The sequence below is a fragment of the Anarhichas minor genome, unplaced genomic scaffold (genome assembly GCF_050575085.1).
Source record: "Anarhichas minor isolate MPS153535 unplaced genomic scaffold, ASM5057508v1 ptg000050l, whole genome shotgun sequence".
NCBI lineage: Eukaryota > Metazoa > Chordata > Actinopteri > Perciformes > Anarhichadidae > Anarhichas > Anarhichas minor.
This window is the reverse complement of record NW_027466496.1, coordinates 870,882-1,015,060: the sequence shown is the minus strand read 5'-3', so window position 1 is coordinate 1,015,060 and position 144,179 is coordinate 870,882. Positions and strand designations below refer to the sequence as shown.

At 44.8% G+C, this 144,179-nt stretch overlaps 3 protein-coding genes across 7 annotated transcripts; all 3 read left to right on the top strand.

Annotated features, from left to right (window-relative positions):
* Nucleotides 1-40,117: 40,117 nt before the first annotated feature.
* On the top strand, nt 40,118-93,257 carry nrp1a (neuropilin 1a). 3 transcript variants are annotated; one of them, XM_076112638.1, is made up of 17 exons: nt 40,118-40,184; nt 41,480-41,654; nt 58,214-58,395; nt 65,130-65,357; nt 67,908-68,063; nt 70,486-70,652; nt 79,560-79,715; nt 81,666-81,810; nt 85,426-85,757; nt 87,077-87,221; nt 89,045-89,134; nt 89,876-89,926; nt 91,777-91,920; nt 92,035-92,312; nt 92,423-92,519; nt 92,630-92,683; nt 92,821-93,257. In XM_076112638.1, the coding sequence occupies exons 1-17, from the start codon at nt 40,118-40,120 to the stop codon at nt 93,105-93,107; spliced, it is 2,754 nt and encodes a 917-aa protein (XP_075968753.1). In that variant the 3' UTR covers nt 93,108-93,257. The 3 variants fall into 3 exon arrangements, with proteins under 3 accessions (XP_075968753.1, XP_075968752.1, XP_075968751.1); XM_076112637.1 differs by having other exon boundaries at nt 89,045-89,155; XM_076112636.1 differs by having other exon boundaries at nt 40,118-40,190; nt 89,045-89,155.
* A 20,982-nt stretch (nt 93,258-114,239) lies between these two features.
* Nucleotides 114,240-125,069, top strand: itgb1a (integrin, beta 1a). Of its 3 annotated transcripts, none has more exons than XM_076112550.1 (15): nt 114,240-114,306; nt 114,666-114,751; nt 115,645-115,864; nt 115,965-116,135; nt 117,176-117,414; nt 117,748-117,903; nt 118,012-118,107; nt 118,566-118,655; nt 119,400-119,540; nt 120,434-120,636; nt 120,761-120,999; nt 121,131-121,353; nt 121,932-122,167; nt 122,370-122,536; nt 125,004-125,069. In XM_076112550.1, exons 1-15 carry the CDS (start codon nt 114,240-114,242, stop codon nt 125,067-125,069), a joined length of 2,400 nt encoding a protein of 799 aa, XP_075968665.1. The 3 variants fall into 3 exon arrangements, with proteins under 3 accessions (XP_075968665.1, XP_075968664.1, XP_075968663.1); XM_076112549.1 differs by having other exon boundaries at nt 114,666-114,775; nt 115,666-115,864; XM_076112548.1 differs by lacking the exon at nt 125,004-125,069 and adding an exon at nt 124,411-124,488.
* A 2,181-nt stretch (nt 125,070-127,250) lies between these two features.
* LOC142971883 (ras-related protein Rab-18-B-like) lies at nt 127,251-135,129 on the top strand. The gene is made up of 7 exons (XM_076112614.1): nt 127,251-127,425; nt 129,622-129,677; nt 131,880-131,941; nt 132,211-132,283; nt 133,379-133,497; nt 134,024-134,090; nt 134,827-135,129. The coding sequence occupies exons 1-7, from the start codon at nt 127,358-127,360 to the stop codon at nt 134,994-134,996; spliced, it is 615 nt and encodes a 204-aa protein (XP_075968729.1). The 5' UTR covers nt 127,251-127,357; the 3' UTR covers nt 134,997-135,129.
* The last annotated feature ends 9,050 nt before the right edge of the window (nt 135,130-144,179 follow it).

Sequence of the window (144,179 nt, the reverse complement as noted above, 5' to 3'; positions counted from 1 at the left end):
AAGTGTGAAAACACCCTTAAAGAGTCTACAGCCATGCTAACTGCTCTGTGATTTGAGCCAGATGATCATGTCAGCATGTTAACATGCTCACATTGACAATACTACCTGGAACAATGTTTGCCATGTTCACCTTCTTAGTTTAGCATTTGGCAATTAGCGCTGGTGATGAGAATTAGTCATTCGTTTTGCAGGTAATTGGTCACCAAAGTGTTGAACACGTTTTAATTGTGACCGAGATGAAATGTCAGGGATCACCAAAGTTGTTATCCTGAGTTAGTTAACATTTCACCTAAAAACAGAAAATGTCAACCTCATGGTTGTGCTTAAGGAAAATCCACTGGTTCACCAGTCAGTGGGCTTCATCCTCTGGGGACCACGACTTTCTGTACAAATGTCCATTGCAATCCATCCATCCAGTATACAAATATTTTAGTCTAGACGTGGGGAGCCATGCTGTTAACGTAGCTAAAAACCCATATAAGATGAAAGCTAAATTGTTTAACTATAAACCCGTTGTATTGTGTTTAGATTAACAGTGCAACAGTGCATTTTTCATTTTGTAATCTCCTTTATCATTTCTGTTGCTATAACCTACCAGTGAGAGAAAACATTTTGATGAATGGGAACAAAATCGGTGGTGACGTTGGGAACTGGGGATTTGGGGGGAAACACCTGGAGTTGTCGTCTTTCAAGCATTTGCTTAAACAAACCCCAATTTCTTAACCACAATCTAATTTGTTTACAGTTGTCTTGCAGTATCTAATAGTTAACCAAAGTTGATCAAATGTTTAGTAATGAAAGAGAGCTGACATTGCCCTGGTCTTGACAGCTGATGATGAATGGGTTTGGGACAAGGTGAACTCCATTTGTTTCTCCATGCATGCCACAGCTGCTCAGAGCACTCTTATTCAGTTCATAGCCATGGATGAAGGGAGAAAGTGAACATGGGCGGTAATTAAGACCCCAGCTTATTGAATTTCACACTTTTCAAATTTAGATTTATCACCCAGTAAAAGGTGGCCTTTCCGCCTGCCTTGCCTCATTGTGAGGACGTTGAACCAACAAACAGTAATTAGCACGTAGAATAACTCTTCTAATTAGCCTTGAAGCACATACTTGAATATGAACCTCAACAAGTTCTTCGCAGTTTCAGTGCCATATTGAATATGTAATTTTTAGATTTTAACATGCATTTCCCACCTGCAACCAACAATAAAGAATTTTTTCTCTCTTTTTTTCATAATAGATAATAGGTCTATTTCAAAATGTCCAGTCAGTAACCCGTCCAACAGCAACGCCGTGGAGACTGTAATCATGTACGTCCTGATGAGGGGAAGAAATAGACATGGGAGAAAAGGGGGTGACACTGTTAAGCATGTCGGTGAATATCAGAGCTTGAGCCCTGCAGTAAATAATGACTCCGCTGCCTCACTCCGTCTCCTGCCGAAACCTTGCTGGTCTCTCGGAGAGAGTTGCCAAGGAAACAGGGAATGAAATAAATCCACAGTTTCATGTCAGAAGGTTGAGGGAGAAGCAAGACAGGAGACCACGGAGCAAAGATTCTAATCTGTAATCATTTCTGTCGTGCATACGTGTACACATACAGAATAGCGATGGGACGAAAAGAAGCTGTGAGGCAGTCCAAAAGAAAAGGGAAGCCGTTTCTGTATGGGTAGTACAGCTAGTTTCTGCCATGCCATGGCATCGAGGAACAGAATACAAAACTGATGAAAACCGGTTTCGAAAGAAATTCCTTGAAGTCCACCTTAAGGGTGCTTCTTCTTCCCTGAAAACACAAACTAAAACGGGAGGTGCGAGAAACTGTATGTGAATCAAAATAGCGGCACATGAAAACAAAAAGCCCACTTTCAACCAGCCGCGGCAATGATAAAACCGCAGAGCCTTGTTTTCATCTTGTTTGTGTGCAGTCCGTGTATCTGTCAGTTATCTGGCTCGTGTTGTTTTACGTCCGTGTTTCTAATTGACAAGTTGAAAGCTGTTGCCCCCCCTGTCCTTAATCCTCCCCACCAGCATTAATTAAAGACCCCTCCCCTCTTCTAATTAACAGAGCATTACAAGAGCAACAAAATAAATCAGCGCTCTGCATACATCCAACTGATCATGTATTCTAAAGTACTTATCAGGCAACACAATTCTCCTCTCTCTCATGTAATTAGACACTGATCAAAGTATTGCTTGATTTGATAGGATGCAAAAAAACAGTTACTGCATAAATTATCAGCAAAATGAATGCAAGTTGGTGATAGTTAGTCAACAAGAAGAATGTGAAAGAATCCCAAAGTCTAAATGTAGGTTATAAAACACTCCAGGACTTCATCTGCATGTGTTTTTGTGGTCTCTGGTGTTGCATCAAAGTATCTGGAAGTTGCCACCAACTCTTTTCCAGTGGCGGCCTTTTGGTTTTTGAAGAATAGCTATTTGTGGCAACCGGCTCCTCAGAGATCAACGGCGGAAGCTCCTTCCTTCACTGCGATGTAATTGTAATTTTGGGCTTTATTTGCGTAGGTGGGGAGCTCTCAAACACACAAACATGCACTTTCCCACGGTTCTGCTCTAACTAGCTGTAGATTTTTAGTGCATGATGATAGAAGTGTCACTTTCTGTCATCCGCCCACCTCCCCATGTGGTGGGTCCTGAGCAGCCAACCTGTCTTGTTGTTCAGACCTCTGTAATGATGCACTAAGATTTGTGTTGGTCTGTTTGGCACATGTTCAGCATGTGTACGTGTTTATTCTTCATACATTGATGTAGCCGCCTTGTTTCCTTCAATTACACGCATACAGCTTGCCAGCAAATTCCCCAGTTCATCTATAATGGATCAAGGGATGTTCTAGCTGCTAGTACTGAAACACCTCGGTAAGCGGGCCTCAAACAGCCCGGCATGTCCTGGCACTTGTCCCAGCGAGAGGAATGGGGACCCCTATGACATGGACGGGGAGCTCAGGCAGCGTCGAGCTGCTCAAATATTGATCAGTGGGGCTGTCTTTGAGCTGGTTAGTCTCAGCCAGCCAGCCGCCTGCGGGACTCGGTGGCGGGTGGAAAAGGCCACACAACAAAGACAAAGAACTCACAGGCTTGTCAGACTCGATCCACATTCCAGGGGTAGATGCCGCTGCTTCTATCACGCCAGAAGTCCTCGGAGAGAGCATCACCTTTGTATTGATGTTCTGCTCAGCTCTGCTGGACGACACATCCCTGAGGATGGACCCAGGGCGGATGGTTGGTCTTGTAGGCCATACAAGAGCAATGTGTCTAATTTCAGTGATGTCATTCTGATTGCCACATATCCATAGGCTTTGTTAAATGAAGGAAATGAAAGACATTCACAAAAGTGAAACAAATCAGGCTACATGGAAGGTGTGCGCAATCCTCAATGTTGTCACTGATATTTTTTGGATGGACCGACCTTCAGGTGCAGATCAAACCACAGAAGCCACTTCATAAGGATTATGGGGGACTCAGACTTGGAAGCTGAGCCATGCTCCCTGGTGCTGAATGTTCGAAATATAACTTCTTTGGCACTGAAACTCACCTGGCTGAGTCTATAATTAAGCTAAACTTTTTGATGAGCTCTAACTTCTACTTTACCCAGGTATGCTGTCCAGATGCCAAAGCCAATCTCGCTTGCACTGCTATCCATACTCTCAGATCCTATTTGGATGACTGCCACTGACTCCCTGCACGTCAGTACAGCATCAGGTGCGTGGCTGCATTTCGACTCATCCCTTGCCCAACTTGAGTTTTCATCCTCATGACTGCATGCGGCTGAGTGGCGACGGCTGGCCGAACATCGCGGTTCTGCCAAGATCCTGACACACGCTGCAGATGCAGAGAGTGACACAGGGTCCCCTCACCCTGTTGGCATGGGCCCCCCCCCCCCCGCCTGGCCATCTGGTGCCTCTAGAGCAGGTGCCAGTCAGTCATCGCACCCGCCTGCAAGACACAGCCCTCCGCTGAGGCCTTCGGACCGGCTTCACAGCTCCCGCTCCCACCTCCTCACCTCCCTTTCGCCAACAGCGAGTTATCTGGTGCCCAGGACCGAGCCCACGGGACATCAAAGAGCCAACACGCCGTAGTTGTTCAGAATCAGCTCACACACACGATGGGGAGCTAGTCACTTTGCTCGGGCAGAAAAAAACAGAGATGCTCAGAATAAGTGATGTGCGCTTAGACAGATTGTCACTTTGCATGTTCCAGACAAAGAGGAATGTCAGGGGAACGCGCAACCAGGCAACCAGTCACTTTGTCTTGTCTGTTCAGAGCAAACTGTTGAAGGGGAATAGATGTGTCGCCAGGGCAGACAAGCTCGAGAACAAACCCTCATCAATCCTTCCTCTGTCAATCAATGTTGGGCTGAAAGAAATCTCCCGGTCGAAGCAGCTGGGAGCAGAAGATGAAAGCGCCAATTTGACTGATGACATTTCAGTGGACATTAGCACTTTAGCCAGCTTTCGGTAAAGCCCATCAATATGAACGCCTCCTTCTTATAGACAGGCGGCACTTTGCTCCGGCCCTAATTTTTTTCTGTCTTTCATTTCATTAACTCAGATGTCGGCTGAAATGAGCAGCTGTTGTTTGTTTGTTTGCTTGCTGACATTTCCTTTGACATGGACAATACATCAGTGTGGCCATAATCTCTTCTTGAAAGGAGGCACGGCTCCAGATTTGACACAAGTTTGCCCAGCAGTTTGTCAACGAACATCAGTGGTTACAGTTGAAAAACTAAATGAAATTGTATAGAAAGGGTTGTGGTTTGAAACAAGATAATTAAATTCAAATTTCTGAAAGTCCTTTTGAAAGCTGATCGCATAATGTACCACTTGCCATGCTTTAGTAAAAGGCTTTTGCTTAAAAGTCTTCCAGCCACATCAAAACTTCTAAACAAACTAATTTAAGGCCTGATTGTGAACCCAGTCCATCTGTTACACTCGGTGGTGTGTTTTGGGGTTGCGGGGGACAAGGTTGACATGAAGACAGATGTTGTTTGGGCTATGTAAATGCTGGAGTTGTTTAAGGGGTGAGCAGGAAGACAAAATGATGAATGTGTGTCAGCGCGGCACAGCTTCCCTCGCACAGAAGTTCTCCCGGCTAGCGGGAGGCTCGCTGCCTTGTGCTGTTATCAAAGGGCCTAAACCGTGCCAGAGTGCACGTTTTGCAAACCGCGGCTGCTCTTATCTGGGAAGCCCTTAAGCACTTCCATAAGGTTCTATCTGTGCTGGTGTCAGGGGTTTAATCATAAACTGGTGAATGTCCTTGTGGTCGAGGGTGATCTAAGCTCCACATGTGTTTTCAGCTCAGGAACTTTACTCGCGTGCCACCACACTAATACATTATTGCAGGGTTATGCTCTTCAGTCTCAAACTGGACTTGCCAGATGAACGTCAAGATGCCCTTCAATGGCTTCACCGCGCACACGCACGGATGCAGAGGCGTCCACTGTCGTGCTCAGCAGTAAACCCCGTGAGATACCAGCATTCCAGCGCACATTACTATCTTCATCTTTCTGCTGCTCTTACACCCCTGTGTATCTAACACATATGTGTATTATCCTTCGAGATAATGAGAAAGGGGCCGCATGCACCCACACACATACCAGCACGGCGATAAATGTCACAGCACTGCCCGTCCTCCCCCCTCTAAGATAAAGGCAAGCACAGATGAAAGCCCCTAAGAAAATATAACGCAAATATGTTGCGTTTGACAGCATCTGCATGGAGGGGTCAATAGAGATGCACCAGGGGTGCTCGAGAGGAGCATTCACAGCCAATGCATTACTTGAGAAGGAACACAAACCCTCGATTCATCACGCCGACAGCGTCTGCGCTTCCGAGCTCTTGAATCCGAGGCAGAGTGTAATCTTGGTACAGTTTGGAGGGTGTTTGTGTCGTTGAAAAAAAGCGCTCAACCAACTGGATAACGCGGAACAGTCGGGGCGATTTGCAGATTCCATAGCTGCAGGAGTGGTTCCAAGTCAGATCAGGATGAGCCGCCTGAGCGTGAGGTGTTTGAGAAGTTGATATCAGTTCGCCGCCATCAGAAAATATTCATCAGTGTGCGAGTGTGATAAAGTGTTTGATTCACCGTTTTGGTTCAAAACCACCAAGGTTAAACTAATTTCCGCCGGCTTCCTTTTATTTTTGGATATATCTGAGAAAGAAGAAAGAAATTCTGACACAATGGAAAAGCAATCGCACACTGTGTGATGCAAGTGTCGGTGGCAGGAGCTTTTCTGTGCTTACTGCTCTCGAAGTGCTTCATTAATCTGAAGAAAACAAACAAAAAAGCAGAGTTCTGTGGCATCGACAGACTTCATGAATCACACCGGCACAGAGCCCTCCACCCCTCTCCCACCCCCACAGGTAGTTTAATGAGCGTTCGGCTATTACATTGTGGACACAGTGAAGGGCAATGTTTTTTTGCAAGTTGGCCAAGTAGTTATCTTATCAGATGTGATTTGTTGCGTTTTCGCGTCTGGTAGAACTTCTTAATGCTGCGAAGTCTTAATGAAAAGAGAGCAACCAGAGATGACTCATATACTTATAAATCTTCCATCGTTAAGGAAACTGATTCGTCTTCTTTCTTTTTTTTCACAAACTGTCACTCTTAATCTGCCAATTAATAATATTATTATTAATATTAATATGATACAGACACCAGCACTCAAACCTACTTATCCAAAGGCAGAAACCTTACCTGTTTTTGAAGTTATTAAAACGTTATTATGAGGTTCAGTGTTTTATGGATCGCTCACTGAGTATGCTGATGTGGTGGACCTGGTAAGTGCTGCAGGGAACACATGATTTTGTTAATATTCTTGTAGATCGTAACGGATTAATTGATCAGTCAATCAACATAAAATGAAACAACAAAAATGTTATTGATCAAATGATTTGAAATGGAACAGATTGATGGTTATGGGAAAACACGTGTACTTTGCTCTTTTGCCAAGACAGATGAAAAAATTGATACCATCTGCTGGCTTCATATTTCACTGCGGTGAGTTTAGTTTAGCATATAAACTGGAAATAGGGGTTGAAACAGCCAGCATGGGTCTGGACAGAGGTTACAAGATTCACCTCCCAAGCTCACAAATTTACCCATCATACCACTTTTCTTTTAGTCCCTACACTAACTGAAGAGGAAACAAGACTGGATTTATTTTTATGTGCTGAGCTGTTTCTTGGCATCGGTTTGCTGGTTAGCTTAGCTCAGCCGTTGCTCTGTGACACCAAACAGAACTTTTATAACTACAGATTTCTTAACATGAGTCCCTCAAAATAATTGTGACTTCCTGAAAATGGTCGAGTTGGAATTGTAGTCTTTTTTTGGAGGTTGAGAGACTACTAACTAACATGGGTAGAAAATGACTTCAGGGACACATGCCGAATGGTGATGAAAATGGTAAAAAAAAAAAATCTATAGTGTTCAATTATATACTTGCTTGATTTGAGCATCTCAAATGGAAGGAATTGTCCCCAAAATGTGTTGTGTTGCATGAATATAGACAAACCTTTGTAGCAGTGGACCTTTAAGACTTTACAGATTGTTCTTCCAGCCCTCATTTCCACCAGTCCACTTCACCGTATGAATGAGAACGTAATTATTTTGTCTCTCTATGCCACTTTAATGCCTGTCTGTAATTGGTGGAGAGGATTATACTCTATGTTCTCGTTATATTTGTTTTGAAAGCAGGTATCTTGGCTTGTGTTCTTCATAGTGTAAATTGATGAAGACAATTAGAACTAGATCTCTGGCTTAGGAGTCATTTCTTAGCCTTTACCCAAAACAACTGTGTTGTTGAAACGATACAGAGGTCACTAGAAATAGACACGGCAACGAATACTGTACATTATTTCCCGCTACCTTTAACTTCTTTATGATGCATGTCCTCTGCCTGCTTTTTGTTTGGCTTCCCACTGTCTCCACAAATACATTAAATACCGTGAGACACTGACCACTGACCACATTCATACAGTCATTCTTATTCCCCCTGTATACTGTCCCGTATGCCCAGAAATATCTTATATTTTTCAGTAGGTCAACATGTGTACAGCTGTAAAATTCCAAAGAAATCCTACATTTGAGTAGAATAGCAAGCAAAGCAATATAAGTATAATAAATGATTATAAGTTGTCTTGTTTTTGAGTGCTTATACAGTAAAGAATTGAGTAGGAAGAGGTCAACCATTGAGTAGGAGTCAGTGAATGACTAAAGAAACATCAAGGAGCCATTTACGTCCAATGCCAGACGTTATCTTTGAATAGAGACGAGGATTTCACACTCTCCCCGTATGAGACCACCTGTTAGCACAGGACCAGAGTTCACATGATGTCAACTTGCATATCTCCATGACAACCAAGCAATCTCCATCATCCGATGAAGACTGTGAGATGTGCGTGGACCGTGACGTAAAGGAATAATTCGACACTTCATCAAATACATTTTCTCCACAAGATTTACATGAGAAGACTGATATCGCTCTCATGTTTGAACTCTAGTCTTTTGCTGGTTGCCTGGCAACCTCAGTATAATGACAAGACTCCAGGAAGTCACTGCGCCTGACCAAGGAATAATCTGACACATGAGCCCCATCGCACTAAAAATACGGAATGAGTTCATTATTGAGCCTTTGAGGTGCTGGAAGGCAGATTGTGTTATCCTAAGACAAAGCCAGGCTCCTGGCTGTACTGATGTAGCTTTTTACTTAAATGACAGAATTGAGAGTCATTTTCTAATTCTGCAGGATGCAAATGAAGTATATTTCCTAAAATGCCGAAAACTATTTCTTTAAGATGTTCTTGTGAAATCACTGTTTCCAAGGTCAAGACCGCTCAGTGTTTGTCTTTGCCTTCCAAAAAAGATGAATATGACCAATATTACAAAATAGGACAAAAAGGACTCCCCAAGAAAAGAAAGTAGACAAAGTGTACATCCGACCCAATTTAGGAACAGGTGGGGTTCAAAAGAAAGGAAAAGGAAAAGGACACGTAGTCCGCACACTTAAGTGAACAAGCTCCCAAAATGTGCAAAAAAAAGTACTGGACTTCTGCTCCTGAAGTCTCCCAACCACAAGAGGTCTTTGTTAGGAAATCACAAACATTCTTATGAATTTGAACGATGCTGCTGTTTTTTTTCAGACGAGGACACTCTGTCTTGTCACAATAATCTTTTGAATGTAATATTCATACGTCAGTCTTTAACAACAACTTATCATAAATGAAACTGTGTTTTGCGCTATAGGTCCCTGCCAACACGTGATTGTGGCTGTAACAGCAATCAGCAGAAGGTCTTCTAAGTGTTGTGTTCTTCAAAAATCAGCTCGCCCATCACTTAGAATCCCTTTCAACCCTTTTGTACGACAAACAACATCTGCGAAAAAGCGCACTCGGCAATCAGCTTTTTAGAGCTCCATCTCTTAAATAACCAATTAGTTCTTTGTTTTTGCCTTTTGCTGTGTGTCAACTGAGACAGGAGTCAATTTGGTTTTCCATTTTGATCGTCGGCAGCAGTCAGGAACAATTGATTGAGCGCGGTGAATGAGTCACTTTGAATCATGATATTGCACTCATAGATCCCATGAATAAACATCGGTAGTAAACACAAAGAGGGTGGTCTCTCCTCTCGCTGGGTTCTGCCTCGTATTATTTTAATTCTCACCTATTAAAATGCATAATCCTCTTTACCTCCTCACAATTGCAGAGAACAATTGCAGCCTGAGAGTCGTCTATTGTATCAACAGTATGATAGCGCGTAACAAAGGCCTAATTACTACCTGCTGGATATGATGAGGAATAATTAGCTCGATCGTGGAGAGCCGCTGACGACAAGCTCGCGAAGGAGCACACCAAGGCCCATTAATGGACTGAAATAAAATGTGCTATCTCACACGAGCAGTCAGTTGGATGTAATAAAAGCAAATCCTATCAGTATAGTTTGTTTATCTCTCAGGGGTTACACGATTCAAATCACTTGGAAAACAGTTTGATTCTTTCCTAGATTGTTACTGAGAGTAATTGTGTTATGAAGCAAGCCAAAACATTAAATAGAAAAGATGTTCGAGCTAAAGAAACACTTCAGATAATTGCCCTATCAGAGTCATGTTTAACAAGGTGCCATCCTCACCGCCAGAGCTTTTAGACCCTCTCACTTTGGGTCAAAGTTTAATCTGGTGCGCGGCTGTGTAAAAAAAGAAAAGAAAGCCCTGGCCCCTCTTGGCCCTCACTGCTGCCGGAGTTAACTCCCCTCCCGGTTTCCCCGTGCAACATTCCTGCCTCTCAGGATGACCGGAGATTGCCGCGGACCATTAGCATTGAACAAAGGAAGCCGACAAAAGAGTGCGTCAGGGAGAGGGGGCAGAGGAGAGGCAGGTGCATTTTAATGACTGCTTATGTGTGTGTGTGTGTGTGTGTGTGTGTGTGTGTGTGTGTGTGTGTGTGTGTGTGTGTGCGTGTGCGTGTATGTGTGCATGTTTTTGTGTCCCCATGCATGTACAGTCCCCGGAATACACTGTTAACAACTCTGAGACGCTGGTAGAGAAATACCTCTCTCCCTCCACAGTTTCTCTTCTTCAATTCTGTCACACCTCCGCCGGCTTGTTTGACAGATGTTGAGGAGTTCAGGCTGTTCGTTCTCCGTCTAAAATGAGAAGTTAACGTGAAAAGTATTTTTATTGCCTAAACTGTGAAGTTCATTTTTTTGTAAGATATCATATGAGCCGTCTTATGAAGATAAGTTGTGTGGTTGAATGTTTTCTCTCCGTGTATGAGTGTGACTGTCTCGTCTTTGTCAGCCAAAAAATTACAGATAGTTCCATAAGTCGTTATTGTAACGCAAAGCTTTGCACACTACCGCAAGCAGAATGAGAAGCGCAATTGAGTTGTGAAGAGAGAGTAGCACGTGCATGTGAAATATGTTAATGAGCTGCCAAGGCATGAGCGCAACTTCGGGCTAATGGCACGACGCTGCAATCTGGCCCTCCAGGGGAGAGAGAAATGAGTATCTCCATCTCCACGACTCCCCCGTCTGAGAGAGAGAGAGAGAGAGAGAGAGATGGACGGACAAGTGGAGCAGACAGACGGCATTAAAAACCCAAGTAGAAAGACAGAGCGGGGTGGCATGTCCCCGCCTCCCCCGTGCACATTATCCCTTCAACCAGCGGAGTGGGGATCATTAGAGAGAGGAATATTTCCCTTAACATATCAGAATAAAGAGCACATGAAAGGGGATAAAAAAAAACGATTATTAACAAAAGTGGACAAGAAATACAGGAGACAAAGGATGGGAGGCATGAAGCAGGGAGAGGGTTGCGAGATGTTAGGGGGAGCACCAGGGGGTCGGTGTGAAAGCAGTGCATCAACGCATCTCGGGGACCCCGGCAGACAGATCCCATCCCTCTCAACGTTGCATCGCACGCTCAAATGTGATGCTGTTTGAAACCCATCAGCCAGCACCTCAAAGATTCATGGTCGCCTCTCTCTCCCTCTCTCTCCCCTCATGTCTCTGCAAGGGTCCAAAGCAACATATTTTTTTTGTTTTGGTTGTTTTCATCTCTTCCCATCAAAAGCATTACTGATTCTGGAGCTATGTGAGTGGGCGTGACAGGCGTCTGACATCAACGTCCCAGCTCTGCACTGGAAGGATACCACACAAGCGGGTGGGCCGACTGGGCCGCCGAAGGGTGAATCCCGCAGACGGGCCACCGCGAGGTCACGATGACAGCCCCGAGCGTGATGCAAATGGAGGAGGCGAGGTTCGGCGGCGGAGTTGCAATCAACCAGCCAGTGTTGATTAAAGCGACATATTTGTTTTGCGCGGGGGTTCAAATGAAATGGGCTCATTAAACTGTGGTCTGTGTGGAGCTATCAGGGGAAAGGGACTGTTAGGAAAAGAGAGAGAGAGAGAGACAATTTGACTTCCGCACTCTTCTAATGAAACATCTCGCCACAACACAGAAATGGTTTGAGTGGCAGGCTGTTTGTCAATTCAAATATTCAGACAATTCTAGTTGGGTGCATGAATGAGAAACAATTTCCCTTCAAATATACCGCTATGATATTATATATTTTTTCTTATTGTCAGCAAATCCAATGAAAACCAACAATGGATTGATCCAACTAACACGTACTGTGTGTATCTTGTTCTTGTCCAAAAACTTTGATGAGCCACACTGGCAATTAATGGTGTACCAAACGTGGATTCATTTGTTGCTGAAAATTGTCCCCAACAAACCCACAGTTTACTCCTGTTTGAGTAACGTTTTCAAAAAATCGACACATTTTTATGGAAATGATCCATCCTTTTTCTAAAAGAGTACTCCTCCTGTTTCACATTGCACTCTTATATCACTGTCAGACAATAGATTTTTTTTCCACAATTGATTGAGCAGAGCTCGATACTTTGTTCCGCGCGTTGTTTTTTCTTGTCAAAACCTTCATTACCCACAAGCCAACCCGACAGCTGACAATTCATTCGTCGATTCGGGTATGTTGCGCTATTAGTATGCTAGCATAACCAGTATACAGACTGTTGCATAAAGCCTCCAGCATAGATGAGCAGTGGGCTACAGAGGCCTCGTGAGCTCACTTCTTTCTTTCACTCAAGGCCATTGACAGACTTGTCACGCAGCTCTCTCTGGAGACACAAAAAGCTTTATACTTCACCTGTACATTAAGGTCTAAAATCTGTGGAGTTCCCCTTTAAAAATCTGCTGAGAGCCACAGACAGGGATCAGACAACACAGACCGATAATGGTACAAGACAACAGATGTGGTTCATCAGAAACTAAAAAAGAGCTTTGGCTGCAATAATTGCTCATCTGTGTGTCACATTCAGAATCCTGATGGCGCGACATAAAGATGAGCCTGTCATGTTCTTGCATGTTCTTGTTTGACAACCTCCACGACATGTTCAATGAAGTCCGTCCACGGGAGCATCGAGCGCTCTCTTTTGCTTCGTCATGTTTCCAGTTGTGCACAAAAGTGGAACAAACGTCATCGGTGCTGTCTGGAACACAGAAATCGGTCCCTGGAACCTCCCCTGATCACCTATGTGCAGCACGCAAGTCGTAAAAGATGGTAAGCATACGACTGATCTGGGACCGACATGTTGTCTGCACGTCTCTCGGCCAAGTCCACGGCAAGAATGTATTAGTCCATGATGGTCTGATCCCTGCATAAAGCATTGTTGTTCTGGTCTTTTTATGGGATTTGCAGACAATAAGAAAATCATAAAATAACACCAGCTTTATCCTTTAAAGTGCCCTTCGCCAGGCAATCCCCATCTTTTTACATTTACAGTCAAAGAATTGTTTTTGAATTTCCAAGCTGAAATAAAGCAAAGATTACCAGCATCACTTTAAAACTCACCTACTGCCACAAGTAAACACTAAAAAGAGATGTCGGTGCCTACGTGACCTCAGCCTTTAATTGTGGCTGCCTCCTTCCTCTCTCTATTTACACCCTGTTTGCACTCTTACTCATTTGCGCGCTTTGTTTATTTCACCCCGCAGCAGCCCTCGGGTCGTGTGTGTGTGAGCATGCGTTCGCCGCCGCGCACTCCCACTTTTGCTCGTGCGCAAACATGCGATAGGGTGTCTGATGTGATGAAAAGAGCTCCTGTCTGCCTTTCCAATGGAGGCGGGTGATCATTTTGTCTTTTCTCTTCCACGAGACAGAGGAGGTGTACAGAATAATGATACACAGTGAGGATTGCGATCGCCCCTGTGGTTGCCTCTTCATTCCTCCCCGCTTGATTGATAAGGGACGTCGCCTGTGTGTGTGTGTTTGCGTGTGTGTGCGTGTGAGAGAGAGAAAGAACGAGCGAGAGCCAAGACGATAAAATTCTAGTGCAAAATTGACACGGCTATTTAGCAGCTAGTTGTGCATAATTATGCTGCAAATGTTTTTTACGCACTTAAGAGTTGGCATCATAGACAATCATTTCCCCTTCTATTGCACACAGAGGATAACACACACCCACACACCCACTCACTAATCACGGTAATAGCGTTTGTTAGCAGGGCCGGTTAAAATCTCCAGTGTTGACAAGAAAATGTTTTGCAAGGGTTTTTTAGAAATCAGCCTTTATTCACTTAACGATATTAGAGATTTTGAGGAAATATGAATGCTCTGCACTGTCCATGTCCTTTCCCCTAATAACATTTCATGTACATGTTCTGCTACAAGGCGCACGGTCGGGGAGAGATGAAGGGAGCGCTCCACCGCAAACCCCCGGCTGGCTAATCAAAAGATTTAACAAAGCCCTGGAGTTGGAGACTCACCACGTTGCACTAGTTGAAGTGGGGAAGTCTAATTATGTCCTCAGGGCCGAGAAGGTCTTTCTCGCACACTTTTCTCTCTTCACAAACACACATGGGCTATTTCTGCTAACTATCACACACACACACACACACACACACACACACACACACACACAGGGGTCAGCTGAGCTCCGGCCCCCAGCTTGTTTACCATCTCCAGATCCCTCTGACAGCTCCACTCTTTACCTCTTCACACAGGAGCCCGTTTGGCTGTGGAGGCCAGGTGACAGATAAGCCAGTGGACTCTCCACGTCCAGGCCCACAACAACGCTGACCTTTCGTAAACACAGATAATAGGTGACTCATTTGGCCCCGAGTCCCAGGACCTCTGTTGCTCGGGAAGGTTATCTCCTTTTAAAAGTGGAGTCTGGACCCCGCAGGCATGTGGACTGGGTGGTTAGCTTGCGCGACCTTGTTAGACTTTGTGTACGCAAGAGCCTCAAAGCGGCCCCCTGGTTAAAGGTTAACACTCGACATTATAAAACGGCTTTTGTAGTTGTTGACCTGTGCGAGCGTGGATCTCGTCACCCGTGTAAGTGTGCGAGTGTGTAAAGCAGACATTCTACTCCCGAGCAAATCAAAGGGTGAAACAAAGTGCTTGTTCTGGGCTGTTTTTCAGTGGAGGCTGTGTCTTTGACCGTTGTACCACTTCACAAAAGCCCAGATTGTAATCAGCTGTATCCGCGGCAGCACATTTAAATGCAGACGGGACACCGAGATACACGGGCAATCGCACACTTCACTTCAAACTTGTTTAAGTTCATGAGGTCATTAATCAGTTTCTGATCAGTTTTAATTGAAATTCTGAACAGGTTTGTAGAGTAGTGTGTTCACATTGAAAGCCTGACTAATGAAGTATAGTCAAACCAGTTGATATGCAGACTAAAACAAAGGTTCTTGGGAAATAAAACAAAAATAGTATAAGTTCTCAAAAATAAATTTTGCTTCAACCCAGTCGCCAGAAAAAAAAATTCCATTGTGCATTTGAATATCAACATATCTGAACCAATAGTATGTTTCATATCGGGTCCGTGTAAAGCATAAAGGAACCAACAATGCCAGGTGGTAAGGCGAAGGTTAGAGAGAAGAGCATGGTTTGTGTTAAAAAAGTAACGTAACAACCGTAAACTTACACAACAGTACATTAAGACAATCAGTGTGTAGCATATACTATATAGAATTAGTATGTGGTACAGATGTGGGGCATGTCATGAAAGTTTGGTAGATATCGACTTGATTTGTCTGACTCTGAATGTATTTTTGCAAACACTGGGGACTGAGGATTTTGTTGTCCATCTCTTACGGTATAATCAGGCTTGGAAGGGATCACTCAACAGCCTGTGTGGGGAGGACTGATTGCAGCGATCAATATATACGATAAAGTGAGTCATTAAGTCCGTCATACCCTGCTTTAACTTGTTAAAACCGCTTTTAGAAACCTGGCAACGCAAAATATAGTGTCTCTGTCAAATCGGGTTTCTCTGATGGAGTTATGGAGACTGGTTTTCTAATGATGTTGCTGCAGAACCAGTTACACAGTAACCAGGTTACTGGAGTTCACGCAAATCCACTGACTCAAGAATGACCAAACTCAGTACAGACATGTGACCCCAGGCGGGTAATAAGCTGCTTTGTGACATTTCCGCATGTTTCTCAACTCCCCTGATTTATTTTGAGCGTGAGGTTTCAATATCTGCCCTGCCCCACAAGGCAGCCTAAACTCTGAAATCGAGCACTCAAGATCATATCCATTTGATTTCTCACCGTCCTAATATAACCTCTTCCAAATTTCGGCTTTTTATTACCGCTCAGGGAGACAAGCTTTATTTGCAAGTTGTTTGCTATAGCAAATCGTTATTGCTCCATTGCATTTCAAATGAATAAGATATCAAGTTATTGTGTAATTCACTGGGCCTCAGACGTGACTCCAATAGGAAACTGGGATATTGAAATAGGGATTCTAATAAAGGGAGCCGAAGATATGATTCTACCTGAAGAGGGGAGGAAATATACAACAATGGTGTGAGAAGAATAGTATTCCTAAACTGATAGCTGTTAATCTTAAACACTCAAAGCATCCACGTTCAGAGGTCGAGGTTCTGCTGAAAGCTCACACACAAGCACTTTCACAACTTAACGTTTCACAGTGCTGTGAGATCTTGCTGTCATGCTGTGATTTGTTAATGTCAGTATTTGTGCTTTATTTAAAGTTTAAGTTCACCCAATTCACACACACACAAAAAAACATTTTCACTCACACATACATATTGTGATATTTAGCTTTGCCACTAGAGGTGAATGAAATGACTTTTGGCAAACTAACCAAAGACATGTTTTTCCAAAGGCATTGGGCCTGACGAACCTCATTTAAGATTTGTTCTTCAGTGTAATTAGAAAACATAACTTTCTGTCGGCGGCACTCGGAGCTCCCCGCTGATGCCATTTGGCACAAATCCAATGGTCTTTCCCACGACAACATCAACAGCTACTAGCAAAAAAATAAAAGTGTCATCCTGCAAGACATTGGGGTGGCCAATCAAATATGTGCAAGCACACAGTCCTGGTATATAACTTTGTAAGTTGAATGCTGTATTCCTACCGTTTAACCTTTGTGACGTAAAATCACTGTCACAACTTTCCACAATTGTCTCTCCTAGATTTATATCCCACTGTGCAGTGTTTTGGCATTTGATAAGCCTTCAAACTCATGGATCTGTCGCTCAAACTAGACTTCCTGGACAGCATGGTATCATCTGCAGCCCCTTAGCATTTTTTGAAGTGCAGGACTCTTTACCTCTCAATGCCCAGATAAATAGCTTACTGTCCAGTGAGAAGTTTCTAATTGGTGATAGTGGTATAGTGGTGAGCACAGCTGCCTTCCAAGCAGTTGACCTGGCTTTGATTCCCATCGCAAATTCCTCCTTCCAGTGACAGAAACACTTGCTTTGCTTTGTTGTCAGCAATGTGTCGTGGTGTCAGTCTGAAGATGTTGTCACAGCCATTTTCCACACTCTTTAGTTGTACACTGCTGTTCCATTTCCAGCCGTCACAGTTGTGTTTCGTCTGTCTTGCTTTTGTCTGTCTGGATTCAATGTCAAAGATGAGTTTGGTGCATCGGTCTGAAAAGCTATCCACAGTTTGATTGTTTCATCTCTCAACTTCGTCAGTATTTAGCAATGGAACGACCTTTCCTCCATAAAACAGAATGAGCAGATTGGCCTCACTGACGATTTGAGGTGTGAACTGACCAATCACCAGACCACACTGAAGATACTATTTACGTAAGAAAACATCAATTTCAAGTCATGGACTGCTGTCGGTTCATGGCATCTAACCATATGTCAAACTATTCCTTCTTTATTTCTGTTACAGCACAGATAGTGTTAACAGATGTTGATAACAGATGCAATATTTTCCCTATGACACTACAAAATATTTTGTGTAAGTCTGCTTATTTCCAACAGCAGCACTTAAAGCCCTACATGGTGCATTGCTTCCTTTTACTCTTGGGTGTCATGTTTGAGAATGGAACTTGCCCCCACATTGAGCATCCGTTGTGCTGATGATCAAATCTCCCGAGCGTGCACCTACCGATGTTTGGGTGGTATTCATCAAGTGGAAATTTACAACCAGTTTGTGCAGTTAAGCTACGAGCGCTTGGTGAAACCGACTGGTTGACATGATTGGAGAGTTTTGTGACTTAGAGTTGTGACTTAAATTCAGCAGAGTAAAGTCACACTGTAGACCAGGGCCCATCTTTGCAAACCTGCCTCCACTGCTGCCATGGAAATATTTCACCAAACCTGCTCGAAGTGTGTCCACACTAGTCTGTTTCCTGCTGAAAACGTTTGGACACACACAGACACTTTTTCCTTATCTGATCGTTGTCGAAATTGTTGTGGGACGCCCAGCGCGACAACACGCACACACACAAGCTCACATCAAGCAAACGCAGACAAACGGACAGACTCTTTTGCCATCCAACTGACAGACACCTGCGCACACGCACACCTTATCAAAGCAGTGGGAGGTGGTTCTGAAGCTGTGACAAACTGTCCAGCCAGCTGAAGCTATCCATGGAGAGCTTTTCTGTTCTGTTGTTTGATGCTGTTTTAGTAATTAACTCAGACAAAAGCCCCAGCAGCTCCCTTCTGATGTGCACTCAACACGCACACACATTCCACATCTACCCTCCCCGATAAACACGAGAGTCTGGGGACATGCGGAATGTGTCAACAGCACGAACAGGTTCATTCAGAGACAGCTTCAAAGCGGTTTTGTGGGGATCTGTGGTAATCTTTGTTTGCAGACGTGTTGAAGAAGGTGAGGTTGGAACTTTAGGTATGCTATCAAATACAAAACATTTGCTTAAACATCCCTCTACAGATCTGAAAACGTGAGACTCGCACAGCAGTAAGTGGGGTTCCCTGCAATGGAAATATGTCAGCACATGATAATTCAGTGTAAACTGTTAAAGGCAGCACCGGTAAAGTGAGAAACTGCAAAAAAATAAATAAATAAATAAAAAGAGATGCTGTGAGGAAGAAAATCTCTGGAATGACTTAATTGTAGGAGCTTTTGCCCTGCAGACAGGAGTTATCCGGTATGTTTGCATTCTCACTGCTCTAAGAATAATTCATTTTACGCTTGTCAAAATTGTTTTAGTGGCTAAAGCCGATTTTAAAACCGTCTATCCGTTTTGTTTTGCACTCCCACGAAGCTGGGGGACAGATTAAAAAAGAATGTTAAAAATCAAAGCAGCGGAGGCCTGAAATATCCTGACGTTGCGTCAATAGTGTGGGCCAGAAAAGCTGGATCCTGCATTTACCACAATGCAACTGGATAGTGTGTTTCATTAGACCTTCCGTGCCTCCTAAATGGCCTCTTCTTTCAAACCCCACACCTCCACTTTGTAATGCAAGCTTTACGTTAAACATTTTAAGCTTTGACAGACCCCCCGATGACATCATCGGGGTTACTTTTCAAACTTAACAGAGCTCCCTCCGGAGGTGTAGATGTACAAGTGCTTTCACAGGAGTCGCTCTCCTCGTGATGAGTACACCCAACCTCATATTGGAAGAGTAACCCTTTGACATGAAAAGGCATTCAGAGAAAAGTAAATGTTAACTAAATATGTGGGACATGTGGTGTAGTTTAAATGTAGATGTTCTTCTGTCCATCTGAGAGTGGAAACAGCAGTTGAGAGAACAATCTCAGCATAAGATCCATAGAAGCTGATCACATGATCTCCATCCGCAGATGTACTTCGCCCCATTTGCAGAGTGTAGATGTTCAAGTTTCCTTTTTTTTCTGAGCACTTTAAAGGTTGTCTATACAATAGTCAGATATAGTGGAGTAATATCTACCTAACCAGAGAATGAAGTCGCTTTCCCTGTGTGTGTGTGTGTGTGTTGTAGTCTGATCTTCCCTCTGCTTTGTTTACATGAGCGAGATGGGTCTTTTAGTGCATGTGAGCGTGCCCCACTGGTTAGCTCACGGCCGCTCTGCTCTGCACTCATGCAGCGTTTTTCCTCCCTCATGTAATCACTCAGCACTGTTAGCGCTGTTGGCACCGTTAGATGCTAACCGCCGGCTCAGCCGTCTCCATGTTGAACAAGCTCACGTTGTTTTGATGGAGAATTTGGTCAAACATTATCCATAATTCCGTGCTCAATCGCAATCCGATTTCATGCTGCATGCGGCGAGTAGTGTCCCACACACAACAGCAGCACAGTGGAAAACTAGTTGGTTAGCTGTTACACTGCAGTCGGCACTTACCTCAGTGACAAACACCTGGCGTTTCCTGTGACCGCATCGCAATAAAAGCCACCACGTGTTTCGCCAGTTGAACACCTTTAACGTGAAGCTTAAGCAGTAGGTAATTGCATTAGCAGTAACTTAATACGGCTGATTCGGTCGAACAGTGACGTCAATATCAAGGAGGCAAAATTACAAAAAAGGCAAACAGTACCCTTGATTACATGCAGTCCCTTGTGCGTGAGAAAGGTAATCCATTGTGGGAATGGCAGATTAGATGCAAATACATTGAATAACTATTCCAGAAAAAAAAAGACTAAATACTGTCAAAAACAGGGACTGATTTGAATAAAACCCTCATATAATAATAATTTGAGTTAACATGGAGGAGAAGTGATGGACTGGGCAAACTCCATTTACTGGGGAAGACGGAATTTGCAGCGATATTGCACCAATGACAGACTTTGTCATAATGGTACTGTCGTTACCACAGACGTCAGCAGCACTCCAACTTCAAACTTCAAACCAGAGCGCTGCACTGTATTTATTTAAGCCTGTGTCTCGTCCCGAGTGTTTGGTGAAACAGGAGAGCTGTGTTTTCATGTTTGGAGAGAGGGTTTCCTTGGCCAATAACTAAATACACCGCTCATGTGGCGATGCTGCGCTTGAGAAAGGTGAACCTCGCTCCATGCTGTTTGGTTTAGCTTTTATCACGTTTATTGTCCTCCTCCGGTTTGACATCGTACCCTCTATATTGATAGGGGGACTCAAATGTTTATATTCAAAGGTCAAAGGAAAAATGTACCGTTTCTCCTTCGCAATAAACATAACCTTTTGTGGGTACATCAACCGTGAAATCGTGTAACCCGTCTGAATGTGGGTAGCAGGAATGAAGCCCTTTGAATCCTGGAATAAAAAAGCAATAAAAGACTCAAGTACCGTGTGTACAAATTTCCACCAACGTCTTATTGAATCATCCAATATATGAGATAAACCCCCCAAAACCCACCACGCGCTCTCAGCTGAACTTCAAGCTGCCCTCTCCAAAGGAAAACCTTCACCCACATTGAAAACCCAAATAGATTCCAAGCATCGCATCGCGTAGCCGAGCCAAGTAAAACATTCCACATGTCCTGGTATCAGAGGAGCTTTGAGGAGGGTTTTGCGTAAAAGACTGTCAAAGCCATTTCCAAAGCAGCATCGCATCTAAGTGAGGTCATTCTCTGGAATCACACCCCGAAGCGAATTGCCTAAAAGGCCCCTAATAACTTACATATCATGGCCAAGCTTTGGTCTTGCTCAAATTTGGACTTGGAAGCCGTCTGTGAGCCGCTGTGCTGCTCCTCCACTCTTCTCCTCGCTCGTTTGACCTACAGTCACCGCCGGCTTCTGTTTCTTTTTTTTTTCTTTTTCCCTCCTCTTTGTTTCCCTGCCTGTCTTCATTAAACTTGTCAAGTTCCCCGCGGCAGCTATGCCAGCCCCATATTATGCTCTGCTGTTCTCATCGCTGTGCCCTTCAGTTGCCTGGAAACCGACTATGACGATGACACGTGAAGAGGCGGAGAACACCTTCTGACACACAGTAAACATCGAACCTTGTTATGTGAGGTGTGCGGAAAGTTTTTGAGCGGAAGTGAGGCGCAATTAGGGTGAACTATTGGGCAGATCAACATTTCCATCTCAGTACGCAGCGTTGATGTGTCTGTGTCCTCTGCAGTTAGGGCTGATATATGATTCCAGAGCATAAAAGTCCAGACAGTTATTATCCCTGATGTCTGACGCAACCAAAGAGACTTGGATTGTGACTTTTTCAGTTAAAAAAAGAACAATAATCTACATCACAGAGCCAAAACAAGTCTGTTTTATGATGTGACAATGCTATATTTAAGTTTTTTTAAATTATTTTATTTAGGCACAATAACAACTTGGTTATGTTTAGAGAAAGATCATGGTTTGGGTTAAAAACATAGATTTTAAATAAAGATGGCGTCTCAAATACCTCCCCCGCTACAAAAGTGAAGCCAAAGTATCCTGGATACGGGAGCTGCCATTTTGATGTCATTTGGAGCCACGTTCTGTGCAGTAGTGATCCTGCCCTGCCCTGCCCTAGCCAATCACTTGAGCCGATTGGCTAGCGCCATAGCGCCGTAGCTAGAAAGACGCAACTAACCATAACACCTCTATGAACACATTTATGATCTAATCGAATGTTCTTTTACACACTTTTTTGATTCTTGTTTTAGAAACGTTATCTGCGAGTCGGCTGACACTGATATGAACACACACACGACGGTACAGTTTGTTTGGGCGGATCTGAACTCGGAAGTGGTTTCGGTCCAGTCCGAATTCCATAGCGTTTATGGTGGGAACATAAAAACGCTCTAGGATGTCATTGGATGCTGTAGCATTAACATTTCTCTTCATCAAGACTAAGAGGGCCAGACAAAAGGTAGGCAAACGTGCGCACTAAGCAGACCTACTTCAATCCAGAAAGTGCGTATAATAGAAAAACAGCAACAACAATAATGCAAATATGGAATGTGATGTGAATTATGCTGCTATAACAAGAGGTTGCGGTGTGTGTTGATTGTGTATTGAACCCCCGTGCTTCAATGAGCTGAGGACTGATTATGTATTTATGCCTCACTTTCAGACTGTATCAAGAGCCATACATCACCAAACCCATTTAGACAACTATACAGCAAATCACTTTCATTTGCTCAGTCAGAATCCGCACAAAAACATTTACAAATACGCCGTCAAACATAATGCAATGTGTTACGCTCGCAACATTTACACAGTTTGTCTTTTAGATAAATGGCCCGACTCCAACCAGCACATTCATCCATCCTGTGTGCCATAAAATGTTCCCACCGACACTGACGGGGCTGGACGGCTCAAGTCGCTGCGATTCGCACAAAATGCACTGACTAAGTCTAATTGGCTTATTATTGCCACTGGTATGAAAATAAAAAAGCAAGCAATCTGGGAAAGAGAGAATGATGAATAATAAATCAACACAAATGCTGTATTTCAGCTACTGGTGGCTAACAGTCACTTCAAATCAATTAAAAAAAAAGGCGTTCTCAGTAGTCACAGAAGAAGGATCACCGTGTTCCCTTGGTTCACAACAAAGCAGTCAGTCCCTGACAAATCGATCCATTTTGACAGAACACATCTGCCGACAGCCAAAGTTCAACTCTCCAACACAAGAGTTTTGCAACCAAATTCAATCGTTTTTTGTTGGAGGGCATTGTTTTTTTTACTTTGGGGTGTGGTTAGCACTTTGTTGCATTCCTCCGGCTTCCTCCCGCTGTTCAAGGACATGAAGGTTAAGGTCAATTGTGGACTCCAAATTGACCGTAGGTGTGAATTGGAGCGTGAATGGTTGTCAGTCTCTATCTATGCATTCCAATACCCATACTACCATACTATTATGCCAGAAAAAATATTTAGTACGTACCAATACATAGTATGTCAAATGCTGTATGCCCAAAATACCAGTTACTACTACCTACAACCGTGCATTACACAAATGGATCATTCCAGTATATTTTATCATTTATTTTCTTGCTTTCTCATCTGACGTAAATATTCCTTCCTTTCAAATTGACAAAATCATTTTCTTGTTATCTTGGAATCTTTATTTTGCAATTGCAACAATCCTAACTGTAAAGAAACATGCCAGATGAGCAGAGGGCATGAGGGCATGGCAGAGGGCATGGACATGATTCCCCGGCCTTCACATATCGAGGCGACCCTCCACCAGTTCATCATCGCAGCCCGCGAGCCCGCTGTATGCGTTGACTTTTCAAAACACCAAATGCCATCAGTCCTACTTGTCACCCCGCTGCCCACTGTATCTTGTCAATGTGACGCCCCGTCAGTTTTTGAAAAAGAAGAAAAACAAGGGGCGTCCGATCCCTGCGGCGCTGCCACGCGGCAGGCTGACATTAAATCGATACGGGGGGGTCGTGTGTCTGCGGGTCGCTCCGCGGCAGCAGAGCTAATGACAAAACAAGAGAAATTAAGTGTCTGCTTAGGCGCACTTCCTCGGCATGACAGGATGATGAGGGAGGGTGGGGAAGAGGGGCCGAGAAACCATACAGCTGAGAAGAACAGGCCTCATTTGGAGAGTCGTTGGATATGCTGCCCACAGTGTGATGTGACGCTGATTACCACCAGCATGTCAAGGCAAGATAACCTCTCTGCGTGTGTGTCAAGCCGGGTGCGTATGTGCATTTTTTTTTGTGTGTGCCCGGTACGCCTCAAGGGCCCCGTTGTGAGGCTCGTGAAGGTGGCAGAGTCGGGAGAGAGAGGCACAGACCAGGCCTGATAACGCAGGCCGAGGCATATCGCCACATCAGGCGCCGGCGGTGAAACAAATGGGGTCACGGAAGGTCAACAACATCACAATGTCAGTCTCAGTCTGCTGCTGGTGTGACTGTTGGTCTAGCAGGAGCAAGGGGAGCTGATAAACCAACAGCTGAGCTCCGACACACTGTTGCAAAACAAACACAGCATAGCAGCTCGCGGTCTGGCATTCGATTCGTATCGGGGAATTTGCAGAGCCTGAAACGATTGTGTCCGAAATGAAAGTAGCAAGAGCGCGAGTGCGTTGCGAGCGAGTGTGTCGTTGGTGTTGCTCTCGTGCCAGTTTGCCGAAAGCTTGTGGCAATTTACACCCGGCCATATGTCTAGTCTGTGAGCGCCGCGGCATCGCAGCCATCCAGACTTTTTTATTATTATTTTTTTTTAAACAGCCACTCTCATCGAAGGCTTTGTAACTAACCGAAAAATATGACGGGGGGGGGAAGTGTGGTGAGCTGTGGCTTTTGTCCACTCTCCAAAAAACGGGCCTGGCGTCCTCGAGCAGGATGATTTCACGAGTCTTCAAAGCAAATTAAAACAGAGTGGTGTGACTGTGTGCAGCTCTGTGTGTTTATTTTCTCCCAATATCTTGTAATAAGAAATGTGAAAACTTGAAACTATAGAGAAATATATCGGAGTTGGTACTTTAAGACCACCAGACAAAGTTAATACGTGTATTTGTGTTTTTATCACCCTCTTGAGAATCATGTCAGGAAAAGTGAAAAGACCATAGTGGGGCTGCTTAGGGACCAGTATGACATGTGTTGGAGGCCTGTACCAATAAACATGTGCTTTTGCGGGCTCAGTGCTCAGACAGCCGATGTTCACTGGGGACCAGGTTGGTTTTCTTCTTGATAACAGTCGTCTCCGTTTAAAAAGCCACTTAATCTGTTGAAGCCGTGGAACTGAAAGTTTCTGTATTGCCTAGTTTCTCACTGTCTTCTTCTCTCTCTCTGTTTGTCTCTCGGTCTCCCTTTCTCTCCCTCTCTCTGTCCAACTTTATCTATCTCTCTCTCTCTAAAACACCATGCATACATACAGGTAGAACTTTAAGAACATTTTGCCAGAGCAGACAATGCCAAGAGAAAAATACATAATGACTAATGACAACTTTATATTACATATAGTCAATGTAGCTATAGGAACAAGGACACGGGAATAACAATAGAAAGTGTGCACTCTCTCTCTCTCTCTACATATTCAAGAATGACCTGAAAGAATAATTCATTATTTCTTTACTTTCTTTACCCAGAATACAGTCCACTTTGCATTAATGTTATTGTTTTTCTCTTTTAACTTATGTGGGACAAATGTATAGATATTATAATTTCATCACCTCCCCTAGTTTGTGTTTTTAACATTAGAAAATAAGGCTTGAATCTTTCTGTATTATTAACATTATATTTCACTTCCTTACAACTTCCCTACCCAATCCTGTCTCCCAGAAGTTCATACACCACTGTTTTAAAAGACAACGTTATTGCTTCCTGTAATGATGTTCACCGGCATGTACCAGAGTAAAAGCATAGGGGAAAAGCACTTTGGTTAGCGTTAGCATTTTTTTTAAGCAAAACCACAATTCTTCTCCAACCATAACCAAGTGCTTTGAGTCCCTGACATAACCATGCATATATCTGTTAATATCAACCATAATTCAGGTGCCATTAAGTTCTTTTCACAGTGTGTTTGCTGCTGCAAATGCGTAGATTATAACCGAATGTTTATAAAACGGAGTTGCCTTGAGTCACTTGGCCCCAAGTAGAGCTGCAACTATTAATCAATGAACTAATTAGTTGTCTACTATTAAATTAGTTACCAACTATTTTGATTACCAATTAATCGGTCTCAGTGATTTTTTTTCTAGGGCAACAAGTCATAATTCTCTGATTTCAGCTCCCTAAATGTGAATATTTTTCTGGTTTCTTAACTCCTCTATGACGGTAAACTGAATTAGTTAAGTTGTTGACAAAAAAACAAGACATTTGTGGATGTCATCGTGGGCTTTGGGAACACTGATCGACATGTTTTACCATTTGCTGACATTTTATAGACCGATTAACTGATGAATGATCGAGAAAATAATGGATGTCTAAATTGACAATGAAAGCAGTCATGAATTGCTGCCATAGCCCCAAGCCCATTCGATCCTATGAGGACATAAATCTTTAAAAACAGCTCACAAATATACAGTTGCATTTGTTCAAAAAGGCTCAGTAATTTCCGGAGCAAACATTACTCAAAAAGGAGGAAATAGTGCAAGTTGGGGACTATTTTCAGCTGAGGATTAACAGACATTTGGTGCATTGGTGAGTATTTACAGGAGAAAGACGGTGTATATGGGACTGAATCAAAATGAACTACAGTGTGTGTGTTCATGGTAATGGAGGACCATGTCATACAATGCAACAGTGTGGCTAACTGATGTGTTTTTAATAGATTTTGGTCGACAAGGGGACTCAATGGCACAGAGGAATACGATAAACCAGGCGTAAGCAACACACACAATACTTGTTAGTAGATCCATTCCTTGTTTTCTTTTTTCATGGGACTTGTTGACAGTACGGAACATATAGAATATCACCCGCCTCATCCTATATCTTACAGCATTTAATATTCTGCACTTGCAGCATCATTTTGTTTAATTGATGTGTGTCGTTTCTGGTAAACAAGGATGTGATTACAGTGTATTCCTCTGATCCACTCTCTCTACTCGCCTCCCCTGCTCTGTTTCTCTGTCTGCAGCCAATTACATTTTTTTCTCTCTGCCTGTCACCCTCCATTTCTCTCTCCCTTCCTTTTTGTCTGGATTCAACTCCAAATCTCTCTATTTCTCTCTCCCTCCATTTCTCTGTCTGTGCTGTGCACAATTTCTCCCTCCATCTCTCTCTCTCTCTTTCTCTCTGCATCCAATTCCATTTCTCGCTCTTGACGCATGTACATTTCTCACCCGCTGTCCCTTTCCACTGCATCTGACTCCAAATATTTCTGTCCCTTCTCTCTCTCCCGCCCTGCCTCTCTATTTATCTCTGCCAGTCTCTTCCTCCTCTCCGTCACTGTCCGGCCACATCGCTTTCTCCCGCTGTCCGTCTCTATTTGTCTTGGCGGACAGGTTGGTTTCTTCGAGGGCTGGACTCTGACATGGTGAAATAGAGTTAGTTTGTTCCTGCAGCGACGGCGGCACTTTGCAGTCAGGATAACAACTCTAGATATTGACAGAGAGGAGGTAGTGGACTTCAGGGGTCACCGTGAGAAGGCAGGAAAGGAGAAGGGAAGCTTTAAAGCGCTGCACTCATCAGCTGTAGGTTTCCTGAGAGGATAATTGTGGTTTGTTACAAATGTGGCATATTTCTGTAATTTGTATCAGGGTTTATTTTGGGTAATGCTGCTATGTTCGCAGATTGCAACTATTACGTAACATGGTGAGCGATGACTAGGCTAGAGCTGTATTGATACCTACTGGGAGGCGCAAGAGCTGTGTCAGCTGCTTGTGTTTTCTCCTACACTTATCTGCTCTTTTTCAGGTGAAATCCAAGGCTGTGGTATAAGTCACACCTACGCCATTAGTATCAATGGCAGGACTGCTGTTAAGCACTTGCGTCAAGTATAAATCCAGCTTTATACTCAGACTGTCTCTCTGGATTTTTTTTTCCCACTATAATTCAACACTTAGTAGTCTGTTATTGCCTTGCAATTACAGCTCAGCAGAGCCAAATAGGTACATGGCCATTAAGATGGTGTTAACTCAGATACACTGCCTACATTTGCATTTTGTGTCACTGAAGTTGCAACTTCCTCCAATAACTGCGCTGTCAGATTATTAGGAATTTGGATGTGACAGAAAACAAGCATGTAGGAGTACTGTGACGAAATACCAAACAGAATGTTCTCTCTCCGCCAGTCATAGAAAGTCAAGTACTGCACTAAAGTATCATTTTCAGAATTTCCATTTATTCTTCTTTATACTCCTCTAGTACAGTTCAGATAGAAATATTGTTAGATGTTGCATCAAGAAAATGTATTTCTATGATAATCCATCATTATTACAGTCATAATCGTAGAAATGCAAAATATTGTTAAATATTAACAGGCTTGTTTTGACTTGTGACCACTTACAAAGAAAGCAGTGTGTAGTTGGGGCCCTTTGTCATATTTGAGATTTCTATGAGGGCTTAGCAGTTCCACCAAAGAGTTATTTGGTTATTTCCACTCTAGCCCTCTCACATGGTTTCATTTAACTGTTCAAGGCCCAAAGGGAAAACATGATCCAATATTTCACAAAACAAAGCAAAAATTATTTTCAAGGTCCAAAAACTGAAACTAGTTTGTGTATTCTTCTTCTTTCCTCTTCCATTAATCATCTCACGACCCCTTTGGAGGGGCCCGACCCCTTGGTTGGGATCCACTGGACTATACTCCCTAATGGTGCCTCCACATTTATGCATCAATATTAACAATCGAATAATGTTATATATAGGGATGAAAAATACTTTGAATTAGTACTTTAATAAATACTTAATTAGGATTCCTCATGCACTTCTACTTGTAAAAGAGTATTTTTTCATTTTTGTATTGGCACTTTTACTTAAACTTTCTCAATTTGAAATTCAGAGCAGAGGGATTGCCTCCACACGGCTCTCAGCATGGCCACCGCTGAGTCGGCTGCTCGCAGCTAACGGTGCTAACAGCGCAAACAACAGCAACAGTGCTGACTGAGCTAACGGTGTTTACCTAAAGGGGGAACAGTGAGGCAGTGCAGAAGGCTGTGTCAACAAAGCACAGAGAAGCTCTGACAAGAACACACACAGAGGGAGAGCGACTTCATTCTCTGCTCAGGTAGACATTACTCCACTATGTCTTCATTCAGATAATAGTTCTTTGCCCCTATAATAATCTTCTTTCCATCAAAAGCTTTAATTTCATGAAGCCTTGCCCATGCACAGCCTGAGGAGGATGATACATCCAGAGCAGCATGTGATGTGAAATGTTTTCTGCGGGGAGGAATTTCAGTCTTATTGACAAATTAATCCTTTACTCTCATTGCATTTTTGTGGCATAGATGTTGTTCTGTCGTGTAAGTTACAACTCTTTGATAATGAAATGCATTTAACATGGGTGCCAGCCCATTTGTGTCACATGGTCTTTGGGTAGAACTCGTACATTTGATGTGAAAAGTCCCCTCAAGTCATTCCCCTCTTCTGATGAAAAACTCCTTTCTACCGATTGCGACCACGTTTAATCTTGTTGGGAAATGCGGTCTTGTGAGCGTGCGTTTATATGAATGAGATATCTTCGTGCAACTATGACTTCCTGTCCATGTTGGGTCTTAATCAAACATGAGCCCTTTTTTTACATGAACTCAGTGGCTCAGCCTGGTAAACCACATCCTGTCCGTCATCTGTGAATAATCCAAGACTAGATCACCAGTCCCGTCACATGATGGTGTTTGGTCAGCAGCAGCAGCTTCATGACAACAGTCAGACTTTGTGACAAACGTTAGAAATACAAAAGATAGACATTGAGTTGTTAAAATAGAATATTCTATTTTCTGCATGACAGCATAGATACTGTATGAGTGGTCAAGCTCAACAGTGAGACTGATAGGGTACCTCCCACCCCTCAAGCAACACACGCACACGCACACACACTGATGTACAAAGGCCAGCGTCTCATCTTCCTCAGTAGCCCGTCTCACTGTTTCAGCTAATCTTTACCATCACAGGCTGGGCCGCCATTGTTGGGATTTCCTCTTCTTAATTACTAGGACACTGAGCTTTGTGCTGACTGTGGCGGCGGTTTCAGGCTCCATTTCTCACCCTGTTGTGTGTGTCTTTAACCCCCCTGTGAGATTGGAGGGCCAGAGGGGCAGCTAGGTTTACCACCTGTTGTGGCAATTACTAACTGAACAAAGCATGGGAGGTTTTATTTTTAACTGACATTGTTTTTTTTTATTTTATCAAGGAAATCGTCACCATAATCAGAAGAGTAAACTACCACCACTATTATCCAACACAAGCATTAAAGCTGCTGTCGATTTTTCATGTAATGAAATACAAGCTACATAACCGGCATGGAGCGAGTGCGTTAAAAAGGGGAACAATGACTCAATACATTCCACCACCTCCACCCTGATCAGTCACAAAGAAGGAGATTTCTAAAGGTTAATAATGTGCAGTGTCATGTTGCATGATTAGCATTTGTATGGGTGACATTTGGGCCGATAATTATTTTCATTCATTGTTTCTCATGTATTGTTTTCTGCTGCAAAGTACCTGTAGAATGACTCTCATTATTGTCCACCACCTGTTGTCCCAATTATCCAGTCTGCCTTGAATTAATGTATAAAACGCCTGATGGGATTTTTCTCGCCAAAACATCATGTTAATGGTATGGCCCCATTAAAGGCTATTTATTGAAACCATCACTTTGCTCCTGTATGTGCAATGGCCTGGCTGTGAGACACGCAGAAGCGGTTTGCGCCACCATGGGGCCGGAGTGACACCCATTGCTATAGGCTGACCGTTACTTGCCGCTCACGTCCACCTGCTTCCAATGTTACCAGCCGATTAAATGGGAAGCATAGATCTGAGGTGGGATGGTCCTGCTCTACGTCATAATTGACTCTGTAGGCCGTTATCATCTATTGGCCAGTCATGTGACGTAGTACAAAAAAGTGGCAAAATATGCGTAGGGAGGAGGTCGGGGTGGGTGGATGGATGGGTCAAACAAATACAGGAAACCAAAAGCACGTTAGTAGTTTGGTTTCATAAACCTGACCAAGTAGTGTTGTTGTCTAAACATAACCAAGTAGTACGTGCATTTGCACATTTGGCACCGTCTAAAGCATTTAAACGGTTGCGATAACAACCGATAAAATGCCATTTTATGGGCTGATAACATTTGAAAGGAATGTCGCGTCTCGCTTTTGATGTGGACTCCTAGGTCGACTTACCCCTTGAACTCAACATTGTTCTTCCGGACAAAATTTGAACTGGACAAGAGTTTTGAGTCTTCGTGTTCATAAAAGATGATTGCAAACATCACGATTTACAGGAAGCAGTGTCCTTGAGAGAATTGTCACAAAAAAGGTTGTAGGGTTGCGGCTGGAGTGGTTTTTGAGCATGGAGTGCGTCAGACGTTTGTGCGAAAGAGTTAATAAACACACAGTAGGAACTGATGTTCTGTTTAAACAGAGTGAAGGCTAGCTCCCCCCCCCCCCCCCGCTACATGCCGGCTAATATCTGAAGGACACACCTTCACAATGCAGAAATTGTGTGAATAAGCTTTCCTTGAAGAACTTGGACAGAATTTAAGTGTATATATTATCCAATATACTGTATAGATCTCTATGTATACATCCCCCTGAGAGCAGAGGGTTTCTCCCCCAGTCACCAAGGTGATTTTAGTGAGGGTAATCTCTCATAATTCAAGTCAGATGGATTCACCGGAAATCAAATCAGCTTCCCAGACTGTGAGCTGAGGAGGCAATATCCCAGTGCAATTCTTCATTGACCTACATAGCATTTCTCCCTGACAGTTCCTCTCTGCTCTGCACCTCCCTCCCTCCCTCTCTCCCTCCCTCCCCTCCATTGCCCTAATCTCTGGGGGCTTCTCCCTGTGCGTTTGATGATGAGCGGCACAATATTCATCATCGCAGCCTCCGAAAGTGGAGGAAAAAAATATATATATCTTCACCAAAAATTGGAATTTGCCAGCAATTTTGCTCCTTTCCAGAAATGTAATTACGCATCAGAGACAAATGTGAATCTGTGTGTCTCCAAAAAAAAAAGGTCGCTTGATTAGGTATCGAGGATTGGGTAATTTCCATCAGTGATGATGTGAAATTGGGGTGCTGCAAGAGTGCGTTGGATATGTGTGTGTGTGTGTGCGGTGTGTGTGTGTGTGTGTCCGTGTGTGCCCCAAGTTCACACATACACACGCTCGCGCACACGCACACACCATTTGCAGTGAAACGCTGCCACATGTGCAGACCCACATGCACACCCAGAGACAGACAGTAGGCTCCCTCATCATTAATTCAGGAGCCATCACTCTCACCCTCCTTCTGCCCCTGAGAAGCTCTCGATGCTTCCCGGCAACATTATGCATATTTATTCATACATCCTCCCCGCTTCACTAAATGTCACTGTAAATGTTTCTACTTCTAATGAAGCCATTCCTTTATGTTTTTGTTCTATTCCCTCTACCCCGCTCTCCTCCTCGTCCTCTTCTTCCTCTGTGTGCCCCCCCCCCCTGTTTGAATAAGGAATATCCCCAAAAATGTTTTAGGTCCGTTGTTCTTTCTCTATTACCATAATGTCTCTGAAACTTCAGAAGCGCTTTATTCAGCTCTGCTAATTCCGTTCATACTTAGCTTCACCTCGCCCAAGCGCCTCGGAGGAGAAACGCCACCTTTGTAGCAATTACTCCAGACCTTGATCTGACTGAACACCCGCTCCACCTCCGCCACTGCCGCCGCCACCACCGCCTCCATCGCCACCGCCCGCCCCTCAGTGGCGCGGGATTTTTTCAGGCTCTCCTCTGAGTCCTCACCCAGAGCCTCAGAAAGTGAATACAGTAAGGCCGGCTCACTTCGGCTTTCAGTTTGTCTCCCTCCGCTTTGTTCTCGACTCCATTCACCTCCCTTTTCCCCGCGTCCCCACCTTCCGTTTCACACAAACACGCACATGTGCATTCCACATTCCTCCGAACAAAACAGCCCCCTCGGTAACAACACATTTTGAGAGAGTTTGAAGGTGTGCCGTTTGTGCCCGCTAGCTCATTCAAGAGGGTATTGAGCATTCTCAGCCTGGTAATTATCAACGGCTGCAGAAAATTGTTTAACAGGTACAGCAGCTTCTATAGTGTGAGAGCCATTCATGTGCGCAATAACCTTTCAGCCTGTCTGTTACTGCAGTTGTCATGGAACTGGGAGCTGGAACACGGCATGATTAGTAGGTAACAAGGTATTTTTTAAAAGTTCATGGTCTGCACCTCTAATCCACTTTGTAATGTAGTGGAACGAGAACATGCATTTAAATATTCCATATCTGTCATCTCATACTGAACTTAGTCCAGAGTGTGTGCCGCAGTGATGTCTCCGATGCGCTCTGTGACAGTCAGAGTACATCTTGTTTTCACAGAGGAAACACTGCCAAGATGGAAATGGTGTAGCTCATATCAAAAAAAAGAAAAAGGTTTGGGGTTTTAAGCGCATGAATCCAAGAGATTAAATGGTCCATATGACAGCAGCAAGCAAGATTCAGTTTCCGACTGAGATCAGTGCAACATACGTTGGATGATATGATGTCAGGACTGGAACCTGCACCCAGTCATTTGGGGCAGCGGGGATGAAAATATCAGGCCTGGCTGTGCAGCTGCAAGCGGAAAATGGACAAAATCTCTGAATGGGTGGTCCATCTTAACCTCCCGATGCTGCTAGCTGGTTCGGTTTGCCTCCCCAGTAAACTCTTTTGGGTACTGTTAAGCTTGTAGGGGTAACCAGGATACTGATTAGTCCAGTTGTAATGGTAGCGGATATATAACTATAGAGTGTTTTCCTGCGGTCCAAGTAGTTCAACTTGATGAGTTTTTTCCTTGTTTTGGTTTCAAGTGAACCAAAACCCATCATTACAAGCCAGGTGAGACCTTTCCCTCTGCTCATTGGTTAAGTGTGTCTGGGGCCAAAGGAAGGAGGTAAAAAGCGAAGGAAGGTTCCTGAAGAGGGTCCTGTCCCAAATTGAAAAAGGAAATATGTTTCCTTGCTGAGCCAGGTCAGATTATTTCTAAGGCTAGCTGCTAGACACTTTCGCTCATTGCTGCAGGAGGCGTTTCGCTGATGATCAAGGTTTAGATCATGTTTCTACCACAAGTTCCTTCCAAATGAATTGTACCAATGGGGAAACAGAAGCAGTGTTCCATTCAACCGGACTACACAACAAACCCTTAGAGAGGAGTATATCAGAGATGCCAAAATGTCTCATTAAATCTTACTGATAGATCAAAGTTTGTGATGAGAACAACTCCACATTGGACGAATCTGCACCTCATGATCACACACAACAGCTTCACTGTCTCTCAGGAAGCTCCTTGGTATAGATTCTACAAGACTTGTAGAATTGAACTGCACTGAACTCTTTTGTTGCAATGTTGGTGCACAGTCTCCCTTGGGTGTTCAGCTGGGTTGAGTTCTGAAGGCCGTAAATCATCACTAATCCAACCATTCAGTGAGCCCTTGTGAACGGCATGGACTCATATAATTCATTTTCATTTTTCACCCGTCTGTAACCGCGAACTCGAAACGGCACAAAAAAAGTGTGAGATCGTGCCCGAATTCTTGGCAGATGACTCCGAGACAGACTTTTCAATCATAAACTGAGGTGGAACGCTCACACTGACTTTGTGCCAAATGGTTTGGACCTGCACATTTCACTGCGACTCGCTCACGTCAGTGAATAAAGGCCAGGCTAATGAAATCAAGTCCGGTGCTCACAGGAGCCATAAAATGTCTGCTTTTGTACCGGAGCTAATTATTCATCGGGGCTGTACTAAAGATTAGTGCGGATATACAGTATGTGAAGAAGCAAATCCTTTAAATGGCTCTTTTATTGTTCCCCTACAATCCCCCACAACCCCTCATTTTAGATACGGCACAGGCAGGCACCCTTGTGAAATGACTCTAAGCCATTGTTCCCGTGTTATCCTGAAGACACGAAAGGCTAGTTAGTGCTGCCTTTGATAGAGATGCCCGGCACCGTTTTAACATCTGTGTTATCAGCAAGACAGAGAATTACTAAGGCTGGGACGGGAATAAAGCCACTCAATCCTCTGTCTACCCCCCCCCCCCCCCTCTCTCTCTCTCTCTCTCCCTCTCTCTCTCTCCCCCTCTCTCTAGGAACAGAAAATAATCACGTGCAGGGATTGTAGGCTTATCTTGCTCTTTTGTGTCACAAAAACTTTTCAACAGGGGGACGTCTCGATGCGCATAAAGCACGACAACCTCCTGAATCGACAGCGCCGCTCGCATTCCTGCTAAGGGCGACACAGCGGTTTATTTCTTAAAACAAGCAGATTATAACACACAGTGCGTGGAAGTGATGCAGACCCATGGGAAGTCTGACTCGAATCTCGAGTCTGCCAAAAAAAATAAAAAAAAACTTTAATCAGCACACTTGTTTCTAAAAACCCTGCTGTGCAATCTCAAAGGCATTACAGTGAGGTGAGCGGGTGAGGAGCAAAGGGTGGCTGTGTCTCCCTCCGAGCTGCTCGCCAGCTCTGATGCCCCCTACAGGGCAGAAGGCTCATAGGCACGGAGGCCTGCAGCTGGAAACCTCCAGTTATTGCATTCGATTGAGCTAAAACAGCAGAGAAGTCCAGCAGCAGTGTGTGCCAGGCTTTTAACCCTCGAGGTCGAGTGACGGCGGTTAGAGAAGCAGGGTCAGGGTACTTTTTAAGTTTCACTTCGCCTTTCTGGAGAGTTGCACAATGAGAAAAAATTTGAATGGATTTTTTATTTTTTTTGTCTGAAGTGTTGCTCTCTCCACTGTTAGTTTGAATCAGTTTTAAATATATTATGGCATTGCCTTGAAAAAGAGTTTTAAAATAAGGCTTTGTCAATGACTCATTTAGAGGGTCGTTCATTATTCAAACCTTGGGGACTCGTGACCCAAAAGACGCTTGTTTCCATTGCTGGTCCTGTTTTTGGTGTTTTTCTTTCACATCTCCAGAATCCTTCCCTGTCATGTGGTGCTCATTCAACAGTTCATGTTTTCATTTCATCGCTGGTGTTTTAATCATTCATGATTCCAAATGTGTCACCCATGAGGAGATTGTGGTCAACATGACAAAATGCTGTCATTCAAGAGTGAGTCTGCAGTGTGCGACAGACAGACAGCCAGATTGACCATACACCAAAAGAGAACAGCTTCTTTGTTCACGGAAACAACAGTGCACACTCAGTGGGTCCCCTGTGCCCCTATAGGCTCCCAGAAAACAGGGCACCAGCCCATATAGTACCTCTATGATGTTCCTATGATATTTCTAGTGGAACTTATAGTGTGTATAGAGTTTAACAGTGCCTTTGATATCACTTCAGTAATCCTACAATACCCCCAGGGAGTTACAGATGTACTGTGATGGTGAAGTATAAAAGTATACATGTATTTACACTCTCAAATATTCCACAAAACGACTATGTGTAAATGTTAATTAAACAGGAAGCTAAAATCAAAGTTCAGCACAGTAGGCCTAGCCTGCGGTACCATAACAATGTGTCAGTACAAACAATTTAAGCAGGAAGCTAAAATGAATCGAAGTCCAGCACAATAAGAAAGAAATCTAAAGGTCCAATTAAAAAGGGGGGGGGGGATCAACCACTGGCCGACCGCCCCCGTGTTATGGTCCTCATTGGCGTCTGCTGCTGTGTCCTCGGACTCCCCGGCAGTCCTCTCCGACCACCGGGGATACCTGGGAACAGGGCATATTTAGGGAAGTAACAAGGTACACCTCGGCTACCACCAAGGTCAAGTCTCACGTGCCAGAGTGCTTGACACCCCCCAAATTGTGCACGGTGGGGCAGAGCTTCTCAGTCTGCCGCTGCCTCCGTGTCGCGTCGTAACGCTCTGGACTTTCTGCTTGCCATCTTGTTGCCCTCTCACTCCCACCTCACGCCAACCCAAATCCAGTCTGCTTAACCCTAACCCCTGCCAAAGGGACCGTGATGTGGGCGTGGCGTGAGGTTCTACAGGCCTCAGCTGGACCATATTGCACCTCACACCACGTCATGCCACGCCCACCTCAGGCTGGCCTATTTTTGTAACCTTAGCCCAAACCCTAACTTGCATGAGATGAGATGCAGAAGGCCTCACCTGCAGACCATAATAAAATGTCCTCATGTGGGAGGGGGGGGGGATCCTCCATGCCATTGGCCATTCATTCCAAGGGAAGCGTATGCAGGTGCAGTGGATTAGTGATCAGGGTTCTGCTTGCAGGAGTCAAAAGGCAGAGTTGGCTTTAAAATACATTCTTGCTTTAAAAACTGTACATCCTTCAATGAACAAATAAATACATGTATAAAAACCCTGCCATAGAAGAGAATAAATATAACCACTCTAAAACATGCAGACACAGCAAAGGAAGGTACAAACCACAGATGACTAATTTACTCATTCTCTGCTGTGTGACACGCTCAGAGACACCATCGGGTTAGTGCATCTTCTATCTAATGTGACTTTCTGATGCGTCCAAGGAAAGCTAAGGGCTGACGGGAAGAGAGAGAGAGGAAGCTGGGTGAAATCTGCATCTCGATTGCGGAGACACCCCCTCCACACACACACACACACACACACACACACGCACACACACACACACACACATGCACGCAAACAACCACGCGCGCGCGCACTCATCCCTCGTAAAGGGGCGTGTGGCGCTGGCAGGGACTCAAACCCTCTGCATTTGCATCAGTGTGAGGAGCCGAGAGCGGTGGCGCGCGAAGAGACGGACGGAGTGGAAGAAAAAAAACTTGCAACAGATCAACCAGGACTTTTACCTTTTATCTTCATGATAATATGATAATTTTTTTTCGATCCCTCTGATATTTTTGGGGACTGCTTATTTTTTTACCCTCACACTGGCCGGATTTCACTTGTGACAGCGCCGAATGAAAGGGGGCGAAACAAGGAGAGAGACCCGGAGAGACCAGCGCCGGGGAGGAGACTAGTCTGTACGCGGAGAGGAGAGCGAGTCGCCGGCTGTCGGCTTGTGCGTCTTTGCGCGGTGGGGACCCAGGACCAAACTGGACTGCACTGTGTTTCTCCCCCGGTGTACAACAAAAAAAGGAGGAGTGGGGGGGGGGAATAACTTGCTTTTATGAGTCTCCGGAGAAGATCTGGTGTCATTTGAACAGAATCGGAGGGAGCCTGTCAGATCGTAGCTGCACTCCGCTCCTCCACGCATGTTGGAAGTGGAGAGAGGAGGGCTGGATGCCTGCGGCTTTGCGAGTCCTCAAGACGCAGGTGAATGCAGCTGTTTTTATTTGACTTACCGCATAGGGCTGAAATAATTACCGCTGCGCGAGAGAGCACCGACATGATGATAGGTTTATCACCACTTCCCCACGGTTTCACCAACAATTCTACAAATTTGATCTCATATGATCCCGCTGTTGTTCCTTATTTATTTTTGGTATATTCTTTTTGGTAATATTTAGATTACAACATGCATGTTCAAACTTTTTTATTTTTATAATCGTGAATTGCCATGCGTTGTGTTTATGCGGGATTTTGACAGTATATGTTCCAATTTAGGCTTTGCTGCTCCGTTCCTTGACTCGAGGCTACTTAGATTTACGCTTTAATTGATTTCCCCTAAATATCGGAGTGCCAGTTTAATGGTGTCACTGTTGTGGGGCAGACAATCGGCGCATCTGGATAGCTGCTGGTGCACAAAAGAAACCCACAACGTCTAAGAGGGGGGGGGGGGGGGGGGGGCACTTTCTATTATTTAGCTCCTGTGCAAAACAGACTGGGCCTATTACAAGGACTGCGGTGCAGATATGCTTCAATCCGAGCTGGATTGATCTGGAGACACGAAAGAGAACTTCCGTAGATTATGTAGTTTAGTTTGTGTCACATAACATGATCAGTCCCAGATAGAAGCGGAGGAGGACACCCTCAAAGAAACACCCCTCTTCATTGTAATCTGCGTTTATAATTGTTAAAATCCATGGTTCGTGATCTTTGGTATAGTGGCATCTTTTCGATAAATATCATATTCGGTACACGGTGATTCCCCAAATGAATGTTTTTAAATTAGAGTCCTGTTCTGGTACTACGTCTCAGGTTAATGATAGCTTCTTTTTTTGTAAGAGAAGAGAGAGGAGGGGAGGGGACGGGAGGGGAGGGAGAGAGAGAGAGAGAGTGAGTAAAAGAGAGGGAGAGAGAGAGTCATGTCACTTAACGGACTTCTGGTACTCTGTGACTCAGTGTGCGGCTCCGCTTACATACAAACACACGAGGCTTTACCCACATAGGTTGGCTGTTTGTCATCAAGCCAATCATCCTCCTCTCCGAGTCACCCACTCTGAGCCTATAGAAGCAAAAGTGGTCACAATTTTGGGTGAAGGGGGGTGCATCTGTGCCCTTTTCTTATAGCCGTGTTTGTATCGACAGCAGCGCGTATACAGACGGACCCGCGGAACGTCCAGAGCGCACGGCGACCGCATGCAAGCGCGCATTCCTCCCAAACCCTGCTCACACCTCCGCTCACATCTCTTTTCCTTCCCACAGCCAAGGATTACCTCCTGCCCGGGCATCGTTTGACGGACTAGGAACGCAACAACGAAAACGGGGAGTGGGTCATTTCTTCTTCCACATCGTCGGGCTTCTTCGGGGAGGATATGGCACGGTGGGCGCTAGAGAGAGGAGCGCAGCCGGCACAGGCGAGAGGAAACAGGAGCTGAATGACAGGATGCCAGCGACCTGAGCCCCTACACTTCTAACTTCGTTAAAAAAGAAAAAAAGAGACGCTCCCGCTTTATTGTGTCGAGTTGAGAGAAGAATACTCTCGTAGAAGAACCTGCCGGAGGAGTTTCATTACGGAGTTTTTTTAATCTTTTTGTATGCGTAATTTTATTTTTTGGGTGAGGAAACAAGGATGCATTGTGGATTAGTCTTGATCCTGTTCATGGGAATCCTTCTGGTGGTCAAGGCTTTCAAAAACGGTAAGTGTGATATCTAATATCTGTATAAATAAAGCTTTTGTGTACACTGCAAAGCTACTAATCCCAATATTTTTCTAAAAGATTAGCCTGCTCTGATCTCCGCTGATCTTTTGGCAAACTCGCAAGGCGCTCACCTGCCCATTCTGCCAACACCTCGGGAAAATCCGTTATTATATTTCAACAGAGACTTCAATATTATTGCTTAACAGCGACTAGAGATCTTCATGGCCCTATATAATTGTGTTTCCTCTTTATTTTATACCTTTTTTATTCATGATATCCCTCCAATATTCCCATGTTAGGCGTTTTTATCTCCCATGATGCCCTCATAATATCCCTAAATATCTCTTTATTTGTATTCGCGCAATTACAGTCTCTTGTGATGGTTGTAATATATCAGAAGCTCCTTTGAGAGCACGTTTGTATCCCGTGTTGTTGGGGCCAGCTATCGGTTAACACGCTGTGTGTTTTTGTGAAGTTCAAATAGTCAGCCCAAATCCTCGGTTTACACAACTTCCCCTTGTTCTATTCGTGCGTGCTGTAAGAACTTTGCGCTTTCATTCCTCACTCATTTTATTCCGATTGAACTGATTTCCGTGTGTGTGTGTGCGCGTGAGTATTAAAGCAGCAGATGTTGGCAGCTTTCATTTTAAAATGATGAAAACGCGCGCGAATGAAGATAAATGTGAGTTACGGCCCTCTGAAAAGCACAATTCCTTTAATGGTGAAACTCATAGTGTAGTTTAGAGGAACAGACTGAATCACTGGGACTTTCCGCTTCGGCCAAACAAAAACTTTTTTTCTTTCACTGAAGCTTCTCCATTCACTCTTTTTTAATTTGCATTTATACATCTACCCAAAGCTGCTCCTTTTCTTATTCTAATGTGAGGAACTGTTCCTTCATCTGAATGTAACTTTCATCTCAGTGTGCCACAGCAAGGCTGCTCCATAAGAACTCACCATAAATAATAATAATATTATTAATCATGATACTAAATACCAACATACATATACATTGTGTGCCAGTTAAGGTCTGTGCAGACTCTTTAACATTTGTTTGTCTTGACCAATTCAACTTTGTATAAGACAGACAGATATTTTGGACCCTGTTAGAGAAGAAAAAGTTTCTCTGAATCTGTCCTGTCTTAAGGAAGTTGCACATTTTCTGGTCTAGTCCAACTATAAGCCGCTATAATGTAGCTATGATACGAATGTATGAAATTTGAGCATCAGAATTGTGAAATATAAATTTATTTTCCTGAAAAAAACTTCTTTTCTTTCGCTTCCCTCGGCAGATAAATGTGGAGGCAACATCAGAATCTCAACCGCCAACTACCTCACCTCGCCCGGATACCCCCTGTCCTATCCCCCTTCTCAGAGATGCGTGTGGGTGATATCGGCGCCTGGTCCTCACCAGCGGATCCTCATCAACTTCAATCCGCATTTCGATCTGGAGGACCGGGAGTGCAAGTAAGTACACCACAATATTTTCTATGGAAAACAGATGTGCTTTTGGTACCCCTCCCCCAAAAAAACCTTAATTTATCGAATGTTTTTTGTCTCCGAGGGCCCCTATCTGATTTAAAGTTAGTCTGGAATAAGGACGATAGAGTGAAAATATTCAGTTTGCTTTTGTTTTGCAAAAATGAGTGAATGAAATAACATTATTAGTGAAATGAATCTGTCTGGGAAGCTCACTTTGGGAGCCACTACACCATGAGAGGTTGCGTAGAAGCTGTTCACACAAACAAACACATCCATATCTCATAGCATATATACATGTGTTTTCCTTTCATGTGTGTGTGTGAGTGTGGGTGTGTGTGACACTCATTCCCCCCTTCCCCTCATGCATATTGCACATGAAACTGCGCCATCTAGTGTCGGCAGGCTCACTGAAGCCGCACCAATGCGATCCTGCTCTGCCCTTACACAGGGCATGCAGGAATGTCCCTTCCCTGCCATCTGGTTTTGGAATGCCCTCGCCTCCCGTCCTCGTGGAGTGAAGTCACCGGTGTGTGATATTGATTTGAATTGCCGTCATTTTGCAAAAGGCCTATTGGGTTCACCGGAGGCCATTAACCGTGGTTACTTTATGCACTGCAAGAAGAAGAAAAAATGTCCATCTTAATGAGCCATTTACTTTCACATTTGCTCATAAAATCCCATTACTCCCCCAAAACAAGTAATAACTTCCAAGAGTGGGGCTCAATAAAATAAAAACTCAGCCTATTTTAATCAGGCAGTCACTCTGTTAATGTCGGAGCTGGAAACAAGTGAAATGATCTGACTCATCTGTTTTCTTTCACTTAGATTTAAACTCTAAACTTGGTGAAATGACTTGTTTTTTAAGGTGAATCCCTTAGCGACAGTTAGTTACTGATCCTTATTTGACTTGCGAGCCGCGAGCTGTCGCATCGAACAAAGAGCTAAGCGGCTAACCTGTTGTCAGATAGATGGTTTAAGCCGATGAAACGGGAGACAGACAGTAATGTGATGAGGCTGTGTCAGTGTGGGTGCCCTGAGGTGAGCTTTGCCTGGGCAGACCGCCTCCCTCTGATTGTCTGTCTCTGTGTGTGTGTGTGTGTGTGTGTGTGTGTGTGTGTGGTTTTAGTGCGTGTGCCGGTGCCTCTGCCCTGCACTGTCTCAGCTGTTTGTTTACGCTACAGGGCTTGGGAGAGTACAGGGCTTTGCTGGATCCTGTTACTGTATCACTGCTCCACCCAAAAAACCTGGACCCTTTGCTTCTTTTGTGCTCCCTCAGTGTCATCCCCCCCCCCACCCCATTCCGTATATGTCTGCAGGGTGTGTTTTCTTTTCTTTTTTAATCCCGGATCTCAATCCCACTTTAACCTTTCTTTACTGCTGTCAGAGATTTATGGCAGGCCGAATACGGCCATCTTTTTGAAAGCTGGATGCTCCTTGACATTTCTTTTTGGGTCCGATTTCAGCACCAGAGAGACTGTTAAACTGCCAACATCCTCAAGTTAGAACGAGAGCGGGAGAGGGAGAGGAAGGGACAGGGGGAGGGAGGGGGGCGTTAGCAGAAACAATGCTGGTGCTAATCAAATTAGTCAGGAATGAATTTCCTGTTTCTAAACACACGCAGTAAAAAGAATTTGGCCCCCTCAGGCTCAACGAAAGCTGCTTTTTTCTTTTACCGAGTTGAAAGGAGGGCGGGCTTTGGGCTCAGCGATCCATCCATGTATCAATTACAAATAAGCTCGACGCTTTCATTTAGCAGCCGCCGAATTTGCAGATTGCCAGTTAGCTTGTTCTCGCAGATGAAGTTTGTGTCGTGAATTTGTTTGCGTCTGTGAGCGACTCTCTCTCGCTGTCTGCCCTGTTTCCTTAGTCATTACATGTAGAGCAGACTGTCATACCCAAAGTGTGGTCAGGAGGATATGAGCCGCTCGTCTAGAGAAACCCAAAACAAATGACACCGACAGACGGCTGTGAAACTTAAGTAAGTCTCTGATTCATGTGGGCCACACAGAGACTGCACCGGGAAACGGGGTCGACCTGACCCACAGTTTTTTTTCCTATTTTTACCTCGGCGTGCCGTTTCATTTTTAATGTTTCTAATGCAGTGGTTTTCATGGGACTTTAGTTCCATTTCACAATGTATTCCGCCTCGTGCCGCTTCCCTTTGGCTTTAGCTGGCAACGACAGGCCATGACGTGAAATCCATTTTCCTTTTTTTCCTCCTTAATTTCAAATTACGGCTCGATGTAACATGAGAGTGGGCTGCTGTTCTAATCGCTTAAGGCGTGTCATAGGTAACTGGATTATGGAATGGGGGAATAGTTACTCATGTGTCCGTAGACAGTAGTTGGGTGTGATTTGCGTTGGACCCATCAGACTTCCCGTCGCAGCTCCACTCACCAAATCAGCCCTTACAAAAATGGAAACTGATGAGAATGGCTTCCTTATCAGATGGACTGGCAGAGTGGGCCACAATGCATGCTTCAGTGCACTGCCTTGCAATCTAATTAGTGGGCAAATGGAACACACATGCACCACATGTTCCCCAACATGGCTGTTATCTGCAAAACCAAACAAGAAGCACTCAAAGTAATGCTCGTAAAAGGGAAAAACAGCCTTTTACTGAGTGGAGTCTGTCCGGGGTGGGGGGGGGGGGGTGGTGGTGGTGGTGTTGTTGCACGTGTGTGCTCCATCCGACAGGTTTGTTTGGGGAAGTGCAGAGGCCTGTATCCTGAGAGCCGGGGGAGGAAAGCACTTCATCACCGAGATAAGGAGACTTAAGTGAGCCCTGCCATTCTGAATGCAGAACGTGTTTACCTTTCACGCACCGTTGTAGAGTGAAGTTTTCGGGAGGGTTCGCCCTCGCCGCTCCCACGGCTAATGAAGTTTGAGGCGAAGGCGGCGCCCGCATCAAGGCAAATATTTGAAGTCAATTTTGCTCTGAAAAATGGTCGGAATGAGCGAGCTAAGCTGAAGTTGGGAAAAAAAACTGAAGTAAATAGATACGCTTTCGCTCCGCTCCCTCACCGGGCACTCTCTCGCTTCTCTGCGATCTGATAAGGGCTGCCAGGCTCGTCTCCATCATCTGAAGGAAACACAGAGGCTTCAGTGGATTTCATTTGAGACAAAGTGACGGACAGGTTTCACGTAAGGCAGATTAAAGGGCAATTTATTAAATTTGTAGAACAGACTATGGTTCTTACTGTCCAAGTCGGATTTTCTGTTTAGAAATCGGATAAAGTTTCCAGGTTTGAGCGTAGACCTGCTGAGATGATACTCTCCCATCATGAGCTGCAGGCTGTTCTCGAAGAGGAGAGCCAACTTTCTGTAGATGTGATGCACCCTTGACAACATTATGAATCATTGATAGCATTGGATTTGCTGACCCAACCAAAAAAAACCAAAACAGTGACTTCTTTCCTTGCAGCAAGCCAGCCAGACAGTCAGAGCTGCACTGTTTGTTGTTGGAGGCGCAGGAGAGAGGAGGTTAAAAAGCAGAGACACTCTCTCCTCTTTCTCAGCGCTCCCTCGTTTCTTTGCTTTTCTCTCTGTCTGGTTGGTGTTTTTCTGGACCTCGCAGAAAATCCCAGTGTGACAGTCTGTGCAGCAGTGGATGGAGAGGGGAGGGTTCAGATGAAATGTATGGCAGGGTGGTACTAGGCGGCGGAGATATTTGAGGAATGCCTCCTAAAGCAGCAGCCCTTTGTGGAGGGGGGAGACGGAGGGGGAAAGTCAGCCTCCCACCTCTCCACGCTTCAAAAGCCCGCGAGAGCCCCCCCGCCTTCAGGTGCCTGTAACTCAAAGCTTGGGAAAGCGCTCTCTTCCTCTTCTTTTTAATTGTAGTCCGCTCCATTCTCCGTCCCACTGCCCCTTTCCGCTGCGGTCTCCCGCTGAGCTGCCCCTGTGGAGCTGCTGGGCCTGCTGGGAAGGCAAACATTCTCCGCTGTGTACCCTCTACAATAGACATCCTGCCCCTCCTGGCATTCCTGACCAGGCCCCAGACTCCAGAGATGACTAATGGGAGATCGGGGAGGGGGAGGGCGGGTATGACCCTTCCCTAGATCTATAGTTGGCTCTGTCTTTGTCATGTGGAATCCCACTAACTCCACTCATATGGCCACGGTGCCCGACAAAGAGTGCCACCTGTTTCTAGGAAGTGAGAGTGGAGGACAGAAGGGGCTTTAGGGAAAAGATCCAGTCGGCCAATTACCCTAATTCCCCTGTTGCCCCTGTCACCTGAATAGCAGCTCCACGATAGAGAGCGGTGGAGCTTCACAGCTGGGGAGTGAGGATCTGAAAACAGCTCTGTCTCCCCGCCCCCTTTATTCCTCTTTCACCCTCCTCTACAAGGAAATCCCGAGCAAATAAGGAGAAGTGGGCTGTGCGGCCGTTTATCAGCCGTTGTCATGGAAGAAAAATAAATAAGGCAGCAACGCAACAGGAGCCTTTTTTTCTGAACGGGCCTGTGGCGGTATAGCCTTTTAAAGAAGGGAAGTGCTGTGACCTCCCGGGCTGAGCGGACGGGGCTTCGGAGTGACACGGATTGTTGGAGATACTTATGGCCTGTTAGGGGACATTTATTTCTGTTGTGGATGTGCACGTCTTTTCATAGTGCATGTCAGGGAAGAATCCGTGCTGGCGGAGTTCAAAGCGGCACAGCAAAATAGGCACAGCAAAAAAAGAATAAGGAGAGCGTCGAGGCGACGCCGCTTCATTTAACCACCAGGTTTGACAAAAGCAGCTGAAATTATGCACCTGGTATTTTCCACAGCAATAGACGTGCATGCTTCATAACAATGGAAATCAAATTGCACCTCAAATGACATTGAAAGGCCAGCTTGTCAGCAGCAGATCAAAGAGCAATCCACCTTGAATATGTCTTGTTTGCTCTTCACGGTAATTACACCAAACACTTATTTTGTCAGCGTGGTAAAACGTCCAGAGACGAGCACCATGCGACTTCAATTTCTGTTTACAGCTCATCATTCCCATTTGCGACCTGCAAACCTTAAGCGTGGATGAGGTGAGGGGAGCCGGTCAAAGCAAATGAGGAGCTGCAGATGAATGTTAAGTGTTCACTTTGTTAGCTAACCAGTGGGCAAGAGAGACAGGACGGCAGACAGAGATGTTGCACCGGAAAACCGTTGACCTTCACTCTCAATACTCTCTTTCCTCGTCTTCATCTCTTTTAACCATAAAGGGTTAGTCCCTGGCTAATGAGCAGGATATAAGTAGGTCTGTGCACATGCTTGCAATATGTGTGTGTGTGTGTGTGTGTGACCGTGGGGTTGAGGGTCTTTTTTTGTCTTTTTTCATCCGCCGGTGAAGTGTTTCACCTTGGCCGCGGCTTGGAAGGGCAACCTGATTGAAAAGCTTTCTGTCCGTGGCATCTGCCATCCTCCCCGCTGCTCTGTCACCACTTTGATTCATGCACAACCTGACCACAACCGGGAGGCGAGCCACTCTACCTCGCAGCGGGAGGGGAGGTCCACTTCACCGCCAAGGAGTAAGAAACGGAGGAACGAGGGAGGGAGGGCGAGGAAGAGAGAGAGAGAGACGCGACAAGGCCAGTGCTCATAAATAACCCGCTAGATTTCAAGCCTGGGTCGCATATATCTGCGGCTGTACAAAAGCATCATACAGTCTCATGTGTCTGCCTGTTTTGTTTCTCATCTCGATGTGGGAGTTAGCGGCTTGTGTTTGCCAGAGATTGAGTGTCCCTAAGCTGTATCTGGCACACGGCTGGTGAATTCTTTTTTCTTTCTTTTTTTTCCTCCGTCTTTTTCATTCCAGCCCCAAACCAATGCAAGCTTCCCTATATGGAAGTTTCTTGTGGAACGGAGCCGCACACAGCCCACACAGCTTAGAGATGTCAGCCGTATGCTCTTTTACTTTTTCTTTTTTTTTTAAATCTGAAGCAGATTGCTAGAAAAGAAGCCGTATGGAGAGTGTCATGATTAGAAGACAACATTTGTTAATCTCAGCTCTCTATCTGGACACACATCTACTGACTGTAAGAAAATTCATACTGATTTTTCCCTCCAGCGCAGATGAAAAAGCATTAAACACTGGGGCTATGATTCAATTATGCATTTCTGTTTCCAAAGGACAGTTGGCAATAATCGCTGTCTCCCCCTCTCTCCGCCTCATATAATATAATTAGCAACAGGTTTTCGTCTCGCGCCTTCTTTTCTTTCCATTAAATGCTGATTTCCCAGTTTATGAGGCCGCATGGAAAAACAACAAGAAGGGATAAGGAGGGTGAATGAATGAGGAATAATTTGAGTTAATAAGTAGCAGAGCAGTAGCCGGGGGTGGATTTCTTAGAATCGCCCGTCCCAGAAAGAGAAGAGGGAGAGGGAGGTCTGGACACTTTAATGCGGCGTGTCCAGGCTTGTCAGACATGTTGCGTTGAGTGGTCTAACCTTGAATGAGGCTCATGAGTTTGATGGATGTGGCCGTGGTCCTACGTTTGTTGCCCCAACGCCTCAGTGCTTACAGATCCACAAGGGGTAACAGGTTGGAGGGGGGGGGGGGGGGGGGGGGGCTCAGCGACCACAGGGTTCTTTATTCAATCAAGCTAGTCCCCAGAGGGGCTCGTGGTGAAGCAAAGTTTGTTTGCAGCGGGTAAGAGGGTATAGGTAGGAAGTAAAGCCAATGGCCCTCCTGTCTCGGCCCCAGATCCCCCCGGGTCATTTTTGGTCACTGTGTTTGCGCACAGCGGGTCGGCTCGCTGGTGTTTCTCCACCACTCAGCTGGCCGTGATTCGGCACGGACGGCAAGCAGACAGTGATTGATGGGGCGGTACCCCACCGCTCTCTGATTGAGTTAGAGCCACTCACAAGCCCTTGCTTTGTTTGCTCTTTTTCTTGATCTCTCCTCACTAAATTGGCAACATTAGCTGTGGTCTTTCTTTTTTTATAGCAGCCACCACTTTGCTTTTCTTTTTCTTTTTCTCACGGCTTGTCGTTTCTTTTGTTAGATGGCAGTAATTGTAAAAAAAAAAGAAGCCTTACAGCAACCTTCTGTGGCATTATCACAGTGGGTGGTGCTGAAAGAGTTATTAGAAGCCTGAACCCCAAGCTGTTCCAGGATGACCCCTGTCCACACGGGGATAAGCGGCAAGAAGGCCCCTCTTTTTCATGAACTTACACAATCTCCCAGTGAATTTCAGCAGAAAGCAGAGGGAAACGATACAACCGGCCGGACTGCTTCCAAATTGGCAGGAAAGTGTGATTGTAGGGCCAGTAAATGAAAGAGTCACCTTGCCCTCCAAATGCTGGCAAGGACTGGCTGGCCATCAGCACTTAGATCGGCCCAGTAATGCCGAGCATTCGGCTTGTCTGCCCGGCTCCACGGAAGAGACACACCGCTTGGCGCGTGGCCCTCGCAGCACGGCTCATTTGGCCTTCGAAGTGCTGCATCATTGGAAAATCTGAGTGCTTTGCAGGCAGTAAGAACAATACGGCCGTCAGAAGGAAATGAAGGATGTGGTTATAAACGGTAGATATTGTGTCCAAGGGCTGATCCGCATTCAAAAGAAACTTCACGAATCTGGCAACAACTGGCCATGGTGTAGCAAATGTGTGTCTATTGTAGAACCCCCCCCCCCCTTATTTATTTTCTTCACCATCCTTTTTCCTGTTCCTGTTAAGATCTACAAATAGCTTCTCTTGTCTCAAGGTTATTGTGTGGTTGAAGGTCAGACGGCTGCTTGTATACATTCTAAGTCCTCTGCGAAGTTCTCTTTCGGGGCCTGTTCAGTCTCCCCACCGCTCCCAGCCAAGTTGCTCTGCGTCCAGCCACATGACCGGGTCACGGAGTACCCAGCCCAGACTGCTCTCCGACCCCCTCATTCCCCCGCCGCCTCCACAGACTGCAGGGAGGACAAAGGAAAAGAAAGAAGGAGGGAGAACGCTACAGGGGACGGATGGGGGGCGTTTAATTGAATAATTCCCAGTGCAGTTATTACCACCATTGCCCTCGAGCTTCCCTAGCTGTTGCTGAGCATGCTTCACGCTTCTGAACCCTTTCTGGATTCGTGTTGGCACCTGTTTGCCAGCTACCTATATCAGCTATTTGCACTACTTCTCTCTTTTGTTTCTGTTCCGTCGCTCGATCAACCGCTCAACTTACTCGCCTTCACGCTCTTTCACCCCGGCCAGTCAGTTTCCTTTTAACCCAACACCACCACCACCCACCCACCCACGCCACTCTTTCTCCCTTCCTGCCCATTGTGGAGAGGCGAGAGAGTTTTGAACAGGACCCAAAGCCTTTACCTCTAGTTGACCCCAGCTTCAATTCCCCTCCTCCTTTCCCTCTCCTCCTCAGCTCCTCTTGCCTTCTTTGAATGCGGCAGGCTCCTCACGCACACAGCTCGTTACCCAGCGGGGAGCGCCGCTAGCTTCTCACAGCATCAGGAACAGATAGATGATTGCCTTCGCATGCGGCGCTCCTTTTCAGGGAGGGCATATTGTTTGTCTTTTTCTCATCAGCCCGTAAAATGTGAAGTTATGTAGCGTTCACTCTGCTAGAATCAGTCCATTGTTAAGTTCAGTGAGTCACTAGCTCCAGATTGTTGACAATTATCTCCACGTTTCCTCATGTTTCTTCTCGTCACATGGTTACAGCATGCCGGGCGATCCAGTGGATCCCATACCATGTCCTCATGAACAGGATATCAAGTAATAGTCTGTCCCCGAATAAGCGCCCCCCCTTTTTTTGGGACATACCCAAATTAACCCTTTTGATTGGGGTATGATCCTGGCCTCTTCTTTGGAGTTTTAACATCAGAAAGTCACAATTAGTCCAAGTGATAGTGAGGCGAGTTAACAGCGGCATGAGCATGGTTTTTCACCAATCTTTTGTTGCTTTTTGTAATGGAAATGTATGCCGTTTTTTTTTGGTCAAATTGAGCATTCTGGTTTTTTTGTCTCGAGGTGGTTGTCTTTGGTTCACAAAGAGATTGATGTAAGCTTAGTAATGGTTCTAGTATGTTCCAGGCCCATTTTGGACCCCTGCTTAAGGGCCTCCAATGCATCGAGATATTTTATCATGGGTGCTTGAGTGTTCATTATACAGTAGGTGAAGATGATGCAGCCCAATACTCCCTGCAAGGTGTGCGTGTATCCATGCCACCGAGTCCCGTAGGTGACCAGAGCAGGGCAGTGACAGTGTGTTTTAAAACAGAGCATACACGCGGCGGCCCTGCTGTGCCACATCGCCCCCTTACTCCCAGCGCCCTGTTATTTTTACCCTTGACTTCTCACTGTTGTAACCCCGGCATATCATCCGAGCCGTGCCACAGACCCCTGCGGAGGACTCTCTCTCCACTCACCTCTTCCTGCCCCTCTCTCCCGTGTAATCAGAGATCCTCTCAAATGTCAAGGTGGGACAAATGGGAGACATTCCCTACTGTAATGGCCCCAGAAATGGGCTGAAGTGCTTCTCTTCACCTCCCTCCCTTTCTCTCCCCTCTCTCTGAGGAAACACACAGGTCTTTTCATCCTCGGCGTCCTTTCTTTTCTCGTATTCTTCAGACTTTTATGCCAATTTCCTGCTTTTCTCTTTTAGCCCTTTGTAAGACATATCACAGAGTTCCTGGCTCTGTTATGTTAACGTGTTAAAACTTCTCAGGATAGGGTGTATAACAGACATATTGCATAATAGCTCTCAGTCACAATGACTGTATAATAAGGCCACTGCTACACTGCTTTACTCCCATGAAGTGTTTCTTAGAAATGTAGCCAAAGGGATTCATTCGCAAAAGCATATGTTCACTGTGTGAATATTCATTTCTGCTTGCTACGATGCATACAGAGCCCTGCTGTATGCTAAGCAATTTCATTTCCGAAGCTCACTTAGCGGGGCAGAAAGTGCTAAATGTGTATTTCCATTTAGCCATGGGCAGCTTTTCTAATTAATTGTAGTTACTCATTCTCGCTGTAGTCACAATAACAAGATGTGTGATAGGGAAGAAAAGAAGTCTCAACCTGGCTCACAACTGCAGCTATTATTTACCGCGCTCATATAGTCCACACATCAGCAAAGCACTGAGGATGGATGTATTTTTGTCTTATTATTATTAACATTAACATGGTAGCTTGCAGTTTTGCACCTCATTGAGGTAGATGCTGTATTGACACATGTTGCATGTTTATACACGGTGAGGGCTCACCATTTCCTTTTAAACAAGGACTATTTATCCCCTTTTTAATATTTCATCTTTTAATCACTTCTTAATTTGGAAAGTTAAATATACACCTGAATTTTGATAGAAATATTCAATAATGCAAAAAGCTTGATGAAAATCAGATTAAATAGATTTTAGATATAATCAGCCGCTCATTGTGTCTTTCTTTTAGCAGAAGCTCAACAAGACTGTAAAATGTGGTGAACTTTGTTGTCTTGGAGCAGGAATCAAAATAACTTTTTTAGATGCATCACAACCAAAGAAGTCAGTTTTAAACCAATCAGTCCATTTATGAAATACTTGATTACTGATTAGTTTATCTTTATGTCAGCAGCGTTAGGCCACATAATACAAATGACTAAGTAACGGCGAGCCAATTGACGGCGTCTTTTGTTTAAACTGCCTCACTTTTCTATCACTGCGTTATTGTGACCCATTTGTCATGCTTCGCAATTTTAATGAGGGAAGGAGGTCGAAGTGAGCACAACAGGATGACTGAAAATATGCAACAGCCCGGCTTTGGCCCTGCAGGCATGTCCCAGTCCCCCATGGGAGTAGAAAGCAAGTCAGCTGAACATACTTCACTATTGGAAGGGTTCAAAGTGCAGTGGGCCTTACATATGAGGTGAGCACGGGGGATTTAGTCGGCCTGCTAACAGTGGGAGTTTTTGTGGTCAGTTTTATTTCCCCTGCTTGTTTTTAGCCCCCCACCCATCACCCCCTCTTGTCTACGTCCAGTTCACAGCAGTGTGAGCCTGCTCTGTGCTGAGCAGAAAGGATTCCCCCTTTGGGGCAGAATCCTCCCCCTGTCAGTCTGTGCTCATATCTCCAAATAAAGGATTATTGTGTGTGTTGCAAGGGGGGGGGGGGGGGGGGGGTGCAATAATTGAGTCTAAATAGCCAAATTCATTAATTTGATTGTTGGCGACAGCAGATCTCTCGACAGTGTAATTAGGAAAGTTAATGGATGGAGGCACGCTAAATCCATCAATGCTAATGATAATTGCTGTTCGGGAAAGCGACTAGGCTTCACCAACGTGTGGCCGAGGACGCCGCAAAATCAGAAACAGCCACACGGCATCTAAAAATATGAGTGGCGAGCGGAGTGTAACCCGTGTGGGGGCAACACCCAAAGAGGCCAGCTGGAGGGGCTGCAGCTGGGCTGTCTGGGCGGGGGACTTCCATCTTTTCATCCATCTTTTTTTTTATCTTCCATCCATCCGTGTGGCGGCGAGCAAAGCAATCATGCCCTTCTCCCCTCGCCGACGAGGAGCCACTTCTGAACCCATCAGCTCTGATTGGTCGGTGGTTTGTCCCGCTGGGTTGGTTGCCCCGTTCCGAGGCCTTCGACTCCTGCAATAATTTTCTGCGGATTCAGAAGTGGAGACACATCAGTGGAGAGGGTGATAGCTGCAGATTTTCTTTTGTCCTGCTTCATGGTAAAGCTTCTGTTTTAACGACGAGGTCCTGACCTTCAATAAAGATTGCAGCGTTAGCAAGTCAATTAATGTTTTCAGCTGAGATCATTAAGACGTAGCCTCGGCTTGTCTGTCTTGTCTGTCATGGCAAGCTGATGCGGGGGCCATTACAGGAAAGAGTGGACCTGTTGTTCTAGTGTGGGTTAATGAATGTCCCGTGCACAAGGGAGGCAGAGTGGGAGGGAAGGCAAAGAAAGAGAGACCATTTTATTTCAGCAAGGTATGTCCCCTCCAGGCTTGGAAAAAGTAAGTCGGGGATCAGCTTGTCTCGTGCCCCCCTTGTTCAAACGTTAATGATGTTTTTCCACAGCCCCGAGTGACAGTTTGTTCGCCAAGACTCGTTAACACGTGAGGTCTCCGGAGTTTTCTGACAGCTGACAACAAAGTCCTTTTTCCTGCTAAGTCCCCCCGGGCCTCACAGAAGCCGTCCCAAGTCCGTTGTTTAGGCCTCTCCACTTGTGTTACCCGGAGATGTTTTGACATGTGGTAGGTGACATGTTTTCGCGCGATAGCGAGTTGCACTGTGAGAGCCGCGTGAAGAGAAATGCCGGAGAAAAGCGCACGGCATTCTTTCTATGCACAGCTCTACCAAAGGGAGTGATGGCAAAGAATGAGCTGTTGTTCTGGGGGTTTCCACAGCATGCTTGAGCTTATAAATGGTCTGATTAAGAAACCCCACCAATTGTATGAGACTCATACAGTCTGTCATAGTGTTATTCCATTGCCTCAGATTGTATTGCTTTTATGGAGCCATATCAAGCGGACATTTATAGAGGGAGGACAGATTGTTTCCATGGGAAAGCTTCGGGCAATATAACTGTTATATTGTTAGGCCGTTGGTTTGTCGCCTTCTCTTTGGCTTTGCAAGGAGGGCTAATGTTCTCGTTTGACACTGGCGGATTGCTTTCTCTCTGTGCCTGAAGAGAGAAGGCAGGCTAATACATTTGAGTCGGTGAAGCGAAGGTCGTTGAGAATTACATTCACCCCCCTCCCCTCCTCAGCCCCCTACCCCTTTTCTTTTTTCCCTGTAATTTCCCCGCTGGATTGGCAAACGCTTTTCACTATTAGCACTGTGGTAGGCAGCTCACTGCGTGTGTGTGTGTAATCGTCTGAGTGTGTGTGTTGTGGCGTGCTGGCATGCCCACCCAGACCCGAAGCAGACTAGACCGATAAATAAATGCATGGCTCAACTGGATTGTACTGTCATGAGGAATAAGAACAACAGCAACAGGAGTGATATGATGTAGAATACCATGTTCTTCTTTTATGATCCTGAATAGAGGTTGTTAACTGTCCCGTCTTCCCTGAGGACGCTCAACCCCTAGAAGCAGGTCCCCACAGGTGTTCAGAGCGATGAATTAGAGGTACATTTAACACCGCTGGCAACAGGAGAGCCTTTTTGCGGAGCCCTCAAACTGCCCCGCCAAGCGTTCGCCGTAATGTCTTCCAGATGATAAGGGCCTGGATGGATCTGTGTTAGCAGGGCGAAGCGTGTGGGCCCACTGGAGCAGAACCGCCGGAGTTTTGGCGGACACACCAGTCATTTAGGCACCAATAGAGACATTTTCGAGAAGGAGGTCTCTCTCTTTCTCGCCTTGCACAGTGAGGACCCCCGGGGGCGTATTCTCTCTTCCATCTGCATCCTCTCTCCCGCTATGCTGCCTTTTACGAGGGCCATCCGATCTGATGATGAAGCACCGGGGTAAAACAAATGCAACAAACAGCTTTTGTGGAGGTGCGAGGAGTCAAAAGAAAATAGGAGTATTCCTCTTGTTTGCATGGCTGACAGGGAGTTTGTGAGGACAGGAGAAATGAAAACATTGGTTGCCTGTTTTCTCTATAATCACGCTACACTGGACACAATGTGCAGAATGCTCTGCATGTACACACGTTTGCACATTCATCGTGCATATATGTACACACAAACAACAAAGCCGCACACTTGAGCTGTACTGCAGCTTGCTCTTCTCCCCTTCTTCATCTCAATGATGCATCTCAGCATAAATTTTTTAGGCGTCTGGCAACGCTCAGCTTTTGGCAGTTGCTGGGTGGAGTAAGGGGGTGGGGGCAGAAACGGAGGCTCTGAGGTGAATTATAAGTCTGCTGATAGAACAGAGCAGGGCCACAGGAAGATTGATGCTCTCCGTTGTGAGCTGGGAAAAGATGGAGAGGAGAGGAGTCAGGAGAGGAATCGGGAGAGAAGAGAAGAATCAGGAGATGAGTTAGGAGAGAAAATAAGGAGAGGTGAGGACCTCCAAGCAGAGAAATTGATAGCACAAATTAAATAAAGATAACAGTAATATAGAGAAGGCAATAACTTTAAAAAAATGTTTACTGCAAAAAAGTATGAGTTTTGTAACTATAAATGTTTTCATCGTAAATATTTGCTCCGGTGACTAAACTAGACGATGGCATGGTTATAACAGAAAGAAACCCGATCCCTGCAACACGGGAGCCCATTAAACTAAATAATGAGTAACTCCCCAGCCATCTAGCCGCAAAGCTAGCAGGGGGGGGGGGGGGAGGGGGGGATAGCATTGTAAACACCACGTGAAACTAGTTTTTTTTGTTTTACTGTGCTGCAGCTGATAAAGTAGCTGAAACAAAGTGGTACTTGTGTGAGCCCAGCCGGGGCTGTTGCAACAGCTGGTGGTCCGGCGACTAGAGAGGAAGATGACCTGGTCTGAAATCACAAGACAGGGAGAAATGAAGAGAGGCCAAACAGCTCGGGCAGGGGATTAAACACAGAAAAGAGGATTTCCAAATTATATGACGAGCCCAAGTAGGGGGGGGAACAAGATCTTTCCTGGACTTTCCTTGATGAGATTTGGGTGTGGATCCTGAAAAGTGGAAAAGCAAAGCAAATGGCTGGCTGTCAGGGCCTACTGGCAATCATTGGTTTTATAAACAGACAGAAGAAGAAGAAGAAGAAGAAGAAGAAGAAGAAGAAGAAGAAGAGGAGGAGCTTGATGCATGGTGACAGCTACATATCACCTCAGATCACTCCATCCGAGCAGAAAGAGGAGTGAAGTCATCCATCCACTGCACCTCCTCAGGGGACCCAATTTCAAGGAGTGCCACTTCTATCCAGCTCTACATTTAGTTACATTCTGTCTCTGCCTCTCTCTCAATAGCTGACTCTTACTATTGTTATATTTTGCATTTTTAAAAATAAACCTGATGATAGCCCTTCCCCACAAATCACCTCTAGTAACTTGATTTTTGTTTTTCGCAAATAGGTTTTATTATAAATTTGAATCAGGTGAAGGAAACCATTTTTGTTGGGGAAAAAATGTGGTAATTTGTGCGTGTGGATACAAGTCAGGCCCCACCTGAGGGAATTAGCCCCCCCCCCCCGAGCCGTCATTCAAAGTGTAAATCACCTTTTTGTGTGAAATCCTGCGCATTAACTGAACTTGAAATCGCTAAGGAGACGTGATGTTTTGACAGTAATTTGGGAATCGAGTAAAACTATGAAAGTAGGCCCCTTTGCCCGGAAGGCGCATATTTTCTGAGGAAGGGAGGAGGAGACAGAGAGAGCATGTGTGTTCACCGAATGTGCCCGCACACCTGCTGCACATTATACTTGCATACATCAGAATTCATTTCTCGATTTTACCATGAGCGAAATTGCAGATTTTTCATCCATGTGGCGATGATGAAGATGGAGGGCCGTCTCAGCGGTGTTTGGGCAGGAATATGTTCGATAAGTGGCCCGCAGAGCTGAACAAAGTTGGTGGGACACGGTGCGTTGCGGGCAATGAGGAAATTGTGGAAACCCGAACCTGAAATCTGCTTTCTGGAGCGGCTCTCGCCCTGTTGCTCACAGTCAAAACACAGCATGGAAAAGTCATCTGAACCATCATGCAAACTCACACACACACACACACACACACACACACACACACACATACACACACACACACACACACACATACAGGCAGTAGAGTTAAAACCACCACTCAAGTGCATTTAACAAGTGCCTGAATACACACACACACACTGATAACCAGAGGCTATTTAGACCACTCTCGTCGGCCAGTCAGCTTGAGTATTGCATGCCAGATTCCGTGTGTGTGTGTGTGTGTGTGTGTGTGTGTGTGTGTGTCATGGCTCCTCTTCCCAATCCTATTTCAAAGCTATTTTCCTCTTCTACTCCCAAACTCTGCACCGACTCAATTAGGCGGCTGCACCCTTCCATAGCCGTGGGTCTGAAATTCCATTTGAATGTGATGATTTTGTTTGTGTGTGTGTGTGTGTGTGTGTGTGTGTGTGTGTGTGTGTATGTTTAACAGCTTTAACACCTGCTCTTTCTATACACCAGCCTCAGCCAAAGGCCGAGATACAATCACTCTCATTTTCTCTCATACAAGAAGCACACGCACACACACCGTCGGTGTTATCTAGTGGTTAAACAGGAGAGACAGCTGTTCAGCTAAAGTTCAGTAGTCAAAGCAGTTACATAAACCTGACCTCAGTGCAGCTGGGAGCACAAAACCTCTGCAGTGCGTGTGTGTGTGGTTGTGTGTGTGTTCTTGCCAGGTTGATATATTGAAAGCATAACCTGCCCACCTGTTCTCTGGGTTTTAACCTGAGACCTCATTAGTACACTGTGTTTTATTTCCACTACATTACCTGCACAATATGCTGTGTTGCTCTGTGTTTGTGTTGGTCCTCTGAGTATGAATCTATGGTATGTGTGTTTATCTGTGTGTGTGTGTCTTCAGACATGCACATGATATAGTGATTTCCAATAAATCCAATTGATAGGAAGAGCAAAAACAGAGCTGAATGAATACCGAGCCTAAAGGGAAAACAACAGTTTTTCTAAAGCTCACTGTGACTTACACTGCTTCCCTCTCTCTCGCCTTGCTCAGGTACGACTACGTGGAGGTCCGAGACGGCGTCGACGAGAGCGGTCAGCTAGTGGGGAAGTACTGCGGGAAGATTGCTCCCTCTCCGGTCGTCTCCTCCGGAAACCAGCTTTTCATTAAGTTCGTGTCTGACTATGAGACGCACGGGGCAGGTTTCTCCATCCGCTATGAGATCTTCAAGACAGGTGGGTGGCCGAGCACAGCTGCAGCTTCACTTTGTCCCAGACAAACTACTTTACCTATTTTTTTTTTTAAAGCTCCAAGGAACTTTTATTTTGTATTGTTTTTGACGGTCCCTGTGGACAAAAGTGATAGTGTTTCCGAGCACCAGGGTCCCCTTAGAAAACCTCTCATTTTACTGCAGCAGGGTCTTAATGTAGGTCATATAGAGGCATCGATATTAAATTTAGACTGTCTCATAACTAATTAAAAGTTCCTCACTGTAACTTTAAATTTAACAACCTGAGCTCTTAAAATAGCCTTTGAGTTCTAAGGTTAGGAAAACATTGTAACAAGCTCTACATCACAAGTAATTTCAATCTGATTTGTCTTAGCTGACACTGTGATACGCCGTGTAACACATTAGGAAAACTGTAGGAATAATTGTGATGATGGAGCAAGAAAGAGCCTCTCCGTCTAGTTTCATGGTTTGTTTGTGATTTAGTCAAGGCACCAGAGCGTCAAATTATACACTTGCAATATGGCAGGCAATATGCTCCGTTCAAAACCAATGAATCATAGTCCCATATGTTCCATAATTGTAGCAGTTTTTATCTGGTGTGAATGATTGTACAATAAGCAAGGGCATAATTAGCTGAGCAGTGGTTCGACAAATGTTTTTTTCAAGTGTTGGTATACCATCAGATGGCAATCCACGGCGAGGGTATGAGCATCCCATTATAACCGCAGGCTAGCTGGTTGTGGAGAAAGTGAATTCAGGCCACTGAACTGGGTTGAGGAAGTGCTTTCACTGCAGTGGTATCCAATCAGTTGGAGGTTCCCACCTAAAAATAAGTCCTCTTGGTAAATTAGTCTGGAATCATGTGCGATAAACCACAGATATCTTCAGGGGATGTCTGTCTTATCAGAACACAGCACCCCAGGAGGAAGGATTTCCTGTTAGGTGGCTGCCGTCCTTTGTTTGGACTGGAAGGAGGAGGAGGAGGAGGAGGAGGAGGAAGACAGCACATATCTGGAGAGTGACTTGTAGGCAGACAGGTGCTACAGACTCCACTTTCATTAATTAACCTTAGCGGCAGTCAATGGGACAGCCCTCCCCATGACCTCCGAGACATGATGAATGTCCCTGCGAGGTTCCCTCCTTCCTTTTTAATCCGGGCCATGTTGAGCTTGTGTTTGTGTCTCTGGGCTCGCGCGCGTCACCATCACGACAGGGCAGCTGGCAGAGTGCGGCTCCGTTTACAAGATCAAAAGCGGCACTCCACCCCGACATGTGCAAGCTCATCGGCATACACTCCCTCTGTCCCCCTCGATAGGCCCATTAAATCAACCACATTCTTCCCATGATTAGCTTGGTGTTTCCCAGTCTCATCTATTAGCCGGGGCTAATTATAAATGAGGCGTGTTAGGGGCCCAGTGGCGATAGGAGAACTGCTGAGCACACTCATAGGGCACTGAGATATGAGCGAGTACATATCTAGCAAGAAATGCGTATGTTAGTGCAGATAGAAGATAGAGAGTCAGGACTCGAAAGTTGGACCTCGATGAGGATCTTTATGGAATTCAAAGGGGACTCAGCACTTGGGAGAAAAGGGAGCATCGCTGTAGCTCAAACCCAGGACAGAACCTTTTCATCTGGGTGTTGTACACCTAGCGCCCCCCCCCCCCCGGCGGAGAAGAGCGCCGTGGGTGTGCCGTCGCTCCCTATAGTGGATCCAGGCCCCTCGTTATGCTCTGAGTTTACTCCGTGTTTTGACTACTGCGGCGCCGGCTGCCGCCAAGAGCAGTGCTCTGAGATCAATTAACAGCCCTGTTTGTGAGTGCGAAGCCAAGCAAAAAGAGGGATTCAAAGCTAGTTGATTAGCACAGCTTATCAACGAGCAGGGTATTAGCAGGGGAAAAAAACATTGTGTTGGCTAACACGTGTAACGTTAATGATGATACACAGATGCTCTGATAACGGCTGGAGGAACGGGAGGCTCGCGCTCGTGCATGCCAATGAGGGGAAATGCAAAGAATGCAGGCTGTTTATCACCGCGATTACAGGCGTGGAGATCAGTGGGAGTCAACCTCGGGGACGGCACCGCCTTTCATCTGGGGTTACATGCAAGCAAAGGTCACACGGAAGATAAATATAACCGCATAGCAAACATGCAAACACTTACTCCCCTCAGGGATCCAGCTTATACAAGCATGTTTACATGTGCAGGTTTTACCCACTTAGACTGTAAACTATGTAAATACACTTTCAGCACGATGGCGTTCGAAGCCCTGGCTTTCATCAACAGTAGCCTGCGAAGTGTCTAATTGGAAGAGAGCAGGTTGTTTTGCGGCTCTATCTGGCCGCTTCCGCGTCCGTCTCTACCCCACTCCACTCCTCGGTCCCATCCAACCATCTTAATTAGCATGGGCAATTTATTTTATAGCCTGCAAATTGGCAGCCGCGCTCCGCTGGCTGAAGTCTGGCAGGAGACGGGAAGAGCGTAGTAGATGGTGGGGGAGGAAGAGATGGAGAAGCGGGGTAGATGAGGGATAGTTGTGCTGAAGGGAGCTTCAAGATTAGCAAGCTGGTTATGTTTGTGTGTGTGTCTCTGCCTTCAACTTTATAAAATGGTTCATCAAACAAAAAAATAACAGCTGGGCAAACTATGGCCTTGACTTGATAAACCACCACCAGCATGATGACAAATCAGGAGAGTAAGCTGGGATGAGGCCGGGTTACCCTCCACCAAGATCCTGGTGCTTCAGCAGAGGACCGAAAGCTGTGTTTATCCCGTCATCTGACAGTATCTCTTTTAAAATCCTCGAGTGTTTCTGAAAAAGATCCGTCCTCTTAAGTACACATGCACAACATATGTTTTCCCTTAACGGCTCTGCGTTAGCTTTGAGCCACATCAAGGCTGGCCGAGGGCCCATTGAAGTGGGCAAGGAGATAGAGCTAGTGACGGCCCTCCCTTCCTCCCTCCCTCCCACCCACTCACACACACACACACACACACAGGCTCATCCCCGTCTCCTCACGATTAGTCAGCAGGATGACTAAGTCTATTGGACGGAGGCCTGAATAACGCTTAAAAACACCATCTTTTCACGCGACAGCCCCGTTTATCATGTCACTGTGATGCGGGCCCTTTGACTCGGAGCACGCACCTGTGAAAACACTCTCAAGGTGTGCGCGTGTGTATTGGGTGGGGCCTAATAGGGGGCACGCTCTGCTTTCATGGACGGCACGCCCTGATGGCATAGGTCACATCTGGCATGGAGATGTACTGTCATCACACACACACACACACACACACACACACACAGCCCTCATGGAAACCTAAGACAACAAATCTCTTTAAGGGGAGCCAGAGGGAGACTATAAGCCCCCCGGCCCCCCATCCCATCAGCACTGTGTCATCCCTCAAGTAGCAACGTCACAGGCACAGTCAGAGCGCTAAACAGCATGTCAGTAATCCAGTGCCTCGGGGTGTGTGTAAGGGTAAATGTAAACCTCCCTTTTTCCATCTGTCACAGTGAGGGACACTCCGCAGGCTTCAGGTTAATGTTTGATTTAGTGTTGAAAGAGTTAATTCTCCACCGACCATTAACCCCTCCGTCCGCGTGGCATACGGATAGAGTGGAGGGGAGGGGAGGGGAGGTATGAAGGGTGGTGGAGGGCTGTGATCTGGGCTAATGATCAGCCGGAGAGCAACATGGAACATAAACAGTGGTGATTTAGTTAGCGCTCCAAAAACAACACCTTCAGCCCCTTTGGCTCCGGCCTCTAATAACCCGGAGAGATGAAAAGATGGAAAAAAAAAAAGAAGGAGGAAAAGCGAGAGAGAGAGAGATAGAGAGAGAGAGAGAGAGAGACAAATTAAAAAATGAAAATAGCAAGAGGCTGTCACATTTAACACCAGTTCCTTGGCGCAATGTTGTTGTAGTGATTAACGCCCAGTCTCTGGTCCGCTCTCAGAACTTTAAAGCAACAGCTTAATAGAGACATAGAGGACAAGTCATCAGGGAGACTAACAGTGGAAAGGCGCCCCACTCCATTCATGTTGAAACCATATTTATTTAAGATTTGTATCGATCTCTTAACACTTGCAAAGACTGAAATCAGATCCCCATTAAATATAATTTCGCCGGTTATGGCTTGACATGTTAAACCAACTCTGATCGCTCAGTCGGAGTGACATCTGTTTACTCCCCCCTCCAGAGGAGAGGGGGGGCTCAATGTAAACTAGAGTAAAAAGAATCCATTACTCCGAGTAAATGTTTGAGTGCCTGGTTTGAGATTGCCGGTAAATGTTCAAGGTTACTTCTTTTTCTCTCCCTCAACTTCCTGTCGTAAACTCAGCTGTTTGTTTTAAAGCAGTGGTTCAGACTACATCAGGCCCAACTGATTTTCTTGGATGAAATGGGACAGTCTAAGTGTATGATCCCTGTGAGTCTTACCTGAGTCAAACCTTTCCTATTTACAAAACCCTTCCTGTTTCCAGGACCCCTTCCTATTGGGACGACAAATACGCCAGCAATGGCGACAAACACTGCGATAAAACAGAGGGTGAAGAAGGGGCAGGGATGTGGCTTCGGTACGGATACTACCACAGGAAAGCACGACTGCTATCACTGAACGCCTCTCGCGCGGACATCAGCGCAATGCATCCTGGGTATAGCAAGGGAGAGCTTGGGGACGTAAGCCTTTTCCCGCGTGGAGGCACTAGATAAAAGAGATCTGTCGGACGATTATCACGCCGGTGGGAGCGACCCGAGCGCTCTGTCTTCTCTCGCCACTCTGTTTTGTTTGTGATGTCTTGGCTCTGTCCTTTTCTTGACGGGCTGTGAACACAGCCAGGCACACAAAGGCTGACAATGGGGGAGTCTGTCCTTTGGCTCGGCCTCAGATATCATAATTCGGAAAGAGTGCAGAAACAGGAAGACCCAATGGTGATGGTGATGAAATAAGTGTCTATACACACGTTTCACAAATGCATTAATTTATTGTAGTGTCCTCAATTTGTAAGACTGAGCTTCATCCTGGCAACACTTTATGGAACATTTGCATCAGTCCAGGCATTATATTCGTCTATTGCCTGAATTCAAAGTGAACCATTCCCGAAGACCAAATCTGTTCCGGCCAACTGCTGAGCCGAGATAAGGGTCATGGTGGAGGCTGATGAAATGGACGGAGAGCGGAGATCTGAGCCAATATCCACAGGAAATTCAATACGCCGACCTGAATTGCACTTTGGATACTGCAGCTGTCTAGAGCACTTGGGGACTCATGGGCGCCTGTTGTTTTCAAAGAAGTGGCTCCCATCTATAGTTTTTTCCCCCCCCAAAAAAACTGTCTGACATTTCTCCACAAATTCGGCGAGGTAAAGTGCAGAACTGCAGCATCCGGCAACCCTCTCATCTCGGCGAACGCTCACTCTCTCGACAAAAACCCTCTATTTTCCGGGGGTAAATACGAGGGGAAGCTGTGAAATTAATGGTGCCCACTGTTCTCGAAAAGCCACACTTTAGCGGCGGCACTAAATGTCAGCTCTCTTTAGAGTCAGAACTGCAGCTTTCAACGTGGGGAAAGGGAAAATCAACATGGCTCTCGCTCCCTTCACTCACTCCTCGCCGGTGGACAGGCTGAAGTGGTCCTGAATTTAGGGGCCCAGCGAGGAGCTTGAGTGACAGTGGAAAAAGCAGTTTGCCACATTTATTTTTAAGCTACAATGACTGTAGCGCGCAGGCTCTATCTAGCGATAACTCCCTGCAATTTTGGTTTCGATCGGCCCCATCTGCGCCCATCACGCCGACTGTCAGACTAGCATGAAAATGGCATTATCCTGTGCACATTTCTGCCACTAATGGCTCCAAATAATTGCCCTCATAGTCCTCTTCTTTTTCTTTTTTTCTGAGTTTGTATGTGTGTGTGTCAAGCCCGGCTTGGCGACAATCTGGCCCAGTGGTTGAGCATGCATAGTGAACATGTCTTAATGTCTCTTTCTATCACTCTCCGAAAAAAATCTCCTGCAGCTGTTGGCGTCAATTTTTTTTATCATACGTCAGTCATTCTTAAAACGTAATCTAGTGCTCATGATGCTTCGACAAGTGGCTAACGTGGGAAACATGTTACTGCTCCTCATCAGCTGGAAGGCAGCTCTCCCGGGAAGCTGTGAATAAATATTTTGACTTTCCCTTGTGTAAAATTGCGTGTGCATGTTGATGTATGCGCAGTCATTGCCCTCGCCCTTCCATCCCTGACGCTGTAATTCTGCACCTCTCACATGTTTCACAGACGTGTCCTGATATGTGTGTGTGTGTGTGTGCGTGTGTTTGTGTGAGAGAAGGGTTTTTTGCACAGTGAATCAAGCTGTTTATTCATCGCTCCCCGATTCTGGTGACTGAGGCCTTTCACCAATGTTTATGCTCACAGTCCAGATGTTCCAGGAGTTAATGATGTAACACACACACACATAGGGATGAAGGAGTTTGGATGTTTGTGCCCATGAGGGAATGAAAAAAAAAGCCAGATAGAGGAGGGTTGAGAGACCCAGATGTAGCCTCAAGTAGAAGAACTATCTAGGTGGTCTCTGGTCCCGGGCCATAAACTGTCCTCCATTCAATAGACCAGCTGGGGGGCAGAGCTTCTCAACACCAACCACACAAAGCCTCGTTGAAACCGATCACTTAACCAACAGTCATTCAAAAGAATCCCTGTTGTGTCTCACCTTCTTACTCCCCCCCCTCCCTGCAGGTCCAGAATGCTCCCGGAACTTCACCTCCAACAGCGGTGTCATAAAGTCACCCGGTTTCCCAGAGAAATACCCCAACAACCTGGACTGCACTTTCATGATCTTCGCCCCCAAGATGTCCGAGATCACCTTGGAGTTCGAGAGCTTCGAGCTGGAGCCCGACCCGACGCCCCCCACCGGCGTGTTCTGCCGCTACGACAGACTGGAGATCTGGGATGGCTTCCCTGGAGGTGAGCAAGTGCTGCTGGTTACGGCCGTAGTGCCATTGTGCGCTTTTTATTTGTCAAACTACCAGAAAACATCAATGCTGTGAAAAAATAATAGCTGAAATCCCACTGCTAAGAAATCCACTATCCTGCAGAAGCAAAAGAAAAAAGATAGATACTTCTTTTCTCACTGCTTTTTTGAATGAACAGCTTTACACAAAATGACGACATTATCCGGGCCAGTGGGCTAACTGCTTTAACCAGACTTGGCAGGGGTCCAAGAGTCTGTCGGCATGAGCGTAACGCTTAGTCATCGCTCAACACCATACACTTTCTGGTTACGAGAGCCTCCCGTCCTTCCTTTTTCTCTCACGGGCTGCATTGTTCAACTGTTCATTTGGGCTATGATATTTTTGCTTCTCTGACGCATAGAAAACTGACTCTGAAAGGAGAAGTCCTTCAGAGGCTTCCTTTAGTTTCCCACAGGAGAGAATTTAAACTGAACCAGCTTGGTCCTGATGGGAGCGAAGGGCCCGCAGCTCTCGCGCAGATTCGGACACACGATAAAACATTGCCAAAAAATAGCATTCTCAAATCTGCAGGTGAGAGACAGGGTGAGAAAGGGAGCGCCTGTGTTCAAAGCGATGCCTCCACGGCCCCCGAGATGAGGCTTTGAACTCAACGAGCGAAATAACCTCTTGAAGTTTTGCAGTTTTTCTCCCGGCCATTCAAACGTGGGGCGCGGACGAGATGAAAGCTTTTTCTCGCCCATCAGCAGCTGAAAATTGAAAGAACATCAGTATGCTCTGCCGCGCCGCTGCAAGTGATAAGGTTGAAGTGTAAATCACCGCGCCTTTTCAAGTGTGTTTACTCGACGTTCAATATTCTCTGCGCTCGCATTTCCGTAGAGTTGACCTTTGATTCCAAGAAGTATTTCCATAATTCATTTTTAGGTTCTCTCCTGGAGGTGGTTTAATTTTCAAGATTTGTGTTGATTAAGGAGACCCGCAAAAGCTTGGGGAGCTGAGAATATGTCACATTATTATCACCTTTTAATACATCTTTTTTGTTACAAAAAAGTACCTCGGGAATCTGGGAGAAAAAAAATGTTTACCGTGCTACTTCCGACTTTTTAAAATTCAGGGATTTCTCAGTATGTATGACACAAAAGTAGCAGAATAAGACACACCGGAATCTCTTTTGTCCAACAGCGAGCCTATTCACTGGAAACTGCCACTTCGGACTGACGTAGCATCACACCCTTCAAGTGTTGTGTGTGACAGACAGCCTTGTATAAAAGAAAATAAGCCATGCGAAGAAAAAAGTGTGTCAGCTTCCGCCAGGTGGCTCTCTGTGGTGCCTGCTGGATCGATAGTGCATTAGCACGGAGGCATGCTGGCCGTCAGGGCGTGCAGGGATGGGAGATGTCCGGGCAAATACGGGCCCGCGTGGAAGAACTGGAGTATTCGCGCCTCGCCGGACAGGTGCTGAGTAAGAACGGCCCCCACTACCTCATCCCTCTTCCCATGAGGAATGGAGAGCCAGGCAGGATGCAGACTTCATAGCGAGGCTCTTTAAAATTTCATAGCGCTGGGGAGTCATGCAGATAATCCGGGAGATGGCATTTTTATGTTCGGCCAGGGCCTTAGCAGGTTTAAAAGCACACATAGATTCTCACGCGAGCACCTGGGTTAGGAAGATTAATCGGAGCTATCACACCCCCATCACACCCCCATCACACTCCCCTTTACCCCGTGAGTCCCCGCTGCCCGGCCTTTGCCTTTCATGTATAAGAGCTGGGCTGAAAGTGGCATGTTTTGGATGACAGGAGGCCACGGGGAGGCAGGCCTGTCACTCGCCGCTGATCACAGCATTACTAATCACAGATAAGCTGCAGGTCCTCACACACACCGGCAGTAACACTCACACACACTCACACATGTGCATGGATCACAGCGCACATCAGAGACGCAGGGCAAGGTCACTGTGCTCCCTTGCCCCCTCCCCCCCAACACACCCACACCTCATGTTACCCAACCCCATGTTTCTCCCATGCCGCTCTATCTCCCCCTAACGTCCCTCCATCTCCCGTTCCCTGTCCCTCCCACTTCCTCGTTCCACTCAGACTGCTCAGTGGAACATGTCCCTCTTTCGCTTTTATTGCTTTCTCTCTCTCTCTCTCTCTCTCTCTCTCTCTCTCTCTCTCTTGATGCCCCCCACCCCCTATTGTCTCTACACCAACTCACTCGGGCGCGGCTGTGTCTTCCTCAAGTCCAAAAACAAAATAAAACAGCGAAGGAATTTACGGCCAGCAAATAGACAGAGACCGTGACCTGCCCACACCACAGGTCCCTCTTTTGCTGTGCTCTTTTTGTGCCCGACAGGCCGAGCAGGAATGTCTTTTCTCAAGCGTCTTTATGGTGTCGGGTAAAAAAACAACTCATTGACACACTAGTTTTCACACATCCGTGGTCGGTAGTTAAACCCTTGTGTGACATGGCTGTGGCACACAAACAAATATTGAGTCTAACCCGACTAACAGTGTTTGTGCTTCTTTCCCCTTTCTCTCTCCAGTCGGTCCATACATCGGGAGGTACTGTGGGCAGAATACGCCAGGCAGGATCATCTCCTACACGGGCATCCTAGCACTGACAATCAACACCGACAGCGCCATCGCTAAGGAAGGCTTTTCGGCCAACTTCACCGTGATCGAAAGGACCATTCCGGAGGGTGAGCTGGCATTAAAAACACTGAAAATCAGACAGATGGGGATGTAAAAAATATTACTAATATTACTAAGAATAAGTAGCAGATGTTGTCTGCAACTGAAGCCACAAATGCTCCCATTATGACAAATTCCCACCCGCTTAAGAGTTATTAAATAAACACCTACTGCTTTTTCATTTGGGTCTGCCTCCCGTGGTTTACAAGACCCACACATTTACACACTGTGAGCCCAGACAGGCTCCAAAAGGCAGCTTCCCCACCAGCAACCACCCCGGACACACAACCCCTAGGGCTTTTACATGCAGCGCCGTCATCGGCTCGACCCCCTGACCCCATTCTGCAAAAAGCTCCGGCTAAACATTTCATTAAGGAAGACGAGCGCTGTTAGGAGTCATAAATCTGTCCAGGGGCTAGACCACCCCAAGCGAACACAGTCAGTCTTTGAATAGCGATGGAGATGGATGACGTTCAACAAACCTACTAATCGTCTCCAAAAAGGTCTTGCCCAAAGGAAAAGACAGGCGCTGAGCACACACACACACACACACACAAACAGCCCCGCCTCACAGCAATGAGCGATGACTACTGGTGTAATTTCTCTTCAGTTTCCTTCCGAGTTACTTGACTCGCTTTAATCACACATCTAAAATCAGATTACGTAAAATCACCTTTTCACATTCCCCATCAAGAGGCATGGTTAATTATCTGACCCCTGATCAGTAAATATCTTCATTTGCATGAGTTGCTCGGTCTTACGTCACCGAGCGAGACGCAACACAGATAGCAGAAAAATCTCCAAACTGGAAGCTTGCGCTCTTCCACTCTTGTACCACTTGAATCATTCATAATCCCCTTATGCATAATACACGGTGGATTTTCTCGCCTCCGCATGGCAAAGGGAAGGGTACCACTCGAGCTGAAAGCCACTGATGCGAGGTGATAAGGTGATGAAAGGAGGCCTTGTCTTTTGTCTTTGCCCCGTTTCTCTGACTCTCCCCCCCCCCCCCCCGCCCGTCCAACCCCCCCTCGCTATCTTTTCGGCTATCAGCCCCGCTTCGCTCGGTAACCCACATGATCAGATACCGTCCTTAGCGGCAAACAAACGCCCCTTTGTGTCTCCGCTGATCATGATCCACTTATCTACGTGATGTGGGCCAAAAAAAAGAGTGCAAAAATTTGACGAGAACGGGTTCAAAGAGAGCCGGCGATGTCGAGGCCGGAGACGTGCAACACTGTGTTCTCGGCCTCACACTGACACTCGGGCGCAGTCACGAGCGCGTGCACGTACGTACGTACGCGGCCGTGGGTCGACACCGCGAAGCACAGAAGCACACGCTGACCCAGTGACTGAGGTGTTTTAGCAGTGTGGCAGATGGGGAGACCATCTGTGTTAGCTCGTAGGCAGCAGCCACATTGCAGCTCCACACTGCTCCCCGTCCTGTGCCCTCTGAGTGAGTGAGTGTGTGTGTGTGTGTGTGTGTGTGTGTGTGTGTTCGTGCACACACAGGCACATGACTGCATTTTTGGCCAAAGGGCCGTGGGCTCATGGCAGCGGGAGCCTCGCAAACCGCAGGGTTTGAAACACTGTTGAGGTGCTTTGTGATCGACTTCACCATCAGGCGAAAAAAGGAGTAAATAAACAATAAGAAGAGTAATGGTCCACAGGAATGTGTGAAAGTGTGCCCTTACACACCTCTGTGTCGTTGTGGCGGCATTATACGACTCCTGGTCGGATCAAAAGGTCATATCGTTTGTTGCAAACGTTGCGGCGGCTCCGTCCTCGGTGGTGTCAGCATGTCTGACCTCCAGGGGTTTAGGGATGCCGACCCCAAGCTGACCCGGGTGAGTCTTTAGTCCCGGAGCCCGGCATGCCTCAAAACGGCTGCCCCATGTCAACACAAACAAGGGAAGCCACCTCCTACCAAGGCTGGTTTGGCCATTGAGTGTGATATATTGCTCCATAATACAGCTACTAAACACACCTAAACTCCCCCTAGAGACCAAGTTGGGGAAAATAGTCACTGTGTGCAAAAAAAAAGAGAAAGATTAACGGCCCACAAGGAGGTGAGGGAAACAGATCCAGTCAGTGGAAGAAACAACTGGAGGGAAAGTCACTTTAACGCCTAATACTGGCGTAATCTTAGCCCACACTGAATGTTTTATGAGGACATTTTTACGCCTTAATGCGAATCTCTTCTATCCAGCCCTCCATTAGAAACTAAAGAGGGAGAAACTGGGAGGATTTACTGAGGCGTTGCTGATGCGCTGTTCTTTTCCGGCTAGCAGCGCTGAGTGCCTGTCGTGTGGTGTCCTCCTCCCCAGAGACGAGCCCTGATTCCGGGGGACACTGAAAGCACGCGCCAGGTACATTCTGGTGCCCTCGGTGCTCAGGATTCGACTAACACATCTCTTTCATTCCCCTCAGACTTTGACTGCAGCGACCCTCTGGGAATGGAGTCGGGAGAGATAACATCGGACCAAATCATGGCCTCATCCCAGTACAACCCCAGCTGGTCCCCAGAGCGCTCCAGACTCAACTACTATGAAAATGCATGGACGCCGGCAGAGGACTCCAACAAAGAGTGGATACAGGTACCACGTCTTTTTTTCTCATGTCACAAAGAGGTGATTTTCAAGAGGGTTGTTTGATTCAAATATCACAGAGCAATGACATTAAAAGGTAGTTTCAGTTCCGGAGGAGAGGTAGAGAATAACTGAAGAAAGTAAAACATGGCAGCGTAGAACAATTCCTGCCCGCGGTATGTTTTTGGCGGTGAGTCACAGTCTGAGGGTGCACGCAGTATTAGAAGTGACTGTTGCCTGCTTGAACACAGCAGGAGTGTTCTGTGTTTGTCCTTCAGTCTCTGGAGGTGCAGTGTCTCCGTAGCGCTTTGACGAGACCCAACAATTTCGATGATGAATGCCAGGCGTCCTGATGGACCTCAGGGCGGTCGAGTCCACGCCTCGCAAAAAATTGCCCTTATCCACTCTCTCTCTATCTATCTATCTGTGTCTTTTCTCTCCCTCTGTCTTCCTGTCCTACCTGATAACTTCTCCAATTCTTTGATAACAGCGGCCGCCTCTGGGGAGCTGGGTTTTAGTCCAGGCATCCTGCCCAGCCTCACACACGCACACACACACACACACACCAAAACAGGGCCCTGTCATATTTTTCTCTCTGTCGGCTTATCTGCACAAAGCGATTATCAGCCACCGGGGGAACTTTATATGGAAAGATTAAGGATTTAGTTCTTCCATCCCCAGATGGGGATAAGTCACATATCCCAAGTCCACTCACAGCACGAACCCCCCCCCCAGCCGCACTACCTGGATGCATTTGCCGCACGTTTGATTTATTAACCGAAAGCCTTCAGGCCTTGTAAATGCCCAGACTGTTTTTCTTTTTCTGCTGTTTTTCTACAGTCTTTGCCTCATCGCTGAAAAAGTTTGGGCCCCTATATATTCCTCGGGGGACGCATAATAGAGCTGACCCGAAGCCAAATATTTGCTCAAGAAGGGCCATATGCAAGCTTTTCCTTTATTACTGCTGTGAAAATATTTTCCTGAGGGCCCCCGTTGCTCCTTCAGACTAATTGAATCAGTGTTGGAGCATTTGTGTGTGTCCATGTGTGCGTTCCTGGCTTTGTGGGTGAGCAGGAGGGTCTGGCCGGGTCCATATTGTCCCGCAGAGGAACCCGGCATGCGTCTGAGTGGATCAGGAAGAAGCATGGCCTCACTCACCACTTCCTCAAGCAGTTGGACAGTCTGTTGTATTAAAGCATGTTTCTCTCTGAAAGGAAAAGCCATTGTTCACAGTCAGATACGTGTATTAAGGGTAGCAGCGTCGGCTTGCAGGCCTCTCTTTTGGTCAGTGGAAATCACAAGTGATCACAATGATTTGTTGCCACTCTAGCCTGCCCTCTGCTGTAGTATTGATCATATTGAGGATTTGATTTCGCAGTCAAATCTGGATTTCGCTCTAATGGGCGCGTTGATTTCACCGATACTAATCACATCAAAACACGAAGTGGGGCTCCTCTAATTTCAGAGCAAATTCTGTGGTTGCCACCTGATTTATGCTTTTCGAGGGAGTGCGATGCACTTGTGCCGAGCACTCCGAGCAGAGGCCCAATTATCACAAGTGGTATTAAAAGAGTAGGATTCTTCATTCCTCTTTCATTAGGCCTGTCCATGGTGCCGCAACAAGCTCAGGCTCCCCTCGCGGCACGTACGAATCATCTCGGTGCGCCGTCAGATGCATAGTAATCAATTCATTATTTATTTCATTATCATTCCCTGACTGCAGTTTGAGGCTGACCGTTTGTATTATTCATGAAGGGCGGCCGCTTGATTCCTGGGCTTTTTTTTTTTTTTTTTTTTTTGCTCTGCTTTCCTTCTTATCTTTTCTGAACATAATCCAGATTTGTCATCCATTTTAATGCCGCCTCATTCTAATGCACTGAGAGGAGGAGGAGGGGAAGATGCTCTGCTCTGGGTAATTAGATTGGTGTGGTGTGGTTCAGCATCGAGTGCCAGGTTAGCCAGGCCATTAATCAGCCCTTTGGTGTACACAGATGGACAGATGTCCTTTTGAGGGGGTTTGCAGTTTGAAGAGGGAGCAAAGAAAGAGGCAATAATCCTTCAATTCATTTTTTTTCCCGTTGTTCCTTTCAGATTGTCTCACTCCTTTTTTTTTTTCTCATTCCTCTTGAAAATGTCGGTCCACAGATCTTTATCAAGGTGGAGATTTCTGCATATTATCTGCCCGTGTGAGTCATGGCCATCTTTGAAGATTAGGAGGATGAACAGCGGGGGCCTCCGCAGCAGGTTGCAGCAAAAAAACGAAATGAAGGGTGCGCACAACCCCCACTCTATCAAGCTTACAGGCTGATCCTTGCTTTATGAACTCTCCTCAAAGAAAACCTGAATGACACATAACACTGCGTCTGCACAACACATTCGTCTTTGAGAGGAAGCTATATGGTTTTTTTGCCGCGTCGCGGCCCGTAAACTGACGGTTCCCAGGGGAGCGTGACAGCGGGGGGTGAAATTGCAAAGAAGCTGACATAGTGTGGAATGACTTTGTCAAATATGTCCGAGCAATGAACTGATGGTCACCGCAGCACCTGAATGAAGTGATAAAAACCCAAGGCTGGATCTCCGTCGGACAGCTGCCATTGATCGCGTATACACACACAACATGAATAATTTACACTGTACTGGAGAGAATCCAACTGTCAATACCTGAAAGCCTCTTTATTGAGCATCTCATAATGGCAATATGCACTAGGTTATCTCATGAGCTGACTTCGCTCTCCATATCTATAATTTAGCTAACGGCGGCTCCTGCCATTATCCTCTTGCCAGGATGCATGCCTTAATTACCTCACTGGTATTTATCAGCCTTTGTATGATTATGATAACCTTAATTGTTTAATAGGAGATAGGGAGTCCCTTAGACCTTTGTCATTTGAGAAATGATTTTAATCTCGCTTGTCTGACAGCTGACAGCACTAACCATGAGAAGCATATCAGTGTTTGTTTGCACAATATGCTCCTTTATCTCCTGCATGTGATACTAATCTCTACAGTCAACCATTTACAGAGGAACTAGTCACGGGTTTACATGGGAAGGGAAGCGGGGCTGTGTGAATCCATGAGGCAAACAGCACTTAGCAAAGATAACAGGTTCTGCCGCCTGGCCAACCAAACGACCAGTAATCGTTCATTTGCTCAACGAAGACGCCGCTCCGGCAGCCGCGGCGTTCGTCCTGTCCGCAGCCCCCTCCCCCCTCCCCCCCCGGGTGCAGAGCCTAACGTCAGACGCTAAACCTGCGCCCTCTGCCATATCCTGCAGATATGAATGTGCTCTCAATTACCCCAGGTCAATGAGTTGCAGAAATGGCGCCCTTCATCGCCTTGTCTCTCTATTCACGTCCCAGGGCTCACCACTGTGCAGAGAGATGAGCAATTAGAATACGGAGTGGCAATTAACAGCGGCTTCTCAGTTGATGAAGTCCAGCGAGGGCGGAGGAGCCGAAGCTGGCATGTGGCCGCCGGTGAGATCACCATCGCGTTGCTCGGATGGAAACAATGGACGCTCTCTGTGCCTCGCCGCTCCCGGGCCTCGGCTCTCAATTGGAAAATCAATGAGAGGATAGAGACCCACGCTCGAGTGGAGTAGCCCAAAAAGTGGGAGCGGAAATCGAAACATGAGGGATGGCATGATGTAATGAAACGAGACAGTGCCGCATAAGTACCCCGAGACAAAAACTGCTGTAATCAGTGTGATTTTCAGCGTCTGCGCCGAAGACAAAAATTTAAAAAAAGAAAGCCTCAGAGCTCTAGAGTCAGCCGCCATCTGCAGCTGTGTATCCTGGGAAAGGATCGTCAGGCAGCTTCCAGACATGACATACCATCAGGTCGCCCTCTCTTCCTTCCTGATCACTGTTTCTTAGTTTCATAATCATGACTCAGAGCGTTAGTCATGTGCATGTTGCAAGGCCGGGAATGACCCAGGAGTCTTAAAGGTGATTCAGAAGGAAGGAATAAAAGCTCACTGATAAATGCTTCCTCTCACAGCAGGGCTGTTAATTCAGCTTAATCATAGAACGGCACATATCTGAGCACACTTCACTCACAACAAACCACACAACCGTTTATTCTATTACGGCTGTCACCCGAACTTATACATACCTCTTTGTCAGGGGAAAAAACAGACGACCGGCGCATCGGAAGATGTGCATAATTTAATGCCACCAAGGAGGTGTCGGGGGTTGCTAAAAATAGACTGTCAGGTGAAACACCGTGATAAATGGAAGGCCGTGAGTGGAGCTCATAGGTCCTGCAGCATTTGAGTAATACAATTTTCATGAAAGGGGAATTAATTACACTTTCAGGTAATGGAGCTATTCCGAAAAGCTTCCGCTACCAAAGCCCTGTAGGTGAAATTAGGGAACAGATTGCTGAAATACTGCGTCTGGGGCTGGAAAGCATCTCTTCAGCTGCTTCAGCTGCACCGCTGAAGTAGCTGCGTGTTTATGTCCGTTCACAAAAAATGTCATCTTTCTCTTATTACCATACAAAGGACATTAAAATAGGAGATTGTATGCGGAAAATATAAAATACAAAAAAACAGGTGACTAGAGACTGTGGATGTACTTGATGGCCCGAAATGCTTCCGGGCTGTCTTTCTCCTAAATCTACCATCCTTTAACATCCATAAAGCATTTCCAGAGGTTGTGGGGGGAGGGGGCACTGTCTATGTGTACCAGCTGCTCTCAGACACAGAGGAGCGCTCCCTCCTTCCTCACCCTCGGCATTTTTGTTGTTGTTGTTTTTTGGTGAGGGAAAACGAATAAACTTGTTCACCAGAGGCCTCAGTTACCCCCCGCCCCCCCGACACACACACACACACACACACACACACAGATTGGAAGCTGCTGCACATCTGAGTCAGTCAGCACATGGATAATACAGTGAAGCAACAGAGAGACCTTATGATCACGCCCACAGCTGCCACTACTGTTGAGGGATAATTGGAAAATGATCTCTTGAAACTTGTACGAACACACACAAATACATAAATACACTGCCTGCCTGTCACTCCCCGACATTCATTCCCATGCACACACACACACGCCTCAATCAAACGCCCGATGCGTATTTCAGTGCAGTCGATCTAATTGCATGCGCGCCAGGCTTTAACGGGCTGATGTTACAAGCCCGAGCACGACTAATTCTTTTTCTGCCTCTCTGGTTTCATCAGTCTGTGAGATGACTTGCCTCACACTGGCTGTTGTGTGGCAAGGGGCTTTGAGTCATCTGTTTGCCTCACAACAAGAAGGGAGAGAACACCCAAAACACACGGTGTCAAACATAGTTTGCCGGAGCAAGGAAAAAACCTCCCGGGAGACAAAGATACGTAGAAATCCTGCCCACACATCAGCCTGCCTTTTGCTTTATGGAAAGATTCTGAGAAGTCTGGGTGATTTCTTATCCCAGCCTGGCATGTTTATGGCTCAGTGTGTGCGTGTGTGTGTGTGTGTGTGTGTGTGTGTGTGTGTGTGTGTGTGTGTGTGTGTGTGTGTGTGTGTGTGTGTGTCTCCAGATATGAGTTACTGTGCACCAGCTTGCCCAGAATGCATGGTGTCATTTGTCTATAGGTGGGCTTCAGTCCAAACACGCACTCTCATAGGAGAAATAACAATATGGTGAATGAGTACCAGACGCGGGCTCCCTTCTGTTAGATCAGCAAAGGCTCAACATGCAGCACATCCCTGTAGATGCTAGATTAGGAGTCATAATTCACACCTTTCCGCGTGGTGATTACATCACCCATTAAGCATGATTCTGCCTTTCAGGGCTCGATGACAAATAGTTTATCATCTGGGAGTGATATACCGGCCCGAGATCCAGTGTGCACTGCTTGCGATTTCTAAATGTTGGTTTATGTATATAGGTCAGCAAGTGCTGTCTGTGGCTCTGGGCTAAAAGGAGTCCCACTAGCAATCATTATCAGGGCCTGTTTGTTTTCACTGTGGTCTCTGTGGTCTCGGACGGACTGTGCTTTACATCCAAACATCCTGGCAGCCAGTCTACTCTCCCTGACCCGTATAACCCCCTGGTCTGTCTCTGCCTCATTCCTCCGCTTCTAACAAGCAGACATTAATAAATCATGCTTTGCTCATTACCCAGGCCCTGTTATCAGCCCGCGTCTGTGAAATTGATCTAATCTGTGCACTTCTTCACTGGAGACCCCATGCTTCTGTCCTTCACGTCTTCCAAGGCATCACTGTCAGCATCTCGTTTTTTCTCTCCCGACCTTCTCCTTTTCACTCTTCTCTCTCTCTCTTCCGTTTAGCTTTCCGTCTTTCCTCTTTCCATTCCTCCCAATCGCTTTCATGGTTTTTTTTCCTCGTCACACCCCGTCACAGAAGGGTGACCCAGGGTCCCAAATCCCAAAGTGTTCGACCAAACCTGAGTTTTAATTAGTTATCGCCAACCGCGGCCATGTGACCACGACCACCGCCAACCACCCATCCCCAAAATTTAACCCATCCTCATCTGGTCACCCCAACGTCCCAGCTTTACCCCTTTTGGACTCAAGTCGCATATATTCAGTATCATTCAATTTGTGCCAAAAATCATTCGGTTTGTGTGACCCCAAAGCTTTTGAACTGAAAATGATGAAAGTACGTTTCCAGCCCCTTAAAACTGGCCAATTCACACTAACATGAATTCCCAACAACAACAAAATTTCCAGCTTGCCCAGAATGCTGATTAAAGTCGTACATCATACGTCTTACCCTCTTCATATTCCAGCATGCTCAGGTTCTGAGATTGTTGGAGTCTGAGTACCCATGAGTGTTCCCAATTAGCCCCGCCACTCATTTCATTCCCAGGGGCTCTTCCTCTCCATTACACTTAATGAGGTCTTTTTTTTAAGAGAAACATTCCAAGGCCAAGTCTTTCTATTAGACCTTTTTTTTTTTTTTTTTTTTTAAAGTAGACCTTTTCAGTAAGCCATTTTTTCCATTGGTCCGGATTAGAAATGATTCAGGCTGGCCATTTGAACACAGATGTTAAAGACCTGCCTGGGCTAATATACGCCGACACAGGCCACGCTGACATCCTGCTGCGCTTTCCTCATCCAGCGCTGCCAGATATGGCCTTTTACCCGGCAGAGAGAAATTTAGCTCCTGCGTTATTAAATGGGAACCGTCTGAAGCTGAAGGGATTTGATTTTGTCTCTATTTGTGGACCCAAACGAAATCTGGGACTTACTGTATAAGCCCCTTGAGCGAGTAGACAGGAACAAAAGTATTCCGTATCTGTATGTGACTTGTCTTTTTTGTTCGTCTCCATCCATCCAAATCCTTTGAGTAGCCAAGAGAGAGAAAGAGGGAGAATAGCATGGTGGAACTTCATTTATTGCTCCCATCTGTTTATGTCTTTTTACTTCTGGAAGTGAATTTTGAGGAACGCGAATGTCCCAGCGCTGTGGCTCGCAGATGTTCCTTTCCTGCTCTTTGCTCCGAGTCATTAAGTGTGGCGCAGTGCTGCATATGAGGCTGGCAGACGAGGCTTCGACTGTGTGGTTTTTAGCATGCTGGAGCTCTGTGGAGATTGTTGGTGGCAGATCACCCTGGCTTTGATTTTCTAAAATATGTGCACGCTTCTGTGTCTGCCTGCTCACTCTCACATGAAGGACTTACATACCTCGGCACTCTACTCGAGACCAGCCATCCCATCTCACGTCAACACCAAAGCCCTCGTCTCTCATCGTTTTTTCTGGAAACCCCGTTCCGCCGACGCCCCGTCCCCCTGCCTTGCTGCTGCGCGTTAGCGCCGTCTGCACACAACGCCATTACTCCTCATTAACGTCAGCTCAGCCTGTCAGAGACGGCGTTAACGCTTGTTCAACTCAAGCTCGCTGCTCCATACGCAGGGGAGTTAGCAGTGCTTTTAAAGCCTTTCAGTTTCTCACTATACGCTCACTCTCTTCCTCCGTTATGGATGAAGGGATGGTACGGGTTAAGTAGCCTCCGCAGAGGTCAGAGGGGGACGATTTGTTATCTCTGGTGGCTGAAAGATTCCTTGTGTTTCTCAGAGCTAACAAAAGCCGACCTCACAACCGGGCCCATAGTGAAGTTAGGCAGCTTTACATCATCAAAAGCCAGTTTGAAGGCTATTCTTACCAAAGAAACAGAAACCAGGGTGACATATAGAGGACTGTGTGTGTGCATGTGTTTTCCCTTTCTTGGCAGTGATGGTTCATGGTTGTGAACAGGCATGATGTTTGGCAGACAGACAAAGGTCTGATGTAAACCAGCATCATCTCTGAATCATTATACACATACACACATACATAAATATATATATGCGAATACAGAGACATACAACCAGACACTCGCTCACGCACTTTGTTTGACCCCACCGCCTCCGGCTTCCTCCTTGTGAAAATGTAATAGTCCTCCAGTAATGTACCCCACTTCATGATTACTTCTTAAAGCCCCGCATATTTTAAAGGCACAATGTTTGATATTCAATCTGTATCTCTCTTTCCTCCTGGCCAATTTTGATAATGTGATTGCAGACCTCGCTCTATTCAACATTCACTTCTATCCAATAAGCCCTTGTCTCCCATCTCAGGAAATTAAGTTGTCATCCTGTGTCTCTTTCATTAATGTGACTATCATTTCATTGCTGTTTATTAAATTCCCAGGTAGCAGACTATGGCCAGAGGTGATTCTAATAGCGGGATTATATTTTTAACTCTCTGAGCTTGTCAGTGCGTCGTTAATACAGGCCATGCATTGAAAGGCTTTTCTACAAAAATGATTCACACATATTTATTTCAACAGGCAGTGTATTTCAGCTGGGTCTGCTCCAGTTAATCAGCATTCTCCTACACACTGGAAGGCAAAATCTTGCTCCCGTGGAACGTTTTATGCAGCGTTGTCTCACATGGCTCTTCTCTCTTTTACCCCTCCACAGGTGGACCTTGGATTCTTGCGGTTCGTCTCGGCCATCGGCACCCAGGGCGCCGTTTCCCAGGAGACCCAGAAGATCTACTTCATCAAGTCCTACAAAGTGGACGTCAGCTCCAATGGAGAGGACTGGATCACTTTGAAGGAAGGCTCCAAACAAAAGGTAGGAGACTCAATTCATCAACCTGTTTGTGATTAAAAACTTAATTAGCCTACAGAGGTCTAATGGCGTCCTCTTTAGGCTCTAGATTATGAGTGAAAAAAGTGAAACACTGAAAAGCTTTTAGCTCTCCATGAGACTCTTAGAGTAGACTAGATAATGAAAATAGTTTATTTTTACTCCTGCCTGACCAGCGATTGTGTCATGAAAGCCACCGCTGCACATGTACTGCACTCGAAAGACCCCGTCTCAGTAAAGCAGCCAGCTGACTTGAATTGTGGTCCTTTCCAAGTTGACTTTAAGCTCGACAAAAGGGGGAATACCGAGCTATATGTACTTGAGTCTCTGTCTCCCAACGTGCAATTATACACTTCCCTCTGCATGGTAATATACCCACTGTGTGTGCAAGTCAATGTTTTTTTTCCAAGCACAGACTGCGGTGCTAATGCAGCTCTGCAGTAGCCATAGGGAGGATTATGCAAGGAATGTAGCCTCTGTTTTATGTCAGGCACCCCTCAACTTGTCGTAAATGAAGCTGGGGATGACAAAAGACTTGACAAACAAGAGTTTAAGTTGACAGGGAGGGAAGGAAATGAGGAGAGGCTGTCATGTTTGAGCAGCTGCTGGAGGAGTGTCCGCGAGAGAGGGAAAGGACGCTTGACCGGAGCGCAACAGGCTGTAACCATCGATTGCTGATCGGACCAGGTTTTGTCCATCTGGAGGCAAACACCCCGACCACTGTGGGTGTCCGGAGGGTCAGAGAGGCATGTGTGTGTGTGTGTGTGTGTGTGACATGTAAATACCACAAGGAATTTTTGAGTGAAAGAGTGCAAGGCTGCAACAAAAAAAGTCGTCAACAGCAACAGAGCATCCAAACAAGCGTGTTTGTGCTGCTGTGTACACAAGCCTCTGGGCCCGGTTATTTCATGGACTCTCCAAAGTACACAGTCCCTTTAAAGTGACAGCTTAAAGGTGACGCGAACAGGCCCGACCTGTGTTTTTCCAGACTCTAAAGTGCTTTTGTGCGGAGGGGCACCATTTGCTACATGCTGAGCCTGCAGTTTGGAGTCTTAGCGCAGCTCTGGAAAAAGCCACTTTACAGTTGAGCGCAGAGGAGACTCTGCGTGACATTTAAGAGAGTGGATGACTTTGTTGCGGCCCCTTAGTGACGCAGTTGACGGGTATTGCTCCTCAGGGGCTTGGTTGAAGAAAGACTGCACTGACTAATGGATCAGACCAGGTGTTGTTTTAGTTCATCCCAAATTAGCTGAACTAGCTACCTTTCTATCTGCCTGTTCATCCAGCTCCTCTCTGCTGCACTCCTCTCTGCCCCACAGCTACTCCGTCGGGGAGGTCAGGAGGTCATATGGTCACCGGTGTGATTCAATTACCCAGAATGAACTGTGACGGACTGTGGGGAGTTGTTTTGCCGGGTGGCCGGCCTCTTCGTATGGCCGCTGGTAAACTGTCAACAAACCCCAGGGGAGAACAGTGGCATCTCTGACCTTTAAACAAGACACTGCAGTAAAACCTCCACTAAATCTGGTACCAGAGGACAGGAATAAGGCCATCTTGAGCCAATCTGGAGTTGTCAGTGTAACACATTATGCCTCAGGTTTCACAGTCACAGGCCACGGCCTGGTTGGGCTGCTTCATCTGGCACAAAAGGAAGTGCTAGCTGTGACAGATTACTCTCATAAAATGTATTTTTAAATGTGTAATTTAGATTTCCACGTGTGAACATCTTGACTCAGTGCTCACTCAGCTACGGCTGTTTTTACTTGTTCATTTTCAGATTATACTAGCTGCATCTTAATCTCATCAAAACGAGAATCTTCCACGCGCCTCCGCTCTCGTTTCTTGATTCAATGCAGCCAAGGTCTCAGACAAGCTTCCATCCGGCATCTCAAATCGACGCGTCAACAATGTACTTTCCTTCTGCTTCTATCGCAGGTTTTCCAAGGCAACACCAACCCAACAGACGTTGCCAAGACTATGCTGCCCAAACCCACGCTGACACGCTTCGTCCGGATCCGTCCTGTTACCTGGGAAACAGGCATCGCGCTGCGCTTCGAGGTGTATGGATGTAAGATATCAGGTTGGTACTGCCGAGATCCCTGCTGATTTGCATACAGGCACACTTCTCAGCTCTATCTTGGCTCACAGCTGCCACCGAAAACGCTACATTATACTGCTTATAGTCTAATCAGATACAGTTTCAAATGCAATAATCAGATGATGCCACTTCGGATGTCTGCGCATGCCCCGCTATCAGCTCCCTACTTGTTGCAACATACTGGGTATTTCCCACCCTGGCCCCGGTTGCACAAACATCTTACTTCTGCGAGGTGTGACAATAAAGCTCTGTTTCTGCGAGAGTCCTGCTCTAAGGCTAAAGCTAGCTGCTGCATTATAGAGGAGTGGCACATGAAGGAAGATTACCTATTTATGTTACCCCGTGTTTAGATGTACCTCATTCAATATAAATGGAGGCTCCATCTGGAGGGCAGAGCGAGCTGGAGCTGGGCGGGATCTACACGGTCCCACCCCTCCTGCTGAGCCGGTCACAGCCTCCTCTTTAGCCACAGCCTGTCTTTCGCTTACAGAGCTTTGATTTTGGCAAAGCTCCTCTCATCTTTGCCATTTTGTCGATGCTATTTTAACGAGCGGTGTTTGTGCGTGGCTCGCTTTCATATGGTTTTAACCCATCTGTCTGCATCTCTATGGGTTTTTGAATGTTAATTAGTGATTGTCTGTGTGTTTTGTTCGTTTGTACTTGGATAGGGAGTATATCTTACAAGGACAGCCATTTGTTGTCAGTGCTGTTAGTTCAGCGTTAAGCCTTGGATTACAGTTACGGCATCGGATTAGTTGTAGCCAGCCAAATGTGCTCATATGTGTTATGTGTGTGTGTGTGTGTGTGTGTGAAATTATGCATCACATATGTGTGGCTCGTCATGTAATAGCAGAGGGCACTGCGGATACAGCAGGGTTACAGCAGGGGCGTGTGTTTCGGGCGCGCGACCAGACCGCTGCACAAAGCCTAAACACATCACAGGGCCGAAGTTCACCACAGGGCCTCAGTAAGGACGTCAGCACCCCTGGGTGCTGTGAAGTCACTGCCAGCTTCACTGCATGCTAGCGCCACAATCAGAGAGAGAGAGAGTGAGAGAGAGAGAGAGAGAGAGAGAGAGAGAGAGAGAGAGAGAGAGAGAGAGAGAGAGAGAGAAAATTGTGAGGCTCTCGAGGGCTGCACAAATCCGGTGACTCACTCTGCTCTACCCAGAAATATGACACCAGAACTTTACTAAAAAACTTTTGTTGAAAGAAATGTGAACTTTTTTTCTCTACTTGTCCCAAAAAAAGTATACACAGTGCACCAAAATGTGAGCTACATAAAACTGTGCCCAACTTCCACTTACGATGTCAAGACCATATGTCGCGCATCAGGTTAGAGGAGGAGCTGTACCCCAGAATGTTGCAAGATGTTCTTCCCTAGATCGTCATGGTCATGTGCCCCCGCTGACACGAACAGCTACTCATTAATAAAAAGATCCACCGCCCTGTTGTTTGTAAATATGCCATGGTGTATAAAAACCACTGATGCTCCACCCAAACCCTAAATGCGGCACACACCGCCATGTATCACCATCTACACGCTCGCAGTCCACACACACACACACAAGTTTGTTCCTCTGGGTGTGTCATTGCGTGCAAGCCATCATCTATTAAGCTTCAATGATCGCAGCTGAAGTCGATTAAGAGCTCCAGATGACCCCGGAAAGTCTGAACTCCGATCAGAAACACACACGATCACACACGTATACCTTTCTCTCAATCCCCCCCTCACTTCAAAGACTCTGCTCTACCGGAGGCTGTGATTGCTCTCAAACAGATCCTGGCCAAACACGAAAGCAAGAAGGTAGAAAAACCCACGAAAACAGTCAATAGGCTTCCGCACTGCCAGCGTTTGTTCCTTGAGCTGCGATTCTCTAGACTGCAGGACCAGAGATCCGTCTCACGGGTCTGCATAGGAACTGTTTTAGATAAGCAGAGAGAGAGAGAAGTCTGAATGAGGCCTTGTTCTCCCAAGTCTTCGCTCGTTTTTTCCCAGATGCAGCCACGCTATTGAGACCTGCAGTGGTACAGTGCGCACTTTGTCTCATACAGACACAGAAAATGTAATAATGTCCAGATTTATTCCTCCGTGGGAGCCAGATAGTAAATATGTTATTGCTTACCACAGGTCCCTGACTCAGTGTCTTGGGATTAGGTGTAAGGAAGAGACAGAAAGGAAGATTTACCCCGAATACAAGCTGCTAAGTGTCAGAACTCTAGAGGTAATTTCATCGTGGAGCAACTTTTGTGAGCTCCAGTGTATTCTCCTTGGCTATTTACACCCACAGGACACAATAAATATGAGGTTCTACAGATTGCTAGTAATACTAACTGTTACATAAATATGAAGAAATAATAAATGTATCTATAGTTTGGACTGGCAAAACAATGAAGTAACAATTTGCTTTTATACAACTGAGATCTTAGAAATGACACTGTCTCCCTAACTAAGAAATAGTCTGGAAGTACAACAGAGTAATGAATCCTTGAAAACGTCATGTCAAAATTAAATGCAAAAGTTTTTAAGATTTAAAAATAGTCCATTCGGGTATTTTTATGTGGACCACCAGCAATAAGAGGCTGGGTTAAACACAAATATTGACACTGGTGGACAAAAAATGGTACTCAATATAATACAATATAATATATAAATGTTGATCAGGGTGTTAAGTTGGATCCGTCCTGGTTCACAGCGCCAGTAGAATTGTTGTCAGTCATGAGCAATCAATAACATTTCATTAGATAAGACACCAACAACAGCTTAGAAAGCACTGCGCTGGATACCCGTACAGGAGTACGAAGGGGAGAACATGTGGAAAGTTAAGAAATTCAGGTTTAAACATGCAAATGCTTCCGAGCCGCAGCAAACAGGTTGTTATCCTGTTCGGCTTTTGATATGGAGGGCTGGCATCGATGAGGAAAAGAAATAAGAAAACAGCTGTCTCCCTTTTGAAACGAATGGGAACACACATCCAAAGAAGCTCGAAAAAACACCCACAGAGAGTCAGGATAGGGTAAGATCAGAGAAGTAGAATAAAGGAGGAGAAGAAAGTCTGAAAATGTGGACAGGAAACAACGAGGTGTTAAAAGACAGTCCTACAGATGTTGACAGCTGTGGAGCAGAAGGTGCAGCAGCAGATAAAACACAAAGAGAATGTGTTTTTGTGTGTTGGTATATGCGAGTCTACAGAGGGAGGAGGGGGTGGATAAGGGAGATGAAAAGAAATAGCACTCCCAGAACGTGCAGGACGTGGAAGCACCAACCGAGAGGAGGGTTTTAATTGGCTGCCTGGAGACAACCGCTTCAGGCAAAGGAATTAGTATGCATGAGACAGACAGACAGAGAGAAAGAGAGAGAGAGAGAATGGAGGCAGAGATCGCAGCAACATCACAAAGAGTTTGGGGAATTGTCCTACTCGCTTTGACTTTCACCATCCCTGTTGCACCAAAATGAACCTCAAACTCACCAACTGGACTAGTGGCGTGGCAAATGATGTTGGACATCAGGGTATAGATGAAGTATTTTGTTGTCCATTGTCCCTGTAGGTTTTCATTGGTTTGAATCAAAATGCTCAGCATCTTCTTTGTCTTGCAGAGTACCCATGCTCGGGCATGCTGGGCATGGTATCAGGTTTGATCACTGACAACCAGATCACCGCATCCTCCCATACGGACCGGAGCTGGGTACCGGAGAACGCCCGCCTGCTGACCAGCAGGACGGGTTGGACCCTGCTGCCCCAGCCCCAGCCCTTCACCAGCGAATGGCTGCAGGTGGATCTCGGTGAGGACAAGCTGATGAAAGGGTTGATAATCCAGGGAGGGAAGCACCGTGAGAACAAGGTCTTCATGAAGAAGTTCCGCCTCGGCTACAGCAACAATGGCTCCGACTGGAGGATGGTGTTGGACACCAGTGGGAACAAGCCAAAGGTGAGAGTAGTGTCCGGTGTATTTGTTGGATTTTTCTTACAAATCTAGGCATAACCCTAACCAAAGAACCCTTAATGCTTTCTTTAAGTTGAGGCAAAAGTTCTTTCAAGGAAAAGGGGATGGAATTTGTTTGATTTAATACACAAACCAAAAGATAGGTTTTACCTTCAGCAATAGGGAAAATGACTTGAAGACGTGCTACTCAAAAAAGTCCCTCGGACACATCGGACCATCAATTCCGATTATGACACATTTAGTCAATTTTCACCAGAGCGTTGCGCCTGGCAGTTGTGAGTCATTTAGGAGTCGTTGCGAGTCAATTTCAGCAGTGCTTTGAATCACATTAGGATAAGCATCTTGAGTCTCTCAGAGCCTTCTCCCGCTTCTATCCTCCTGCTTTGTATTCTGCACGACACCCACCGTTCAACCCCTTTCAATGGATAGTGAAACCTCTCCAGAGGGGAAGGAGGGGTGAGGGGAAAACGAGGGAGAAGGGAAAGAACGCGCAACAGAGAGAAGTGACCCAAGATTTATCTGCCGGTGTCATTGCACGCACGGGAGAGACACGCCAACACTTTCCTCAATGCATACACAGACTTACACACATAGAATGTGTGTGTGTGTGTGTGTATATATATATATATATATATATATATATATATATATATATAAGCACGTACATACACAACCACGCACACCTCCAGGAGCTGGAACAGCCAGTCCCCAATTACAAGCGTCCCTGACAGGGCATAAATCTGATCCAGATGGGCTGATGGTTGATTTATGAAGGGAGTAAGGAGGATCCATACCCCCCCCTCCTGTCCTAGTTAGCCGCCTCTCTCCCCTCGCCTGAGAGGTTCCCAGCATCTAAGGTGCACCAGGCTCCTTCACGTGATCACACCCATTAATCCACTTCCATCATTCCTCCTTTGCCTCCTTTGCTTGCTACTCTTGCATCCCAAATCCTCCTCTTTTCCCTCATGTATTCCTTTGCTCGAGGAGGATCTGAAGGAGCCGAAAGTTGCTTTTGACAGCGCTGTTTGTCGTGCTGTCGAAACTGTGCTTTAGGTGTCAGAAAGATGAGAGAGATCTGGTCATCTTCTGTTCTTTCTTCTTACTTTTGTACCCGGCACATGCCACCCGTTCAGCCCACTTCTGGTTTTCGTAAGGCAGGGATGAGTCTGCCTCGGGGTATCTGCGTTTGAGGAGCTGTATGAGTCAAATGCCTGGCAGAGACATTATCAGCAACATTTTTTTTTCACTCACTCTTTCCTTCTGTCTTTGTCCCTCTTCCCCACCACCTTTTGTCTCCCTGCCAGATATTTGAAGGGAATAGCAACTACGACACCCCTGAGCTGAGGACGGTGGAGCCCCTGCTGACCCGCTTCATCAGAATTTACCCAGAGAGGGCCACTCCTGCTGGCATGGGCCTGCGACTTGAGCTCCTGGGCTGCGAGATCGAAGGTAAACTGGAACTTCTATTAACATCCAATGCATTTTGTGCACTCTGTCTAAGGTAACACTTGAGATTAGGTGCAAAATATGCCAAAAAGGCTTTGTTATGTCTACCTATTGTGGTGACATTTCTACCTGGTGGTGCCGACCTCTCTACCGGCAGTAATGGTGGCAAAATTACTACCCAGGGTGAGACGTTTTTGCCCATGGTGATGGCATTTCCAGCTGTGGCAACGCTTTTAACCATGGCAATGAAATGTTCACTCCTGGTGTTGACGTTTTTTTTTGACAGAACATTTATTTACTACCCACAATGCCATCCTTACTGGGCACACCTTGACCCCGTGTGTTTGTTTCCAGACTGCTTTTATATGTGTTAACATCTGACATGTCTGGAAGCGCTCAAAGATGAGACATCTATCATCTACCCCTATTTTGTTTTTGCCCCAGCTCTTTATCCGTCTCTCTCAAAGCTGACGTAGCACACAAACAGCTCAGCGATATAAGAGCGTGTAGCGCACTAGCCCTAAGTGGATTTACATATTGGATTTCAGGGAGGCCCATTCCGTTATAAGCCTCATGGACTCCCACCGGGAGCTTTAGTCAGATGATAATGCTTGTTTTCAGTGTTAATGCCAAATACACACACACATACTCACACAGACGTACACACACACACACACACACACACACACACAGGAAACGACCGCAATCACACTGCCAAATATGTGGTTACTGGCGTGAGTACACACAGGTGCTCGTACTGGTGTGTACAAGCATGTGTGTGTGAAGCAGGCCATAGCAGGAGGGCCAAATCCTCATTTCTGTGAGAGGCTCCCCTGACGCAGCGCTGACCCCATCCCTGACCCTCCCCACCCTGAATCTGACAGGGTCTGATCTGCCTCATATTTCATCTAGCACAGGGAGAGAGAGCGAGAGCATTGGCTCACACGCACACAGATACAGTACACATCCATTTTTCAGGCAGTTTTCCCCTATGCCTCTCTCTCTCTCTCTCTCCACCTCTCCCCTCCTCTCGATCATTACTCCGTCAGTGTAAACACATACAAATGCACGCACACCGCAGGACGGTTGTGCAGCAGTGGAGCATGGAGTGGATCTAGGGCCATGCCCACATCTAAGCGTGGCGGGGCTATAATGATAGGCCGCTATGGCAGCCAGGGGCCCTGCCTATAGCCAATCCCAAGCCCCGTTTCTGCATCCTTAAGGTTTCAGCCGCCCAAGCCCGAAGCAACCGTGCTTTAGCTTCAACTCTATTTATACACCCACACCTTCACAGCATGATGAAAGGAGCGATGCTAATAGCTCATGCCTAGATTGTAGCCCAGTGGGTAACTGTGGGCAGAACACGCTGAGCTTCTGAATACACATTTTAGTGTTTCTTTCCTTTCCTTTTCTTTCCGCTATTTAAACTATGAAGCAGGCTGAAAACCCATTACTTCAGACTACATCTCCACCTCATGCTAACGCTGCTTGTGTCAAATTTTTTTCAGTGTTTGGTTGTCTGAGAGGTATTCACTTCCATTTTCCGGCTATTGTCCCTAAGTCGCTTTGGACAAGAGTGCCAAATGAATGTTATGTGAATTCAAACCCTGCAGCATTTTTACCACGGAAATTACAGATAGTGATCAGACCAAACAACAGACATGTAATGTTCTGCATTAGCTACAGGTCCACATCAGCGCACCTTCTCTGAACAATAAGGAAAAACATAGAAATGATTGAATTTTTTGAATGTGAACCAAATCACAAATGCAACCTGAAATCGATTCTATAATGTCTGCCGTCTCCCTTCTCCTCCGTCTTCACAGCTCCTACACTCCCGCCTACCACGTTTGTCCCGAGCACTACTCCGTCGGACGAGTGTGACGACGACCAGGCGAGCTGCCACAGCGGCACAGGTGATGACTACGACGTGACAGGTGCTAACATCGCCCTCATGAGACTGCAACCTAACCCCCACACCTCTTACCCTTCCGTCTGCCATGGCTCACACTCAATCTGCTCCACTTTCCTAGCTTCGCCGCTCTCTGTTTATGGGTAGATTTGATACCGCGGCTAATCTGCCACCTACTGTGCACACTCCCGCATCCCGGTGCGTGCCTGCGTACACACTGCTCTAATTATCTGCACCTGTGGCTCCCATCTCCCCTTTTACCCCCGCCTCTGCAAAGTCACATTAGACGATTGTCACACTTGCTCCGGAGATCGCCAAATGCGCACACCTGCATCTAAACCAACCGGCAGCCAGCTCTGCCTCTCTCTCTCTATCCTTTCATCTCTTACCCGCTTTGTCCGCCTGCACCCTCTTTTCCACGCGCTCCTCTCGGCCTCATTTCCCACTAACCCAGTAACTCTCTGAGCCTGCACTGCTGCCTGCACTCCCCATTAACCAGCAGTCTCCAATGATGAGCATGGCACCGTTTCAGTCACGTGTTTTGGAAGTATTCCATGAAGTGCGTCACGGTAGATATACCGAGACAGGGTCCTTATGAGACTGAAGGGAAAGACAAGGCATGTGTTGGCTAGCAATATTTAGCTAGCAGGGATATATTAGGTGAATGTGTGCAGTTATTTTTTTTAAAGAAACTTAACTCTTGCCATTGCTAGGCTAACAATGCTAATGTGTTGTGTTGTGGCAGGGGTTACCACGATGCCAGAGACCACCACTGCTGAAGTGGATACCATCCCAGGTGAGAAAATTGTATTATATTTTTCTTTCTCATCAATGATTTCAAGTCTTACTAAGATGACATGCCAGAATGTTGAAACATAGAGTAGATATCGAACTGCTCTAGTTTATTTATTTTTTTGGATTCATTTCCATAGATTTATCATGAAGCGTACCTTAGCTAATGAATGCCAGCTCACTGCGGCTTCTCTCCCCACTGCTGTGTGCCTGTTATTAAAGCTGATGATATGGCCCTGAGAGGCTCCTGCTGACAGGGTGAGGGAGGTTGCGTGATGCAGAGCTAGCTGATGATTAGCACTGGTGCTCTGTTGCTGCCTCCTCAGCATAATCACTAATCACCGGTCCGACACTGACACATTAAACACACACACGCAACACGGCACAAAAATAGGGAAGCACAATGCAAATGACCACAGGAAATTGGGTGTGCTTTGGGGTCACTTGCACAGACGCACACACACACAGTGCTGTTTCCTATAGCAGGTTGATGAGGCAGCAGCCAGCTGAGAGGCTGTGCCCCAGTCTGACCTTGGCTAATGGGCCATAGGCTCCACCGAGCCCCCTTCACTCTGTCTGCAGTCTGCTGGGGCACCAGCTATGATAGATGAGAGCCGAGGTGTATGTGTGTGTGTGTGTGTGTGTATATATATTTATGAACACAACTACATTTCTGTGGGTAAACACTTATCCGCCTGACTTTTCATTTCAAGAGTCTCGAACCGTGCATGCTAATCAGTTCTGTGTATGCGAGCGTGTGTCCGTGTCTGCTTGGGTGTCTGTGCGCGCCCTGCGCTCTAATCTCAGAGGGTGTAGTTTCCGTTGCCATTCGGCAAGTCTCTCTTCGTGAAACTGCCAAGTGAGTCATGTAGCCGCTCATCTTATCCAGAGCTTGTTGGTAGCTACAGTCAAAGCCTCCCAAGAATGGGAAAAAAGTAATTTTAATTGGGAATGGGATGTCTCGACAAAAAAAAAAAAAAAAAGTGGGTTGGCGTCTGAATTGCTGTTCCACATGGGAATTCCATCCTTTGTGTTTAATGGGTAAATAGAGTCGCTGCCTGTAGAAGCTAGTTAAAACCTTCCCATTATTAAAGGGAATATTGGCTCATACATTCTGTCATCCGGAGAGCCGCCTCACCGTTTCTCTAAAGGCATCTCATGCTGGAGTTTAAGGCCGTGGCTAACATCCCAAACATCCCGCTCCCTTGCGTTCAATGGAAGCCCTTCTTTATCCAATTTGCAAAACACTAAAGCCCGAGCTCCCACACAGTTTCCTCAGCGCGGCGAGTGTCCATGGGGGATTGCATTGTTGGAATAGGGCCCCAGCACTGTTACCATAGCTGTCTTCAAACCTCAAGTCTCCGCTCTCATTAAAATCCTGAGCTCTCTGCGGGTTGCTTTGAATGTTGCTTTCTCAACTGGACGCCATGTCCAGACCCCATCTTCCTCTTCCCTTGTCCCTGTTCTCAGTGTCCCTCTATAGCTCTTTTATATACCCTGTTACGTTCATTACAGGAGATCATTAACTGTAGCCAAGAAATACGTTCTACATGAGGTTGATGCTGTCGGCTCGCTGCTTTCTCATGTTAGGGCCATAACTGTCCAAAGTCTGTCTCTCCCTCCCAAGCAAAGGGACTCCAAGTTACGTCCCACAGTTCTTTGCTGCCCTCTAGTGCTTGAAGCTGATCAGGATGAGTGAATGAAGCCCCAAAGTGTAGCCTGCAGTCATATCATGACAGGCCCCCAGGTTATTCATTGTTCGGTTAAAGCCCAAAGCTCTCTGCAATTTCAAGGAGGATGATGAAACTTGATTTCCTGACACATGATCTTGACCTCTCGTCCACAAATTTGCAGCTTTCCTGTGGTTTGCCTGCGACTTCGGCTGGGCCAATGACCCATCCTTCTGCAGCTGGACATCAGAGGACACTGGTTCCAGGTGGCAGATCCAGTCCAGCGGCACCCCTACCCTCAACACTGGACCTAACATGGACCACACAGGTGAGGGCCCTGCAGGGTACCGCTTAGTTGGGCCGAACGTCCTGTTGCACTACGTGCATTTCAGCCTCAGAGTTGTTTTGTCTGTCGGTGATACATTTTCTTTTATCCAAACAGGTGGATCAGGGAACTTCATCTACACCTTGGCGTCAAGTCCCCAAGAGACCGAGGTGGCCCGGCTGGTCAGCCCAGTGGTCAGCTCCCCGGACTCAGACCTGTGTGTGTCCTTTTGGTACCACATGTTCGGGCCGCACATCGGCACACTGCATATCAAGCAGCGCAAGCAGACTGTTGAGGGACCGGCTGACATCCTGCTGTGGACGGTCAGCGGTCACCAAGGCAACCGCTGGAGGGAAGGTCGTGTCCTTGTGCCCCGCACCAATAAACCCTATCAGGTAAATCACAAGTGGCCTGTGACTTGTTTGGCCGTTTACCGCCATACCGGTGCTCTTTCCATTCAAGGAAAGGTTGCCTAAAAAACAACCCTGTACTTTTTTTCCCCAAGGTGGTGATCGAAAGTCTGGTGGAGAGAAAGAGCTGGGGAGACATTGCTGTGGATGACATTAAGGTTCTCAATGGACTCAGCATGACGGACTGTAAAGGTGAGGCTTTTAGAGTTCATAGGTACAATGCCTGCATTCAGTTCTTGATCTGAAGTATGACGACATTTTTTAACTGCTGTTGGATTTCATTCGAATTTTTGTTCGAACAGATCCTGACGTACCCACTGAGCCGATGCTGCCAGAGGATCGCTTCAACGAAATCCGTAAGTCATTTCACACGGAGGGTTTATTTAGCGGTATCACATTTTGTGAGAACTATTTTCTCACCTTCAGACCCTTTGTAGTTCATGTGATACCTCCCATCTCATTCTTCGCTTCTGCTTCTGTACCGCCCCTCCAGTTGAGGAGATCACTGAATACCCAGACTTCGTGGAGACCAACCAGATCAGCGGAGCCGGCAACATGCTGAAGACGCTCGACCCCATCCTCATCACCATCATCGCCATGTCGGCCCTGGGGGTCTTCCTCGGCGCCATCTGCGGCGTGGTCTTGTACTGCGCGTGCTCGCACGGAGGCATGTCGGACAGGAACTTATCAGCCCTGGAGAACTATAACTTTGAACTCGTGGACGGTGTCAAGCTAAAGAAGGACAAACTCAATGTACAGAGCTCATACTCAGAGGCGTGAGATGGGACCGGGTGCATTCGCGTGACTGTATAACGTGCAGAGCTCGCAGAGCGTGCACAAGACTGGCTGTAGGCATATCTTCTCGTATATCCACGAGTAGGCCGGCTCAAAGGACTGCTGACGCCCTCAACTCTCTGGATGAGGGACATGTTCAGGAACCAATGGGAGGGTCGAACTGATCCACGCTTTTCTCAGGAGCTGCAGTAAAAAGAACCTACCAGTAGGGGACACTGTGTACAGATAAAATACAGAAAAAAAGATTATGTACAGATGATTTAGATGATATTTTAATTTTCTATTTTGATTTTCATTCATTTTTACAATCGGATGCTGGTGTTGAGACCAATTTATTAATAATGTTTAAAGTATTTATCGTTTTCTGGGAAAGAAATGTTTGTTTGTTTTTATTATCAGTTTATGAAGGCTGTTGTTAGTTTTCAGGTTTTGGAAGAGACGTATCAAAATCCTAAATGAACCATATCCGGCAAAACTGTAGATTTGCCCTAGCATACAGGGTGTGCCCATAACCCATGACCCTGAAACATGTACCCTTTCCCCTTTGACCTCTATCATTCTAATGTGAGGGTCCCACTCACGGCAATGTATGGTTCTGACAGTGCCTTTAGTACATTTCGGTTCGGCCTCCTCTGTTGATCTGGGTGTTTTTTATAGTACTCGGCCTAAGTTGTGATCACAGGAAAACAGGGGCACATGATCTTAGAAATACCTGCAGAACAGGATGACAGTCTATCACAGCGCTTTGTTTTGTTTTTTTGTTGTTCTCTGTCCAAAAACCACACACTGTAAATACGTTTTAATATATTTTATTGCCCTTTTTAAAGAAAGTAAAAGGAAAAAAAAAGCTGCAGTATCCCTTTTTTCATGGGTTTGTATGTGTGTAAATACAATCTTCTGACTGTTTTGTGGAAGGTGCAGTGTTATGTTTTTCTATTTTAGATTACTTTGCTCAGACAAGTAAGATTTGTGTGGTCTTACAGCGATTTCAATGTGCATTCAAGCCATCTGTCATAGACAACAGCCACTTCACGAAAACCACCGAAAGACGAATGAATCAAGAGGTAACAAAAAAAAAACAAGAAAAAAAAAACACCTGACATTGATGAACTCTTTTTCGACTGATCTCTCATATCTTCATCATATCTCCGCTGTGAGTTTGACCGGTCACCAGAACATTTTTACATCAAACACGCTCACGTCGATGGCAGAGGAGGTGGTGAAATATACTAAATGTTTGCCAGCTTACCAAAAAAAAATCAAAAAAAAAAAATCAACAATCACCATCCCTTTGCTTTAGCTAAGACCTAGACTAGCTCGTCACCTCCGAACGTCACTGTGGATTGTTCACTGAGGAAGTGCTATCCGGACAATGCAGCTTGAATGCACTTTGTCACTGATCCCCTCCTGATAGGAGCCTATAAGAAGAGGGGTTAAACACACTTACTGAAGAATGGTGCTATCATTACTTTAGCCAGACACGTTTCTCTCACGATGAACCCAGTTTGTAATTGTTCACATGCTGTATTGTAGCTTCAAGGCCTCTCGGACCGCGGAGTTTTTTTTTTAACGTGTTCCACATGTAGCAGCCATAACGTTGTGATGTCATTATAGGACGGGACACTGGTGCAGCGTGGGGGGGGGGGGGTATCGAGTGACGTCACCTGAATCAGGTCACCTGGCCTCCCCTCCGTGGCTTTACCAAAGGACGGTGGCCCCCTTCTGGTTCACTGGGGGTTCTCACTTACAAAATACTATAAGACCACGGTTCCCTTCATCATCACTCACAGAAGAACTGACTACTCGCTTTGCCCTGTCAGAGCTCCCTGGAGAGATGGGGGGGGGGGGGGGAACGATAGGACGCTTGTAGAGAAAAGCTGTTTTCTTTCTATCTCTTTTTAAGCTTCAAACAAGTGCAAATGTCCCCTCGACGTGAACTCTTCAGATCTCTATTGAGACTCTTGTTTGCAGATGGATGGATGGATGGATGGGACAATCCCACCGCTAGACACTACAAGGGGAAGGGACTCTGTGCGAACTCCCCGTGAGAATGACAGTATCAGGACACAAGGGCCCGCGGGAACGCAACTCTGTGGTTCCCCCGCGCCACAATAAAACAATCAAAAAACTCGAATCCTGAGAAGGAGGACGTCTTTTACATCAGTGTGCTCTGTTCGTCGTGCCGTGGTGTTACACATTCTCAGCTTGTTCGTTTCAGATTTGACCTCCCCACTCCTCTCACCTTTACGTCAACGGAGGACTGTAGCTCCAGCGACGTCTGCTGAACTAGAGAAAAAGGATACTGTAGCGTGGACTCAAAACAAACAATGTTGCACTGATAAATATATTTAAGAGGTTTATGTGTTTATAGCGTTCATTTGCAAAAAAAAAAAAAAAACAGGAGTCAAAAACACAAAAAATGTGTTCATTTATTTCATCTTTTTTATATATATATAAATATATAGTTTCAGATTATGTGATATAATTCTGAAATGTACAAAATATTGAGATGTTTTCATTATTGAAAAAGGCATAAAAGATTTTCCAACAGTAATGTCCCTCTCCCTCCATTTACATGGCATATTAACGCTTCGTTTTGTACTGTCATTCAAATTTTGTGCAGATTCCTTTTTTTTTCTTTTCTTTTTTTTTTTACGAGAACAAGAAAAGAAGACTTTTATTTTCAATACTGCTTCTGTAATTTGCTGTTGTAGGAAAAAAAAAAATGAATAAACAGCAAAGCCTTAAAAGAATGTTTGTGTCGTGATCCAGGAACTATTTTTCCTTTTCCAGTCAGATCCACATCACAGCCGGTAACCAGCAGCCTCACAAGCAGCTCTTTGACGCAACATCTGTTTCTTGCATCAAAGTAATGTTGAAAGCACTATTTCAGTCAGCGAGATGGTGATGTAAACAAGAGCGATTTGTAGTCTTTGTCTCCCAGACGTCGCTTTCCAAAGACATGAATAAAAGGCATCTTCAGATGAAAGAATTGGCTCATTTACTTGGTTACTTATCAATTACAGTGCAATTAAGTTGTTGTGGTAGATTTATTAGCAGAGAAAATGCAAACTGATTGACTAATTTACTCCAACACCAAGTCATGAATGGTGATCATTTATTCTCAGATCTCAAGAGCAGATGGAAACAACTCCAGTGTGGTGTCTAATGTGAGGACTCTCCACCTATTAAGAGTAGTAAACAGCGGTGTCGATCATGGCACAGAGCGAAGGGCGGCCACTGACCACTAATGGGAAGCTGATGCGAGCTACACTCAGGCGCTCAGCTGCTTTTCTTCTCGGTCTATCATTAGCAGGAATTAGACTTAGTCTTCATTTTCACTGATGTGTTTTTCATCTGAGGAGGTAAGGACACATCCTAAACTAGTGGTGGGTTATTTTGGCAGCACACCGACAAGAAACGACTTTGAAAAACAAGCACTTTGGGGATTATGGACGGGGAATTAGTAGTTCATAGTTTAATTTTAAAATTCAAGGTCTGAACGTGAGGCGAAAGAATATCAGCAATTATGTATGACGCTTGCTGTCTTTCAACGTTAGCACATCTTGGATAAACCACAGCAAAGCCCCCCCCCCCCTTCCCATTATCATAAACAAGCAAATTAGACTGGTAACATCATTCGGCTGCACATTCTCCACACGCAATTAACTGCGAGAGATTTGTAACCCAGCAACCCCGCTAGATCCTCTCTTATCTCTTCTGAAACGGCTTGAATCTTGCATAGAAATACTTAAGACTTAATTAATTAATTAGTCAAGCATGCAAGGCATCATCAATCGTTTATCTTTGTTGCACACTTAACAGATAATTAAAGCTTAAAGTGCTCTAGAGAACAATCAAAGAATTGAAAAGTTGAAAATGATATACCCATACAAAGAAACACAGTTATACGCCTGTGTTTTTCAACCTGGTCGCCATTTAGCCAGGTTTTTGGTGTGTAAGACAACAATTTGTGAAATTGGTCCAGAATTGCAGGGGAACGCCGCAGATGGCAGCCGCTAAACGGGCTGCAATCTCATCATATCGGGCAATTGCGCAAAGTGCTTGTTTTTGCCACTGACAGGGTCAGACTATTATTATAGCTTTCTGACATCATTACAGAAAGACCCCTACAGAGAAACTTTCTTCTTTACCTGTATTGATCCGGGCTGTTTGTGTCAGACGAAGTCTCGCTCAAGGAGAAGTCTCGTTCCAGAAATCTCGCGTCACAAACACGTTGTTGAAATCATCTAAATGTTCAGCCGTGAGGGTGAAAATCTTTTAATTAAGCAACGCCAAGCTGCACTTTTTCTGAACTCCAACACAACAAACTCTGACAACAGCGGCGCTCCTCTCTCCAACGCTCGCTCACCTTTCCACCATTGTCTTGCTGCAGCAAGTCACATGACCCAATGACTGACTGACAGTGAATGGAAGAGGAAAAACGTTTTATTTCTCTGTAGGACAATTTCAAAAAATGATTTCCCCATTAGTCACTTAGATAGAACTAACGTGGGGAAAATAGGGCCCAGGTTGAAAAATACCGAAGTTACCCTTTAATACGAATGACTTTGATTTTGCCAGGTTGATCAGGAATAATGTCGTCATGAATGTATAATCAGCCACCAATAATCATTAATAAAGGGACATTACTTTATCACTTTCTAATAATCCTTCATGTTGATAGGTTGTTAATGAATGGATCCTGGTCCAGATGCAGCTCTTTTCCATCACAACTCCACATGAAGAAGTAAAGAGGATCAGCCACAACCTGGCAACCCAAACGTTCTTCTCATCATGGGCTCATGATCTCTGGAGTATTGACAAACAGATTGCTGATAGATAGAATAATATCGGTCAAAATGAATCACAGTCGGCATTTTTTAGCAAAACGAGTTACTTCTGATACTTGAAGTAAACGTTAATGATAATGTTTTTTGAATACTATTTTTGCATTGTTGTCTTGGTACTTTCACTTCAGTAATGGAAGTGGATATTTCTTCCACTACTGAACACAATCATCCAGCAGCCCCCCTGACTGACACGTAAACTCTATCTGCAGTTTTCCATTTAAACACTGGATGGCTCAGTGGAGTAATGTTACTACAAAGTACAAGTGTCTCGTGGATGTGGAGTTGAAAGGTTTACCACCAGAACGGCTCTCCATAAAACTAACTTAGTATCACATTTCCCACACACAAGGCACATAGTCTTCTAAAGAACAAAAAGTGTTTGTGAAAGTCAGTTCAGCTGGTCTACCAGTGCATGGTTCACTGTTTTCCTTTCCAATTTATCATCCATAGAAATGAAAGCAAGTTTTAGGAGACACATATTAGACTACAAACATGTTATGTAATGCTTGCTTAATGATTGCTTTAATAGAACAGAACAATTCCTAACAGTATTAGTAATAATATCAGCTTATCGTCATGTTGTCATTACAGTTGTTTGTTCTGAATGTGATGTTAACCACATGGATCGTGGATGCTATGAAAGGAAAAGCAAGAAAGTGTGAACAAACTGTTATTGCACTTTTTTTCAGGGACGTGTCCCTGTTTCCATGCAGTGACCTAAACTGACCACAGGGAGGCTCCAGAAGTCACGGGAGTACTAACATGTACTGTTTGTACAACATCACAAAAAATCCGTCATCCTCAGTTAAGACATATTATACACTTAATTAAAAAGGTTTGATCTCTTAAAATCATGACAATACAAAAAAAAAAAAAGAATAAAAAGCAATTAATATCAGTGAAACCCTTCCATGAGTTGTGATGTGTAACAATTAATTCCAAACTGCATATTAACAAAAAAAAAAAATGCAACAACAGGGAAGAGAATGTATTAAATGCAGAGTTTCCGTCCAGATTGAACTTTTCACCCATCTCAGAGGGGGCAGGGAGGGAGATAAAAAAAAGCTGCACTCCCTTGTAAACACTCCCTAGAGACTAAACAGGATTTGAGGATCTTCCGGACGTGATAGTTTGTTTTCTCTTACATTTTTTCCACTACATCCCAAGTGCTGAGGCAGAAATAACTTTTCACTAAGTTTAAAACAAATATATGACTGGCTGGGTTGATTATTTTTTACTGAAACTGAGCCCAAAACAGTGCAGTCGTTGGCTCTGTTTTATGTGGCATCGAATGCTGTGGAATAGTGGGGGAAAACGCTCTTATTAGTATAAATGTTGTTTATGTGTGGTGGAAATCTTTGCACACAATATGCGGGGGCCTTCTTTCTTTCTTTAACTTAATTAGACTGCAGATAACCAAATACACATCAGGAGAAGAAGTGTGATTTACGAGGAAGAGAAATGAGTTTAAGAGGCAGATACAATTACATCATTTTACATACAAGGTTTTCATTCCACAGTAGCAAAAGTTTCACAAAGAAACTTCGGCCATGACATTACTCTAAAATCTGTAATCAGCACTTTTTGCAAGGTAGCTGTCATCCACCAATAATTCATTTCAGGGATGACAACAACTGTAATTCAATGATTAACAATGAAGTTGGTGATTCAACCTGTGGTTTAGATACACACAGTCAGCAATAACGTGTTTATTATTTATTTATTATGCTGAGTGTGGGACTGGATGTTCTTCATGTTTTTATGCTAACTGCTGATGACACATCAAATCACCACGAGGGACGAAAAATAAAACAGTCAGAGGGCCTTAAATAATATAACTTTTATATAGCGCATGTTTGTTTTATTGTTAGATGTCAGCACAGGAGTAAATGCAGTGGCGTCACAACAAGTCAGTCATGCTCTTTCAGTACCATTTCTGTTTATATTAAAGAGCAGTCTTCATCATCGATGATGAAGAATATGCTGATGACAGAAATCCCTTTCTGACGGAGGTACAGATTGATGTTACGTTGAATAGACACGTTGCCAGCATCTGTATAAATAGGCAATTATGTGAGTGGGGTTGTCCTCTAGCAGTGACGTCGACAGACTGGCGATGCATTAAGTCAGCAACATTGAGCAAAAATAAAACGGGAAAAGATTATTATGTGCTTTCAAAATAAAATAACTTGTTAGGCGATGAGTTAGTAAACGATTTACAAAGATTATACTGTGTGTGTGTGTGTGTGTGTGTGTGTGTGTGTGTGTGTGTGTGTTCCAGTTGCTCCCTTCTACGTATCAGGTTGTATGTTTTAATAAGTCCTCTCTCTGTTTGTGTTATTATTATCTGCGTCTTTTATTCCAAAGCCTCTACGGTATATTAGCAGTGTATTTATTAAAAATGTAATAGTATATTCGTGTTGCTGTATCGATGCAATAGAGGCTTTTGTTATGTATACTTGCATTTGCGGTACAGTGTATCCTTATATTACTAGGCCAATATACTTATATCTACAGTAATTAGGCTACAAATATACCTCTCATATGTGTAGTGAAAATACAAATACACAAATAAGCATAATTTATTCCTGCTCATAACTGTGAACATGCTCTACTAAAATTAATTCTAGTGAGTTTTTTTTTTTTTTTTTTAGTGCTCATTTCAAACCAGTTGTAACCATTACAACTGGGGGCCAAGTTTCTGTTTTTATTCTGAAGGTGGTGAGCGGAAGAGCTCTGTGTTACACTGCGTGCTTCGGGCCGGAGGAGCGGAGCTCTGCGGATTCGCATCTCCGCTTTCCCCTGATTTAGACCGAGGAAAAGAGGTGCACGCAGGCGCTGCCGGGATTTGGTTTCCTTCCCCTGTGACCAAACTCTTCTCGCATTTGGTTCTAATACAAACCGTAAACTTTTTTTTTTTTCCTCTGCGGAGGGAAGTTGAGGAGGGAATGAGGAGCAGGGGAAACCTACCGTGACTTTTTTTTCGGAGGAGAAAGTGGCCCCCCGGTGCCAACGAGGCAGATAGTTGCTGCCGCTGTCTGTCTGCGCTGCGGCGGAGCGGATCATCACTTGGAGCTGAGGGACAAAAAGCTAGCTCACTTCTTCTGTATGCTGCCTCGGAAATAACACCACAGCGACAAGGTAACGGAGCCAATTAACGTATTCATGTTGTATTGTTTGTATCCCAGCCTAAAAAACTATTTGATTGATGATATATTTGTAAGAGGTTGTAGAGGTTGATGATGCATTTCTGTCACTTGTATCATCTTAATGTTCCTGTATGGCTTGCTAGTTTAATATGGCACTCAAAAACGAGTTGAGTCTGTGGTTCAATGGATCACTAATATAAGGTGGTTTAATGGATCACTAATATAAGGTGGTTTAATGGATCACTAATATAAGGTGGTTTAATGGATCACTGAAGGTCCAAGCTTAAATTCTATGTTTTTAAAAGTTATTTGTTAGGTGGTGGGATGAAATTGTGGTTTATTACTGGACATTGCAATTTATGGAAATGAATAAACTAATCTGCTACAATACGCCATTCACCCATTCAGCCTTTTTTTTTGGGGGGGGGGGGGGGGGGGGGGGAGTCGGATGCAACAGGCTGGTCAATGTAGATGGTCATATGAAAGGGCTTCAAGTTCAACAAGTCATCTCACATCACATGATCTATTTAAATTACTCAGAGATCACTTCACATGAGATGCTGACAGCCCAGTGTGGGGGGGGGGGGGGGGGGGGGGGAGAGAGATGATAGAAGTCTAAAACTGGTGAGAGTCTTTGAGGTCCCAAAGAGACAGGAATGAAGCAAATCCTGAAGCCTTCTGTAGCAGACCGGAAGCAGAGCGATGACGTGGTTGAGGACTGTCTGCACACAAAAATTGATAATAGTGATTCAAATATAGAATATACACTAGCTTTCTGACAGAACATGCAGGCCTTGCAGCTTCTTATTGCCCGCGATGCATGATTGACAGGCTGCACAGCATCCTACGATTGCATCGAGCAGAGTCCCCCCCCTTTAATTTCATCATCGGGAGAGGAGGAGGAGGAGGAGGATGATGATGATGATGATGAAGGCCTTATAAATGCAGCTGAGTCCACGGTGTAGCTGCAGAGCCTAGGCATCGGTTTAATCAGGGAAATGGAAGCAGGGAGGGAAGGGAGGAGGGAAGGAGAGAATGTGAGAAGGAGATATGGAAGGCGAAGTGGGGGTGGAGGAAGGACAGTGGAGGACGGACGGAGGGAGGGAGGTAGGGGGGGAGGAAGGCTAATTGAGGAGGAGGGTGAATGTAAGAGCGTGTGTGTGGGGGGGGGGGGGGGGGTGGAGTTGAAAGAAGGAGCCGGTAGCTACCAGCTGAATGGATGTGACCTCCGCCCCCCTCGAGGGAGCAGCTGCTTCTGGCTCCCACCTGATTTATGAGGTCACTTAGTGCACACAGAGGGCCGCACCCAGGGCCTTTTCTTCTGGACATGTGACGTTTCTCGTGTGTGTGTTTGTATTTTTGTCTGTGAGTGACGTACACCTTATGTGCGACATTGTCCCCTCGAGACGGAAGTGATGAATATGCACTTTGTGTTTTTTTTTTGCAGTGTCCCTATGGGGACAGGAGTGATGAACGTGCACGATTGCCCTCCGTGACACATGCTCGGTGCCGGAGAAGGGGGGGGAAGGGGGGGGATGTAAAGTGGCACAAATAATTGCCTGTTACAGCCATTTAGCTCCGCCACGTGCACACGCACGAGCGTGCACGCTCACTCGGCCCTGCAACTGACGATCCCAGAGGAGCAGTTATCTCTGTGATTTGTAGGCTCTGACCCACAGCACCAAACCTCTGCATTCTCTCCTACATTCTGAGGGGGGGGGGGGGGGGGTTCTCAAAACCATATGGCCATTTTTAAAACTCAAGACGCTGATCTGTTTTCTGTGCGGCACGATAATCTCCTTTGGCTGCTTCTGTTCTATTCTTCTGGAAATAATTTTTGCCATAGATTGGTCTATTTGTGGAGCTAGATTGCGGGGTGGGCCCTACTCTTGGTTTTTGGTTTCTGACCTCCAGAGCTGCTTTTAGCCAAAAATGCTTGCTAGTCTCCATCCAGTCTTCTTCTCCACATTGGGCTCAAACACTTTGGAGCCTTTTTCTTTGGCAGGGGGGGGGGGGGGGGGGGGGGGGGGGGGCTCTTCCTTCTAAAAACAGCCTCTGAAACACTGGTGAGGAATGGCACCGTTAAAGCTGACCCCTTGTCTCCGCTGAGAGAACGAGGCTAAACACATCGTGTTGGTAGTAAATAGTAGCCGACGTTCTTTAATGCAGGCTGCAGGTTCTGTCACACTGTGTTGATTGTTGTGACAGTGTGCAGCTTTAACTGCGAGGGCCTGTGGGTTGAAAAACTTTTTATGTGCCTTTCCGTTCACCGAAACGACGTAGCTGAAGGACACAAAAGAGTTTTTTGTTTGGAAATGTAGCTTTACTCACCAACATGAACGCTGGCTTGTCTTTCACCCTCACAATAACATAGCTGTAATAAGAGAAATGGTCATTATACTGCAATGGAAAACTGGTTCTGGGTATCAAACCTCAATACTTTGTTGGTGCCAATTAGAGATAGTATCGAATACTGTTTCTTTAATGTGTTTTGGTGTATTTCTGCCTTTATTAGACCTGTGAATGACGGCAACCATTTACAGCATGGGCAGTCAATGTGTTTACCAGGTTTTCATGAGCAGCATACAACTGTATTTGAAACTTTTATACAGTTTATTAATTACAAATTATTTGTATTAGATTGTGCCATCTCTCAAGTCCCCAGACAGAAGCAAGTTAAGTATAGAAGATAATGGAAAAGTTGTCTTTAAATGTCATGTTTCCTGTCACACGAGACAAAGAAAACCAGCAGATCCTCACAACTGAGAAGCAGAAATGTTGAATAAATAAATCTTTATGACTAAAATAGTTCCAGATTATTTCTCAACTAAGAATGAGCTGATCAATTCATCGTTTCAGTTCTACTTTTAATGTATGGAAAGAATATGATTTTTGGTTTTGACATTGAAACTCAAGTTACAGCAGTAATATTGGAAAACAAGAAAGAAACAATGTCCAGCCCTACTGTATTCAATATTTGATATCTATAATGTATAATTTCCAGAAATGTGATGGACACCACTGACTGCATTGTTAGTCGGTGTATTTAGCTGATTTTTAAGTAATATTCCAGTTTGCTTTATCATATCTATTAAACAGTATCTAAACCATCTAGAATTTTGTGCTTATAAAAATGACCTTGTTTGATATTTTCGTCCTCATACCTCTGATCAGTTCCTGAGCATCGATCAGCTCCCACGCGCCTCCATGAGCGCGAACACGTAGAACCGGCACAATGCAAACACTGTTCTCCGTCTGAGTGGACGAGGTCTGGGAGTCTCAGGGGTGCTGAGTGAGTCACCAGCGGTCCGCCAGTTCAGAGACAGAAACACATCATAGCACTGTGGCTCCATCTTTAAAGACGCTCACTGGCCTTGGAAATCCCTCTATCTATATGTGATGTGGCTCGATAATAGGAGCGGATTGTTCTGACTGAACCAGCACAATGTTATACATATAAGACTGCTGCCGCTTTATAATATAAGTGAAATGGTATGCAGCAGTGTTAAAGGAGCTCCACAGAAACAAGTGCAGGTATTGTACTTAAAATGAGGCGGAAATATAAGAATAACTCGATAACTTATTCATTCCTTTTTATTCAACACCAGCTGTGACAGTTCAGGATCATCAAGCTTCTCTAAAATAAGTCGATTGTGCTCATTAAGTGATACGGCACAGCTTTAGAACGCGATGTTCAGTCAGTGGGCCCCTTGAGAATTCAACCGATATTCCTCCACTGCTCCCAAGAGGAAATGCTTTTAATGCTTTTAGGGGGGGGGGGGGGGGCGTAGAGCTACTGTTTTTGCTCCACGGCTTTCACTCTGCCGCGGTGGCGGAAACGGAGGCCCTGCAGTTCAAGTGTCAAAGTCTGGGGCCTAATGAAAGACATCTGAGTGTCGTTAAGGTGCCAGTTTTCGAGCATTATATAGGGCCTCAGCGGACAGACAGCAAAGGTGTCTACAGCCGGCCCTCGCTGCTGGCTTAAAATCGGATTAAGACCAAACTTTGACATATCTAGGACTTAATGCAGCGCTTTCCACGTAGTCTTTGTGACTTGTTAGGTTCTGCTGGACAGCTTGTGTACTGCCGTTTGCTCTCTGCGCTGCTGTTCTCACCGAAAATGAGGGTGGATTGCCACAAAAATAATAACTTTGTGACCCCATAACTTTTCATCTAGTGGCATCTTCAGGGGAAATACGTTGCCTGCAAATGCTAGCATGACATGACATGTGTACAAACTGGCAATGTCCTGCACCAGCTGTGTGGACTTGCGGTGACTTCTTTTCTAACAGACACAGTCTGTCTCCCGGTAGCAGCAGCAGCTCTCCTCCAGCAGACTGACGGTTGGGACCATTAGCTCCTTGTCTCCAATCCCCCACACACTGTTGAATAATCACCTCGCTGCTGTAAATATTTGTCTGTAACCGCAGACTGCTCATCATGTATCTGAAGTACTCCTCTCGCTGTCTTGGCTGTGCAGGTGCTGCACTGATTTGTTGCAGACACAGAGAATCAACATCTGTGACAGCTGTTTATCAATTTCCAGTGAGGTCCCTTATGGCTGTGTCGCTAGCACTGTGTGTGGAGCAGTTTCCAGGCCTGTTTAGCTTTCCACAGAGCTTAGATTACAGCGATGGCCCCGTTTATGTTTAGGAATCAGACACGCTTGATTCACAAAGACAATATGCTGCCGTTTTGGCACAGCGTTTTCTACTCTCTGTGACGAGGTGGCCTGGTCCCCTCTCTCTCTCTCTTACTTTCTCAATTGAATACCAGATATGTCATCTTTATGGCTTCAAGAGGGAGATGTGGCTGGCTGCCAGGCACCACGATACAGGCTTCCTGTGCGATCCCAGCCGAGCTTCCTGTGTTTCAGCAAAGGAAGGGCCGACTCAGCAAAGACAGGGTGTTTGGGGAGGCTTACTGTACAGCGGATCCCAGCCCCCACAGGCGGAGCCCTTTGGTTCTATTGTCACAGCCAGGCCAACCCCCCACAAGATCCCCCGAAAACTAGCCCGCATTTCAGCCCGGGAATCGGCCGCTCTGCCCTCCTCTAGATCTGCTTTCAGAGGATCTCCATGAGCAGTTTAACAGATGGTTTCCTAAAAATGTCAAATTTCGCAGATGCTTGAGCAAAGCTTGTCCACTGTCGAGATAAACTTCACAAACGCAACAGTAGAACAGCATTGTAGCTATTTAATTATGTGGAGAACACATTATCTCACATTGTGCTCACATTTAGCCATTTATCTATTGTAACATGAGTTAATTGTTTAGTTTTACCTTGTCTCTACGGGGTTTGAGGCAGGTTTGTGTCTCCTGTGATTCAAACCAACACCTTTTTACAGAGTGATTGCAGAGGCCAGGTGGGGAGGACGAGTCCGAAATAACTTGTTAGCGCTGCACAGCTATTTTCAACACAGTGATGGAGCCATGAATAGTGATACGTGGACCACCTGGCCCTCCTCCAAAAGGTTTTGGTTCTTCCCTCAATTGTTTCTACTCAACTGCTGCGGCAGGACGTGCCGTGATGAGACGTGAACCCCCGTTCTATACGAACGTGTTTCGGGCGCTGAAAAGAAAAGCAGAACTGCTTAAGTGTTATAGATTTTCTGTCTGGAAATATCAGGAATTCCTTGCAAGGCAGTATCCCCCTCCACCCCCACCCAGAGGTGTATCTTTAGCCTCCTACATACAAGGGGAATGTCGGCAGGCTTCGAAGCCAATGCGTGTGGCTAAGTGTTTTGTGTGGAAAGTAGAGCAGAATCTCCAAAAGCAGCAGTCTGTGGAGCTACTCATAAAGCTGGTATTTAGGCTGTATAGCCACTTTTGTTCTGTTGAACTATTAGTGGATGATTATGAGTCCCTTGCCAAGCCATTTGGGAAACTGCTTTAAAACACCTGAATAACTCTTCCTCAATAAACAAAAACATGTAGACAACTTGTACTACCATGTCACTCAGGTACAACATTGTTCGGATACAAATTCAGCAACCTCTCCCTACACTGACGTTTCACCATATTAAGCAATAAAGGGTAACTTTTTCACTTTTGAAATCAGATCACACAAGCGATAAGACACACAAGATTTGATGCTGCAGGCTTAAAGAGAAATTGCGGTTTATTTCCACCTTATTATCCACCGTATTCCCATAACGTATTGTGGCTCCATGGCTTGTGCTAACTTTGCACTCGGCACATCCGAGGACTCAACACATCCCTACATCCGGGGCAACTTTCCTGCTGACCTAGTGTTTTGCGTTTTTGTGATCCTGCCGTGGAGGTGATGTGTTCCCTCTCGGCTGATGTAAGGCAGGTTTGGTTGATGGACTTCCTTTTATCAAAATGCTTCTTCTATTTTTCTCCAACTAATGCTAAAAGCAGAGGTGTGCCAACCAAACCTCGACTGCAGAAAACGCACAGCGAACACAGAAAAGTATCGTGGTGCCTATGTTGGCAAACTTTAGATCGATGTTGCGGTGTAATGGACATTACCAAAGTCAGTTTGCTGCCTTTATGACTCTTTCTACTTGCTTCCGTTACACCATGTTTGAACATGTCACCGATAAACATTTGAATGAATGAATGTGCTATTATCCTGTAATGGTCACTGAGCAAATGTTAAATATTATCTCTCAATGGTATTACTTTGCATGTCTTTCCTTATTTTGTAGAATATGCTCAAGGTCCTATCGATGCTGATAATCTTGTTAGCTGTTTTTACAACTGTGCAAAGTAGTTTTAATCACCGTTGTACCCTCATTGAGGTTTTTCTCAAAACGGAAATAGAAGCTGATGTCATCAACACATATCTGTATATTTCTTTTTGGCTAAAAAATAAAGCATGGCAGCCTGAATCAGACGTGATGGAAACTCCTCTGTATTGCTTCTCTTTGCTCAGAAGTTCCACTCCAACACTAGCGTGTTCAATACCGTTGTTTTCTTTCTGTCTGACCAAGCTTCTTCTATTGAGGGATAGCTTGAAAACTGGAATGCTCTTGTAATGTGGAAACATTTCTTTCTAGCCATTTTTGTGCCTCTGTCCCAATCGCCTGGAGCATTTCTCTCATGTTTTTTCTCCTGTGGAAAGACCACATCGGATTGTCTGCCCATATCGGTGTCCTTGCAGCAAAGAAGCGCCAAAATACTTCCAACATGTGCCTCATTAGTATTATTTATCACACGGAGGCTCTTTTGGCAAAGAGGCGACGGTGAGTGGGAACACTTTAAAGGATCAGACCCTCTGTCATGGTCTCAGAGGGCAGCCTGATTCATTGCTTTTGTCCGCTATGAGAGGGTTCCTCCGGATGGGGGTGGTGGGAGGTGGTGGTGGGGGGGTGGACAGAGACACAGACGGACACTGTTTGGTATTCTCCTTCAGCTCTGTCCGGCGGCTTGTACGTCTCAGAGCTCAGACACGTTCCCCCGATCGGTGCTGTTTTTGAAGTGTATGTGAAGTCAAGGGGCCACTGGTGTGGCTTGGCTCACAGTGGAGGGAGTGAACTGAGCAATTGTGTGGGTGTTATGGTGAAGGAGGGAGAGAAAGAGGGAGGATGGGAGGATATGATGCCAGAGATTTGCCAACTGTATAGAGACTGAGTGCATCTTGGAATTGTTTAATGAAATAATAACTCAAGATCCTCAAAGTATATAAGTCTCAGATACTTTAGCTATGCAGACCTGTTGGCTTTTGACAAATGTATCCTTCTATTTGCATTAAAAAGGCCTGAACAACCAGACTAATACTGTCCAAATGAAGGAGGACCAAAAGGCCAAAGGACTAACTCAGTAGAGGCGAGAAAAGTCTGCAAGTTCCTTCTCCTTTGGACTTGAAGCAAACCCTCTCCCCTTTCGAGTTGTGCACCGCCCTTTCCTGTTTTTCCTCCTTTTCCATTCCTTCTTTTCACGGCCGGAGAAGAACAGTCCCTCTCCTACAAAGAGCGCTGTGACTCTGAGCCGCCAGCTCCTTTACTGCCGCAGTCGGTGTGTTCTTTACTGTGTCGAGCTCCCTGACTCCGCTGGTCCTAATTCATGGCAGCGCTTGCTGAAGTAGCACCTCTGTGCACTTGCAAATGCAGCTCAATTTAAAGGAAAGTAAATCCACTTCATAGCGGAGCCTTGTGTGGCTCAATTAAGCTGGTTTCTCCACGCCAGACGTTTTCACAAGGGGGGTTTTCTGGGACCTCCAGACGTTCCTAGAGTGGACAATCAGGAGTTGTACAACTGCAACACTTTGGCAACAAACTGGGGAAAGGTGGTTGCGGGAATCAGGGTGGTACAAACACAGCATCCCTTTTTTTGGGTCTCACAGCTTACATTTCCCCAAAGTGCAGCAGCGGTGGTGTAGGTTACTATCCTGGTCATCCTGGTCAGGCAGCGTTCATGTCCCTCAGGAATGCCTGAGAAGCTCGAGCCCCTTTTTAGTCACGCACCGCAGTGTCTGCCATGCATCACCGTCTCCTGCCAACTGATAGAGCTTTGGGAAGCCCATAAAACACCGGGCGGCCGTTAGTCACAGCTCAGGTGTGTGTGACAAGTGGAGAGGCGTTGAGGAGTAGAAATGTGCACGTATGCATGCTGGTGTTTGTCCGAGAGAGGCAAGAAAGAGCGTGGGAGCTGCAAAAACTGTAAGAGAATAACCGGTGCTGCTCTGTCTTGACTGTGGTCGGGAAAATGTGTGGTTTCTGAGCATCGGGCCTCCTGGAACTTTCCGGAGAGGAGTGCAATTCATGGCTGTGGTCAGGGAGTGCTGCCAATAGTATTGTCTTCCTAACTAAGCATGTATGGGAAAACTCAAAAACATGGTTAATACTGGCTAGGAAAGTCAGTATTTATTTATATATATGTAGAAAGGAATTTTTGTAGGTGGTCATTTTACGTTAAACTATTGTGGATCGCTGCGCTATTCAAATGATTTGGTTCATATAATGGTTGAAATCTGGAATTACATTAAGGTCACAAAGAATACATTCACAGCTTTACTTCTGAACAAGACTTGGAGTCTATAGCAACAGTGGTGGCTTTGTAAGGCTGGACCTAGGCACAGCCCATTGCTTTGAGCTAAATGCTAATGTCAGCGTGTCAATATGCACAGCATGACGATGCCAAAATGCTTACGACAAAAATGTCAACCTGCTGGTGGCCCTAGAGGAAAAGTCAGTCCGAAGTCAGTCAAAGTAGGATTCATCCTCTTGAGACCAGGAATAAAGAAAATTCATAGCAATAGATCCAGTAGTAGAGATATTTATGTGGAGGATGGACTGACAGACCGACATTTCCATCCCTAGAGCCAGCCAGCTAGCATGGTTAAACCCCCACTCGGCTGCAGCTTCTCATTGGGTTAAAACACAATCCAGTGGAGAAAAAAACCTTTTAATGAGCAGGAAGCTAACAGGATAGCTAACAATGCTTATCTACTAAAGAAAAGCAGGTTGCAAACCATGCTTTCTAAATGCACAGCTGCTTCCTGTACAGATATAACAGAGACCTCATTTGCTGAAAAATTTAATTTGTAGCTGATGGAAAGAATGTTTGAGGCAAAAAACAAACTTAATCAAAATGAATCCAAACTTTTTTTTTTCAAACCACATCTTACAGTCTTCGTCAATGATGATGAAGGTTTTCCAGAGGATTCAAACTATATTATTCTTGGCTGATAGATAAATATCATTTTAATGATTTGTCATAGCGGCCATGCTAACCAAAACCACTTTGAAATTTACGACGTCTGACATCTGAACTCTGAGCCTTAGAGGCGCACTTGAAGGCAGCATAGCATCCCGTTCTCAGCCCTTTCTTGGACCGCTCTCTGTCCTTTTTCTCTCTGCTATATTTTACTGTAGTTTTTTTACTGAACATTCTTTCTTGAGGCTGCTAAGCTTCACAGAATTGAGGACAACGTGGTTATTTTTCTAACTTGACACCTCGCTGTCGTTTCTTTGGACGTCGTTTGCATTTGAATAATTCCTTGGAGCTGAAGTCAAAACCCAAGCAGGAGAGAAAAGGAAATATCTGAGTGTGTGGTTTTGTTATAAGAGGAATGTGAACCTAAATTCCTTCATTTTAAGCTTGATTTTCCCTGAAATCAGTTCCTCTTACATGCACATACCATACACCACGAACTGCTGCTCATGGATCTAACACTGTATGGATCGATTTGGCTTCAGTATGGTGTGGTGTTGATGGCGTAACAGTGGCGGGAACCAGGTTAAATGTGGTACTGATCTCACATGGAAACACAGCACATAGACTTATACACTCAAACACAAACACACACAACCACACACACACACACACTGCCCATGTACAGCGGGTACAGCGGTAGAGATTCCAGCCAGCTGATCTAATCTGGGGGGTCTGTAGACAGGCCGTCTGCCCCTCTGTGTCTATATAAACGGACACACACACGCACAGTCGCACAGGCACTAAGGAATGCATCACTCAACACCGCGCACACTGAACGTCAGAGCTTCCTTTACCACAGTGTAAGAGAATGCTGTCTTTTAATGTAGCCTCTATGAATAGCCAGCAACAGCCACTGCTCTAAGAAATGAAAAAGAGAAAAAATATGTCCCTTTATCACTGTCTGTCTTTCTCTAATTTGAACCTCATGCTTAAGTATCCAATGTGGTAGACATTAGCTACTGAGAAGATTGTCTTAGAAATGGCTCCCATGAGTTTGTGATCTTTAGTCAGGCGGGATATTGGTTTTACATTCCAAATGTTAATTAGATTCGGCACATGCTGATCCCTTGCCAGTGCACCTTCATACAACACCAGACCATTGATTCGGTGTCTCTCTGTGGGAGACTTCGCAGCTGTCGCTTATTAGAACTGCCAATAAGAGGTGGCGAGAATCCCAAAAGCCTTTCAGTGCTAACTAAATCTTATATAATCTTATAATGGTGGTGCGGACATTGTCTGGAGTTTCCCTTTCACAAATATAGCACAGAACAGGAGATTGTCCGTTTCAGACGCGTTCTCGAAATACTCCTTTCGGTTTAGGCGAGGGGTTGACCTCTGGGTGTCAGGACATGATGCAAAAACAAGGGATGCACCGTTCCAACTTTTTCTGTCCCGATACTGATACTGACACATGGGCTTTTGAAACCAAGCACAGATCCAATACTAGTGTTAAATTCATCAAACATTGCTTCTTTAACTTTGTAAAACAAAGTCTAACAAATACATACAAAGATATGAGTTTATTGAATTGTTATTCATCAGTAAAATAATAAATCGTACATTTGTCAAAACTCCAGAATAATGTATACATTATATAAACATAGAATTTAATTGAGTAGATTGGCCCCATTGTCACCGATATCGGGCTTTGCTATTTAAGTCACTATTGGCCAAATATCTGAAATCGGTATCGGTGCATCATCTGGCAAAAACACATCGTCCACATAGCTGGTTCGTAATTGCGTCATATACAGCTGAGTTTCTTGCTGTTCCTTGAATTTGTCTGACAATTTTGGGATTTGGCCCCTACTGACAAACATCTCTGAATCGTGTTGTCTCTCCAGTTGGACAGTTTCTCTGGCGTCTTTGTGGGAATGACCCTTCCTCTTCACCGTCAGATGTTTGTTTACTTCCGGTTTCACGCCAGCCACATGATAGAAACGTCACTAACTCGCCCACTCGTGTGAATTCTCCAGACAATGACCCGTCCTATTCACACACGGGTTCAATCAGTCCTTACACAGACTTTACACTGAGGAGCCGGCAATGATTACAGCTCCTCCGGGCAATGCAAAGATAAGCTCAGGGTTTTAGTGCAGGTGTGAAAGGGGTTTCACAGTGCAGACTGTAAATATTACCTCAGCTCTGTCCTTGATTATTTATTGTCCATAAAGCTATAACCTCAAACTCAAGGAAGTCTTCTCTGGCCATTTCTATGCATGCTAACAGTCGGTCGGTTGGTCTTTGCGACTATTTCAATATTATGTGCAGAAATTCATGGTCCCCAGATGATGTATCCTAATGACTTAAGTGATCTCCGTACCTTTCCTCTACTGCCACCATGAGCTTGAGAGGATTTTGCTTGTATTTCTTGACACAAAAAGTCAAAGTTTGTATTCTCTAGCATAATATTTTCACATCTAATGAGTTGATTGGCACCAAATTTGTACAATCATCGTTCCCAAGCTGTTTATCCCCTGACTCTTTCTGTTGACACCATGAGGTTGAAATCTGTGAGTTGTCAACCAAGTGGGTTGGTTGTTCTGCCATTTTGGTCCAAAGTCAAATATCTTCCCAATTATTGGATGGAATGCTCTGAAATTTGGGAAAGACATGCATTCCCATCAGGCTCAGTTGTAATGTGTGGTTACAGCTAATTAGCAAATGCTAGCATGCTAATACTAAGATGGTGGACATGGTAAACATTATATCTGATAAACATCCGCATGTTAGCATTGACATTGAACGCACGTTGGAAAGCTTTTGCTCAAAGCACCGCTGTCCTTGAGCACAGTCTCACAGAGCTGCTAGCGTGGCTGTAGGCTGCTCACAAATCAGCCGATTAGTGGAGAGAAAGGTCCTTCAGCTCACTTATCCTGAGTGAGTCATAAGCTTTGCATTAAGAGGAGGACAAGATGCATCGATATGGCTGACCAAAGGGCCTGCTCACAGACAAGGGATCAATATACACAACCAGAGAGGGGGTGACTCAAGGGAGCTGATGCTATTTACAGTAAAAGGGATTGTTAGAAAAAAGAAGGCCGGGGGCAAGTCAGTGCCCGTGTCTGTGCGTAAATGTGAGCATAGTGTAGCCGACATGTTTGTATGTGAAAGCGGTCATAATTTAATTAGCTGTCTGCTACCCTTTGACCGACTGAGAATAGCCAAGCCCCCTCTTCCGGATACTTTATTATCTCCGATATCAATTTACACATTCAATCTGTCATCTCTCAGGGACGCTCTCTCGCTCCTCTGGACCCTTTTGTTCAGGAAATTACGAGTTCAAGCTTTCAGGCTTCGAAGGACAGCTGCTATTATTGTCGACAAAGACATAGTCACAAATGACAAATTGCCTCTGAAAACAGCGCTAGCTCTTTGACGAGACGACAACACATTTGAAAGATTTTTTTTCTCCTTGTGTGTGTTTTCAGATGGACCTGAAGCTGCTCTTGATTGCCGCATTGCTAGGAGTCTTTTGTTGCGGTAATGCTCAGAAAGGTAAGATTGGCTTACGTACTGTATTGCTGTAACATCATTGTTCTGTCACATGATGTCATTCTTGTTGTCGCCAGCCAAACACCAAACGTAAAAGTTCACAATGATATCTACCACCCCAGAGACAGAGGCCGGCAACTTTATCTTAACGATGTCATTGACCAGAGATCCACCTAAGGAGCGTAGAGTATAATGAAAAAGACGGAATGTCTCCAATTACCACCGAGCCACGTGGTTTTCCAGACGAACTGATGTGTAAACACGGGGGGCTTAACAGGCTGCTTACTTTGCAGGGCCTGTGCTGTGACCCTGCTCCCTCTGACTCTGCCTCCTCCTCTCTTCTCTCTTTGTTTTCCATCCAGAGGGGAACGAGTGCATCAATGCCAACGCAAAGTACTGCGGCGAGTGCATCCAGGCCGGAGCCAAATGTGGCTGGTGTAAAGACCCGGTACGTGAATCGAAGCCGTCAGCTGTAATCGCTGCTGAGAAATGCCGTATTGATGCCATTATGATGCACTTAGTGCCCAATGTCGGGCTGCAGCAAACGATTGTTTGCGATCATTTTTTATAGTAATCGATTACTTGTTAAGCCTCTGAAATATCAGCAAATAATGCAGCCATCACAGTTTCCCAGAGCCCACGGTGATGTCTTACTAAGTTCCTAGTTTTGTTGGACAAGTCTGAAAGCTATTTACTTTACAACTATAGAGCCGAAAAGCAGAAAGACTTCACCTGAAATGATAAGTGGGTTAATCGATTAGTTAACCAACAGACAATTAATCGGCTACTATTTTTATATCTGTCATTTTCAAACATTTCATATTACCAATGCGAAGATTTGCATTGGCCGTATCTAGAGCCAGTGTTTGGTTTGTCCGTTCTGGGCTACTGTAGAAACATGGCGGCCGGCTCCGTTAACAGGACCTGCTCCGTGTGTAGATATAAACTGCTCTTGCTAACAAAACCTTCTTATTGTTCTTATTTTCAGGTGATTATACCTTTGAGAAATGAGCCATATACGGTATATTAGATTCCATTTCTTCCAATAGATCCCTCAAATGCTACACAGTGGTCCCTTTAATCAAGAAAACAAAAAGTAGAAAATCAATGATGAGGATAATTATCCTCACATTTTAGGAGCTGGGACGAGCCAAGTATTTTTGCTCAAGGAATAATTAAAGTGATTAAATGATTGTCACAATTGCTCCCACTGTCATTGATGGGTCCCTGATTTTTGTCGGTCTTTTTTGCAACAGCAACAGCTTTCACAGACTGAGTAGTACACCTTCTGATAAAATTGATGGATCGTCCCTTTAACTCTCTCTGTGCTTCTGCTCATAGAACTTCCTGAAACAGGGTGAGACCGTCTCGACCCGCTGTGACGAGCTGCAGTCTCTGATAAGAAGGGGCTGTGCCGATGCGATGATCGAGAACCCGCACGGGGAACAGAAGACCCTCAAGAACAAAATGGTGACACATCGCAGAAAGGGAGCAGAGAAACTGAAGCCGGAGGACATCACTCAGATCCAGCCCCAGAAACTCAGCCTCACCCTCAGATCTGGTGAGATTACATTTAAATGAAGCTTTTTTTTTCTGAAGCTATTCTTTTCTTTTTCGATTTGAACAGTTTTTGTTTTTTTAATAACGGTAACTTGATGTAGGTGAGCCACAGTCTTTCAACTTGAAGTTCAAACGAGCAGAAGATTATCCCATCGACCTGTACTACTTGATGGACCTGTCCTACTCCATGAAGGACGATCTGGAAAACGTCAAGAACCTGGGAACAAGCCTCATGCTGGAGATGTCAAAGATCACTTCTGACTTCAGGATAGGTGAGGACTTTCATTATGAAGTGTTTGTTTCTGTTTCTTTACTTTTGGGGACAAAAAAATGAAAACCTTTCATTGTCGCCTGTTTGTCTTTGGTTCACAGTTGTTGGAACTACTGTATTTATGAAACAATATGATAATAAAACATACTGTTGGAGTCTAGATTAATTTTTTTTTAATTCAGAAAAACAATATATTTATCATCGTTTCTTCTTGTAAAACAAAATATGACGTGTGCTTATATAAGCTAGTACTAATCAATAATATCAATCAATCAATCTGCAACCTTTAGTGTAGTTTTTGTGGAGCCACGGTCTTCTGTAGCTCCGCAATGCACTACATTTCAAGCCCGCCCTCTCTTTTTTAGCAGTTTAATCAAATGTGTAGGATTTGATTAAAATCCCTCTTATTACTGTTCATTTTTTTTAGAATCAGTGTGACTTACACTTTCCAAGGAGATCATTATCTCTGTTCATTGCCAATAAATGTCCATAAATCTGCTTCGAAATCACAGAAAAAAAGACGCTCCTTGTAACTACAGAGCTTTCTCAAGAATGTTCACATTTTAAAGTTTTCTTCAGTTTCAAAGCAAATAGATAATATTTCTCTGCACACCCATGTGTACCTTGCAAACAGTAACTGCTAATAGCTAATTCGGCATACTTTTAATGGTGACAATTTGCCAAAAATGTAAACATGTAGGCAAAATATCAGGGCTCAAAGTAGTTGTCTGGACTTTGTCTGAGGAGTTCCACAGTATCAGAATTTGAAAAGATCTGACGTAGATTGACTGTCTTGTGTTTTCTGGTGTCCTGTTGTGGGTATTTAGTACCGCCCAAGTTTGAATGACCTTTTTGTGACCGGCACAAACAAACCAAAGAAGTAAACACAGTGCATGGACTCATTTGAATTCATTTGGTGTCAGCTTACCTTTAAACTGGATCACCCAGCCTCAAACCAAGCATCCCGTTCAGCCATTAGCCAAATCACTTGTTGACTTACGTTGTTTAAAGTGAAATTCTGAATCCGACTGTCTTTCGAAGGTTTCGGTTCCTTTGTGGAGAAGACGGTCATGCCATACATCAGCACCACTCCTGCCAAGCTGCTGAACCCATGCACAGGCGAACAGAACTGCACCAGCCCGTTCAGCTACAAGAACGTCCTGAAGCTGACCAGCGACGGCAAGAAGTTCAACACCCTGGTGGGCCAGCAGCACATCTCTGGAAACCTGGACTCTCCTGAGGGGGGGTTCGATGCCATCATGCAAGTGGCTGTGTGTGGGGTAAGCTGTTGTTGTAAAAAGCTGTTTCCCTTCCCTTCAGTAATACTGTTGGAAATAATCATTCTCAGGTTCTCAATTCAAGCTAATTTTCCCACAATTACGCACTCGCTCTGAGGGATATAGCGCCAATAAATGCGTTCATGTGGTGATGTGTGAAAAGGGTATTTTATGAGCATTTAGTGTTTACAAGGGGATTCTTGGATGCAGTGATAATCAGAAGTTTGTGTGCCACATTGTGAGCTGCTCATATTCTTCCTTAGCTTTTATATGATGTATCGCTGTTGGCAGACAATTATGACTTCATAATTTGAGTGTTTCTTTCTCATTTCTCAGGATCATATTGGTTGGAGGAATGTGACTCGTCTGCTGGTGTTCTCCACTGACGCCGGCTTCCACTTTGCTGGCGATGGCAAGCTGGGAGGCATCGTTCTGCCCAATGATGGAAAATGTCACTTGGAGAACAACGCGTACACCATGAGCCACTACTATGTAAGAAGATCTGTGGTTTTTTGGGCCTGTTCTACATGCGGGTACGTAACCGCTACTCGTGTTGACTGCGTGTTACATTGAAAATTTCCCCATCTTGTTTTCAAAAAGGATTATCCCTCCATCGCTCACCTGGTTCAGAAGCTGAGCGACAACAACATTCAGACCATTTTTGCAGTGACTGAGGAGTTCCAGCCTGTTTACCAGGTCAGATCTTATTTCTTCGTTTCTCTATCTGGCACTCTACTTCACTTTTATCTCTTTACTGTTCCTCATTCCTTCGCTGTGCATGCATGTGATTAGAAGAGTGCGTAAAAAATATCCACCCGAGCTGATGCCTCTGTTGCGAGTTATGGTAGCATCCCCATAAAAGCTCTAATTATTTCCTTGTGCCATGCTGTTGCTTTTTCGGGCCAGTTCAGCCCAGTTCCATCTGAGTTTGTTAAAGTTATTTCATGACGTGGCTGCAGAGTGCTTCAAAGCTGTAACAATTCTAGCATTTCAAGGTTGAAACAATGTTGTATCCATCTACAGTATATCTGAAAATAAATGATTCAACCAGTATATTTCCAGGCTGTAATGAAATGCAATCACGTCTTGTTATTGTTTTTTATTAACAGTGCTTTGATTAAGCTTTATTCTAAACTTTTTTCTTCTCTCCTCAGGAGCTGAAGAATCTGATACCAAAGTCTGCAGTGGGCACTCTGTCTGCCAATTCAAGCAATGTAATCAACCTTATTATAGACGCTTACAATGTAAGTACACTTTTATTAAGTCAACAGTTGCTCACGTGAACCACACTAAAGGTTGTTTGAGGTACTTATCCATAGTCAGAGTATTACCTACAGTAGAAGGCGGTCAGAACTCCCCCAGTTTGGAAAAGCAGACAGGAGTACCAGGATGAGAGCAAAGTAATGTAATGCTGTGGACGGGGGCAGCAGCAAAACGTATTTCAGACACCTTGAAAAATCACTATCAGTTTATGTGTACGATCTATTTCGAGTATTTCACCCCTGTACGGTCGGACAACCCTTTCCAACACCTATGCTCTCTATACCGCCAGACACCTTTGGCAAAAACAGGGATTTTACCACGCTTCACGCTTCAGTTTCCCGCCGGAAAGAGCTGTCTGACGGCAAGGTGAAGCAGTGAAAATATTCAAAATATAGCTTACAATCATACTGATAGGTGGCTGAAATATGTTTCGCTGCTCGCCCCGTCCACAGCAGTACATTGCTTTGCTCCCGCGTTGTTACTCCTGTCTGTTTCTCTAAGATGGGGGACGACGACTGCCATAGGTAATACACTGACTATGGACAAGTACCTCCCACAACCCCGCTTCAAAAGATCCAAACTATCCCTTTAAAGCATTCAACATAGTGACTGAGTTGGACCAGTCAAACACATTCCCATTTAATTATCAGCTCATCCTTTGTCTACGCTGTCAAAACAAAGCTACCAGATGACATTCCAGCATTCGTGTTGTTATCTCTTGGCAGTCTCTCTCGTCCGAGGTTATTCTGGAGAACAGCAAGCTTCCAGAGGGAGTGACCATAGCTTACACGTCCCGCTGTAAGAACGGAGTGGTTAGCGAGGGCGAAAGTGGACGGAGGTGCTCCAACATCTCCATCGGAGATGAGGTGAGTGCTCCTTTCTGTTGCATTTCACCAGGAGAGGATTAAGCCTCAACACACACCACCATTCAGGACATTAAGAGACATGTAGATAATTAATGCAAAAAAATGGTTTCTCAGTAATACACCACAGGGATCATAGTGTCTTATAATTATATAAATGCCTTAACAAATACAGACACATTTTATACTGGCAGTTTGTGAACTTAAAGTTAAAACTTAAATATCTTGTTTAAGTCTTTATTTTGAGAAGAAGTGGTGCACACAGCTCCAAATCTTAAATAATCGTACCGGACTGATGATGGCTTCTAGCTGACAAGCATTTGCCCATAATAAATAAAAAGACACTTTATCTGTGAGTGCCAGTGTTTTGTTTCTATTTATTCAATTACCCTTTTTATTGCCTCAATTCCAAGTCACACATTACACATTTTTAAAAAGTTAGACATTTTCCATATTCTTAACAAAGACGCGTCTGTCTTTGCCGTTGTCGTAGACAATGACTTTAACTGTAGAAGCGTATTTATTTACGTGTGTGTCTGCAGGAAACACACTGCCACAATGCCATGATATGCTTGTATATAGACATGTTCTTGCTGGAAACCACTGAAATACTAGATACACAGCTATGTCAATAGAAGATTTAACAAGCATTTTTTATCATACACAGAGGATCAAAAATAATCTGTACTCGCCTATTCGTGATCTTTTGCGTAACAACATGATGCATTTCATCCAAAGTCATCAGAATTCCACTTATGCCAGGCCTAAATTATGAGATGTCAGATACTTAAAAATCATAATTTCTCTAATTCGCACACTGTATTGCACAAATGCTGCTCTCTGTCATTGTGGTTTGCTCTCTGAGTCCGAGTCTCCCTCTCCTCCTTCATTCCTAGGTCATGTTCAGCATCAGTGTGACGTCTAAGGGCTGTCCGAAACAAGGCAAGCCTGAGACCATCAAGATAAAGCCCCTGGGATTTACAGAGGAGGTGGAGATTATCCTCAAATTCATCTGCGAGTGCGAATGCAACAAGGACGGCATCAAGAACAGTCCGCTCTGCCACTTCGGTAACGGGACCTACGAGTGTGGAGCCTGCAAGTAAGTCTGCGAACGTTTCCACAATCCTTATTGCACCATATGTGTTTCGCTAAAAAATATCCGAAAGCTTTTACGTCTCATATACAGTCTCACTTGGAGAATCACAACCTCTCCCTCGTCTCAGGTGTAATGAGGGCCGAGTGGGCAGAAAGTGTGAATGCAGCAGCAACGATGTGGCCACGGAGGACATGGACAGGACCTGCCGTAAGGACAACGGCACCGACATCTGCAGCAACAACGGCGACTGTGTGTGCGGCACATGCGAGTGCAAGAAGAGGGAAAACCCCGAGGAGAGGTACAGCGGCCTGTACTGCGAGTGCGACAACTTCAACTGTGACCGCTCTGGAAACAAACTGTGCGGAGGTGTGTATGACGGATCTCGTCTCTCTGAATTCCAGATCTCAGTGCGCAGGCTTTACACGGATGATGTCCAGAGAGAGAAAAGGGGCTCATTAAAGCTTTCATGCTCTTTTTCTTCTTGTGTTTTTCCTCAGGGCATGGCCGCTGTGAGTGCAGAGTGTGTGTCTGTGACCCCATGTGGACCGGAAGCGCCTGTGATTGCTCTCTGGACAACGGCACATGTATGGCGAGCAACAAGCAGATCTGTAACGGCAGAGGAATGTGCGAATGTGGCACCTGCAAGTGCACTGACCCCAAATTCCAGGGTCCCACCTGTGAGACTTGTCCTACCTGTCCAGGAGTCTGCACTGAACACAAGTAAGTCTCAAAAGAAGATGTGTTAATGTGCATTTCCTGATACTCATGTAGTTTCTTTGTTGGTATTGCTGGGGAGAAAATATCCATAGGCAGGAAAAAGGGAGAGAAATCTTCAAACAGAAGTAGAAAAGTAAAAAGGTTCAATACTGGGAAAGAATTTTAAAAAAAAAAGATATCTCCTCTCTGGCCTCTAATTGTACACTTCCCAAGGATATTATTGGCTCCGTCCATCGCGAATAAACATTCATAAATCTGCTCATCATGGAAAAAAAGACGCTCCTTATAACTCCAGATCTTGCCTGGGAATCAGCACTTCTTTAAGGTTTCTTCAGTATCAAAGTAATCCAGTGAAAGCTGACTGTATGTCAATGAGAAAATTAAAAAGAGGAACTTTTAATTGCTAATTCGGCATACTTTTGTTGTTGCTAATTTGCCAACATGTCAGCGAATAAAGGGTAAAATACAAGCTAAAGTAAGAAGACATCGGTGTAATTGTACGCTTTTGCTTTAAATTTGCGTATCCCTTCATTAGCAAATCTCAGTGCTCATTAGTAACGACAACATCCCGCTCCCACCAGAGAGTGCGTCCAGTGCCGGGCGTTCGGCACCGGTGAGAAGAAGGACACGTGTGAGAGGGACTGCAGCTACTTCAACCTGATCAAGGTGAAGGAGAGGGACAAGCTGCCCCAGCCCAACGACGCCTCCTACCCCGTGATGCACTGCAAGGAGAGGGACGCCAACGACTGCTGGTTCTACTACACCTACGCCGTCAACAACAACACGGAGAAGGAGGTCCATGTGGTCGACTTGCTGGGTAAGCAGAGAGCTAGGCTAACGTGAGCCAGGGTGTGGAAGGTTTCTGTTACAGAGAAAGCTAATTACAGGGCCTGGGTTGCAAAAATAGGGCATTTGTTTATTCACTTTCAGCCGTGTGATGGTACGTTATTCCCGTGGTCTTGTTATTTTTGCACTCTTATTTCAAGCTGCCTAAACACTGCTGCGCCCCACTGTTTCAGACTGCCCGGCCGGCCCTGACATCATCCCCATCGTGGCGGGCGTGGTCGCCGGCATCGTCCTGATTGGCTTGGCCCTGCTGCTCATCTGGAAGCTGCTGATGATCATCCACGACAGGCGAGAGTTCGCCAAGTTTGAGAAGGAGAAGATGAACGCCAAATGGGACACGGTGAGTGTTTTGGAACCGTAATCGGCTCCGTGAAAGACGAGAAAAGATAAATACTTGTTTGATTTTTTGCACTGATTATTGGCAGAAGTTTGGTCTAGTCACTTAAAATGTGGAAAACAGGTGTTGTTCGGCTGCTCTGCAGAGCCGTCCGCTGAATTAACATGTAAAGATCATTCGTTGTACTTAGCAGCAGAAGAGATTAGCAGACTTGTTAATATCATTACAAAGTGTCTCGCTCACATTCTCTTCAGTCGCACAGCTGTGGGAATAAGACTGAATGTGTTGCTTTTGAATGGCGCTCAAAATATTTAAAAAAAGGGAAAATGTCAGGGACTGTGAGGACTTTTTTGGGAATGTTATGCACTCTGAGCATAGCTGGACTTTTTTTTTCCGGGGAGTGGCTACAGCTCCTCCCCTCCCGGTTTCCTCCAAGCTGTAGCATCATCAGCCAACATCAATATGACAGAAGAGTGGATTTCTGCACAGCTTCATGTGCAGTGAAATGCCTCCACCTAGTGGTGGAACAGTGTCACAGACGCAGACTATGGTGGGTTTGATGATGCAGATGTTCCCGATCTGTATGTTGGGGTCTTACTTATTACCATGGGCAGGGCAACATAAGGCTCCACACCCCTTTCATTTTGAGAGAAATGAGAGACTGTTAGTGAAACTCTGGGTAACCGGGATTTCCTGACAAGATAAGAAGGCAAAGCAACCAAAAGGAATTTCAAAGATACTGCATGAGCTCCTTCCTATATGCTCTCTTATGATTGCAACCACACCATCCTGATGCGTAGCCTCAACGGAGTACTTTTTTTTAGTACGTTTAAATAGATCACAAGTTAATGAGGGTGTCACACAATCTGGGAGGGTTGGCGTTTGTTTGATTTAGAGTAAATGTTGCAATATTTATTTCCTTTTCGAAAAGGGTCTGCATATATGAATAAAAAGTGGGACCAAGGTACAAGAAGAGCTCATTAAACCCCCAAAACCAGAGTCTCTGTTTGAAGGGACTGTTAGCATTAGCTAGCAGTCTTGTTCAAAAGTCACAGGGCTCAGCCAAATGTCGAGAGGTCTGGATCACGTTTTTTTGCTTGTGATTCATTAATATGTAGTATCGGTTACCAGGTCTAATATTTTTTAAATAACATTTTTCTTCTTTTTTTCTACATAATTAAGCTGTAGAGTGCCTGCGTAGGCTTCAGTGATACAACATTACATATAACATGGCTACTTAAAGCAGAATATCTCTATCTTAAGAAAATATAACCTTTGTCAGAGTTATTTTTTTCATATTTTTTTTTATGATTTAGTAAATGTCTATATCTGAGAAGGCGGTGTGTCAGTGTGGATCTGTTGCGGCAGGAAGAGTGGGACCGAGTCCTCTTCATGAGCAAACTACTGAAGTTCAGGATCTGTTTTCAACCAACAGCAGAACGTCAGAGCTTTTTTAAAAGTAGTATAGGGCCATCACTAGTATTTTTACTATTATGAGTATTATTATTTATGCCTTTATTAGAGAGATGTAATGAAAGATGGGAATGTCATGCCACAAAGATCACTTGGGAAAAGGACACAAAATGATAGCCTGTGATACGTAGAGTTGGAGTGGAGGTAGGCTCTGAGGATGGGCTTTATCTGTCTGTAGCCACAGGCACATTGCCTCAATGAGGGCTTCCAATAAAAGAAGTCTTTATTGTAAAGTGTACACGATCCGCATTTAAATTGTGAAAAAGGCTCATCACAAACATGCCGTCCTTTCATCACTTTCACTGGACTTTATTCCTACTTTTCTCTCTTTATTCTGCCATTTTTGTATTCCTTTTTTTCTGTGTTTTTCCTGCTAAACTCTATTCCGACTTCTCTACATGTAGCAAGAAAATCCAATATACAAGAGTCCTGTCAATCAGTTCCAGAACCCACAATATGGACGTAAAGCTGATGCCCTTTAAGTTTGTATTTCCTTTCCTTTCCAAGTCATTTTCCTGCATGGGCTTTTTACGTGTGCCTTGATTTCAATCAGTATATATTTCTTTCTTCATTTCACCTGTCTTTTATAACTATCAAGAACACGAGTAGGTAGTAGGAAGAGAAATATTACCTTCATATTTTGTAAAACAATGATTGCATGAGTGTGCTATGACAATCGATACAGCTAAATAAATCACAAAACCTGGTCAGTGTTTGAGGATACTAAGTGCAGAAATGGCCAAAACCTTGTCCGGTGAGTATGAAATGTGTTCAAATACGATGCAGAATTTGGTACGGCATCACAAAAGCATGGCTGTGTGCTGAGTGTGATCTAAATAAATAACATGTACAGTAATGGGATGATGCTCTGTTCTGATGACGCATTTGTTTTTCTGTGTGATTTGCTAAATGTGTCAGAAAATCTAACATGAAAGTTGCATATTCATTCCTGACTAATTGTCCTGACCTAATTGTTACTTCAATTTCTGCTCTGCAGGGTGAAAATCCCATCTACAAAAGTGCTGTCACGACTGTGGTCAATCCCAAATATGAAGGAAAATGAAGGCGAAAATGAACTCTGCTATCAAGGATCTGATGACTGCAGTATTTAACGCAAATTGGGGGGGGGGGGGGGGAATGTTCTGGAATTAATGTAATTTCTTCTTGTTGCTTTACCATTATAACGCACCATGTGGCACTGCATCTGTATTTTTACTAACACTAACGATTTGTATGCATTTGTTGTATTTTAGATGTACAGTATACAGTATGTGTATATACTTTTCAGTTGCATATTTGCAAAAAAAAAAACATGACATGAAGGTGTTTTTTTCCTGCCACAGGACTGGTATGGGCAGAGGATTTAGCTTTTTTTTCTTTTTAACAACACAGTGTGGACACTATGAATATACAATATATGTGCAAGAGTTCCTCAGCTTCTGTCTCTTTCTCAGACACGTCTCTGTCGTCTCGTCCCGCTCTGTGCACTGACTTCCTGTGTTCCAGACAGGATTTAGGTTTAATGTGTAAATTGTCAGCCATAGTAGCACATATTGCCAATATGTGTCTGTGTGTGTGTGTGTGTGTGTGTGTGTGTGTGTGTGTGTGTCTGTAAATATATATAGAAAACAACTGCAATAGGAAGTATTGAATGATATTTCACATTCAGCTTGATTGGACGGTTATGTTGAATCACAGAATATTATGCAGTGGTAAATGTAGTTTTGATCTGCAGCTTCGAAACACATTTTTAATGCACTCTTATTGAGAACTGTTAATTAATATCAACTATCATTCAAATAGTTGATATACTAACACAAAGGGACTGTATACCACTTGTTAAAATTCAGAAGTTGTGGTGATGTTGAACAATCAAAGCATTTGTTTAGTTATGATCCAAGTTGCAAATAACTAATGAAATATTGTTGTACTTGTCAACTGCAGTAACTTTCTCAGGTCCTTCCCTGTGTTCTCGTCAAGTACGCCAAAAATATGTTCTATGTTAGCTTGTTCAGTGAACTGGTAAACTTGTTTGTGTGAGTCAATTCTGTTCGTGACATTTTATTTTATTTTAAGATGGTAAGACCGAAACAGGAGTATTTGTTCAGACGTCACATGAATCACCTGAAATGCTTTCACACCCCAAATGCCTCTGAAGTACCACACACAAGCCTTTACAGTATTGTTTTCAAAGTGCCTTTTATTTTAATACCTTGTTCTCTCCCAATACGGTTTGAGTTATTTATTAAATAAAATACAAAAACCTGTCTGTGCCTCTCTCCCTTGCCAACTATCACAATAAGATAAGCCCCTGTTCTCTGAAAAGAAAATAATCAGAAACAAGATTTTTGGTGACACATTAAAGCTGAAGATTTGCTCCAATGTTTTAAAGATAATTTCTACTGAAACACTTTGATCACATGAACAATGAGTTCATACATAATTCAAGTAAGCACCATGACATCAATTACGTATCGTGCCATGGTAAGACTTATGGAGGGTCACAAGTTGTGTTTTTCTACTAAAAGTTTGACAGGGTTCATACAGTACAGAGGAGGTCTGAGTGGGTCATTCCCCCGAATCGGTGCCATTTTCAGCACAAATAACTATTGAAAATGTGTAGTGGTCAATCTCAGGCCATTTTATTTATTTATTGTTGCAAGATTTCTAAGCGTAAGATGGATGTATTTGTCTCAGCCCTGTTACTAAAACCCTTACATCAATTAAATGTCATGCCAACTAGCTTTTTTTTTCTTTTTTTTTTGCCTCAATCAAGTGGGTACCTCATATGTTAAAGAATTGGTCTGATAAGGGAAAGGGCATTCCTCATGGTTCTGTGGTAGTGGCACCGATAAAATTATATTAAATATTATTGTAGAAATAGATATAAAGCATGAATTTTATGCACAGTAATTATGTAACAGTTTATAGTGGTAATAAGACAAATATTTGGAGGTGTGAAAATTATAAAATGCAAATGAGAATCATTAGACATTTTACTGATGTTATGCAACACTGACAGAAACATGGTGGATACCAATTTTGTCTCATTTCAAAGTAACTCACACACATTTGAGTAACTCTTATACTATACAGGTAGTGTATAGGTATGAATGGGGTGTGCTTTGTTGTGTAGTCATAAAGAAAAGGTCTTATGATATTCATGTGCAGCCTACCGAGCGGAAGTGCCAACAATTCATACCGGATATGGTCAAAGTGAGTCTTCTTACCAAGACACAAACTATCTCTGCTGCGAGCTGTAAACAGGAACACAAGTTGCTCAGGAACGTCGTTTTAAACAGGCTGTCGGAGCCGTTTATCGACAGTAACACAACTCACTGTTCAAGGAAGATGGAAGACGATACACTAACGACGCTGAAAATACTGATAATAGGAGAAAGTGGCGTGGGAAAGTCCAGGTAAGCTGTAACGTTAGTTATCTCCGAAGAAAATGATGTCGTGGCTCACTGCTAACGTCAGATAGCTAGCGTTAGCTCAGCGGCCAACTAAATCTGAGGTTAAAAGATAATGCGTACTTCTAATATGACTTGGACGACTCGGCTGTGGTTGTCCTATTCTTTAATAAATAAAACACTATGACGTTATGAGATGACATAAGGCTTGTGGTGTGCTAGCTGCTAACAGGAGCTGTGTGTGACATCATCTTTGTTCTGGTTTCTGAAGATGTTGCAATAATCTAGACCTTTCAGCCTGGTCCTCGTGGCTATGCGGTCATGGGCGAGGACAGTTATCTAAGCCTACCGTGTGTTAGGAGATTTAAGTGAAGACATGATGAGCAGTCACTGTTGTGAATTATTGTGATGGCTATGCAAGAACCATTATCTACTCTTACTGTATCAGTAGCGCTAGCTTCTCCAGCATGAGGAGGTTCAACAGGCAATGTCTGCAATTTAAGAGGTCATGTTTGAGTGAAACTTGGCCTCTCTCGAAGGACTAAAACGCTTTGTAGTTTATACCACACAGTGGATTTTGCCATGTGGTAATCAGAGGTCCTTGTTAGCAACCACAAATTAACCTAATATTCAAAGCAGACTAGTGTTTTTACCAACACTATTCTGGCAGTGTACATTGTGTAGCATGCCAGCAGAGAGCGTGGTCATGTTTGCTGGTCTCCAAGACTGTGGTTCAGACTGCAGGAAGGAATCCCGATAACCAGCCTGAGCCATCAACCATCACATTGCAAACCATGGTACTGAGTACAGCATGCCTTCCATTGTGATAACATGGTACATAGGTAATGAGCTGCCCAAAGCTCTGTTGAAGGGAACTGTCTGGCCACAAATCATCTTTCACTTTCAGACTGACGACCAAGCCTCAGGTTCTCAAAATACACCGTTACACGAACCTCCAAAGTGTGTAGTGCTTTTTTTGTGTAGTAATCACAAGAGTGGGATCTTCAGCATTATTACAAATGGATCAGATATTATGGGATGTGAGAATACCCTTCATTTTGGATCCAAGTGTTCGCCCAGAAGGTTGTAAATAATCTCAAATCTTTGTACTGATTAATGCACTTTTACATCCGAGAATGTCAGCAATCCAATTGTTTCTCTATTGTCAGTTATTCCCTCTATTCACTATTTTGTTTGGCATTATCCTATCTGGATCATTTTTTTTTATTGTAACACACGATTGTAATTTTAACCTTGGGTCCGTGTCTGTTTTAGTTTAACGGTAGAAATGTCCTTTTTCTTCTTCTTCACATTGTCTAAAATCGTGCTGGTAGTTTGCTTACAGCTCTGTATCGACTGAGTTTATGCCAACGCCATAATATAGACCTAAGTTTGCTTATATTTCCAGAAAACAGGAGAGTTTTGTGGGCAGCTGTACTGTACGCTGCCTGCTAGTGCATAATTGAGGCCAAGAGCGTTGTTCCAGAACGTACTTTTGTATTATTATTAAATTGGCTTTTGCTTAATACAATAAACAAATGCAGACTATGAATAGTTTCAAATGTCATTTAAATTATCCTCAGCCTTGAGCTATTGTCAAGCAGGTACACTGCCCGGACTAAGTTTTGAACAGCATACAGATATTTAATTTGTTTCCCTGCAATCTGTAGAAGCCCTTAAATCACCAGGGAGATGTCTGCTTGGCGAGGAATACACACGTTTCATTTGAACAACTGACCCACGCAGGACACATTTCTAACTTGGCTGTCTCCAAGCATAGCTCATCGGCTGCATCCCTCCTAATAGCCCTTGAGGAAAAGTAAGAGAATTATGCTTGGTTCAAGTGAAAGGAGTCTACTTATCCCCATCATCAGCACAGTGATTAAGGCCTTTGCAACTGATTAGTCATAGCTGCGTGAACCCTGTCCACCTGAGTGCAATTTAACGGTGATATCATCTGGAGCGTGTATGCGTAATGCAAGTTAAGGACAGAGAGATCAATAGAAAGAGATACAGATACAGAATTCGATACGCCTGGTGCCGAAAGACGGGTTATGTGAACAAAGCAAATGGAAACCTGATTCCAGACCAAAAGCTTGCTCAGTCTGTGGAATAGAAGTACGGAAAAAAGCCTGTCTGCCGTGTTTGTTAGTGGTTCATAATGAGTCTCAATCTAATTATTTTGCCCTTTCCTGTCAACAGCCTCCTCTTGAGATTCACAGATGACACATTTGACCCAGAGCAAGCAGCAACGATAGGTGAGTAACCCATGAGCTCACTTTATAAAATAGACAAATAAAAGTACGGTTTGGGTTTGTGGTAACTGCAAGACTGTTATCAGTGGAGTCGATATGAGCAACACACTTTAATGGTTACACTTTGGTTTCTCATGACAGGTGAAACAAAATAGTTCATATTTAATATATTAGCTCATTGATAAATATCATTACCCACATATGTAAGAATTGGACAAAGTGTATCCACTGTTGTAAGTGCAAGTTCACCCGATAAGTAGAAATGCGTGTTAACGTACACTGAGTAGCCACTTTATTGAGAACACTCGTAAAATACAACTTTAACCAATGCAAAATCTGAGCCAGAAATTCATTCAACAATAATGTTCAGTTTTGGTTGTCATTCATTTCACTATATGTTTATTATTGATGTTGTAGTTTACAGTGATGTTGAACATTTACTTTACTGGGTGTGCCCATTACACACCCAGTATTTATTGCAAATAATTAAAAATCTGAAATTAAGTACATTTTTTTTTGAAATACTGGAATCAAAGTCGAGCTGTTTCCTAATGTGGCCTGTCATGAGATCTGCTGTGAGAAGGTATGAGCAAAGTCACCACAGCACCACACAACCTCACCGCCACGAATCTATTTGATTTATTTCAAAGTCAATGAGGTGTTTGGAAAACATTCCTGCAGCAGACACGTCTATGCATCGTATCCAGTGAACTTTTGAACTACTTGGTACATTATTTCATAATTAAGTGGAGGTTTTTCCAAAGTCTGGTGGATCTGCAAATTCTCCCTCATTGACTCGAGTTCCCTCATTCAGACAGAAATCACATTTAATCCGGCATCACTCGATCTCAATTAATGCCTTTCGTCATTGCCACCTAAAGCCGTTCAGCTGGGGTTGTATACATACCCTGTGACAATAGCTTTGTCACATTAGCACACAGTGTTTTGACCCAAAAGGTATTAAATAGGCGAGAGTCATCTTTCGGTCTCGATGAGGTCACAGATGATTGTCAGACAGTCCCGAGCAGGCCTGCTGTCACGACGCTTCCACCTAGTTACTTCTGGGTGCAGTCATTACAAAACGTGAAGAAGAGACAATTCAGGGTAACGCTCTCAGTGTATCATACAATGAAGGGCCGTTCTGGTCCACCGTGGCCTGCGGAGATCGGCCCATCTTAAACTTCCAGCAGTAGTGGCATCTTGTTGTGTGGTGATATTACAAACAGATGCCGTTCTGTATGTTCTCTGTCTGAATTTATACAGACTGAAAGCAGGAGAGACTGGTCCAGTATCTGAGCAACCGAGCTGGACTCGAGGAAGAGCGATGTGATTTGACTGTGTGAACACACTGTATATATATATATATATATATATATATATATATATATATATATATATATATATATATATATATATATATATATATATATATATATATATATATATATATATATATATGTATATATATATGTATATGTATATGTATATATATATATATATGTGTGTGCGGTACACATACTGTATGTCATATATCCTCGGCCTGTCTTCATGTCCCCTTTTCTCCTCCTCTGTTTTGGCTCGGAGCTGAACTCCCCTCCCTAGTCCCAGATGTAAAAACAAGCCCAACACCAGTGTACATTTCCCTGGTAAATCTGTCAGTGGATGCTAAAACTCAGGCAGATATGTCATCCAGACACTGCACGCTCTGCACACCGAGACGCTGCACAAAGGCAATAGAGGAGATTTACTTGTCGAGGGGATGGGGGACAACATTATCATTTTCATGTAAATGTCTGTTGCTTTGGGACCTGGTGGGATTTTTAGGGGTGAATCATGGCTCTCTGAGCCATTTCACAGGTGGTGGACTTTTTTTAATTTATTTTTCTTTTAATACAGACCTGTATTAGTTTCTGCTCAGGACAATAAACCACACACCGTCCCTTTGTGGTGGATATGAATACACATCATTTAAATACAGGACATGGGATGGGCATGATGCCAGTCTGAAAAGCTGGGGTTAGCAGAAGTTCAGAGACAACGTGTGGTATACATATGACAATCCATCATAGATAATTATAGTCTGTTGCAGTGATATAATATTCTTGGCAGTAATTGGCCAAATCTGTAAGAGTCCCCATAGTGGGATTGGAGCAGGATGAGGTAATCACGACGGCATGAGTGACTGACCTGCTTCTCGTTGTCTAGGCGTTGACTTCAAAGTGAAGACCATCACTGTGGACGGAAACAGGGCAAAGCTGGCAATATGGGTAAGTGGCAGACTCTGAGTCGGCAACATTCATCAAACAAAACTGTGGCTCGTCTGTCAGTCAGAGCTCCAGACTCCCAATCCGTCTGTTCCCGCAAATGCCCAGAAGATGGCGCTTGCGTAACACCGTTTCTGCCGACATGCTCGTTGGGGGACACAGAGGAGTCCTCCTTGTTGGTTATGTCCGCCTGCCTGGTTTCCCTTCTGTTCGAGCCACCAGTTTTGCCCTGCGAGTGTGTCCCGTAGTGCTGAGCTGGTTGTCTTTTGCAGGACACTGCAGGACAGGAGCGCTTCCGAACCCTGACGCCTAGTTACTACCGCGGTGCCCAGGGAGTCATCCTGGGTAAGCCAAGCTGTTGACGCCATCACTGCTCAAGCACCTGTGTATATATGTGTGTTTATTTGTGTGTGAGTGTGTGTGCCCCCTCTTCACTACAGAGTCAGACCCCTGCTTGTAAAAAAACTACAGTGATTGCTTTTCATCCTGTGACCCACAGGCACGCACACACTCTTGCCTCTTTCTCTGGAAGTTAGTTTATACCCTTTAGTCAGACTCCTCATATGGACAAGCATGTACACCATGTATATGAACACACACACACACACACACACACACACACACACACACACACACACACACACAGGAACTAAGTTAAACCTCTTAAACAGACTTCCTCTGCAGCCTATGGTTTTTGAGCACTCTAATGATGCCTTATGAGAGCATCCCATCTGATACTATCACAGGCTTTCAGTCCCTTTGGTTTTATTAACCATGTGTTTTTAGTTGATGCCGTTATTTATTTATTTTGTCATAATAAGTGGTATGATCTTTTTTTTGTGTCAAAAGTTTAAATAACTCAGAAGAAATGTGTTATAAGGGATGTGCTTTTCATTAAAAAGAAGAAAAAAGTTGAGTTTTCTTAAAAATTTTAGAGACCTGTTTTATTTTTTCTTTTGTATATTTACTATTGCTCTTTAATAAAAATTAAAAAAACGAATAATACTACTAAAGTATTTCTTATCTAATTACTCAATTAATCGATGGAATAATTGGTAGAATACTTGATTTCTAAAAGAATCAATCGCTGCAGTCCCACAAGAAGTTTAATTTCAAGGCCAGTCAGACTGAATCACTGCTGAAGTTAACCTCACGCAGTCTTTCTATTTGGTCATGTACGTGTACATTCAAATCTTTGTCATGCAAGACAGTACCATGATTATTCTGATATAATAATCCCCATGTTGCAAAATTGTCCTGTATGATGGATTCAGAGATGGAAAAATCCAGAAACAATACCTTTCCCCCAGTTGTGCATGAGCAAGTCCTCCAGGAAGCGTCCTGTGTGTGTGTGTGTGTGTGTGTGTGTGTGTGTGTGTGTGTGTGTGTACGTACTCGCCTTCATTCTGACCACGTCTTGTTCTCTTTGGTTCGGCACAGTGTATGACGTCACACGTCAGGATACCTTCACCAAGCTCGACACCTGGCTCAACGAGCTCGAGACGTACTGCACACGGAACGACCTCGTCAAAATGCTTGTGGGAAATAAAATTGATAAGGTGAGTGTGTATGTGGTTCTGCATCAAATGTTTGTGTTGACAAGGTTTTTGGATTAGAGCGGAGCAGCACATCAGGATATTTAATTCAACTTGTACCGTGTGGTTTGGGTTGAGCTTTAATGACCAAAAACATTCACTTGATGTTCACTTTTTTGACAAATTTTAAAATTGTTTTTCTGTATCTAGATATGCAAAGAACAGTTACTTCATATAGACATATTCCACAGAACGGTAAAAACGAAATTGACAAAAATAAGTAGAATCACCTTACAGCCAGTTGACAGATTACAGAACTAAATAACCGTGGCAGACCCACTTTCATATTTTTGGCAGCTGGTCCTTCACCAGGATACCAGAATCAGTCAGTGGGGATAAAAATGGCCACTAAGTAGAGCTTTATGAATTTATTGTGTCCTGTTCTTTGTCTGTGAAAATCACTTTTCCTCTCTGCCCTGTGACGACCACAGTAGCTGACAGCTCCGCCCGGCAGACCTCAAATAAGCCATTACCTCTCCTTTTGTTTTAGGAAAACCACGAGCTAGACAGGGCCGAAGGGCTGAAGTTTGCAAGAAAACATTCCACGCTTTTTATAGGTAAGTCGTGAGGATTCCCTGCTCTACAAAGACCTGCTGGGCATGATCTGCAGCAGGCGATTACACGGGGGAAACAGCCTTTTGAAATAACTCATACTTGTTGAGGAATGCTTGCATAGTTCTATTAATAAAACGGGCGTCATATATCACTTTCTGCGCGCTCTCTTTTCCCCCTGTAGTTTCATTTTTCAAATGTGTCAGTCGTGACTTTCACTTAAAGTTTAAACACCTAGTTTTAATCTTCTAACTACCGAAAAATGTCATTTAAGAAATGTTTGTGAAAATCGAAATATTTCACTCAGATCTTTCAAAGTTCTCTAAGTCATTTCAAAAATGTATTAATTGTGATTTGGCTTGATTAAATAAGATTGATTTCTTTATGCCGTGGTTATTACTATTCTAATGTTTCTGGATATGGTCGTGTTGTGGAGCAGGTGTTGACTATATCCCCTAATAACCTCCAAGGGTTCACTATTGGCGTCTGGGGTTGACAGTTATTGTTGAGACATTTTCCACCCCTCCGCTCTGGGAGCCCAAACAGATGATGACATCAAGATGCAGACAACGGATCTGTATCTCATCTTCTTTTCCGCGTTCTCTTTTAATCCACTTCACTTTTTTCTCTTGTTTTTTCCCCCTTCACTCCTTTTTTATTTTATTTTTTGCCTCTTTCTCTTCTCCTCCCCCTTCTTTCTCCTTTTTATTTTCCCTCCCCATCTACACTCTGTTCTCCCAGAGGCGAGTGCAAAGACCAGGGACGGTGTTCAGTGTGCGTTCGAGGAGCTGGTGGAGAAGATCATCCAGACTCCCGGCTTATGGCAGACCGAGACCCACGGCCGAGGGGTCCAGCTCACCGACGAGGACGCGGGAGCCGGAAGCTGCAGTGGCTACTGCTCCCTGGTCTAGACAACACATGCTAATACATACACACACACACACACACACGTATGTTCAGAACATACATGTGAGTACCACACACAGTGCCACACAAGCATACACACTTGAAAAAACAGCCCCTCCCACAGTGTGCTGTCCTTAACTGAGCGCCCTCCTCAACATGTAGGCAGTGGAGGGTTGACCGTCCACACACACACACACACACACACTGTGATCACACAGACACTACTTTTTTGCACACAACGCTTTAACAACGCTGCGCTTAAATGCCAATGCAGCTCAGCCTTCCTCTAAATGGAATTTGAGTGAGTTTTCCTCTCCTCTGTTTTGTTTTGAGTTAGTTTTTTTTTTTTGCAGTTTGGGGTCCCTTGGTCAACATTTTTTTTTTTTAACATTCTCACTTCATACATATGAAGGGAATCTAAAAGTACAAACCAAAGCTCATCAGGCACACGGCTAAGTGTCTGAAGTATGATAACGAGAATGATAAAAAAAAACTTTTGACCGAGGGTTCTCCCTTGTCTCCAGCATGCTTATTGTCCTCGGAGCACCTCGCCTTAGTGAGCACATCTGTATCAACGCAGGGCCGACGTTTCTCCGTCTTTTGTCTGTCTTTTGTTTTATCCTGATCCCCCCCCCCCAGACTCTATGAACATCATGCTGCTGATGGAGAAGCTTATCAAGCCAAGCCGTCTTGTTTTCCATCTCACCACTCTTGAAAGGCTTGGATCACGTGTCTCTGTTGTCCACACAACTGCCTCATTTCTTCAGAGTATAATAGAGTTACCAACTGTCTGGAATGACGTTTTACTACTTTTATTGACTTGGACTTCAAACTTTTTGGTGTGTTTTGAAGAGTGCATAAATCCAATAGATTGGCACTAGCAAGCTTTCCACTGGGTGCCGAAGAAGAGGGAACCTCTTTAAAATTGCACGCCTTTGTAGTAACGAGTTGCTTTAATGGAGTGCGACCTACTGGCAGTCCCTCACTCAGACAGACAATATCAGTAATAACACGAGCACCACCATGGTTCTTCATAAAGATCCCTTTGACTGGACAGAGACAAAGGAAAAGTGTTCAATATTAGACAGTGCAGTGAGTCATGAGGGTGTTTCCACTGAATTTGGAAAATCAAAGAAAAAGCTGTGTGCTCCATATTGCTAATGGATTTCACAGCACTCCTATCTCTGTGTTTGTATCCGAGAAGCAGTTCTAAATGTACTGTACCCCTGACCTCTGACCCTGTTTGTAGTATTCGAGTGCTGGTGTGTCTTCTGGTAAATGTAGTTCTGAGAGTTTGATCTTGTAACCGGGATGGTGAAAACGACATGGATTCAAGCATGTCTTATCACAAATTTAATTTTTCTTTTTTTTGAATCTCTTTTTAATTGCATGGGGAACTCTGCGTGCCATTTATTTGTGTTTGTTTGTCCAGTGAATGGCCTTCAGAGGCGTATTTACTTTTAACACGTTAACTTATACTTAGCTGAAAATAAAACAATGCTTACCATTTGAATTTAATGGTATAAATAAACAAAAAGGAAGTAGGCTTTTACTTATTTAACTGGTATAGCTTTCTTTTATTTAATCTTCAGAAATATGTATAAACATGTGTACCTTGTAAATTGTGTGTATTTTAGGGATTTGGTGGGAGAATTCCTGTATGAATTGTAAAGCTGAATGTAAACATATTTCACGACAAACCGCCCAATGTATTAAACTAAATAAAGATCTTTTTTAAGCGAATTCAACTGCGTTGGTGTTAATGCAACTCCGAGCCGCAACATCTCTACCTCCATAGGAGCAGGTTGTATAATTATTAGGAATACTTCTTCGCTCAAATGTCCGAGTATTCAGTAGAGATGACTAATGACTTTGCCGTCATGGTTGCCATGTTGGAAATGTCACTGTTAGGTGATGAGTTTTTCACTCCGCGCCCTTCGCATTCCTCTGTCCCCAGAATAAAGACGTGTTCAAACAGTGTCCGAGGAACCCTCAGACCCTCAGACGTGTGATCTATCTAAATCATCTTTTTGGCAGACTACTCGGGGAAACACCACCGCAGGCATAACTCACTCTACCAGTGCTTTAACTGGGATGTGCATAATTCCTGGGCGATTATGAAAGGGTCGGGGCTGGCAGCGAGAGCGAGGACTCTTCCCTTTTAGCATATCCCTCATCTCCTGCCACAGCCTGGAAATATGTCTCGGTCAAACAACAACGGAGGCATACGGCGTAATAATGCCTTTATGTGGTCCAACCATGTGCTGATCTGTAGCGCTGCTGTTTCCTCATGCTTACACTGGAAAAACGTCAGCTACTCAAGGGGCTGAGCTGACAGATTCTATATTTCCTGTGAATATTTTACAAAGTCGGGTCGATTCGCATTACTTTTACAGCCACATCATGAGGTGTGTGTGGGGGGGGGGGGGGTGGCCTTCCTGAAAGCCCCCCCCCCCTTCACTGCCCTTTGAAAGTTGAACAATGCTTCTATTTTAGTATACTGGAATTGTCATTTAGTGCAGAATTTAATTCTAAATGTGGCAGCAAATAAATTTTTCTCCGTTCATTTAATATTTTTTTGTCAAATAAATTGAAGAAATAAAATTGCTGTTGCAAGTTCCCCGACAAACCATATATAGTGGACGTCCTCAAATTGCTTGATTTGTCCAGCCAACAGTTCCAAACTCAAAGATATTAATTCACAAACATAGAAAAGAGAGAGAGAGGAGATTTTTGTTTGATAAATTGTTTTATTGATTAATCAGTTTTCAAAAATGTTGCAGATTTATTATTATTTTTTGCCATTTTACCGGAACTATGGCAAAAGTAATTGAAAGTACTTGACATTAATGGTGTCTTGCTTTAACATTTAACCTCGTCTCTAGAAGTTAATGTAACAAGTTTAATTAGGCATTTAATCGCAGAAGTAACATATAGAACAACCTGAGGTGTCCCATCGCCGGGTCAGCCTGGCTCGTGGCTTTGTGCGTCTGCACAGCAATGCTAATGTCACAAGTGCACAAATATAGACAGTGCAGGCAGCGCAGTTGCACTGGGGCCAATGCTAACATGCTGATGTTTAGTAGGTAAAGCGTAATGTTCACCATCTTAAGTTTCACATATTACCATGCTAACATTTAATTAGAGGCTGATGGGAATGCCAATAGTTTTGCAGGTATTGGAGAAATTCATATTTTGACTTGGCGCTACATGAAAATCACCTAACTTATTGCAATTGGTCCCGTGGGGGACATGAATGTCTGTACCGATTTTAATGACAATCCATCCAACAGCAGTTGAGATATTTCAATCTGGACCAAAGTGGTGGACAGACTGACCTTGCTATCCCTCAAACAGGACCTAATGAGGACAAATGTCATTCCTGGTCGCTGGCCTGGTCGCCCATAGATATACGCCATCACTGGCAATGGGTCAAAAGTAGAAGTGTCTCTACTGTGGTGTCATAGACTACCACTGGCGGCACAGCAACAGCAAGGAAGATCGGCTGATGTGGAAATGGAAAGGGAGAACTAAACTCTTCTTTTTGCACATCCAGACTTAGTAACATGCCAAACCTGTCCTGCCCCACCTTGTTGCCTCAGAAGCCTGTGAGCAGCTCTGCAGGGGCAGCTTGATGGACCGCTTTTCTGTCTTGCATGCAGCCGGGCCCTAAGCTAACACAGCGGATCTGGCTCTCATTAGCACAGTCCTGTCTCCCTGCTCCTCCTCTCCTGCCTGTCGCAGCGGCGGGCCGTATGGCGTAGCGTTCAGACGAGCCCCTCAGGGGAGCAGTCATGCTGTCATGCGTAAAAACGTTACGAGACGTCGGGCATCGTTTCATAAGGTGTTGGGTTCCCAGACGTCACTCACTTTGTCATGCTCGCTGCCGGTTTGCTATCGGGTAATTGTTTTCCCATGCCGGCTTATAGGAGCGAAGAAGAGAGTGAGAGGATGATTGGAAAAGATCATTCTCTGCCACAACCACCTGAGTTGTATATTGTGGTGAGGGACTAATATGTTCCCCATGAGGTCCGCCCTGTGATAATGAGATCGTGATAGGTCTGGATGGTACTCGGGTGCAGCAGGCCTTCTCGGAGTTCGCTTTAACTGAGTTCTTTGGGCCCTCGACTTTTGGGGTTGAACCTTTGCAAACACGTTCAAACCTTTCTTTCCTTTCTTACCCTAACGACCTTCCTTGTTCTGGGATTAAAGACTGCGAGGCACCTGTAGGTCTGCGGAGTGTTTCACTGTTTACGTTCTGAGGTGAGGTAGAGGAAAATGCCCCTTTGCTCCCGCTCTTTCCTCCCCCAAAAGTCAGCCAAAGCCGAGCTCTGGCCTCTCTTAGGTTACCCTCTGAGCATCAGAAGGCTGTGAGGTAATGACCGGCATGCCCAGAACTGATGGCTCTGTCACTGCAGGTGGAAACACTTTGATTATTCGGAACCTTGTGTTTACATTGTTGCACCCGTTTACATTTAGACCCTTTGACATTTCATCAGGCAATGGGAGCGTCCTGTTTCAGGACTCTGATCTGTTTTGAGCTGTGTGACCTGCTGGAGGCCTTTTGGGTTACAGAGAAGTCAGTCAACCCCCCCCCCCCCCCCTCCTCTTGACTCACTATGACAATCCTTGAACCTTCTTGTGTGGGCATGGCAGTATTTTTATATGAAATAATATTTCAGCTTAAGAGACTACCTGAATATGGTCATAGTGTTAAATGTACAGAGTAAAAACATCTTCGGGGGGGGGGGGGGGGGGGGGTCCTATCAAGAATGACGCTGGATTCTGTCAACACATAGGCTTACCTACATGCTCAGAAGCAGCGGGCCGGTATGTGTACCCATCAATCACACCAGACCCCCATAACTTAATAAGAACAGGCCCCGGGTAAGCAGGACACCTCGATCCTTGTTTGGTGTGAACCTCTGGCCTCGGATCCATGTAAGTCAATTCAGCTAGTAATAGAGCTGTAATTGAGTTTCCTCATAGTTGATACTCTGTCAATCTAATTTAAACCTAAATGATTGTATTGTAACCCACTCTTGTTATTTTCAAAAACACAGCGCCCTGTGTACAGGCCCTAAAGAAAGCAAGGAGACAGCGCCTCCTCACCCTCGAAGAGAAAACTCACCTCGCAGTGGGGGTTGCGTTCTCCCTGGCCTCAGGTTACTGTGTCAATAAGCGCAAGGGCCGAAAAACAGAGCGGCGGCAGGGCCACTGCTGCCCTGTCGGAACGAAATGGAAGGATGAGTAACTTCACTCGTCATCCCACCACCCGTAATTCCCCTCGTTCGCGGCGCTCCCGTCCCGTGTGGCATATCTCTGGCCACACGCCGCCTCTCCTTCTCAGATTCTGCGGCCCCGTCGTCGTCGTCATTCAGTGTGTCAGGACGCCCAGCCGGATCTCACTCATGCTACCGCTACAACATGGAAGCAAATACCCATGTACCCGGGCCTTCGGCTTCTATAATAAACTAATCACTTTGTATCAACAAGGGATGGGTGTAAGCTTTCCACATGCCTCAAACACTTTCATGGACTGGACGCATGCTCCAACTGCAGTGCTTTGCTCACAGTGAAAAGAAAAAAAAATCCACATTAATAAACTCTCTTTTGGGTGAGATGATTGGCATGTATAGAAACAAATTCATTATTTTGTATAAATAATCTGGCCCCTGTGTTGTAATTGCACTGCTTATTTTTCTTTGCCAAGCCGATCTGGATTTTGGGGTTGGACCAGAGAATTTGTTGTAAACCACCAAGTCTAAAGACCCCAATTTCACTGACTTTGAAGAGACAAGGGGGTCTGGAAGGCCTTGCAAGATCCGTTGTTTCTTCTTGGAAGCTGTTTTTCCACCAGGCCAGACCTCAGCCTTGCGGAGTTTCGGGACAGAGTTCAGAGGATGAACTTTTTAGCACTTTCTTTAGGTCTTGCAGGCTCTTGTAGCTTGAGGCCTTAACCTTATTACAGGTCCACATCACTGTGTTTTGTTTCCTGACCATTTGCACTCCTCTGCGCCTTGGATGTAACCCGAGTTTAGGTTTATTACTGCAAACCACAGGCAGCTCATGCTCTTTGACTGTATCGTGGACAATTGAATTTGAGAACACAAAGCCAACCTCTACCTCTCCCACCCTCCCCACCAGCAAGCTAAAGTCAAATAAAGCTCTCTTCAAGGAAATCATACCCAGGTCACACAAACGCAAACCACTTCACATGTACGTGGGTTTCATTTAATGCGGGCTGTGTGTATCCCATATCCACTTTGTCGCGGGATTCCCTTTCAATCAGATTATGTGGAATAACAGAGGCGTGACAAGTGTTTTGTAATCAGTATCGCTCGCAAAAGTCATTTAGCAGGGTTCAAGCTCAGGTACGTCTCTCTGTCTAATGGCCCGAGAGAGAACATTGTTTGATCTCTGGTTACTCAAAGCTACTTAAAGAGCAAGAAATGAGGAAGCAGATCTTTAAGTGGAGATTTATCAGGGTCGGCCATGTCAGCATGGCCCAAAAAGCACGGCAGTGCAGCTTTGTTGTTGTGCGCTGAAGAGAAATCACAAAGAAACTACAAATCGGGGCCAAACAGATGAACAAGAAATTTGAATGAAATATTCCACATCCATATTACTGCTGATCGTAGGCTTTATATAAATCTGCAGTTTAATGCAGCGCTACAAAGACATCGGCTACGCAGTATCTACAAACGCAATGCATTTTCAGCTCTCTTGTTTAATACGCAAATTCACAATTTAATACATTTAAGTTATTTTAACGTAACTGCACTAATATAGATGACATCCAACCTCGTCAGAAGCGTAGATGCTTGCTGCTATGCTGGACTGGTTACCCTTTAGAAGGACTTCTTTAGCTGCTATAACTTTGTTCCTCCGTTATGACGGGGTTAGCTCCTGCCCCATTTATGTGGGGTACCGAACTAAGTTACTGATGTCAGATCATCAAAATTGATTTTTATTAATCACAGGAAATAGGTAGGAAGAAGTAGTTCAATTTAGTATTAGTTGGCTAGCTGAGGATTGAAGTCATCTCACAAGCTTTCTTAACAGAGTTCTTGAACACGGTTTCAGGCCTTGGGGTTGAACAAGTTCTCTTGTTTTGACTCTCTGGTGAGTTGTTAGAACACATTTCTATGGCCTAATCATTTTTACATGGTTAAACAAATGCCAAAAAGTCAGATTCTCGCATAAACTCACTTTTGACTAAATATGCAGTGACTTTCTTTTGGCTTTGTGGGGCAATGCTGTTCTTGCAGTTTTAACCCAGAACAGTTTTTGATTGTTTGTTTCAGACGTAGATGTCGGAGAAAACCGACACCTTCAGATACCTCAGACTTGCTAAACAGATGTGCATGCATGTGAGCGTTCCCTTATGCTGCCTGCATGCAATGCCTTTGTGACTGTCTGTGTGCGAGAGCAGCGGGGTGTATAGTAGCTACAGTACTGGGGTGGCTGTTTTGTCTACACCTCGCCACCTCCAGTTGCAATATGGCTCATGTTGTTACCCTGCTGAGCTCCAGCTTGTCTTAACATCCAGTGGCACAGACTGGAGAGCTCTCTTTCACAAACACTGTGCCCAGAGCGGGCTTGTAATAGAAGTCCAACCCCCACCTCCACCACATCGCTGCCTCGTGTGCCTCCTGTGGCTGTGGACAGACAGTGTAACAGTAGTGTGTGGGTGTAGCGTGATCCTGCTTCCCCACAGTTCCAAACCTTTGCTTCATCGCTACCAGGGCCTTGAGCAGCTCACAAATTCACTTATGGTGATGGATGCCTGGGCTCGGCCTCCCAGCATGCAGCAGTGCTGCGCTCAAATATTTACATTCATCCAATGAAGCAGCAGACAGTAGCACATATATATATATATATATATATATATATATATATATATATATATATATATATATATTTCAGTGAGGTCATGAGCTGCCATCCATTACCACCTCCACTGGATGGAGATCAAGGGATAGCTCCTGCCTCCAGAACAGACCAGATTAGAGGTGCAAACACTGTTCAGGATGTTCCTCTGTTTCTATCCATTTCTGGTCCGACTTGCTCACTGTCTTGTAGAGCGTTTGATAACCAATATCTGTAACATAAATATGAAGCCACAGCCAATAACCAAATAGCTTAGCTTCATATAGCGACTGGAAAAATAGGGAAACATCTATTCGACTACACTACTATGACTTTTTTTATACACATTTTAGGACTTTTTTCAACATACTATACTATGACTTTATTCAAATTTTTGCAACATTTTTATTACTGCAACTTTTTTGTTGCTTTTTTCGACATACTATAATAATTTTTTCGACATACTGTACTATGACTTTTTAACATTTTTCTTGACTTACTATACTATGACTTCATGAATTTTTTGCGACATTCAATACTATGGCCCAATCCCAATGTCCCCCCTAAGGCCTCTGGAGTGACCTGGTTGACGCGCTCGTTGTACGTCTAGATTACCAGTGATGTGCGTTGCATTAGGTACATCATCACAGACAAGTTTGTTTAATGATAGATAGTTCGTTTATTTTCTTTGTTGTGGAACAACGTATAAAAGGTCCAATTCTTTCCACCGACCAGTTGCATTTACACATCACAATAGCGTATAGCGGTCAAAACCCTTTGCCCTTCCGGGGTCAAACACCTGACAACCACGGTGAGCTCAGGACCTATACACCTGAGCCCAGGACATTAATACAGAGCCACCCAATGTATACACGGAGAAATGCAGTTGTATTTACAACACCATATTTGGCTCTAACACACCGGCCCCTAATTGTTAACCCAGACAGACATAACAATTTAAACAAAATGCAACAAAGGAGCCAAAAACGTTAAGTTATGACCAAGTGCATGACAGACAAATAAACTTACACTCCCTGTAGCAAAGAGAGTTTTGTTACTGGCCTATCAATGTTTACCTGTTGATCCTTGCAGAGGATGAGTGGATGTTTGGCTTCATCAAGCATTGCTCCTCTGCTCAACCTTCCTCCAACTCTCAAGAGTTCGCTATTCAACGATGCTCCTTGGAACGTGGTTCCACCTTGAATCCTAAGGGATTTACTGACGTCACCTGTTAAATGGTTGAGTGTGAGAGACTGTAAGGGCTTGAAATGGTGTAAATACCAATGGGACAGCATTTTGCTGCAACATATCACGTT

Coding starts and splice junctions, on each gene's coding strand:
- nrp1a (XM_076112636.1), top strand. CDS start 40,118: ATGCATTGTGGATTAGTCTTGATCCTGTTCATGGGAATCCTTCTGGTG. Junction 70,653..79,559: donor CCAACAAAGAGTGGATACAG/GTACCACGTCTT, acceptor ACCCCTCCACAG/GTGGACCTTGGATTCTTGCG. Junction 79,716..81,665: donor AGGAAGGCTCCAAACAAAAG/GTAGGAGACTCA, acceptor CTTCTATCGCAG/GTTTTCCAAGGCAACACCAA.
- itgb1a (XM_076112548.1), top strand. CDS start 114,240: ATGGACCTGAAGCTGCTCTTGATTGCCGCATTGCTAGGAGTCTTTTGT. Junction 119,541..120,433: donor ACATCTCCATCGGAGATGAG/GTGAGTGCTCCT, acceptor CTTCATTCCTAG/GTCATGTTCAGCATCAGTGT. Junction 122,537..124,410: donor TGAACGCCAAATGGGACACG/GTGAGTGTTTTG, acceptor CTCTACATGTAG/CAAGAAAATCCAATATACAA.
- LOC142971883 (XM_076112614.1), top strand. CDS start 127,358: ATGGAAGACGATACACTAACGACGCTGAAAATACTGATAATAGGAGAA. Junction 133,498..134,023: donor TGGGAAATAAAATTGATAAG/GTGAGTGTGTAT, acceptor CTTTTGTTTTAG/GAAAACCACGAGCTAGACAG. Junction 134,091..134,826: donor ACATTCCACGCTTTTTATAG/GTAAGTCGTGAG, acceptor CTGTTCTCCCAG/AGGCGAGTGCAAAGACCAGG.